Raw genomic sequence first — 126,329 nt, 5'->3', positions numbered from 1 at the left:
CAGTACGACACAACTGAATTGGTAGACACATTCTCTGCCCACAACCATCTTAATAAAAATAATAATATTTTTCGTATTCGCTAAGCACTTACTACGGGCTGAGCGGTGTTCGCAACGCTGGGATAGATACAAGGTCATCAAGTTATCCCACGAGGGGCTCACAATCCCAATTTTTCAGATGAGGTAATGTTAAAAATCCCCATTCTACAGATGAGGTCACCGAGGCTCGGAGAAGTGAAGAGGCTTGCCCAAGTTCACACAACAGACAAGTGGTGGAGGTATTTGTTAAGCACCTACTTTGTGCCAGGACTGTTCTAAGTCCTGGGCTAGATACAAGCTAATCAGGTTGTCCCAAATGGGGCTCACAGTCTTAAATCCCCATTTTATGGATGAGGTAACTGAGGCACAGAGAAGTTAAGTAGCTTGCCCGAGGTCACACAGCAGACGAGTGGCGGAGACGGGATCAGAGTCCACGTCTTCTGACCCCCAAGCCTGTGCTCTTTCCGCTAAGCTTCTCTTACATCTAGAGGGTTTGAAGGAAAAAGAAGCTGTCTTCTTGAGGGGAAGGAGGCGGGGGGCTGGATCAGATAAGCCCTCGGAGTCCCATCCAGACTGATTCCCCTGATGGAGCTTGGGGGTTCCGTTGGCCATGAGAAGAACTTCAGTGGCCTAGGTGGCTAAGTCCCTCCTAGTATTTGCACACTCATCCCAGGACCACAAACTGCACCCCTAACCCTAAACAGCCATCTTGTATTGCCCGCTGCTGAACACGGGGAAACCAGACGAGAGAATGTGAATGACACTGAGCAAACCATCTCCAAGCCTGGAAAAACAACTCCAGCCCCTATCTTTCTTCTTTTAATGGTATTTGTTGAGCACTTACTGTGTGCCAGACATACCTCTAAGCACTGGGGTAGATATTCATTCATTCAATCTTATTTATTGAGCGCTTACTGTGCGCAGAGCACTGTACTAAGCACTTGGAATGTACAATTGGGCAGTAGATAGAGACAATCCTTGCCCAACATGGACTCGCAGTCTAAAAGGGGGAGACAGAATGCAAAACAAAACAAGTAGGCATCACTACCGTCAAGGTAAATAGAATCATAGATATATACACACCATTAATAAAATCAATAGAGTAGTAAATAAATTGAGCAATATGTACAAATATACACAAGTGCTGTGGGGAGGGGAAGGGAGTAGAGCAGAGGGAGGGAGGAGGGGGAATGGGGAGGGGAGGAGGGGCAGAGGGAAAGGGAGGGTACAAATTAATCGGATTGGTTATAAGAGCACAATAGTCCATGTCCCACATGGGGTTCATAGTCTTAATTCCCGTTTTACAGATGAGGGAACTGAGGCACGGAGAACTGAAGCGATTTGCCCAAGGTCACAGGGATACCCCTTTAACCCCTTAAACAAAAGCCCTATGCAAGTAGGTGTTTCAGAATATTGGTTGATATATCATTGGTTGATATATCATATCATATATCCCCCCCCCGCCACTTGTCAGCTGTGTGACTGTGGGCAAGTCACTTAACTTCTCTGTGCCTCAGTTACCTCATCTGTAAAATGGGGATGAAGACTATGAGCCTCACATGGGACAACCTGATGACCTTGTATCTCCCCCAGCGCTTAGAACAGTGCGCTGCACGTAGTAAGCGCTTAACAAATACCAACATTATTATTAAACAAACAACAATGGAGAAGTAGTGTGGCCTAGAGGAAAGATCTGGGAATTCATTCATTCATTCAGTCATATTTATTGAACGCTTACCGTGCAGAGAGCACTTACTACAGTGCTTGGGAGAGTATAATACAATGATAAACAGAAAAATTCCCAGCCCATAACGTGACCTGAGTTCTAAATCCAGCTTTGCTGTTTACCTGCTGTGTGATTTTGGACAAGTCTCCCAGCCTACCCCTAATCATAGCCCTAAACATAACCTTAGCCTTAACTCTAATTCTAACCTTACCCAAATAATGATGGTATTTGTTAAGCGCTTACTGTGTGCCAAGCACTGTTCTAAGCGCTTGGGTAGATACAAGCCAATCAGGTTAGACACAGTCCCTGCCCACAAGGGGCTCACAGACTTATTCCCCATTTGACAGATGAGGTAACTGAGGCAAGTTTAAGTGACTCACCCAAGATCACACAGCAAACGTGTGGCAGAGCAGGGATTAGAACCCAGGTCCTTCTGAGTCCCGGACCCATGCTCTAACCACTAGACCACGATGACGCCCCAACATGGCCTAGCGGCAAGAGCACGGGCTTGGGAGTCAGAGGTCGTGGGTTCTAATCCCGCCTCTGCCATTTGTCAGCTGTGTGACTTTGGGCAAGTCACTTAACTTCTCGGTGTCTCATTTACCTCATCTGTAAAATGGGGATGAAGACTGTGAGCCTTGCATGGGACAACCTGATTACCCTGAATCTATCCCAGCGCTTAGAACAGTGTTCGGCACATAGTAAGCGCTTAACAAATACCAACATTATTATTATTACTAAGCTCTTGAGAGAGTATTCATTAATTCATTCAATCATACTTATTGAGTGCTTACTGTGGGCAGAGCACCGTAGTAAGCACTTGAGAGAGTACAATACAACAATAAACAGACACATTCCCTGCCCACAACAAGCTTACAGTCTGGTTGAGGGGAGGGGAGACAGACATTAATATAAATAAATAAATTACAGATATGTAAATAAGTTTTGTGGGGCTGGAAGGGGGAAAGAACAAAGGGAGCAACTGAGGCCAATGCAGAAGAGAGTGGGAGAAGAAGAAAGGGAGGCTTAGTCAGGGAAGGCCTAATGGAGGAGGTGTGCCTTCAGTAAGGCTTTGAATAATAATGTTGGTATTTGTTAAGCGCTTACTATGTGCAGAGCACTGTTCTAAGCTCTGGGTGAGTTACAGGGTTATCAGGATGTCTCACGTGAGGCTCACGGTTGATCCCCATTTTACAGAAGAGGCAACTGAGGCACAGAGAAGTTAAGTGACTTGAAGAGTCATTGTCTGTCGAATTGGGGGGGAGGACGTTCCAGGCCAGAGGCAGGAGGTGGGCAAGGGGTTGGCAGAGAGAAAAATGAGATCGAGGCACAGTGAGAAGGATAGCATTAGAGGTGTGATATAAAAAAATAAATAAATTGTGGTATTTGTAAAGTGCTTACTACGTGCAAAGCACTATTCTAAGCTGATTTGTATATTCCAAGAGCTTAGTACAGTGCTCTGCACATAGTAAGCGCTCAATAAATACTAGTGAATAAGCGCTGGGGGATACAAGGTGATCAGTTTGTCTCACGTGGGGCTCACAGTTTTAATCCCCGTTTGACAGATGAGGTAACTGAGGCACAGAGAAGTTAAGTGACTTGCCCAAGGTCACACAGCTGACCAGCGGCAGAGCCGGGATTAGAACCCGTGATCTCTGACTCTCAAGCCCGCGCTCTTTCCACTGAGCCCCGCTGCTATGAGGGCTGGGTTGCAGCAGGGGAGTAGCCGAGTGAGATAGGACAGGGCAAGTTGATTGAGTGCTTTAAAGCCAACGGTGAAGAGTTTTTGTTTGATGCAGCGGTGGATGGGCGACCACTGGAGTTTTTTGAAGAGTGGGGAGACCCACCCTGAACGTTTCTGTAGAAAAATGATCCGGACAGCAGAGTGAAGTGCGGACTGGAGTGGGGAGAGGCAGGAGGGTGAGAGTCAGCAAGTAGGCTGGTACAGTAATCCAGGCAGGTTAGGATGAGGGAATGTATTAACATGGTAGCAGTTTGGATGGAGAGGAAAGGATGGATCGTGGCTCAGCGGAAAGAGCCTGGGCTTGGGACTCAGAGGTCATGGGTTCGACTCCCGACTCTGCCACTTGTCAGCTGTGTGACTGTGGGCAAGTCACTTAACTTCTCTGTGCCTCAGCTACCTCATCTGTAAAATGGGGATTAAGTTTGAGCCTCACGTGGGACAACCTGATTACCCTGTATCTACTCCAGCGCTTAGAACAGTGCTCTGCACATAGTAAGCGCTTAACAGATACCAACATTATTATGGATTTTTAGCGACGTTTTGAAGGTGGGACTGGCAGGATTTAGTGATGGATTACATATGTGGGTTGAAGGAGAGGAGTCAGGAATGATGCCAAAGTTATGGGCTTGTGAGACAGGAAGGATGGTGGTGCCATCTACAGTGATGGGAAAGTCAGGGGGAGGACAGGGTTTGGGTGGGAAGATAAGGAATTCTGATTTGGACATGTTAAGCTTGAGGTGATGTGAGGACATCCACATCGCGATATTCCGAAAGCAAGAGGAAAAGCAAGATGGCAAAGAGGGCGAGGAATCGGGGCTGGAGATGTAGATTTGGTTATCAGTCACATAGAGGTGGTAGTTAAAACCATGGGCGCAAATGAGTTCTCCAAGGGTGCAGGTGTGGATGGAGAATAGGATTCAGGACTGAACCTTGAATGCCCCACTCTGTTAGGGGGTGGGAGGCAGAGGAGGAGCCAGGGAAAGAGACTGAGAATGAAAGGCCAGAGAGATAAGAGGAGAACCAGGAGAGGACAGTGTCAGTGAAGCCGAGGTTGGTTAACGTTTCCAGGAGAAGCGTCGCCAACGGGGTGGAAGGGTGGAGGAGGATTAGGATGGATTAGAGGCCATTTAGATTTGTCAAGAAGGAGATCATTGGTGACCTGTGAGAGGGTGGTTTCTGTGGAGTGAAGGGGACCGAAGCCAGATTGGAGGGGTTCAAGAAGAGATACGGAGGAGAGGAATTTGAGACACTCCCAGTTCCGCCCCTTCCGAGTGTTGTTGAGACCAAGAGCCAGCAGAGGCTGGGAGCAGGGCCAGGATCACAGGCCTTTCCTGAACAGGGCCACCTGGGCCGGGCACATCTCCCCACCTCCGTCTCGGCCTCCGCCTTGACTCTTGCCGCTGTGGCTCTCATACCGGAACGGACATTCCAGAACTTTTCTTTTACTGGAACTGAGTTCCAGGCTATCGGCCTTGCTCCCAGCTCTGTTTGTAAACAAGGGGAGGGCGGAATGAGCTTTCTGACCACATTCGCACGCAAGGAGATGACTTCATCAGAGGACAGCAATATGAGGAATATTCTTTTACACTTGCTGTTGGATTTCATATTGGAGCCCAACTTTTTCCTCTTCTGGAACTCCATAATGAATCAATGGCATTTACTGAACGCTTACTGTAATAACGATGACATTTGTTGAGCACTTACTATGTGCCTGGCCCTGAGCTAAGCGCTGGGGTGGTTACAAGCAAATCAAGTTGGAAACAGTCCCTGTCCCATGTGTGGCTCAACGGAAAGAGCCCGAGCTTGGGAGTCAGAGGTCATTGGTTTGAATCCTGGCTCCGCCACTTGTCAGCTGTGTGACTGTGGACAAGTCACTTAACTTCTCTGGGCCTAAATTCCCTCATCTGTAAAGTGGGGATTAACTGTGAGCCTCATGTGGGACAACTTGATTACCCTGTATCTACCTCAGAGCTTAGAACAGTGCTCTGCACATAGTAAGCACTTAACAAATAGCATTATTATTATGTGGGGCTCACAGTCTCACACCCCATGAGGTAACTGAGGCACAGAGAAGCGAAGTAACTTGCCCAAGGTCCCACAGCAGACAAGTGGCAGAGCCGGGATTAAAATCCATGACCTACTGACTCCCAAGCAAGTGCTCTATCTACTATGTCATGCTGCTTCTCAGTGCTCTGATTACTACGTGCAGAGCACTGTACTAAGTGCTTGAGAGAATACAGTGCAACAGAGTTGGCAGACACTTTCCCTGCCCACATCGAGCAACGTAACTATTCTCAGCAACTGGGGCTGTACCGTTGGCCATCAGGACCGCTGTCTGGTCTCTTTAGATCTGCTGCCCACTTTCTTTTCATCTCTGGGGCAGATGGCCTGGCCCTCATTTTCATGACTGAAGCCAAGGAAAATCCCAGGCTGCTGGTAAGGCAAGCCTGAAAACTTGCTGGCGTTGCGGACCCTGTAGATGCCGGCCTGACTTGGGGCCTACTGCCGACTGGTGGGATAAAAGAGGAGCGGCCTCTTGTTTTTACTGTAGTAAAAACGTTAATTAGCCTCCCGTGGGCAAAGCTCCGAATTAAGCATGGGAAAAAAGTACACAGTGAGAAGCAACGTGACCTGGTGGATGGAGTACAGACCTGGGAGTCAGAAGGATCTGGGTTCTAATTCTAGATCGGCCACTTGTCTGCGGTGTGACTTTAGGCAAGTCGCTTCACTTCTCTGTACCTCAGTTACCTCATGTGTAAAATGGGGATTAAGATTGTGAGCCCTGTGCAGGACAGGGACTGTGTCCAATATGATTTGCTTGTATCCACCCTAGTGCTTAGTTCAGTGCCTAGCACATAGTACCCCCTCTCAGGATGGCACCTGGAAAGGTTTAGTACTCTATCAGTCTTGGCTACGGGAGGGTCAAGCAGAGGCCTACCCATTCCATTCCTAGCTTGGGCAGTGGCTAGTGAGTGAAAGGCAATCTGCTACAAGTCAAAACAAACCTGTGCTGGGCAGAAGTGGCACGGGAGAGACTCGAGGGCAGAGAGTCTCTGCAGAGAGGCAGAGAGAGCAAATGGTACTCTACTCCTGTATTTTTACCAAGAAAACTCTATGAATACATTACCGGAACAATTGCAGATGGAAGTGGGGCATTTTGGGACAGATGTGACCACGGAGTTGCTATGGGTCAGAAATGACTTGACAGCGTAAAACAAGCACATAGTAAGTGATTAATAAATGCCACAATTATTATTATTGTTAATGGCCCCTGGCCCCCAGGAGGCTATAGCCTTCCTAGGCCTCTAAATCTCATGGAGGTTGCTCACCGCTAGAGCCTCTGTCCTGCCTTCCCTTTACCACAGGGAGGGCAAACTGAGACCCCACCATGGCTCAGAGATGGGAATCAATCAACCAGTCGTATTTATTGAGTCCTTACTGTGTGCAGGGTACTATACTAAGCACTTGGGAGAGTACAGTATAACAGTAAAGAGACACATTCCCTGCCCACAACAACCTTACAATGTAGAGGAAGAGGGAGGGGAGGGCAGTGATGTGGCTCATCAATGTGTGTGTGTGTGTATTTGCACACACGCATACATGCATTTCCCACTCCCCCGCAGTCAGACTGTCAGCCTCTTGAAGACAGAGTTGATATCTCCTCTCTCTGCCCCTTCCCCAGGGCCCAGGACAGGAGGCTGCCCAGAGCGGGGTTAACCCTGTTGTTTTTGATGGTGATGTTGAGGAAAAATGACCTTGCTATAAGAAGGCAGAGGGGTGGCCTGAATGACTCTCCCCTTCATGTTGGGGCTGGCTCGAAGGGTCCCCCAAGAACAGTAAAAACCTTTTTCCTCTGGAAACATGGCCACAGACTGAAGTTCCTGAGGCTCATGCTGGGAAACAGTCCGTGGAGCACAAGGGCCCCCCGTGGCATTCCAGACCTGGATGAGCCCCGGGCAAGTGTCAGGTCGGGAGGACTGTCCTGAGGGCGAGCTGGACCCCCGAGCACTTTTCAGCCATAATAATATTCAATAGTATTTATTGAGCACTTACTATGTGCAGAGCACTGTACTAAGCACTTGGAATGTACAAATCGGTAACAGATAGAGACAGTCCCTGCCCTTTGACGGGCTTACGGTCTAATCGGACGGGCTTACAGTCTAATAATAATGATACTTATTAAGCAAGTACTATGTGCCAAGGACTGTTCTAAGCTCTGAGGTAGAGAAGCAGCGTGGCTCAGTGGAAAGAGCCCGGGCTTGGGAGTCAGAGGTCATGGGCTCGAATCCCGACTCTATCCCTTGTCAGCTGTGTGACTGTGGGCAAGTCACTTCACTTCTCTGTGCCTCAGTTCCCTCATCTGTAAAATGGGGGTGAAGACTGTGAGCCTCATGTGGGACAACCTCATTCCCCTGTATCTACCCCAGTGATTAGAACAGTGCTCTGCATATAGTAAGCGTTTAACAAATACCAACGTTATTATTATTATACAAGGTAATCAGGCCGGACATAGTTCCTGTCCCACATGTGGCTCACACGCAGCATGGCTCAGTGGAAAGAGCCCAGGCTTGGGAGTCGGAGGTCCTGATTTGGAATCCCGGCTCTGCCCCTTGTCAGCTGTGTGAATGAGGGCAAGTCACTTAACCTCTCTGTGCCTCAGTTACCTCATCTGTAAAATGGGGATTAACTGTGAGCCTCACGTGGGACAACCTGATGACCCTGTATCTACCTCAGCGCTTAGAACAGTGCTCTGCACATAGTAAGCGCTTAACAAATACCAACATTATTATTATTATTTAATCCCCATTTTACTGATGAGGTAACCGAGGACCAGGGATGTTAAGTGACTTGCCCAAGGTCACACAGCCTCTTGGCCTCTTCCCTCAAACAGTCATCAGGGAGTGCGTGGGACCTCCCAGGATTGGGAGGCAGGGAGGGTTGGGGATGGGGGTCGGGGGAGGGGGCTCCAGCTCCTCTTTCAGCAGTAAACAAACAGCCGGGAAGTTGGAGAGCCAGGACAGCTCTTCTAAAAATAGCCACGGAGCTGCAGCCAGCTCTGAGCTCTGCCCCTGTCCCCCATTTCCCTCCCCCGGCCGACAGGCCGGGGCACAAGCTGGCCTGCCAGAGTTAGAATGGCCTCCGGGGAGTGGGGGTCTGTTCTCCCCCCCACTGCAGGGTTGAGACAGGAATGCGGCAGAGCCTTGCCAACCAGGTTCCTGCTGACCCTACGGACCACCTCGGCGCAAGTGTTCACCCCCAGAAGTTCAGGCATGGCCAGAGTGGTGGCTGGACCAAAGGTCAAGGGACTGGAGACTGGCCAGTACGCTCTCAGTCCAGCAACCTGAGATGAGGCTAGGCTGGGGGGTGGGGGTCAGAGGAGAGCAAGGGTCAGGGAGCAATCTGGAGGCTACATTAATGCAACTGCAGGAACCAGGAATGCACGGGGTCCCCAGGAGCACTGGTGTGGCCCCATGGGGGACCTATCTCCTCATCCCATGCCCCCATTGACCCCTCAAGCATCCGATCCCTGATCCCGTGGGACATCGGGGCTTTGAGCAGTCCCAATTGCCTGAGAGCAGAGGGTGGGAGTGAGTACGCTGTGTCCCGGAAGTTGGGGTTAATAATAATAATTACGGTACTTGTTAAGCATTTACTATGTGTCAGACACTGTTCTAAGTGCTGGAGTAGATACAAGTTAATCAGGGTGGACACAGTTCCCGTCCCACATGGGGCTCACAGTCTTATTCCCATTTTCCAGATGAGGTAACTGAGGCACAGAGAAGTTAAATGACTTGCCCAAGGCCACATAGCAGATGTATGCTGGAGTCAGAATTAGAACTCAGTTCCTTCTGATTCCCAGGTCCATGGTCTATGCACTAAGCCATACTCCTTTTGGGGATTAGGGGTTGGACATGATAGGAAAGGGAGGCAGAGGATTACAGGTTCCAGTAAGGAATAGGATGAGCATCACAGGGAGGGTTAGAAGGAAGTTTATGTGAGAGCCAGTGTTGCCTGAGCAAAATAAGGATTTGTGGAGAAGGTGGGGGTAAAAGTTAGGGTTAGGGGGAGGGTTAAGAGAAGGATGGGGGTTAGAGCTGCCGTTGGCACAAATCTTATGGTTTATCGTCAGGGCTAGGGATAGTGTTAGGGCTAGGGTTAAGGTTAGGGAAAGGAGGGGGTTAGGGGTAGGGTGAAGGTTAGAGGTAGGGATAGGGAAATGGTGAGGGAGTAGAGTTAGAATTTGGTTACTTAGGGTTAGGGTTAAGACTAAAGTTAAGATTAGGGCTTCAGGGTTATGGTGAAGGATAAAGTTAGGGCCAGGATTTGGGTTAGGTTGAGGCATAGCATTAGGGTTAGCGTTAGGATTAAGGTTAGGGTTAGGGGTATAGGCAGGGGTAAGGCTAAAATTAGGTTAAGGTTGAGGGTTGGGGTTGGGTTCAAGTTAAGGATAGGGAGAAGTCAAGGGTTAAAATTGGGGTTTGATTTAGGGTTAACATTAGGATTAGGGTTATGGCTAAAGTTAGGGGTGAGGGGGTGAATGATTGGGTTAGGAAGATGGTTAGGGTTAAACCGAGGGATAGGGTTAAGGTTATGTCTAGAATTATGATCAGAGTTAGCTTTAGGTTGAGGGGCATGTTTGCGGATATGCAGAGGGATGGGGTGGGATTAGGGTTAGAGTTAGATTTAGGATTAGGGTTAGGGTTAGGGCTATGTTTAGGGTCATGATTAAGGGAGGGCTGCATGGTTTGCTGTGAGGTGAGGTAGGGTTAGGGTTAGGTTAAGGTTAGGGCTATGTTTCTGATAAGGTTAGGGTTTGGGTTAGGAGTTAGGGTTAGGGTTAGGATTAAAGTTCCAATTATCAGTAGGGATAGGATTAGATTTGGGATTAGAGTTAAAGCAAGGACTAGTGTTAGGATAGAGAAAAGGCCATGGTTAAGATTAGGGCTAGAATTTGGGGTGAGAGATTAGGGGTAAGGCTATGGTTAGGAGTTGGCTGAATGATAGTGTCTGTGGTGAGGTTGCGTTAGGTTTAGGATAACAAATAGAGTTGGGGTTATGGCTAGGGTTTAGGCGAAGGTGATAATGAGGGTTATGGATGTGGTTAGGGTTATGTTCAGGGTTACGTTATGTGTTAAGGTTATGTTCAGGTTATGTCAGGGTTACCCAGGGATAAGGGTAGGATTAGGGTTAGTGTGAGTGAAAAGGTTAGGAATGAGTTTAGGGTTAGGGTTGTTAGGTTTTGGGTTAGAGTGAGGGATAAGGTAGCAGTATGGTCTCCAGGATAGAACAAGGACCTGAGTTCTAATGCTGACTCCACTACTTCTCTGCTGTGTGACCTAGGGCAAGTCACTTAATTTTTCTGTGCTACAGTAACCTCATTATAAAATGGGGAGTAAGACTATGTGCCCTATTGATGCCTGTCTGTTTGTTTTGTTTTGTTGTCTGTCTCCCTCTTCTAGATTGTGAGCCCATTGTTGGGTAGGGAATGTCTCTATCTGTTGCCAAATTGTACTTTTCAAGCTCTTAGTACAGTGCTCTGCACACAGTAAGTGCTCAGTAAATACAATTGAATGAATGAATGAATGAATGATAGGGACTGGATCCAACCTGATTAGCTTCTATGTACCCCAACATGTGCTTGACACACAGTGTTTGTTTGTTAAGCACCATCATTATTTGGGTAGGGTTAGTGTCAGAGTTAAGGTTAAGGTTATGTTTAGTGCTATGATTAGGAGTAGGCTGAGGGATATAGCTTGCTGTGCTTTAGGGGTTGGATTAGGGTTAGGTGGGTGAGGGCTAAGTTTAGGGGAAAAGTTTGAGTTAGGGTAATAGGGAGAAAAAAGTTTAGGGCTTTGGTTAGGGTTAGACTGAGGGACAGTGGTGGAGCTGTTAGGTTTAGAATTAGAGTGAGGTATAGGGTTTAGGTTTGGATTAGTTTTAAATATAGGGTTAGGGTTAGTGTAAAGGATAGGGATAGGGGTATGGCTAGGCATAGACTGAGCAATATAGGGTTGGTGGTGAGATAAGGATTAGGGTTAGGATGAAGAAAAAAAGTTAGAACTTTAGTTAGGGTCTGATCGATGTTTAGGGTTAGGATTACGGTTAGGGGAAAGATTATGGTTAGAGTTAGGGGTAAAGTGTAGAATTGTGGTTAAGGGTAGACCAAGGGAATGGTTTAGGGTAAGATTAGGGTTAGGGTTGTGAGAGGTCAGGTTTGCTATAGGATTAAAGTTATGATAGAGTTAGGGTTAGATTTAGGGTTAGGGTAAGGGATAAAGTGAAGGCTATGGTTAAAAGTAGGCTGAGGAATAGGGTTTGGACTAGGGTTAGGATGAGGATTAGTGTTAGGGTTAGGGTCTGAGATTGGCTGAGGATTAGGGTTAGAGTGAAGGATAGAGTGATTAGGGTTGGCTGAGGGATAGATTTGTGGTCAGGTCAGGGTTAGGGTTACGGTGAGGAATAAGTTTAAGGCTACGATTAGGTGTCGGCTGATGGTTAGGATTAGGGTTATGGTTAAGTGGGAGTGAAGGTAGGATAGGGGTAGAGTGTAAGAAAAGGGTTAGGACTATGGTTAGAAGTGGGCAGGGGTATTGGGTTTGTGGCGAGGTTAAGGTTAGGTTTGATGTGAGAGTTTAGGTTCTTCATCCTGAGGGCAGAGATCATGTCTCTTACCTGTGTTGGAGTCCCCCAAGTGGTTAGCATGAGAAGCAGCATGGCCTATTGGACAGAGCACAGGCCTGGGAGTCAGAAGGTCATGGGTTAATAATAATGTTGGTATTTGTTAAGCGCTTACTATGTGCCGAGCACTGTTCTAAGCGCTGGGGTAGACACAAGGGAATCAGGCTGTCCCACGTGGGGCTCACCGTCTTAATCCCCATTTTACAGATGAGGGAACTGAGGCGCCGAGAAGTTAAGTGACTTGCCCAAAGTCACACAGCTGACAAATGGCCGAGCCGGGATTTGAACCCATGACCTCTGACTCCAAAGCCCGTGCTCTTTCCACTGAGCTACGCTGCTTCCTAATCCCAGATCTGCCACTTGTCTGCTGTGTGGCCTTGGGAAAGTCACCTCGCTTCTCTGTGCCTCAGTTACCCCATCTGTCAGATGGGGATTAAGACTATGAGCCCCACATGAGACAGGGATTGCGTCCAACCCGATTTGCTTGCATCGGGTTAGTACAGTGCCTGGCACACAGTAAGCGCTTAGCAAATACCACAGCTGTTATTATTAGGGCTTTGAAGAGGGGGAGGACTGGGATGGGCCAGTTTGAAGGAGGGAGAGAATTTCAAGCAACAAGCTTGAGTGCAAAGCACAGTAAGAAGAAGGGAGCATCAGGGGAAGAGGGCAGTTAAGTAAGAAGAGAGAACTGGTGGAGTCTCTCCAATAGTATTTTCAATAGTATAAGAGTCTCTTGTAACCAATAGTCAGGATGCTATGCTTAATAAAGAGGGAGTTGATCAGCAATCGGAAGTTTGTGAAGAGGACAGCTAGGTGAGCAGAATGACATCTTATGAAGATGAATCATACCGGAAAGAGACGCAGCATAATGGAGAGGGGAGGGGTAGCTACAGCATTCAAGTTGTAAGATGTCTGCGTAGGTGGAAAGGAAAACGTATGGGAGAGGCAGAAAAGGCATTCTTCAGCAACAGAGGAAGAGGAAACGTGATAAAAGGTGGACAGTGACAACCTGAGATTATGGAAAGAAAGACCAGGTTGGGAGAGAGACACATATTCTTGGCAATACTGTCAGAGCTCGCAGATGCTCATAAGCCATGGGCACCATGTTGTTTAGTGCCAGAGAGTTTTTTTCCCACCCCTTCTTCCTCTGCATTTTTGATTTACACCCAGCTAGTATGGTCATGGGAAAAAAATGGGTCATGTGTGACGCTTGGGCTTCACCTTCTACAATGCTGTCACGATCTGACTTGCCAGTGGAGCAGTCCAAGGATCCAGTTCCCTAGTCCAGGGAGAGCCCCATGAGAGGTGGGGGTAGCCACTCTCCTCGTCTCTGATGCCACCTCTCATCTGGGGCCTAGCGGAAGTGTTAAAATTTTGGCTATTCCTAGGGTGGGATCATTACATTAGACATCTGGGAGGGAACATGACTCAGAGATGATCAGTTATAACCTCATTATGACTGAAGGCACTCATTGGTAACTTGTGGCTTTAATGGAAAGTTCCGAAGGGCTCAGCTTGTTCCATGGCCTAATGGATAGAACACGGCTTGGGAGTCAGAAGGACCTGTGTTCTAATCCCACCTCCACCATTTGTTCCCTGTGTGACGTGGGGCAAGTCACAACTTCTCTGGGCCTCAGTTACCTCATCTGTAAAATGGGGATTAAGATTGTGACCCCCATGTGGGACAATCTGAAACTTTGTATCTACCTCAGTGCTTAGAACAGTGCTTGGCACAGAGTAAGCACTTAACAAATGCCATTATTATTATTATTATTATTCTAATCCTGGATCCGCCACTTGTTTGTTGTGTGACCTTGGGCAAATCACTTCACTTCTCTGGGCCTCAGCTCCCTCATCTGTAAAATGGGGAATAAGACTGAGAATCCTCTGTGGGATGTAGACTGTGTCCAACCAGATTATCTTGTATCTACCCCAGTGCTTAGAACAATGTCTGCCACATAGTAAGCGCTTAACAAATACTATTATTATTACTATTCTCACATTAATAAATTTAGCTTCTTCCCAAAACATGGATTCACTATCTTGTTGACAAGACCCAATTTTAGGTACTTCTTAGGTGACAGTTGAGAAATTTCAGTCAAATCAACGTTTCCATTATTGTACTTTCATGTTAATAATGGGAAAAGATGGAAAAAAAACGCTTCCTTTGTATTCATAGTTTGATAGTCAAGAGTGACTGACTTACAAAGCCATACATTTCCCCAAGGCTGTCTCAATGGGTTGAAATAACCCAAGGTGACAGACAAAGACTTCTATATTTGTTTAGCCGATGAGGAACAGGAAGCACAGATGTATTTCCTTTTCTTGGAACACTTTGCCACCGTGCAGCTGTTCTATCAACCATGAAAAATGTCAGTTCCAGAGAGAAACAAAGGCATCAAAATAGGAAAAGATTAGCTACAAAGAGTAGAACTAGTGTTTATTAACCCCCTAGAAAACCAAGAGGTGGCACCTATTTAGTGATATTTATTTATTTGTATTATCTGCTTCCCTCTCTAGACTGTAAGCTTGTTGTGGGCAAGGAATGTGTCTACTTAGTAGAGTGCTCTGCACAGAGTAAGCACTTACTAAATGCGACTGATTGATTGAGTCTAATAATCGAGGACAACTCTGCCTCTCCACAGGTTAAATTATCTCCCCTCTCCCTCTCCCAGCCCCTGTGAGTACCTCACTCTCCCCAACTGGGCATCCTCTAATTAAGGTGACACCCACATCCTCCCTCCTAGACATTCCACTCTTTATAAATGTCATGAATAGCAATTTTGCATTCCACTCTTAATTGCTGCCTGCCCCGCTCAGTAATCCAATCTGCACTCCGAGACAGCCCCTCTCTTATGGGCTTAGCATCCAGCTAATTCCTTAATTAAGAATGAGCAATCGATAGTATTTATTAAGCACCTACGGTGTGTGAAGCATTTGGGATACAAGAGAATTTGGAAGACAAGATGCCAGCCCATAAGGAGCTTCCAATGAAACAGGGAAGACAGACAATAAATTACAGATAGGAGGTGACAGGATATGAAGATGTGAATGTAAGTGCCGTGAGGAGGGACTTAATAATCAAGTGCTGAGGTGGCTCAGAAATGGCAGCTGGAATTTAGGGTGAGGAGAAGAGAAAACCTTCCTGGAGGTTGACTTCATAAGGGTTTTGAAGATAGGGAGAGCAGTGGTCTCCTGGATGTGAAGGGAGAGGGAGTTTCAGGCAGAAATGAGGGAATAAGCAAGAGGTTTGTGTTGGGAGAGATGAGAAAGAGACACTGTGAGTAGGCTGGCTTGAGAGAAACAAAGCTTGCAAGCCTGGGGAGGAGTGGGGAAAGGAAGTGTAAAAGGGAGACAGCTGATGGAGTGCTTAAAGTTACTGACTGGGTTTCTGCTTGTTACAAAGGGAAGAAGTGTGCAGAACAGCATTTTAGAAAAATGATCCGGTCAGTGGTCAGCATGGTGGTCATTTAGATTGAGAGGAAGGGGCAGATTCTGGAAAGGTTGCGGAAGAAGAACCCACAGGATTTGAAGGTAGATCGAAACTGAAAGAGAGGGAGGAAGGAAGCGAAATCCCAGAGTTACAGGGTTCAAAGTTAGAAGGAGGATGGTGGAGGAGTTTGGGAGGGAGGATTAGTTCCGTATTGAGCTTGAGGTGCCAGTAGGACATCTGGATAGAGATATCCTCGAGGCATGAGACAAACTGAGATGGCAAAGAAGGAGAAGACAGGACTGGTAAGGTAGAATCAGCAGAATGAGAGCAGCGTGGCTCAGTGGAAAGAGCCTGGGCTTCGGAGTCAGAGGTCATGGGTTCGACTCCCGGCTCTGCCGCTTGTCAGCTGTGTGACTGTGGGCAAGTCACTTCACTTCTCTGTGCCTCAGTTACCTCATCTGTAAAATGGGGATTAACTGTGAGCCTCACGTAGGACAACCTGATCACCCTGTATCTTCCCCAGTGCTTAGAACAGTGCTCTGCACATAGTAAGCGCTTAACAAATACCAATATTATTATTATTATTATTATTAGAATCGGGAGTTATTCACCTGAGTTGGTAGTTAGAGCCTTGGGAAAGATGAATTTCCAGGTGGGAGGCTGAGGAAAAGATGGTGGGAGAATCTGAGAAGGGTCAGAGAGGTAGGAGGAAAGCCAGAAAAGGGTATGGTAAGAGGTTAGATATTTCCAGGAAAAGGGACTAATCTTCAGTGTTTTTTTTAAAATGGTATTTATTAAGCACTTGCTATGCCCCAGTCACTGCACTAAGCACTGAGTAGGTACCGGGTTGCCAGGTTGGATACAGTCTTAGTCCCCATTTTAGAGAAGTGAAGTGACTTGCCCAAGGTCACCCAGCAGACAGGCAGCAGAGCCAGGATCAGAACTCAGGTTTTTAAGACTCCCAAGCCTGTGCTCTATCCACTAGGAAACACTGCTTCTCTTGGTGATCTAAAAGAGAGCTGTCCCTGTGAATTGAATCCAGCTTGGAAAGGGTCAAGCAGGGAGTTGGAGGTGGAAGTAAAATACAACTTATTCGAGGACTTTGGACAGGAATGGGAGGAGGGAGATGGGATGATAGGTGGATGATGCAGTAAGGTACAGAAAAGAGGTTTTTTTTGGCTATGAGAGATATGCATGTGTTTGAAGACAGAAGAGAAAGTCATCAAGAGGGTGCAAACGTTTTTATATTTTTAAGAAGGGAACCTATCTTTTTAATACATAAGATGAACACCTAAATCCTTAATTGGTGATCAGAGATGATGTTTAAACATTTATAAGTCCACTTTGATATTTAAATGTGCCTTTCATTCACAAAGAAAGATTTCACCTGAGCATTTTCTTTTACTTTAACCCTGGCAACAGACTACAAAGAGGGCTTAAATTCTTTAAAATCCACAAAATTGTTCTTGCTTAGTATGTATTTACTTCCCTTGGTACTATTTAAAATATAGTCAGGGTCCCTTTTGTCCAAGAGTTTGCATTCTAAGATGTTTTATATAGACTTTCTGTTGTATTACATTGTTTTATGCATAAATCTATGAAAAGAATTTCATACACGGATGCTAGTTCCTGTGTCAAAAGACTAGGCTATTCAAAATATAGTTTGTCTCATCTCAGAGCAGAGGCTCTTCCCAAAGAGGAAGATAAAGCCCATGGAAAGGACTTTTATCCTAACGTCTGTTAAGCCTAATGCTTCTGTGAGAACTTCATTCCTTATCACTTGCCGGTCTGACTTGAAATATTTATTTTGTATTTCCCCCTGAATTCTCACCTTTACTAAATTTGTGAGACACACCTAATGAAGTTTGGAGTGAAAGAAGAGCTTTGGCCATGGAATTCATCCCTTGGTGCACTGGGCATTATCATAGTAATAACTGTTGGAGGAAGCCGGGGGTAAACGCAGCCTCAAATGGTGCATTTTTTATCAGTGCAGAAATATGTCATTTAATTGGATTAAGAATGCTACTATTATGTTTTACCAATAGAACGTGATCTTAGTTTTGGCCTCTAGGGATAAAACCAAACTGAAATGAAAATGAATTGTCCCACTCCAGAAAAAAACAAAACAGGAGTGAAAATTAGGTAGGGACTATGGAAAAAAACCCCCAGCAACTAGAAAGCACATACTTTGCAAGTAAAAACCTGTTGTATTTTCAACTGCTTCTTGTTTCCCATAAAAAACATGAATATTGCATGTCCTTTTAAAATCAGTGCCACCAATTTCCAAAACTTCATCTGGATAGTATGAAATTACAGTGAGGATAGATGGGCTACAATATATTCACATTTTGCTCATACAATATGATATCTGGGCTATATTTTCAGAAGCCACTTCTCTAGCTTCTTTAAATTTACTCAGACATCAAATACTGCAGTGAATCTATCTCTGTGCTATGCTTCTGTTATATTAACTGCTAAAAATGCTAGCTTTGGAAAGAAACAGAAGTCTAATTGGAAAAAATGATTTTTAAACAACATGATTTGTTATTAAAGGTCAGAATAATCCATGGTAGTGATATTTCTGTCTATTTTCTGCAGTGTATGGGTTTTATATAATCGCAGGTCCTATTCTCTTCATGTAAATATTCTTTAAATTTCAGCTGTGGCTTCTATCAAGAGTTGCTATTGGAATGACCTTAAATTAGCTAAGCAAGACACCCAGAATAAGGGAAATTTTAAAAGTTGTTTGTTTCACGGATTCGATCATGAACATAGACATTCTACACCAACCGGTAAGATCCAGATGAGGGAGAGCTTTGCTCTGAGACTCAACAAAAGCTTCATGCAATTATGGAAGAATGAACTCATGGCATCCTAATTGGGAGGTCGTGGGGGGAGAGGGAAATATTAAAATGTTCCTGGCTTGATTCAGAGCATGTCTAAAGTTGGCTTAGCCTCCGCTGCTAGCAATTATTCTCTTGCAGATTTCTAGCCTTAGTCATTTATATCCCCAGTATCTGACTTCAGAAATTTTGGGGGAGTTTCAGCACTCAGGTCACAGAAAATAAACATGAGGAAGATTAATTTACCGGGATAATTTCTCACGGGTAGCAAGTCACCAGAAAAATGATTTTGGAATGTTATACCTTTGGAGTTCTAAATTCAGAAGTTGAAATCCCTGCTAAGACCACATAGGATGTTGGGAAGAAATCACTTACTTAGGGTTAAGGTTTGGGGAAAGGTTCTGGGTAGGTTTATAATGAGGGATTGGTTTGGGGCTTAGGATAAGGGTTGGCAGTAACGTTAGGTTCAAGTTTAGTGACGTAGGGTTAAGGTTTGGGTCAGGCCTATGGGTAGGTGTAGGCTGAGGGATAGCGTTGTGGTGAGATTGGGGTTAGGGTTAGAATGAGGGTTAGGGATAGGATTTAGGTTAGGAGTTGACTGAGGTTTTGGGTTAGGGTTAAGGGTTTGGTTAGGGCTAAGGCTAGCGTTAGAGGAAGAGTGTAGGCTAGGGATTTCTATCTACGAAGGAGGCTGTTCAGGAAGGCAACAAGCTTGCGATTTCTGCAATTTTTCTAGTGCTCCTTTCTGAAGCAGAATCTTGAAGTGGGTAGGCTGCCAGGCTGATCCAAGGGGATTTCCATAGAGGCTAGGGATCTTCTCTAAAAAACTCTTCTTCTCTAAACCCTCATCCTGAATCTCTTTTTCATGAAACTCTCCAAATCAGCATGGTGTAGTGGCTAGAACACGGGCCTGGGAGTCAGAAGGTCATGGGTTCTAATCCCGGCTCCGCCGCATGTCTGCTGTGTGACCCTGGGCAAGTCACTTGATTTTTCTGGACCTCCGTTCCCTCATCTGTAAAATGGGGATTGAGACTGTGGGCCCCACATAAGACAAGAGTCTGTGTCCAACCCAATTTGCTTGTATCCACCCCAGCGCCTCGTACAGTACCTGGTACATAGTATAAGCGCTTAACAAATATTTTCATTAGTATTGAACAACAATTCCGAGTTTGCCACAAACACACCTGTGGAAAGAGCCTGGGCTTCGGAGTCAGAGGTCATGGGTTCGACTCCCGGCTCTGCCGCTTGTCAGCTGTGTGACTGTGGGCAAGTCACTTAACTTCTCTGTGCCTCAGTTCCCTCATCTGTAAATGGGGATTAACTGTGAGCCTCACGTGGGCCAACCTGATGACCCTCCAGCGCTTAGAACAGTGCTCTGCACATAGTAAGCGCTTAACAAATACCAACATTATGATTATTATTATTATCCTTTTTCAAAAGTCAACCCTGTCTCCTCTGAATCTCATCTCCTCTCTCTAACTCTATCCTGGGGGCCTTCCCGAGGACTTTTCCACCGGCCACCCCAGGCGGCAGCAGGGTGCGAGGAGGCGGGAGGGGAGTGCAGATGTTTATTCTGTTAGAGTGCCGTAAAAACAACCCGCAACGCAAGCAACGAGTAGACACAACATCGGATCCGAGCGCTTAGAACAGTGCTCTGCGCATAGTGAGCGCTTAACAAATACCAACATCATTATTATTATTATTATCTCAAAGCGGGAAGGGCAGGGCCCTGGAAGTCTCGTTTTTGACGCTTCTCCTCCGGTGACCCCAGTTCCCAGTTGGATCCCATTCGTCCCGCCAGGGGGCGCTGCAGCAGGCGCCTTCAGCGGTCGCTACCGCCACCTCCCGGCGACAAACGGAAGCGACCTGGAGTCTCACCTTTCCTAATGTGCAATGGGTACGCGCCCCTTTCGCCTTTTCCGCAAGGCCCAGGGCAGCAGGTTGGCGACAGACCCTCTCCGTGGGGAGGACGGCCTCCTCCGAGCCCTGCCTAGAGACCGTGGAATCGGTTGCTCCACCCTTCACCTCCCCTGGCCTTACTCCAGATGTCCGTTCTTCCCTAAGAAATGATAATAATAATGGTACTTAAGCTCTTACTAAGTGCCAAGCACTGTTTTAAGCGCTGGGTAAATCGGGTTGGGCACAGTCCCTGCCCCACATGGGGCTAACAGTCTCGATCCCCATTTTACAGATGAGGCCCAGAGAAATCAAGTGACTTGCCCAAGGTCACGCAGCAGGCATGAGGCAGTGCCGGGATTAGAACCCATGACCTTCTGACTCCCAGGCCCGGGCTAGCCACTACGCCATTATGCTTCTTATCCGACTAGACCTTGGGTTGCGGGTCTCCGTCCAGTGCTCTAGAACCTCTGGCAGCGGGTATCTGGTGGGTTGCACCTCTTTCTATTTCTCTTTCTCGCTTCCTTTTTTTCTCTTTCTCTTCCAATTTGATTTGACTTCCTTCCCCAGACTCCACTTCGTTTTCCCATTTCCCAGTTCAGCGGCCCAGTTAAAACACGGTCCGCAGTGGACCTGCCCAGCCTTTACAACCGACCACGAGGTTAGCCAGCGGGTTGGCCTTGCAGCAGGTTTCGGTCCGAGGAGGCCGATGGATCCGGCTCCGGACGAGCTTCACCTCCACCACCAAATTCTCCGCACAGGTGGTACAATACCAGGAAGTCATCAGCACCGTCCTTACCAGCCCCAACCCCATCTGTACCAGCTCCAGCCCCATCTGTACCAGCTCCAGCACTGTCTCTACCAGCCCCAGGCCCGTCTACCAGCTTCTATCTACCAGCCCCAGGTCCGACTCTTCCAGCCCCAGGCCCATCTGTATCAGCCCCGGCCCTGTCTGTACCAGCCCCAGACCCATCTCTTCCCGCCCCAGGCCCGTCTCTACCAGACTCAATCTCTACCAGCCCCAGCTCTTCCAGCCCTGGGTCTGCCTCTTCCAGCCCCGGGCCCGTCTCTTCCAGCCCCAGGCCGGTCTCTACCAGACTCAATCTCTACCAGCCCCAGCTCTTCCAGCCCCGGGTCCGTCTCTTCCAGCCCCCGACCCAAGCTCTTCCAGCCCCAGGCCTGTCTCTACCACCTTCAATCTCTACCAGCCTCAACCCCATCTGTACCAGCTCCAGACCCATCCGTACAAGCCCCAGGCCCGTCTCTTCCACCCCCAGGCCCGTCTCTACCAGCCTCAATCTCTACCAGCCTCAACTCCGTCTGTACCAGCCCCAGCCCCATTCCTACTGGCCTGAGGGGCACAGATAATGACCACCCAGATGAACAGACAGACCCCCGCCCCACTCCCACCCCCGTTTTCACAGAGAAAGCGCCGACAACTGTTTCCACGGAGAAAGTTCTGACTCTTGAGTGACGGAGGCTGCCGCTGCTCTCCGCCCGGGACCGCCCTGCTCTCCAGGGGAGGCTCCCTACAAAAGCGTGCTGCAAGGCAGATATAGCGCAACGCCAGCCGCGGGGCAGGACAGCGGTCTGGCCATGCAGGGGCTTGCTGGAATGGGGGGGGGGGGAATCGGGGCTGAGTTTGTGTGGCAAACCGTCCTTCTGAGCTACCACCCCTCCCCTGGTATATGGGAGAGATGCCAGTCTCTGCCAGGGAGTTGGAGTTTCAGAAAGATGCACTGAGCCTGCTCCTTTACCCGACAAGGCCCAGCACGGTCCAGCGTGGCACAGTAAGGTAGACCAGGCAAGAAGAGATAACGAGCGAGGTGGGGAGGGGAGGAGGAGGAGTCAGCTGGCTGTCCGGGTCAGAGCGGCGACACCCAAGTGGATACCCCGGGCACCGTTTCTCGGACCGTTGGTCACTTGGTTTTTGGCTTCGTTCGGATACCTGTATAGGGAGAGGCCAGGTAGAAGGAAAATGCATTAATGATACGTTTCCCAAGTTCACCTCTTTTCGTCGTTCTCCTCCTCCTCCTCCTCCTCCTCTTCTTCTTTCTCCTCTTCCTCCTTTTCCTCCTCTTCCTCCTCCTCCTCCACCACCCCCATCCCAGCATCCCAAGATGTCTAGCCTCACAAGACAGAGAAGCTGCCCATCGGCCAAGAAATCTGTCTCACTGTCTGGTCTGAGGCCCAAGGCCCCACAGAATGAGTTCTTCTGGTTGAGTGGATGTTACTGGGTGAACGTGTGACTGGGAGTGTGAGAGACAGGGTGACTCGATGGCTGCGGTCCTCAGATTTATGACAGATGTAGTTTCTGAACGGCACAGATTGAAATGCAAACTGGAACCAATTTTCTTATTGGAACAGTGTTAATGAATGGGAGATTGCTTTCTGTTTTAACATTAGATACCTTGTTTTGATCAAAATTACCCTGAATCGTGTCCTCTATCAGTTATGGATATTTAGCTGTATTCGTGTAGTCCTACTAAGGTAATAATAATGGTATTTGTTAAATGCTATTAAGTGCCAAGCACTGTTCTAAGGGCTGGGGTAAATACAAGGTAATCAGGTTGTCCCATATGGGGCTCACAGTCTTAATCCCCATTTTACAGATGAGATAACTGAGGCACAGAGAAGTTAAGTGACTTGCCCAAAGTCACACAGCTGGCAAGTGACAGAGCCGGGATTAGAACCCACGACCTCTGACTCCCAAGACCGTGCTCTTTCCACTAAGCCACGCTGCTTCTACTTTGACCCTCCTTGGTGAATCGACCTGGGGACCAGATAACCTTTCCCCATCCCTACTCGCTGGCCTCCCCAGCCTCTCTCGCTAAGCCCCTCCTGCCTCCTACAGCCCCCCACCCCCCAGCAGTCCCCATGGAAAATTTATAAATGACTTCCCCATCTCTTGTGGCTTTTGTGCCCGCTATTGATGCTGTAATGGTGAAGCTGATGTGCATAAAGCTGAAACGGTGTAAATTTAGACACGTGTATCCTAATCTAAAACATCTTAAGACGAGGACTGCCTGTATATAGATTCGTGGAAGGATGCTCATGAAAGAACGGGTGAGCGTGAAAGGTTGCATGGCCGTGAATGGAGGCAAGTGCAACCGAACGTGTACGAGTGTGAATATTCGTGAGAGAATGTGGGTACGTGTGAATGTGTTGGAGTGTAGAGATGTGAATGTGCACGTCTGTGAGTAGGTGTGAGAGTACGCTCTCCTTTTGATCTCCTCACTTGAGACTCTGCCTATGTCTGGGAAATTCCTTCCAAGGAGCAACTCCCAACTGGGGAGCAGTCTGCACTAGGTCCTGTGAAACCTTCGGAATAGCCGGATTGCATCAGGGTTGTCTACTCTTAAGGCTTAGAAAATGGGAACCTGTTGAGAAGCAGCGTTGAGTATAGTATAATGGAAAGTATACAAGTATAGTATACAAGTGTAGGGGAAAGAGGCTTGGGAGTCAGAGATGGTGGGTTCTAATCCCAGCTCTGCCACTTGTCCGTTGTGTGACCTTGGGCAAGTCACTTAACTTCTCTGTGCCTCAGTTCCCTCATCTGTAAAATGGGGATGAAGACTGTGAGCCCCACGTGGGATATCCTGATTACCTTGTATCTCCCCCAGCACTTAGAACAGTGTTTGACACATAGTAAGCGCTTAGCAAATACCAACATTATTATTTTTATTGGAAGCTATCCACGCCCTGGGTTCCCCAGCCTATTCTGAGGCCCTTAGACTCCCACCTACCGTCTTCTATAGCTTCTGACGTTTGTTGGTGGAGGCTTGAAGAGAGCAGGGGGTGCTTCAGCAGGAGCAAGAGACTCTCCCCTTTCCCAAGTGGGGAAATGGAGGATCAGAGATGGGGCGTGACCAACCCAAGGCCATCCCGCAGGTCAGGATGAGGGACGGGCCTGGACTCCCGGGCCAGAGTTCTGATCTCCAAGCACTGCTGCCCTTAACCGTACCTCTGGTAGGGCAGGGGTCGAGATCTTTCTTCCCGGTGCCTCCCGCACCTCATCACCACCCCATTGCCCAGGGGTCCTGTTGGCTTGTGGTTCCGGCTCCTGGGCTGGTACCGGGGGAACGGACCAAACTGTGGATGCCCCCGGTTCCCGAAGGAAGACCCCCAGCAGCACGCGGGGAGCAGAAGGATTCGGGGAACTATAGGAGCAGCCCAGAGAACATAGTTCACAAAGCACTGGGTTAGAAACCGAGGAACAAAGGGTCAGGGGATCGTTAGGACATAGAGTAAGAGGGCAGACGTGTTTGGCCTCAGTTTCTCCCAGACTTTTCCCTAGAGCCCAGAATGACTGAGCTCTGAGTTCGGGTCTACCCGGCTACCGCTTCCTTTCCTTAGCCCCCTGAGACTCCTGAGGAATCTGCATCTGCTTCTCAAAGGGAGAAATCAAAGCCACTCTGAATCCCACAGTACTGGGACTTAGCAAGATTTTTTTTGGTTTTGCTTGTTTTTATAGTATTTTGTTATGGGCCAGGCACTGTACTAAGCGCTGGGGTAGATACAGCTTACTGTCATTCATTCACTCACTCATTCAACAGTATTTATTGAGTGCTCACTGTGTGCGAAGCACTTTACTAAGTGCTTGGGAGGGTACAGTATAACAGACACATTCCTGCCCACAACGAGCTAACAGTCTAGAAACGAACTCATAGTCTAATAATAATGATAATAATGATGGTATTTAAGTGCTTACTATGTGCCAAGCACTGTTCTAAACACTAGGGTAGATACGAGGTAAACATGTTGTCCCACGTGGGGCTCACAGTCTTAATCCCCATTTTACAGATGAGGTAACTGAGGCACAGAGAAGTCAGTGATTTGCCCAAGGTCACACAGCAGACAAGTGGTGGAGTAGGGATTAGAACCCACGTCCTCTGACTCCCAAGCCCGGGCTCCCTAGGGCCATCGATGCTGTGAAACGGGGGTCCGAGTGTTGGGTGGGGGGTGACCTGCTCTCCTCTGATGGTTTGTCCTGGGTCTTGGCATCCAGATGGGCTGACCATGGGGGTTCATGTTCCTGACCAATGGCCTGACCATGTTCCTCCACGCTGTCCCTGGAGGGCTGCCGGGGCCTGGGATAGCTCCACTGGTTCACAAAGGCGGGGTGCGTGTGGGGTCCCTAATCCTTTCCTCTGCCTCACCGGGTCGGTGCCACAGATGAATGAGCCGAGGCGTCGGACACGGAGGTCCTTCTGGGCACTGAGAGAGGAAGGCCGACCCTTGTGCTTGATCAGTAGACGGAAGGAGCCTCCCGCAGACATGGGAGCATGGACGACTCAGACTCTGACTCCAGGAGGTGGCTTGGACACTCCCCACAAAGCCCAGGATTTTCTGTCCTTTGCCCGGGAGGGTAGCTATGAAAAAGAGGACAATCTCTCTTCTGCCTACCCTATTACCCTTCCTCCTGCACCACCTACGCACCCATTAAGTATTCAGGTACTCACGCCAACCTGTCCCCTGCCACTGCCCTTATGTGAATAGATTTATTTACTATGTTGTATCTCTCTGTGAGTCATTTGAATGTCTGTCTCTCTCATTAGACTGTCAGCTTCTTGAGGGGAGGGATCCTGTCTACTCTATTAACTTTCCCAAGGGCTCGGTACAGTGCTCTGCCTACAGTAGGGACTCATTAAATACTATCGATCGACTGAGACGTTTTGGGGGCAGACCCTTCAGGGCACAGAAGGGAAGAGATTGGCCCCCACCAGCTCAGCAGAACTGGACAACAGGCTCAGCAGGGTCAACCGGGCCAGACGGGTCAACGGGGGATATTCCATTTGTTCCGGGGAAGGAGGGGGTTTCGTTGGGTGGGTGGGTTTTGGGGAGTTCAAGAATCAGACCCTCCCCTGGTCCATCCCTCTGGCCTGGGCTGGGAAGGTAGCGGAGATGAAAGTGAGGCTGGTTGAGAATTCCTTTGGTGAAGCGCATTATTTATTTGTATTCATGTCTCTTTCCCCCTCTAGACTGTAAGCTCACTGTGGGCAGGGATCGTGTCTACCAATTCTGTTGTATTGTGCTCTTCCAAGAGCTTAATATAGTGCTCCACATAGAGTAAGTACTCAGTAAATATAACTGATGATGACGATGCATCGTCCCAGGAAAATGGGGCGGGGGCGAAAGTCCACTAGCCCAACAGGGGCCTCTGGCGCACCTGTACAGGCGATTCTGCATTTGGCTGCTTGGGGCAGACGGCTTGCAGGGTGGAGGGGGAGTGGGCATCCTCTTGGAGGAGAAGGAGAGGAAGAGGGGACGAGGAAGAAGGACGACAGACGGGGAACACCGGGGAGGCCTGGGAATTAGTTCACATGGTTCCCGGCAGGAGAGCTGAGCACACGAGACCCTTCACCCGGGTTAGTCGACAAGACGGAGCGATCTCTGGGGTTCACCTACCTCACTGAACCGAACAAAACCTTTTTGTTTTATTATCTCCAGGGTCAATGACCTCCTCTGCTTTTGAATAAAAGAGACACAGAGCATCTTATCACAGAGCACACACAAGGGGCTGTCCAATCCGGGTTGTCTTTTGACCCAACCAGGAATACCCTCCTTCCCTCCCGGCACCAGCCTCGCCAAACTCCCCGCTCTTGCCGATCCCCTCTCTCAGAGCCCTTCTCCAATGCCACCTCCCCCAGGAGGCCTTCCCTGACGGAAAGCCGCATCTTCCTGGAGGCCACGTGACCCCCTCCAAGAACCCAGGACTGGACCTCTCTGCTCATCATCTGCTGTGGACTGATCTATCTCCGGGGGCATTTAATCAACCCTCTCACTCCTCCCGTGGTTGAGATTTGTTAGTCTCTGGCTACCCTCTCCCCACTGATAAGAGACTGTAAATTCCTCGAGGGTAGGGATCATGACTTAAAGCAGCACTCTGTATGGGATAAGTACTCACTACAGTGCTCTTCGCTGAACAGGAACTCGGTACAGTGCTCTGCACCCAGCGGGCCCTCAGTATAGTGCTCTGCACCCAGCAGACACCCGGTAGAGTGCTCTACCCTCAGCAGGCAGTCAGTACAGTGCCCTCTGGGCACTCGATACTGTGCTCTACACCCTATAAGCACCCAGCACAATGCTCTAAATTCATCAGGCACATAGGACAGTGCTCTGCAAATACCCAATACAATGTTCTGCATCCAGAAAGTGCCTAGGCTATACTAGGAATACTATCTAGGACCGGGGGCGGGGGTGGGTGATTGTTGAGGGAGGAGGGGAAGGAAACCCACCGTGACCTTCATGACTCTTGGACGGCCTCTTCTTCCTCCTCCTCTTCTCTCTCTGCGTCCGGTCCTGAGAGCGCGGGAGCGTGGCCGAGCCTGAAGAGTCAGTGACGGTCTCCTCGGAGAACGATCTGTCCAAGGACGTGTCCAACACCGAGTCCGGAGCCGTGTCGTCGTCCCTGTCCTCCGGCACGGGGCCTGCCACCGACGCTTCTGCTAGGACTTCGGGGGGCAGGGGTCCCAGGTCTTGGGCGGCCCCGCTTTCGGCTGCACCATCTGCCCTGGCCCGCTGGGACTCCTCCTCCGGGCCCTGAACTCGGCCTCTCTTCTCCTCTCCGCCGCGCTCCGTGGCCTTGTCCTCGCTGCCACAGGTGTGAGAGTAGTCACTGTAGAATTTGACCGGGGCCGCGGCCGGGACAAACCTCAGACCACCCGAACCCCCTGCCTGGCTGGCCTTGGGACCCTCGTCCTCGTCACCGGGGAGGGGGTCGTCTCCGACTTGGCACCAGGAGGGGCGTCTCTCTGAGGGGGGCGCATGGGGACGGGACACGCCAGTGTCCCCAGCCGCGGGGTGTCCGTTGGGCACCGGGGCGCCCGCCCGGTCCGGGGGACTGGCTTCACACTCAGTGGCTCCTGGGGTTCCTTGGCTGGAGCCGTCCACTGCATCTGGAGGGGAATCCAAAACCCGGTGGTCAGTGGAGGACGGAAGCCTGCTGCAGTGAGACTCCCGTGCCTGCAGTCCAGCCCCGCCAGCCTCTTCCCCTTCCCCGAAATGTGCTGGGCCTCGCCAGAGGCTCCGGGGCGGCTGCTGGTCTCCAGGAGGTCCGTTCCCCCACCCACCCCTAGGAAGCCCCGTCTTCCCTTCCCCTGAACCCCCCAACATTGACTTCTCCCTCCTTGAGAGTTTTGGAGTAGGAGTTGGCGGGCCAGGGGCTCCTCTGAGGCCTGGGAAGGTCTGACCCCGACTCCCGGCCACACTGAGCCAACTCCATGGAAAGTGACACCCTTCACCACCACTCAGGAGCCCGGGATCCTCTTTCCCTACCCAAGAAGAGAAGAGAAAGAGCAGGAAGGGGAAGAAGGGGGACCCGGCCCAGGCCTCAGCCCCCCCGACCACACCCATCCCCGCTTCAGCTTCTCTCCTGGGGGTCAGAGGCTAGTGGGGCATAAAAGAAGACCGAGGAACAGGGTGGAGAGGAGGGGGCTGGAGTCTCACCAGCTTCCGGGCCCTTCTGGGTTTCGGCGGAGGCGGCTCTGGGCCCCGTGTCCGGGTCCCCTTTCCCCTTGGCAGTCTTCCTCAGCTGGAAGCCCTTCCGGATGTCGGCCAGCAGGGCGTCGATGACGCACACCTCCTCCGGCTGCTTCGTCACTCCCCTCCGGGCTGGTCAGGGAGACGAGCCCTTTCCATCTCCCTCCCGGGCCCTGGAGGCTGGACTTGGGATCTCTCCAGCCTCCCCACAAGTAACCCCCAACCCCCCCCAGCTGTGGTCAGGGGATGAGACTCAGGGATTGAAAGACCCTCAGAAAAGAAGTGCTGTGGCCACCCGAGCTCACGTTCTGGGAAAGTCCTTCCTAATAGCTGACTTTAATCCCTCTTGCTTCTTTTAAAAACCAATGTCTCTTGGTTGGGCCCCTACTGCTTCCTGGGGTAATTCTCCTCTGGACACAACACCACGCCCCATCCCTTCCTCCCCTCCCAGACAGCCATCCCGGTCTCTCCATCCCTCTACGGCTCCAGGGCCTCAGGTTCCGTCCTACACCTTCCCCAGGGTCTGCAGCTTTGAGCACGACTCCCACGCCCGCTCACCCATCTTTCCGTTCTCCCCGCGGGGCCGCTTGGCCTCCTCTTCTGCAAGCTGCCTCTTCCGTTTCTCGGCTTTCACAGCCTGCTCCTTACGATCCTTGTTTTCCTGCGGGTGGACAGGTGGACAACAGGCAGGCCGACGGTTGGGCAGGAAGGCAGACGGACCGGTGGACGCCAGACAGGAAGACTCTTGGGCAGGCAGACAGGAGGACAGCAGACAGACGGACAGCAGACAGGCAGACGGTTGGGTAGGCAGACAGGTGGACAGCAGAGAGGCAGAGTGTTGGACAGGCGGACAGGCGGATTGGCGGACAGCAGGCAGGCAGGCAATTGGCCAGGCGGACAGGAGGACTAGTGGGCAACAGATAGGCAGAGAGTTGGCCAGGCAGACAGGAGGACTGACGGACAGCAGACAGGCAGAGAGATGAACAGAAGGACAAGTGGACAGCAGATAGGCAGAAAGTTGGACAGGCGGTCAGGAGGACTGGTGGACAGCAGGCAGGCAGACAGTTGGCCAAGAGGAAAGGAGGACTAGTGGGCAACAGATAGGCAGAGAGTTGGCCAGGCAGATAGGAGGACTGGTGGAGAGCAGTCAGACAGAGTCCAGCGGGCAGACAGGAGGACAGGTGGACAGCAGTCAGGCAGAGAGTCCACCAGGCAGACAGGAGCACAGGTGGACAGCAGGTAGACAGACGGTTGGGTAGGCAGACAGGCAGACAGGTGGCCTGGTGGACAGCAGACAGGCAGACAGCTGGGCAGGCAAACAGGCGGACGGGCAGACAGATAAGCAGGCAGACAGGCGGACAGAAGGGGCCTGGTCCAGCCTCAGGAACCCCGACCTCGGGCCTCCGGGCAGGGATGGGGGAATAGCTCAGCGCTCTGCTGAACTTCCTGGCCCCGTGACGTCAGGGAGCAGACACTGGGCAGATCTGCCCACACGGGCCGTGTCGGTATTCTGTAGCCTTCGGCCTAAACCGGGGCCATCCTTTCTGGCTCTGGAGCTCTGGCTGGGTCACCGGCCTCCCTTCCGCTCTCAGCTGCTGAGAGGGGTTGGATCAGCTGGCTTATCAATTGGTTACGGATTGATGACTCTCCCTAAGGTCATGCTTGGCCCCCACTCTCACTCTCTGCAACTGTGACATATTCAAGCTCCTTGTGGGCACAGAATGTGTTCTTCGTTTCTGTCGCACCTTCCCAATCAAGCAATTGTATTGACTGTGTGCTTAGCGTGTGCAGTGCCCTGTACTAAGCACTTGGGAGAGTATGATACAACAGAGTCGGTAGACGTGTTCCTTGCGCACAAGGAGCTTATGGACTAAAGGGGGAAGGATCTAGTACAGTGTGCTGCCCTTGGTAGGCACTCAGTAAATACCATTACTTCTCCTATTTGTCTCTGCCCAGTGAATCGTTAGACCCTGGAAAACAGGTATCATAGCTTTCACTTCGGAAGATCTCCCAGTACAGCGCTCTACACACCGTGACTGCTCAGAACAGAACCCTGCGCCGGTCAACACCCAGGACGGTGCTCAGCACACAAAAAGCACCCCGACAAAACTCTGTGCTGAACAGGCGTCCAATAGAGTGCCCTGCACAGACTAGGCACTCAATACATCTCGGAACATAGCATTCGCAGGGTGTAGAGACCGTGAGTCTGGGAGTCAGAAGGACCTGGGTTCTAATCCTGGCTCCACCACTTGTCTCTTGTGTGACCTAGGGCGAGACACTTCACTTCTCTGTGTCTCAGTTGCTTCATCTGTAAAATGGGGATTAATAATAATAATGGTGTTGGTATCTGTCAAGGGCTTACTATGTGCAGAGCACAGTTCTAAGCGCTGGGGTAGGTACAGGGTCATCAGGTTGTCCCACGTGAGGCTCACAGCTAATCCCCATTTTACAGATGAGGGAACTGAGGCACATAGAGGTTAAGTGACTTGCCCACAGTCACACAGCTGACAAGTGGCAGATCTGGGATTCGAACCCGTGACCTCTGACTCTCAGGCCAGGGCTCCTTGTGAGCCCCACGAGGGACGGGGATTGTGTCCCAGTCGATTTGCTTGTCTCTACCCCAGCACTTAGTAGAGTGCCTGGCACATAGTAAGCACTTAAATTCCACAATTATTATTGTTATTAATATTAGAGGAGCTCGATATAGTGCTCTGTACAATAGGCACCCCCTACATTAAGTCGATAGTGATACCGGAATCGGCGTTGAGGGTTTCCACGCTATTTCTGGGTCCAGCTGGTTACCTGTCGAAATCCGAGGAGTTAAATCTACAGGTTGGGTTTAACATTCTCCCAGTGGCAAACGGACTCCACTTAGTCTCCAGCCTCTCCCCTCCCTCTGCCCGCCTCCTTACCTTCAGGGCCTTGATGAAGAGGTCCCGAAATGTCTTCAAGATGGTGAAGGTGTCTTCCAGAGACAGTTGGCTGGAGTCTTCACACAGGTAATCCGCCAGCTCCACCTTCTTCTGCTCGACGGCACTGAACTCCCGTTCCAGCTCTCTGGAGGCCGCGATGCTGTCCTGCGGGTCCGGGGGCCCCACGGCATTAATAATAATAATAACGTTGGTATTTGTTAAGTGCTTACAGTGCGCAGAGCACTGTTCTAAGCGCTGGGGGAGATCCAGGGTCATCAGGTTGTCCCCGGTGAGGCTCACAATCTTTCTCCCCATTTTCCAGATGAGGTAACTGAGGCCCAGAGAAGTGAAGTGACTTGCCCACAGTCACGCAGCTGACAAGTGGCGGAGCTGGGATATGAACCCATGAACTCTGATTCCCAAGCCCGCGCTCTTTCCACTGAGCCACGCAGAGACGCCAGGAGAATGCCCGGTGGGCTCCCGTGGCTCCTCCTCCTTCTCCTCATTTATTTTATTTTTATTTACTTCATGGGATTTAAGTAGTTGTTATTATTGATAATAATAACGGTATTTGTTAAGCGCTTACTTTGTGCTAGGCACCGTTCTTAGGAGAAGCTGCGTGGCTTAGTGGAAAGAGCACGGGCTTGGGAGTCGGGGTAGTGGGTTCTAATCCCGGCTCCGCCACTTGTCAGCTGTGTGACTTTGGACAAGTCACTTCACTTCTCTGTGCCTCAGTTACCTCATCTGGAAAAGGGGGATTATGACAATGAGCCCACGTGGGACAGCCTTATTGCCTTGTATCTACCCCAGTGCTGGCTCAGTGGAAAGAGCTCGGGCTTTGGAGTCCGAGGTCATGGGTTCGAGTCCCGGCTCCACCACTTGTCAGCTGACTGTGGGCAAGTCACTTCACTTCTCTGGGCCTCAGTTCCCTCATCTGTAAAATGGGGGTGAAGACTGTGAGCCTCACGTGGGACAACCTGATTACCCTGTATCTACCCCAGCGCTTAGAACAGTGCTCTCCACATAGTAAGCGCTTAACAAATACCAACATTATTATTAGAACGGTGCTTGGCACATAGTAAGCGCTTAACACAAATAGCATCATTATTACTGTTATTACTATACAAAATAATTGGGTTGGACAGAGTCCCTATCCCACACAGGGTTCACGGTCTTAATCCCCATTTTACGGATGATGCAACTGAGGCACAGAGAATTTAAGTGACTCGGCCAAGTCCACAAAGCGGACAAGTAGAGGAGCCGGGATTAGAACCCAGTTCCTTCTGATTCCCAGACCCGGGCTCTATCCACTAGGCTATGCTGCTTACTACGTGTCAAGTACTCTCCTAGGCAATGGGGTAGATACGAGTTAAACGGGCTGGATACAGTCCCTGTCCCACACGGGGCTCACAGCCTAAGAAGCAGTATGGCCTAGTGGATAGAGCCTGGGCCTGGGAGTCAGAAGAAACTGGGTTCTAAACCCAACTACTCTATTTGTCTCCTTTGTGGACTTGGGCAAGTCACTTAACTTCTCTGTGCCTCAATTACCTCATCTGTAAAATGGGGGTTGACGGTGACCTCCATGTGGGACAGGGTCTGTATCCAACTGGATTTGCTTGAATTCACTCCAGTGCTTAGTACAGTACCTGGCACTTAGTAAGCGCTTAACAAATACCACAATTATTATTATTATTAAGAAGGATGGAGAACAGGTAACGAATCCCAACTTTGCAGGTGATAATGACAGCTTGTATCTTTCCAAGTGGTTAGTGTATATATCTGTAATTTATTTATTCATCTATTTATTTATATTAATAATTATATATGAGAAGCAGCATGGCTCAGTAGAAAGAGAACGGGCTTGGGAGTCAGAGGTCACGCGTTCTAATCCCGGCTTCGCCACTTGTCAGCTGTGTGACTTTGGGCAAGTCACTTAACTTCTCTGGGCCTCAGTTACCTCATCTGTAAAATGGGGATGAAGACTGTGAGCCCCACGTGGGACAACCTGATCACTCTGTATCCCCCCCAGAGCTCAGAACAGTGCTTTGCACAGAGTAAGTGCTTAACAAATACCAACATTATTATTATTATTAATAGCTAATACGTCTCCCCCTTTAGACTGTGAGCTCACTGTGGGCAGCAGTGAATCTGTTGTTATATTGTACTCACCTAAGCGCTTAGTACAGTGCTTGGCACACAGAAAGCACTCAATAAATATGACTGAATGAATAGAACGGTGCTCTGCACACAGTAAACACTCAGCAAGTATAATTTTATTTGTTTGTTTGTTTGTTTCTCCTCCTCCTGCTTCATGATAAAGCTTTGCAGGATCCCATCCCCCCAATGCCCTACTTCACCGGACTCCGCAGGGACCCAGGCAAACTCCCCATGGGCAGAGAAGTCCAGAATCCCCCTGAAGGGTAGAGTGGGACCTGACCATGGTCAGCCCTGCCACTTTCCCTGCAAAACTTCAACCCACAGTGGGTTTCTGGGCCCCACCCAGGTTCCTCCTCTGCCAGGGAGCAAGGTCAAGGAGGGGCGGAGAGCAGGTCAGTTCCAGGAGCTGCCTGGGCTTATCAAGAAGGCAGCAAGACCGGGAGTTATGAGGTCTCATTTATGTGATCTGGGTCAGCTCACCTAACCTCGAGCTCCCAAAGTGCTCTGACGTGGCGAATAACAATAATGATAATAATAATTGTGATATTTGCCAAGTGCTTACTAGGTGGCAGGCCCTGTACTAACCACTGGGGTGGATACAAGCAAATCGGGCAAATGGGGTTGGATATAGTCCCCGTCCCGCAAGGGGCTCACAGTCCTAATCCCCATTTTACAGATGAGGGAACTGAGGCACAGAGAAGTGAAGTGACTTGCCAAGGTGGATCTCATCTTATCCACACAACCCCCCCAGGGAGGGAGGGAGGAAGAGGCAGGGAATGTCTCTCCAAGGTCCAGCTGAGTCAGCCCCCCGACCTCCAGGGGCCCCGACGGTAGAGGTGGATCCTGGGGTTCCTGGGCAAGTCCTCACCCGAATCAACACCTCGTACTGCTCCTTCACGTCCCCAGTGGAGGCCGCGACTTTTCTCTCAGTGTCCAGAAGCTTCTTCAGGTTGGCGCTGGCTTCGGATCGGATGATCTCCAGGTTGATCCTGAAAGGGACGGCCCCAGAGGGCAGCGGGACCCATGGTTCAAGTCCGGGAGGGGTGAGCCGGGGGAAAGAGGGTTTGGGTTGTAGCATTTATTACACCCTGTCAATCAGGAGGCCGTCCTGGCTGGATCCTACATCAGCCCTTGAGTCATCTCCCCTCTCTTTCTTTAGCTCACTATCCACCTTCCCTAGGGTGCCTGGAGGAACTATGTGCTGATTTTCTTCTTGTAAATCCATCTCATGGCTAGGGACGAACCATCCAACTCCCCTCACTCTCCCCACTCCATCCGTGACGCTCTCTCCAGTGACCCAGCAGGGACCATCCAACATCCCTAACTCTCCTCTCTCCATCCCTGACTCTCCCTCCAGTGACCCAGCATGGATCATCCAACACCTCTAACTCTCCCATCACCATTCCTGGCTTTTCATCCGTGATTCTGCATGGATCAACCAACACCATAACTCTTCCACTCTCTCCCTGAATCTTCTTCCAGTGACCTCACAGATATCCAACACCCCTAACTCTCCCCTCTCCAACCCTGACTCTCCCTCCAGTGACCCAGCACGGACCATCCAACACCCTTAACTCTTCCCTCTCCATCGCTGACTTTCCCTCCGATGGGACTGTTCATCCATGGATCTACTTTTGAGCATCTAGCATCCTCAGATTTTTCTTCTAGTATCCTACTGGAGCTCATCCTCTTTCTGGGAAGCATGAATGGACGAATAATCCACTCTAATAGTACATCCCTGGGCCATTATTGACCAGTGAAAGGTAAACCAAGAAAAGGAAGGCTCACTGCCAAAGGAACTGCTTTTGAACCCCAGGCCTTTTAAAACCCCATAGATTAAATTCCACCCCACTCCCACCACCCCTGCAGATGTTTAAATGATGAACACATTTTGCAAAATGAAGGCAAAACCCCTTCTCTGTTCCTTGAATTTTAACTGCTAAGCAGATGCCCTGTCTCCTCCAGTTACAGGAGGACTATCATGGAAATGGTAGTTATATTACACTCTCCCAAGCTTCCAGAAAAGTGCTCTTCGCCCAGAGAGCACTCAATAAATACCACTGATTGATCGATTGATTGAAACAGGCGACAGATGGGCAGCAGGAGGGAGGAGAAAGAGGAGGTACATTCTGGGGTCCACAGAATAAGAAGAATGGCAATAAGAACAATAATAAGAATAATATTTGTTGAGCATTTATTGCCAAGCACTGAACTAAGAACTAGAGTGGATACAAAATAGTCAGGACAGTAATAATCCTTGCCCCACACAGAGCTCAGAGTCTAAATTAGGAAGAGCGGGAATTGAATCCCCATTTTATAGATGAGAAAACTGAAGCCCAGAGACGTTAAAAAACAGCCCACATTCCAAATCATCCACAGCCTGGATAACTGACAGCCAGGATCATACACAGCCTGGACAATCTATACCGCGGGTAATCAGCCCAGATGGTGAATCATCTGGATAACCCACAGACCACATGATCCATAGCCTGAATAATCCACGGCAGACTAATCCAGGACAAAAAACCCATATGCAGTTGGAAGCAGGCGATAGACTCTTTGTAAAGTGCTGGAAACTTTGATGTTTGTAGACTCTTCCCAACAATGAGAGAAAATACCTCATATTTGGGAAGTCCATTCCCATTGCCTTCCCAGTGGGAGAGCCACAGGAGAGCAGTCAAGCGGCCTAGTGGAGAGAGCATGGACCTGGCAGTCAGAGGCCCTGGGTTCTAATTCCAGCTCCGCCACCCATCTGCTCTGTGACTTGGGGCAAGTCACTTAACTTCTCTGTGCCTCAGTTTCCTCATATGTAAAATGGGGATTCAATCCCACTTCCTTCTACCTCGACTGTGAGCCTCACGCGGGTCAGGGACTGTGTCCAACTTGACAAGCTTGCCTTTAACCCAGTGCTTAGAACAGTGCTTGTCAGATAGCAAGGACTTAACAAATACCATAAAAAAGGAGAGACCTGACCCTTTTGGGTTTCCAGCCAGGAAGCATCCCCAGGCGGACCTGGAGATGGAGGGGGAAGAGGGAGAAAGTGGACCTCCTGAGGTCTTCAGCCAGATGGCCACCTACCCTGCTGCCTTTGACACGAGCTCCAGGTCATTGGGAAGCTGCAGGAGGTCGGGGTGGCTCTTTTCAACCTCCTGAAACACAGGGGAAGACGTTCAGGTTGCCCATGTCCGCCCAGGGGGCTGGGCCACAGAAACATCCGACTCGGAGCCTCAGCGCACTGGGGTGGCTCCACAACCCATCCAGCACAGGGCTCACCGACGGGAGGACAACGATACTTGGGGGACACATTAGACTGTAAGCAACCAACTTGAGGGGCGGATCATGTCTTTTACTTCTACTGTGTGTTCTGCACAAAATAGGTGCTCAATACAGTGCCCTGCATTCAGGAGCTATTCAGTACAGTGCTCTGCATTCATCAGGTGCCCAGTACAGTGCCCTGTACTCGGTACAATGCCTTGACCTCTGTACAGTGCTTTGCACCGAGTAAGCGCTCAGTACAGTGCTCTGCTATGAGGTGTTCAGTACAGTTCCCTGCATCCAGTAGGCACTGAGTAGAGTGCGCTGCACCCAAGATGCATTTAGTATACTGCCTTGCATCCAGTAAGCACTCAGCACAGTCCCGGCACACACCAGGCATTCAGTTAAATGCCCTGTATCCAATAGGTGTTCAGTACAGTGCTCTGCACACAGTAAGCTTTCACCGACTCCTAATGATGGTGATGGCGGTGGTAGGGATGGTTGCTCTCTTGGACGTTCATCTTCCTAGCTAGGTTGGATGAGCACAGGGAGTCGGGCAAGAGAGTGTGGATGGCTCAACCCAATCCAGCCTCACTGCTGCAAACACAACGCTAGCACAGCGTGAGGTTCCGTCTTCCTCCTCTACAGTCCCTCAGGATGAGCAGCCCCCCTCGGCTCCTATACCGTGGGCTGGATGGTTTCCTGGGGCCCAGGTTTCACCCACTCCGCCTGGTTCAGGAATGAAAGCTCACTGTGGGCAGGGAATGCATGTTTATTTTTGTGTAAGCACTTAGTACAGTAATCTGAACCCAGTAAGTGCTCAATAAATGCCACTGACTGACTGGCTTGGGGCTAGGAACGGTGCCCACCATTACTATCCCACAGCTATCGTGGGCTGGAGTCTTTCCCTCCTCTTGCTCAGTTACCGTGGAGCTCCACGGTGCCACCCTCCCTCTACAGCCCAGTCCAGGCTGGAGCCGCCCAAGAGGCTGGGCCTAGGGGTCCGCACGCTCCTACCTCGAGGATGTGGTGGAGCAGCGTCACCCGCGTCTGGTTGGCTTTGGTCTCGGTCAGCTTGAGGAGGGTGCTGATCTTAAAGCCGTCCGCGTCGCCTGTGTGGCTTCCCTGGAGCCCGGGCCCGGGGAAGGGGGTTGGAAGGGTGTGGTAAGGGAAGAACAAAACCTTATTGAAGCCTCCTCCAAGAAGCCTTCCCTGAGCCCTCCCCTCCTCTTCTTCCACTCCCTTCTGTGCCGCTCTTACTTGCTTCTTCATTCATCCTTCCATCCCCACAGACATATGTATATATCTGTAATTTATTTATTTATTTATATCGTCTGTCTTCCCCTCTAATAATAATGATGATGGTATTTGTCAAGCACTTACTATGTGCCAGGCACTGTACTAAGCGCAGGGGTGGATACGAGCAAATGGAGTTGGACAAAGTCCCTGTTCCATGTGGGGCTCACAGTCTCAATCCCCATTTTACAGATGAGGTAACCGAGGCCCAGAGAAGTGAAGCAACTCGCCCAAGGTCACAAAGCAGATAAGTGTCAGAGCCGGGATTAGGACCCGTGACCTTCTGACTCCCAGGCCCATGCTCTATCCACTACACCATGCTGCTTCTCTAGACTGTGAGCTCGTTGTGGGAAGGGAATGTGTGTGTTCGTTGTTATATTGTACTTTCCCAAGCGCTTAGTACACAGTAAGCACTCAATAAATACGAATAAATGAATGAATGAATGAAGATTGGGCAGTAAGAGATTCTCTCAGGAAGATGGCCTCCCCCGAGTCAGCCAGCCAGCCGCCCACTCCGCCCACGGTGCCCTTTTCCTCGGGGCCGCACTGGGGGCAGCAGACGCAGACCCGACTCACGTAGTTGAGGAAGTTTCCGATTTTGAGGACCAGCTGGCAGAATACTGGGAGCTGCTGGCTGCTGAGCAGGCCTGGAAGGGAAAGAGTGTTGTCCGTGAAAGCAGCGGCCGTCTCTGGGGGCAGGGAGGTAGTTCCCAGACTCCTCACAGTTGGTGGGATGACAATGGCCTCTGCCCCACAGGGCTTCCACTCCCCGCTGCCCGACCTCCTGGTCACCCCCTGCCCCAGGGCAGGAAATCCAGGTAAGAGTCACAGGTCCCCCAACACCTGAAGCAGTTTCCCCCTCAGGTGGTTCCCTCCCTCTGCCCACCGCCTAGCTTCCTCCTCTCAGGTTGTGCCACCAAGCCCTCACGCAAATGCCACCCGGCAGCTCTCCCTAACCCCTTCCTCCGACCCTCCAAACATTCAAGGAATGGCCCTGCCTTTGTGCCGGGGTCTAGGGAGGATTTGGGTGTTGGGTTTTTCTCGTGGCACTAACGACCCAGAGACGGCCACTGCAGGAAAGCGTCGGTCATGGACTCACACACACATGCCCAGACACAGACACACACATGGACATGTGGAGTCATATTCAGACACCCAGAGACATGCACACACGACACTCTCCAACACATGATACTCTCCCCAGGTTCGGTCGTCCCCCCCGTCTCCACTTACACTGACAAGCTTTCCGGATCATCTCCGCTTTTGGCCGAATCATGTCCAGCACGATGAGGGTCTCCTCGCACAACAACATGCATTCAGTGCGCAGCTGGTAGCTAAGGTCGGGAAGCAGGAGGAGAATAGAGGACACGACCAGCTTAGATCAGTCAGCCCACTGGGCAGGCCCCCAGATGATAACAATAATAATAATAATAATGATGGTATTTTCTAAGCACTTACTGTGTGCCAGGCACTGTATTAAGTGCTGGGGGTGGATACAAGCAAATCAGATTGGACACACTCCCTGTCCCACATGGGGCACACAATCTCAATCCCAATTTTATAGATGAGGTAACTGAGTCCCAGAGAAGTGAAGTGACCTGCCAAGGTCACACAGCAGATAAGGGGCTGAGTGGGAATTAGAACTCACAACCTTCTGACTCCCAGGCCTGCGCTCTATCCACTACGCTGATCATGGAGACAAGAGCAGCCTCAGCGTGGCAACACCTCTGTAAACCTTCAGAAGACCATGGTGGCTTCCGGTACAGTACTCACTGGGGCCACGGTTGTGACTGGACTCCCGGCTATGAGGAGCCTGAAGTTCTGCTTCAGAATCTTACTGAGCTTTCTTTTGTTCACGTTGTCTTAGCCTTTTTTTTTCATCTCTTCATGTGTCTGTTGCCAGTCTCCTCTCCTCACTTTGATTTTTAGACTGTGAGATCCCAAGGGCCAGAGACTGTGTCTAATTCCCATCTGAGTATTCTTTCCCAGCTCTTAGTTCAGTGTTCTGCACACAACAAAAGCTTCATAAATCCTATTATTGCTACTATTACTACAAAAAGTGCTATTTCAGCACATCTATGTCAACAGAGCACTTGGATACTCACATCGTCCCTGAGACTTATGTACATGCCATTGCTTCCTCCTACCTGCATTTTACCTTAGTGTCCGTCTCCCCTTCTAGTTTGTAAGACCCATAAAAACAGCGATTATCGCCCGAGGGCTTAGTACGACGCTCTGCACTCAGTAAGTGCTTAATAAATACTATTGATTGATTTGTTGATTGATTTGAAGAGTTAGGGATGTTGGATGGTCCATGCTGGGTTACAAGAAGGAGAGTCGGGGATGAGGAGAAGAGCTTGGGGTGTTGGGTGGTCCATGCTGGGTCACTTGGAAGGAGAATCAGGGATGGGGTGGGGAGAGTTGGGGGTATTGGAAGGTTCATGCTGGGTCACTGGTGGGAGAGTTGGGGATGGAGAGGGAAGAGTTGGGGGTATTGGATGGTCCATGCTGGGTCACTGGAGAAAGTCAAGGATGGAGAGGGGAGAATTAGGGGTGTTGGAAGTCAAACTGGGTCACTGGAGGGAAAGTCAGGGATGGAGTGGAAAGAGTGAAGGGTGTTGGATGGTCCATGATGGGTTACTGGAGGAAGAGTCAGGGATGGACAAGGGAGAGTTAGGAGTGTTGGATGGTCCATCTCTAACCATAAGGATAGGTGTTCAGGAGGACAACCAGTACACAGCTCTTCCAAGCAACCTGGTGTCCCTGTCGGAGTAAGGTTCCTGGGCTGAGCAGACTGTGGGGCTGAGTTGGGATTCAGGATCTTGTCGTCATCTCCCTCAGAAGTTCCTCATCGCTCAATCAATGGTATTGACTGAGCACTTATTGTGTGCTGAACACTGTATGCCCTCCAGTCAGAGAATAGCTGTTCTGTGTCTGAAGCAAAAATGGACTCCCAAATAGACTCCCATTTGACCAGAGGCATCTTATCTCCCATCTTCCACGGCCAGTATAAATCTCTCAACAGCAGGGTCAGTGCCCTGGCCTGGGTCAGCCACAGGGGACGATGCCCTCTTGCTGCCTCTCCCAGGGAGGTAACCCCCAGTGGATATATCACCCAAACTCCTCCCGACTCACACAAGACCCAGGAGAACAATTCTCTGCCCCCACGGGGTTCGGCGATTTCCCCCTTTGCTGTTCCCCTGACCCTGAATGGGGGATTCTGAGGGTAAAAACCCCACCTTCCCCTTCCGGCCCCCGATATGCCCAGCCCTCTTGCTCTCCAAGGGCACCCTACCCCCATTCTTCTTTTTCACAGCTGCCGGCAGAGACCCACTGGGGTAATTTGAGAGGTGGACAGTCAATGCCCTCTCATTTCATATCCAACAGACAATTCAAGGACTTACTGAAGGCATATCTCCTTCAAGAGGCCTTCTCTACTTAAGGTCTCCTTTCCCTTTCTCCCACTCCCTTCTCCATCTCCCTGACTTGCTCACTTTATCCAACCCCTTCCCAGCCACCCAGCACTTTCGCACAAAGCTGTAATTAATTTCTTTTAATGTCTGCCTCCCCTTCTAGACTGTAAGCTTGTTGTGGACAGGGAATGTGTCTGTTTATTGCTGTATTGTACTTTCCTAAGTGCTCAGCACAGTGCTCTGCATACAGTAAGTGCTCAATAAATACAAATGACTGACTAGGTGCCCAGTACACAGTAGGGGCCCCATAGGGTGATCTGCACAGAGTAGGTTCCCTGCACTACTCACAGAGTAGGTATCCAGCCCTCTACTTTGCCCACAGTAGGGTTTAAAGCATACCCAGGGTGCTGACAAGCAGAGCAGCACCCCGTACTCACCAGGGGACCCCAAGAAGCAGGAGGTAGAACTGGTCGGCACTTGCCAACTTGGCTTTTCCATCCCCAAAGGATTTCAGGTTCTCGATCTAGGAGGAAGAGGGGCCCATCAGGCTGGCTGTGCTGATTCTCCTTATCCAACCCAACAGCAGGCCGGGGGTGAGGGAACGGGAAGACCCGGCTAGCCAGTGGACTTTACCTCATGCTTTTCGGGCAGCAGCTTGAGCAATTGCTTCAGCACCTCCACGTCAAACCTGGTCCGGTCACCCCGCTGGATCATGGCCACGATCTCCTCGTTCGGACTGTGGAAGGGAAACAGGGGCGGGGGTGAAGGGGGCATCGGCACAGTAGGGAGGGCTGCGGGGGGAAACCCGCAAGCTGGGTTGGCTTCTGAGCTTCTAGAGATTAAAGGAGATTTGACTCTGGGACTTCCAAACTGAGAATCCCAGAGACACCAACTGTTCCCAACATGTATTGGGTAGCCAAAGGACACCCGGTAGGAGGTATCTTTTAATAATAATATCCGTATTTGTTAAGCGCTTACTATGTGCAGAGCACTGTTCTAAGCGCTGGGGGAAATACAGGGTAATCAGGTCGGCCCACGTGAGACTCACAGTTAATCCCCATTTTACAGGTGAGGTAACTGAGGCACAGAGAAGTTAAGTGACTTGCCCACAGTCACACAGCTGACAAGTGGCAGAGTCGGGAGTCGAACCCATGACCTCTGACTCCGCAGCCCAGGCTCTTTCCACTGAGCCACGGTGCTTGGCCCATAAGAGGTACCCTGTACCGTCCCCAGCCCATATTAAGACTGTGATCCCCATGTGAAACAGGGACTGTGTTCAACCTGATGAGTCTGTATCTACCTCAGCGCTTACAGCAGTGTTTGACACATAGTAAGCACTTAACACCCCTCTCAGGGGCACACCCAGAGAGTTTCCAGCACTCTACCGGTCTCGGCTATGGGAGGGAGAGTCAAGCAGAGGCCTACCCATTCCATTCCTAGCTTGGCCAGTGGCTAGCGAGTGGAAGGCGATCTGCTGTAACAAAATGCACCCACGCTGGGCATCAGTGGCATGGGAGAGAGTGGAGGGTGGAGACTCGAGTTTACTGCACGGAAGGAGGCAGTGGTCAACCGCTTCCGCATTTTTACCAAGAAAACTCTACGGATCCACTACCAGAATGATTGCAGATGGAGAGCGGGGTGTTCTGGGGGAGATGTGTCTGTGGTGTCGCCTTGGGTGAGAAACGACTCAACGGCATAAGACAAGCGTTTAACAAATACCATCATTGTTTCTACAGGAGGTGCCCTTTAGTGTCCCCGGCCTCCTGGAGGTGCCCCGCATCGTGCTCGGCACGACGGAGGTGCCCGGTTCACAGAGGACGAAGGGAGTCAGAAGCGGAGAAAGGCGACTCACCACTTGAACTGCTTCAAGAAGATGTTCAGGTTGAGGCTTTTCTTAGAGTCCAGGAACGTGACCTAGCATAGGCGGCAGAGGCTTTAGCCTGGACCCCCCGGGCATTCCTCCCCAGCTTCGCCCCCGCCCCAGAGGCTACCGGGTACCTCCTTTGGCTCCTTCTTCACCGGGGCGGGCTCCTTCTCCTTGGGCTTGGCGGTTGGGAAGCAGAACAGCTGCTCTATGCTGCCATAATCCGGCTCCACGGCCTCGTCGCTGAGGCTGCCGGTCGATGCCCACATGGAGTGACTCTCTGCAACATGGCCCGGGCCGGAAGGCCGGCGGGGTCAGAGCCCGGGCCCATGCGGGCCCTGGGGTGGGGCAGGGCCGGGCTCCACGGAACCAGGAGGGAGTGGATGGGGCAGACCGCGGGTCGGCACTCTCCCGATCCCCCCACCGCCCCCAGCCACGTACCACGGACTACGTTGGAGGGAAGCTTCTGCCAGTTGAGCTTTTTCATCCTCAGCGTGGGCTGATTCACCTTCTTGCGGCAAGGGGCTGGGGCGTATCCCAGGGTGTAGCCCACCTGGGCCACCAGGATTTCCTCCCCGCCACCCCCTGATGGAGGAGGAGGAGGCGGCGGAGGAATTCCTCCCGGCAGGGGTGGAGGGGGAGGGACCGCCATGCCTGGCAGTGGAGGGGGCGGGGGTGGGGCCGCCATGCCTGGCAGTGGAGGGGGCGGGGGTGGGGCCGCCATGCCTGGCAACGGAGGGGGCGGGGGTGGTGTCGCCATGCCTGGCAACGGAGGAGGCGGGGGCGGTGTCGCCATGCCTGGCAATGGAGGGATTGGGAGTGGAGCTGCCATACCTGGTAGTGGTGGGGGAGGAGGTGGGGGTGGTGCTGCCATTCCTGGCAGAGGAGGGGGTGGAGGTGGGGCTGCCATTCCTGGCAAAGGAGGGGGCGGGGGCGGGGCTGCAATACCTGGCAGAGGAGGGGGCGGGGGCGGGGGTGGGGGCGGGGCTGCCATGCCGGGCAGCGGAGGAGGTGGGGCAGACAGAAGAGGGACGCATTGCTCAGGAGTAACGGAGCAGGCCGGGAGGTGGGTGGATGCCTCCTTCTCCACCCACTCCGGGGTCCCGGGGTGACCGGTGCCCGGGCACGTCTCGCTTCCCGGCAGCAGCTGGGCTGTGTCCGGGCCGGTCTGGGTCCACTTATGGACCTTTCTGGTGCAATCTCTTTCTTCTGGTCTGCCACCGGGCCGCCTCTTGATGGATAGAAGCCTCTCCACGATCTCCTCAATGCTGCTTTCCTGAACTAGAATAGCCAGAAAGCATGAAGCCAGGACTTCGGCCTGAACGATCTCTCCATTCAGGCAATCAGTGGTATCTACTGAGCATTTACTGGGCACAGAGCCCTGTATTAAGTGCTTGGGGGAGTACAGGTCAAAAATTCTCATCCGTCTGAAGAATTCAAATAATTCACTGCCCTGAGAGGTGCTCAGGTCCAAGTTATGGGGATCAATCAATCAATCAAATTTATTGAGCGCTTACTCTGTGCGGGGCACAATATGATTAATGAGGGTACAATATGATTAATATGTTGGGGACTATGTGGCCACTTGTCCCTAGCCACTTGTAGGCCAGTCCGCAAACAGTCACCTGGCCCCTAGCCCCGACCAAGAACAGGTCCGTTGCGGAGAGCTGTAAGGTGGCCGATTGGCCGACTACAGATCTCATGTTGGGGGAAGGGGATGGGATTAGGGGATTTTTCTGGGGGCTTGTTCCTGAGGATGATTAATAATAATAATGGTATTCATTAAGCATTTACTATGTTCAAGCACCGTTCGAAGGGCTGGGGTAGATACAAGCCAGGGTTGGAAATGGTCCCTGTCCCACATGGGGCTCACCGTCTTCATACAGAAGTCACTCTTCCTAAATGCTTTGGACCCGGGATGTTGGGGGTGACGGAGGCCCATCTGGACCCTTTGGGTCCCTGTTCCTGATCTCCTCATCCCAACACCTGCAAGGTTTCAGCAGAGGGGCCAGTGGGGAGGGGATGAGTCCTGCAGAGATACCTGCCCTGGGCTAGTGGATACAGCACGGGCCTGGGAGTCAGAAGGTCAAGGCTTCTAATTCCAGCTCCGCCACTTGTCTACTGTATGACCTTGCACAAGTCACTTAACTTCTCTGGGCCTCAGCTCCCTCATCTGGAAAATGGGGATTAAGACTGTGAGCCCTACGTGGGACAGGGACTGTATCCAACCCGATTATCTTGTATCTTCCCTGGAGCTTAGCCAGGGTTTGGCACACGGTAAGCACTTAAGAAATACCATAATTATTATCATTACCCACCCCCTTAAGGAGGCCTGGAACTGGGGGTTGGGATTCCTGGTTCTGGGTGGGCCAGCTCAAGCAAGAGGTTAGGGTGGGGAGGGAGGGTGACAGATGGGGATGACAGAACTGCCCCCCCCCCAAAAAAACCTTGCCCATCCCACAGGGGTAGGAGAGACAGGGAGATCAGCAGATATGTTACAGAAAATGGGGCAGATTCAAGTATCATCTGGGATGAGGTATTCTGTGTCTTTGAGTGGGCAGAGAATGTGTCTACCGACTCTGTTCTATTGTACTTTCCCGAGTGCTTAGTGCAGTGCTCTGCACACAGTGAGCACTCAATAAATATGACTGATGGATGCCAGGGAATAGGTCTCACAACCCGCTTTACATTCTTGTGTTCCTCCCTGCCGCCTCCCACCATGGGGTACAGCCAGGACCTTCCCATGCAGAGTCCAGACACTGTGGTGCAGGATGTGGGCGCAGTGGGCAGGGTCGCTGCCAGACTGGCACCCCTGGAAGGCGAGGAAAGGTACTGGCCAAACTGTGAGGCCCCTGGTGCCCAGAAGCTGCTGGGCAGACCGGCCAGGAGCAATCCCAACTAGAGATGAGGATTTAGACTGACAGTTGATTCTCTCCTGCCCAGATGACACCCCCATCTGGGGACCTCCCCCTGCCCCCACTCTCCGGAGGCGTCAGCCAGGGACAGAGGTGGACAAGGAGCTGAGTGCCCTGTCGAATCGGACACGCGCAGCAGGTGTCCTCACCATCTCCAGCCAGCAGCACGGCTCTGTTCACCAGGATCTCCAACGCCTCCCACAGCAGCAGGCTGGACCGCTGCGATGGTTCCAGGTGCAGCAGGCCCTGAAGGACGGACAGCAGCTGGACGGAAACCGGGGAGCGGCTCACCTGAAAAACAGGGGACAGGTTGAACTGGGTGGAGGAGGGGGCTCCACCCAGGGCAGCCTCCCTGCTCCTGATAGCGGCTGAGATTCAGCACTTATTAAGTATCATTCAATAGTATTTTTTTCATTTAATAGTATTTATTGACCGCTTACTTTGTGCAGAGCACTGTACTAAGCGCTTGGAATGTACAATTCGGCAACAGATAGACACAGTCCCTGCCCACTGATGGGCTTACAGTCGTATCAAGCTCTGTGCCTAAGGCTGAGGTAGATACAAGACAATGTCCCACCCGCAAGCAGTCCAGGAGATCTTAACCCCATTTTACAGATGAACTGAGGCACAGAGAGGTTAAGTGACTTGCCCAAGATGAAGTGATAGGGCTGGGTCAAGAAACTCACTGAGAAGGAGCGTAGTGGATAGAGCACATGCCTGGGAGTCAGAAGATCATGGGTTCTAATCCCGGCTCTGCCAACTGCTTGCTGTGTGACCTTGGGCAAATCATCTCACTTCTCTGGGCCTCAGTTACCTCATCTGTAAAATGGGGATTGAGACTGTGAGCCCCACATGGGACAGGGATTGTGTTCAACCCGATTAGCTTGTACCCACCCCAGCACTTAGAACAGTACCTGGCACATTGTAAGCACTGCCTGGCACATAGTAAGCACTTAACAAATACCATGATTATTATTATTAGAATTGTTCATCCCAAGCGCTTAGTACAGTACTCTGCACATAGTAAGCACTCAATAAATATGATTGAATGAATGAATGAATGAATATTAGAAACTGGGTATCCTGACTTCAGGTCTTGTGGTCTTTCTGCTCTGGTCAGTCATTCCCTCCCTGGGAGGCTCCAGGACGCCTCCTCCGGGAAAGCTTTCAGGATTAAGCCCTGAGCCTAAGCCCTGTTGGTCGGTTTCTTCTCTGCCACTTCCTTCAGGCCAAACCCCCCTGCCACTCACTTTATGAAACAGGGATGAGAAGACTTCCTGGTGATTGCTCATGTCAATCCCATCGCATATTTTCAGCAACTCCTCGTCATCTTCCGATTTGGCCTCCTCAAATGCTTCGCATTGAATGAGAAGATCGACGTCTTCGATGTCTCTGGAACAGAGAAAAGTGGATCGTGATATTCAGGAGCTGCCTTTAGAACCTAAGTTCCTTGAAGGACAGGGACAACGCCTTTTACTCTTCGCTCACTCATCCCCTAAGGGTCTGGTTCAATGCTCTGCAGTAGGCGGATGTCTGGTGCTCTGGTTTCAGTGCTCTGCACACAGTGAGATCTCAGTTTAATACATTGTTCACAAAAGATGCTGTGTACAGGACTCTGTTCACAGTAAGCACCTACTACACTGTTCTGCACATCGTAGGTCCCCGATACAGTGCTCTGCAGTGGGTGTGACTCCAACGTTCTGCTCACAGTAAGGACCCAGTAAAGTGCCCTGCTCTCAGTAGGTGCAGTGCCGTGCCCTAGTGGGTGCAGCTCACAGAAAATGTCCAGGACACTGCCCTGCACTCACTGGGCCACTAGTCCAGTGTTCTGCACACAGCTGATTCTCAGTCATCCATGGATAACGACAAGACAACGAATAAGAGAATCATACTGGGAGGTGGCCTGGTTCATTCGATCATTCAGTGGTATTTATTGACAGCTTCACGTGTGCAGAGCACTGCACTAAACCTTTGGGAGAATACAATATAAGAGTTGGCAGATACAATCCCTGTCCACAACAAGCTTACAGAGACAGAGCTGGGCCTCTGCTGAGTGTCCCGGGCAAGTCATTTGATCACCCTAGGCCTCACTTTTCTCATCTGATAAATGAGAAGAATAATTCCTGCCTCTCCCTACCTCACAGGGAAGCCTGGAGCATAAAATTCTGTGATGGATATCGAAGTGCATGGGAACGGAAGGAGCCCCACATCGTAAAGGTATCAGAGCCGACTGACAATATGGATGGCTTCGGTTTTCAGAGAATTCTGGCTGACTCAGACTCACCCTCGGAACTGCTCCAAGCCTCCAGGCCCCTCACCCCAGCCTCACTGACTCCTAGCCAATAACCAAGAGAGCCACTGAAAGTGGAAGGGCATCAGCAGGAAAGGGGTCAGATCCACAGCTCTCCTGGGCCAGGGGATGCTAAACACCAAGGAGACTGGTCTCCTTTGGTTGGTCAGAAATGGCATGGACAGGCCTTGAGGAGGTGGCCACATCCCTGTCTGTGAGTGAGTCCAGGTGTCTCTGAATCCTCCAGAGACCCAAACTCTTGCAGCCATGTTTGTGGCCGATTTCAGTTTAGGACAATTAGGCCAGGTTTCTGCTTCCTTAGCAGGTTCATCAGCTCAAACAGTGGCCATACATCTGGCTTTATATTGGACAATTGGGTTTCCAGCTGGTTTGTTCCTTGTGCTGTAGTATGTGTGTTGGGGGGAGGAAGTGGGAGGGTGGAGAGTGGAGAGTGAGTGGCCAAGGGGGTCCGGTCCAGAGGTCACCCTATCAGCCGGACACCCCTCTTGGAATTAGGCCATTGGTCAAAGTCAGCCGGGAAGTGTGGGGAAGGAAGTTGGGGGATGCAAAGAGGGGGTCATTTTGACTCCGGATTTTCATAAAATAAAGGGGTTTAAGATGCGGGGTGACCCGCTTAATCCAGGGCCCCTCCCTGCAAGTTTCTGTGAAGTCCCTAAAAGTCCCCCTCAGCCTTTCCTAGTGCCCACCCTGGGGGCTTTGAAGCCGGGTTTACGTTAGCCAGTTCTCCAGACAATTCAGAACCCGTGAGTCTGCTCCGGCCTCAGCTACCCAAGGACTTCTGGATCACACTAGGTAAAAAGAAAAATGACAAAAAGCACATACATGAGGTGTTCAGGTAAGACCATCAGCTCCTGAGGGAGGGCCCCCGGGGCAGTGACGTCTCCTGGCCAGCCTAGGACCGTATCTCTGCCAGGATGCTTGGTGGAATCATGTGTCGGTGGCCCACTGGACACCCACCCACGGGGCTGAGGATGGACCGTCCTTCCCTCTGAACTCTCCCTCCCTTCATCTCTGATATTACCTCCAGTGACCCAGCATGAGCCATTCTTCCATGGATCCAGCCAAACCCCTCTGGGACCTTAAATCTTTGATTTCCTAAGGGACTGATCCAGCCAGGATCCAGCATTCCCTGTTCTGCACCACAGCCTGCCCTGGGAGAGCCCCGGGCAGGGCCGGACGGGGCAGGGCAGGATGCAGAGGGGCATCAGCCACTGGGCTGTGGAGCCAGGAGATGGACATACTAGCACCTTTTTGAGGGGATAAAAGAGGCAGAGTTCATCACTCCTCACCAGATCATATCAGGGCTGGGTTCTCTCAGGGAAGATTTACTTGGACTAGGAGGTTGTCAATCAATCAATCAATCAGTTGCACTTATTGAGCGATGACTGTGGACAGAACACTGTACTAAGCACTTGGGAGAGCACAATACAACAGAGTCGGTAGACACATTCCCTATCCACAAGGATCTAGGGCTTTTATTGAGAGCTTACTGTGGACAGAACACTGTATGAAATAATAATAATAATAATAACAATGATAATGATGGTATTTGTTAAGCACTTACTATGTGTCAAGCACTGTTTTAAGTGCTGGGGTAGATACAAGCTAATCAGGTTGGACAAAATCCCTGTTCCACATGGGGCTTTCAGTCTTAATCCCCAGTTTACAGATGATGTAACTGAGGTCCAGAGAAGTTAAATGACCTGCCCAAGATCACACAGAAGACAAGTCCTTTAGATTCCCGGCCCTTGCTCTATCCCCTAGGTCATGCTGCTTCAAAATGTTTGGGAAAGTACAACAGAGGGTTGGGCTGGAGGGCTGAGGAGTGGGGAGGTTGGAGGTGCGGGGCAGCTAGGGTCTGGGGGTAGGATGGCATTTTTTAGGCCTGGTCGTTTAGAAAAGGAAGCCTTCTATCACTCTTCTGCTGCAGGTTTTTTGGTAACCCTGAAATCCAGCTGCTTGAAAATCCAGGAGCTAAACATGGAGGAGGATGGGCAGACCAGCCTGGGTCAATTCTGGGAGTGGCCCTGACCCCAAAGTTGCTGCCCAGTGAGGCCTGGTTCACTCATCTTCCCCAAGTGTTTTTCACATCAGATGCCATCTATGACCTGCCCAGGGGCCCAGAGAGTCAGGGGTGATTCTCCCCATTTTAAAGATGAGGAGACTGAAGTCTCAAGAGATGAAGAGGCTCACCAGGATCACATTGCAGGCTCACCAGCATCACATTGCAGGGCAGTACTGGGTCTAGAATGCAGGTGTTTTGGACTCCTGAGTTAAGTCTTTCCCAGGAGGACACACCACATGTGCATGACTGAAATGGGCTCACTGACCTCACCATTTGTCCCTTTCTGAGGGATGCAACCAACTCCTGTCTGCAGCTAAATGACTATGCAGACGCCGACTGAAGCATGAGGAATTACGATCTGATAGCGAAGAGGATGAGACACCGGGTTAGCACCCAAAGGAAGGGCCTGAGACATCGAAGTTGGTACCCAAAGGAGGGGCATTAGACTCTGGGGTTGGCAGCCAAGGGAATTCAGGAATCTCTTCTCTGAGGGGACTGATCCCAGAATCTCAGGGAAATTTCAGCACAGGACCGCCAGATGGAGGAGGATGGATGAGATGAACTCTCCAACCCCTCTCTGCCCCTGCCCATGTCCCGGGCTCTGGGCCTGGGAGGGATTGAAGTGTTCCCCTGCACCAGGAGCATTGGGCCCTGGGCTGCATATTTGTTGCTCAGAACACAGGAAGTTGCACAGCCTCCTGTTAGAATGAATCCAGGTCAGTGGCTGAAATCCTTGCTAGTATCTTTAAAGAGGCAACAGGAATGAAAGAAGCATCTCTCAGTGGAACGAGCAAGGGTTTGGGAGTCAGAGGTCATGGGTTCTAATCCCAGTTCCATCACTTGTCAGCTGTGTGACTTCGGGCAAGTCACTTAACTTCTCTGTGCCTCAGTTACCTCATCTGTAAAATGGGGATTAAGACTGCAAGCCCCATGTGGGACAGGGACTTTGTCCAACCTGATTAGCTTGTATCTACTCCAGCACTTAAAACAGTGTTTGACACATAGTAAGTGCTTAACAAATGCCATCATTATTATTATTATTGTTATTAAATGCTTCCAACTTGCAGGAGGCCGAAAGACCATACACATTATTACATTATTTATTCACTTGCATATAACATTTCTATCTATTCCTCTCATTATTTAAGGGATATTCACTAATTCATGTCTCTTCTATCCCCTAAGTGCCTGATCCAGCGATCTGTTGAAAGAATGAACTCAGTACAGTGACCTGCACGTAGTAGGCACTTAGTACGATGCTCTGCCAACAGAAGTGCTCAGTTCAGGGTTCTGCACGTGGTAGACCCCCAGGACTGAGTTCTTGATTAAGTAGGTGCCCAGTACAGTATTTTGGACACAGGAGCTACCCAGTATGATGCTTAGCTTTCAGCAGACATTCACTATGGTCCTCTGCACAGAGTAGCCTAGTGGAAAGAGTGTGAGTCCGGGAGTCAGAGGATCTAGGTTCTAATCCTGGCTCTGCCAACTGCTTGCTGGGTGACCCTTTGCAAGTCACTTAACTTCTCTTTGCCTCAGTTTCTTCAACAGTAAAATGGGCAATCCCCATTTTCCTTCCTACTTGAGCTGTGAGCCTCATGTGGGACAGGGACTGTGTGTAACCTGGTTAACATAACTACCCCAGCACTTAGAACAGCACTCAATACATAGTAAACACTTAAATAATAATAATAATAATCATATAACCGTAGGTGCCCAGAACAGTGCTGTGCAAATAGTAGGGTCTCAGTTCATGAATAGTTGTCCTTTCGTTCGAAGAAGATGCCGCCTATTACAGCAGTCAGCGCCCTGCACACAGTAAGTGCCAGTCCCCCCAAGAGACAGTGACATCAGCACTGATTAATCCCAGTGAGGCAGCAGGTGATCTCTGGGCCGTAGAGAGATGAGATCTCCCTGTGAGAACTCCCAAGAACATGGTTTGTGTGGAGACGGGGCCTGGAGTCAGTCTTTCTGTCCAGGTGTGAGCCCTGGCACCGGGGAGCTGGGGCTTACCTCAGCTTGGTTAAGATGTCCAGCAGCTGCAGACCTGCCAAGGCAGACAGAAGGATGACTGGTGAGGGGTGGTGACCTCCCCTGCCTCCCGAGAGCCTCCTGCCACCCCACACTCCCGCCTGCCTTCCCACTGGTCCCAAGACATCTGGATGTCACTCTCCGTCCCCAGAAGGAAAGGGATCACACCCCCTTAGCTCTCTGAGACTCAGACCACTGGGGACACCCTGCCAGGTCAGAGAGAATGAGTCCCAGACAAAACACAATCCCCACATGGAGGTCACCCTCCTGTCCTGGTCTCTAAGACCACCAGGATCACAGGGCTTTCTCTCAGTAGTATTTATTGAGAGCTTATTGTTTGCAGAGCACTGCAATAGGTTCTTCAGAGAATATGATGCAACAGACTTGGTAGACCCATTCCCTGCCCACAACAAGCTTACAGTCTAGAAGGGGAGACAGACAGTAAAATGACTTACGGATAGGTGCATAAAGGCTGAGGGACTGAGGGTGGGGTGAAGAAAGAGTACGAATCTAAGTGCAAGGATGACGCGGAAGGGAAAGTAGGGGAGATGAGGGCTTGTAGGGGTAGGTCTCTTGGAGGCGATGTGATTTTAATAAGGCTTTGAAGGTGGGACGAGTGATTGTCGGAAATTAAGGGGGAGGGAGTTCCAGGCCCGAGGCAGGATGTGGGCAAGGGGTCAGCGGCAAGACAGATGAGATTGCAGTACTTTAAGTACGTTAGCATTAGAGGAGCAAAGTATGTGGGCTGGGTTGTAGTAGGAAATCAGCAAGTGATGTAGGAGGGGCAAGGCGATTGAGTGCTTTAAAGCTGACGGTGAGGACTTTCGGTTTGAGGCGGAGGTGGATGGGCAACCACTAGAGAGGTTCTTGAGGAGGGGGGGAAACATGGACTGAATGATTTTGCAGGAAAATGATTCGGGCAGCAGAGTGAAGTACGGACTGGAGTGAGGTGAGACGGGGGAAGGAGGGTCATCAAGGAGGCTGATGCAGTAGTCATGGGGGGATAGGGTAAGTGCTTGGACCAAACGGGATGGCAGATTGGATAGGGAGGAAAGGGAGGACTTTAGCAACATTGTGAAGGTAGAACTGAACATGTGGGTAGAATGAGAAAGATGAGTCGAGGATAATGCCAAGGTTATTGGCTTGTGAGACAGGGAGGATGGTGGTGCTGTCTACAGTGATGGGAAAGTCAAGGGAAGGGCAGGATTTGGGTCAAAGATGAGTAGTTCTGTTTCAACACATTAAAAGACCACTACTCTTCCCATCTTCAAAGCTCTTTGGAAATTACCTCTCCTCCAGGAGTTGTTCTCTGGTTAAGAGCTCAACTCTCCACCCTACATCCCCAACAAATGCCACTTCAGCCCTGCCATGCCTCAACCTGGGGACTTATTTCCCCCACTCCATTTATATACATATCTTTATACTCTATTGCTTCCTTCTGCCAGTAATTTGTTTTAGTACATGTATCCCCCAGGAGATTGTAAACTCTTTGAGGGCAGAGATGATTTCTACTTATTCTATTGTTCTCTCAAGCTCTTAGTACAGTGCTCTTCCCAGAGCAAGCACTCAATAAATGTTATTTGACTGATTAGCTGAATGCAATCAATCAGGTAGGTGGTAGGTTGGGGAAAGGGGGAAGAGAGAAGTCTGCAGGTTGAACAAAAATTAAGATATATTGTCAAATATTAAGGACTGAGTCAGTGAGGAGAATTTCTTCTTGGAGATATTCCCTGCAGAAAGAGATGAAGGAAGGTAGAAAAGTGAAAAGAAGGGCCTGGAGGAGACCCCCTCCTCTAATCTCTGAGGGGATACCAGGCTGAGAGAGACTAATAGCTTCTCTTTCCACCCTGGATGACTTTTGCTGGAGAAACAGTAAAGCTGAAACATATCAGAGCTGATACTCATTCCTAGGGGTTGGTGGCCCCCAAAGGAGGGAGAAATTCAGAGTTCCCACCTGCTCCTTCTCCCTCTAGAATGTAAGCTTTTGTGGGGAGGAAATGTGTCTAGCAAATCTGTTAAACTGCACTCTCTCGAGAGTTCAGTACAGTGTTCTGCACACAGTAAGCAGTCAATAAATATGACTGACGATTGATTGTTTCTGGCCTGGTGCTTGCCCTCTGGAATCCATTCACCCTTCTCCAGAGGCCGATGAGGGAAGGAGTAGGCTGTGGAGTTCAAAAAGAGGCAGAGGTTCCCTGGGAGCCAATCTCGTCATGAGAGGAGGTGGAAAGCAAATAGCTGAAATGAGGTCGCAGGATTGGCTTATTTACGTGCTTCCAACCCCACATTAGCACAGGTAACTGAGCCAACTGAGACCCAACAACAAAACCAGAAATGCCTAAGAGTGGGTAGTGTCCACTCTCTCCAGGTGTTGAGCTGGCAGATGAGTAATCTTTCCAGTAAAACCAGGTCCTGATCTCCTCCTACCTGATCTCATTGCTTATCTGTGTATTTCAATTATTTGCTTTTGCCTCACCCTGCTCCCCTTTCCTACGCTGACTTTCCCTCCAGTGACCCAATATGGACCATCCAACACCCCTAACTCTCTCCTCTCCATCCCTAACTCTCCCTCCAGTAATCCAGCATGGATCATCCAACACCCGTCTCTCCTCTCCATTCCTGAGTCTCCCTTCAGTGACCAAGCATGGGCCACCCAGCCTCTAGACTGTAAGCTTGTTGTGAGCAGAGAAGGTGCCTGTTTATTGTTACAGTGTACTCTCCCAAACACTTAGTCCATTACTCTGCATATAATAAGAACTCAAAAAATACGACTGACTGACCATCCAACACTCCTAACTTTCTCATCTCCATTCCTGACTCCCACCAGTGACCCAGCATGGACATCCAACATCCCCAACACTCTCCTTTCCATTCTTGACTCTCCCACCAGTGACCCAGCACGGACCATCCAACACTCCCAATTCTCCCCTCTCCATCCTTGACTTTCCCCTCAGTGAGCCAGCACAGACCATTCAACTCCACTAACTCTCTCCTCTCCATTCCTGACTCTCCCCGTCCAGTGACCCAGGATAGACCACCCAAAACCCCACTCTCCCTCTGCCATTGCTGACTCTCAAGACCGCTCATCCCCAAATGTATCGGTGCCCTCCTTGAGCAGAGTGAAAGTCTTGCTTCCCTCTGTGAAGAAAAGGCTGCCCATGATGCAGTTACCTATGAATTCATTCCTGAGCTGAGTTCGGGCCCACAGCTCCTCGGTGCCCAGGATGACGGCGTTGATGACGCTCAGCAGGGTAATGACGTAAGGCACGTTGTCCGAGTTGGAGAGTTCGCTCATGATCACGCTGAAGCGATACTGCTGGTTCTTCACCGTCTGGAACACAAGGCAAGGGAAACTTAACACGGATCACTACCACCAGCCAGTCACCAGCCGCTGATACCCTGGGCAACCCGTTACTGCGTCATGACCTCCAGAATCAGCCTAGGCCTTTAGTTTCCCAAAGCGCTTTCTTCTCCTCTGGGATCTCATTTTACATGTACAACATCCTCAGAAGGTATGGGGAGACAGGGGTTCTCACCCCCCTTTTCAGAGAAGCTACATGGCACAGTGGAAAGACCTTGGGAGTGGGAGTCTGGAGACCTGGGTTCTAATCCCAGCTCTGCCACTTGTCTGCTGTGTGACCTTGGGCAAATCACTTCATTTCTTCAGGCCTCGGTTACTTCATCTGGAAAATGGGGATTAAAACTGTAAGCCTCATGAGGGACATGGACTGTGTGCAACCTGATTAGAGTGTATCTACCCCCAGCACTTAGTACAGTGCCCGGCACATGGTAAGCACTTAAACACTATCAAAAAATAAAAATGGGAAAAAAGAAGCTCAGAGAGGCTAAGGGATGTGTCTGAGATCAAATAGCAGGCAGGGCCAGGTCTAGTCTGCTGGCTCTCACCCATGACGCTCTGGGTTTTGGTGCTCTGAGGGAAGGAGGGACCAAAGTTGGGGGTTGGGAAATGGCCAGAACAAGTGCTGCTCCCAACTCTGGCCCATCCCCAGACTGTAAGATTGTTGTGGGCAGTGAATGTGCCTGTTATATTGTTATATACTCCCCTCAAGCGCTTAATACAGTGCTCTGCACACAGTAGGTGCTCAATAAATACAAGTGACTGACTGCCTAGCCCAAGCAGATCTCCCTGGTTCTCTAGGACACCCAGGGTACTCAGGCCTCTCCAGCTGTACTCCCTCCCCCTCCAGCAGGTCTTCCAGGCTTTCAGGCGCATGCTTCATGCACAGAATACGGGCCCCGGTCCAAGTCACTTGCCTTGTAGTGCTCTAAGGCGTCCAAAGCCAGCTCATGTCCTTCCGGAGAGTAAATGCACAGGGCGGCCAACAGCTCAAACACTTGCTTCTTGACCATGATGTTGGACGTGTCCAGGGCTGCGGAGAGAAGCCTCAGCATTGGCTTTCAGGCTGGCTTCGTTTGTTCATTTTAGGGTACTTGTTAAGTGCTTCCAATGCATCAAATACTGTTCTAAGTGCTGGGGTAAGTACAAATCAGGTTGGACACAATGCCTGTCCCACACAGGGCTCACAGCCTTAAGTAGGAAGGAGAACACATACTGAATCCCCATTTTACAGTTGAGGAAACTGAGGGCCAGAGAAACTAAGCGACTTGTGCTTAGGTCACTCGGCTAGCAACTGGCAGAGCACTTGGCGGAGCTGGGATTAGAACCCAGGTCCTCTGACTCCTAGGGCCATGCTCTTTCCACTAGGCCATGTTGCTTCTCCATTGCTGGGTGATTAACTGATGTCATTTGTGAATCTACTCCAAAGCACTTTCCACCGATGAGTATTCATCAGCTTATTTCTAATGTCTCAGCATTAGATGTCAGGAGCCTTAGGGACACATCTTTTCATTCATTCATTCATTCAATGGCATTTACTGAATGCTTACTGTGTGCAGAGCACTGTACTAAACACTCGGAAAGAGATAGAGACTATCCCTTCCCAACAACGGGCTTTGGTACGTTCTCCCAGCACTTAGTACAGTGCTCTGCACATAGAAGGCTCTGCACAGGGTAGGGGCCCAATATACAGTGTTTTACAGACAGTAGTTCAGTACAATCAATGACTTGCACCCAATAAGTGTCCCAGAACAGCCCTCTGTTCTCATTAGGGGTCCAGTGTACTGAGTCGGTGCTCAGAACAGTGCTGAGAAGCAGCATGGCCTAGTCGAGAGAGCACTGGCCAGAAAGTCAGGGGACCTGGATTCCAATCCCAGTTCTGTATGTGACCTAAGGCAAATCACTTCACTTCTCTGCATCTCAGTCTCCTCAACTGTAAAATGGAGATTCAATCCCTGTTCTCCCTCCAATTTAGACTGTGAGCCCCATGCGGGACGGGGACTGCGTCCGACCTAATTAACAAGTACCAACCCCAGCATTTAGACCAGTGTTTGACATGTAGCAGGCACTCGACACAAACCATAAAAAACCAAAACACCAAAGAGTGCTCTGCACACAGTGGAAAGAGCCTGGGCTTCGGAGTCAGAGGTCATGGGTTCGACTCCCGGCTCTGCCACTTGTCAGCTGTGTGACTTTGGGCAAGTCACTTCGCTTCTCTGGGCCTCAGTTACCGCATCTGTAAAATGGGGATTAAAACCGTGAGCCCCACGTGGGACAATCTGATCACCCTATATCCCCCCAGCGCTTAGAACAGTGCCTTGCACATAGTAAGCACTTTACAAATACCACCATTATTATTATTATTGTCAGGCTCTCAGTACGGTGTCGTTTCCCAACAGGTGTTTGGTCAGTCCTGGTGATGACTTCAAATGGCTTGTGAATTTTTCCTTTGGGAAACTGAAGGAGAGCGTCCATTCTGCTGGCTTTATAGTCTCTCCTCCGGCCTCCTCTACCCTATAACGTGGATACCCCAGCTCCCACCAGGAAGTACTAAAGGCAGGGAGATACATTCAGTGAACCCAAGGTGCTTTCCCAGACTCCCCTCCTGCCCTCAGACTTCCCTGATCTGCCGACCCATCCCACGATCCCATGAACGCACAAAAAACACGGATTCCACCACTTCGGGGATAGAACCAGATCTTAGAACAGGCTTGTCTTGAATTGTACCCTGAATGGACTGGCCTCCAGGACAAATGTGGCAGAGACCTCAGCGCGCGAGTGAATGCAGTGTGCCGAGGACTGCAGGGCACCGATGACTGCAGCGCACCGGTGCAGAAGAGACTGCAGTGCACTCGTGACCACAGGACACCAGCGTTTGCAGTGTACTGGTCACTGCAGTATGCTGGTGCCTGCAGTGCATTAGTTATAATAATAATTATAATGATGATGATTATGGTACTTGTTAAGAGCTTACTGTGGGAGAAGCAGCATGGCTCAGAGGAAAGAGCCCGGGCTTGGGAGTCAGAGGTCATGGGTTCTAATCCCGGCTCCGCCACTTCTCAGCTGTGTGACTTTGGGCAAGTCACTTAAGTTCTCTGTGCCTCAGTTACCACATCAGGAAAATGGGGATTAAAACTGTGAGCCCCACGTGGGACAACCTGATTGCCTCGTATCTACCCAGTGCTTAGAACAGTGCTTGGCACATAGTAAGCGCTTAACATATACCAACATTATTATTATGTTAATCAGATTGGACACAGTCCTCGTCCCGCATGGGGCTCACACTCTTAATCCCCATTTTACAGATGAGATAACTGAGGCCCAAAGAAGTGAGTTGACTTGCCCAAGGTCACACAATAGACACTTGGTGGAGCTGGAAATAGAACCCAGTTAAGCCATACTGCTTCTCACTAGTGGCTGCAACGTGCTGGTGGCTTCCCTGGACCAGTGACCACAGGGCATCAGTGCCTGCAGTGCATCAGTGACCTGCACAGCTGGACACGACTAGGCCTCTCTTCTGGGCCGCCCCATGTTCTTGGGAGTATTTTTACCCACCCCCTTTTATGGAAGACTCCCCTTTCCCTTGGCAGACACGAGCATGTTTTTCTCAAACTCTGTACCAACTGTTGTTTTGCTAGACGATGTTTGGAGCCCATTCCTTTCTTCTGCTAGATTCCCTCGTTTCATGCATTTTCCAACCTGTCGCCTGAAAAACCTTTGCCTGACTCTGCCAAGAATGAACCACCACCGGCATCTCCCGTCAGCTCCTTCCTCCCATCACGTTGACTGGCCATCCGTCAGAAAGCTGTCCCACTCCACAGACACCCACACCTATGGATTCGTGTAACTGGTAAGACTCAGCGAATGCTGAGGTCTTTCTCGATTGAGCCGTTAGGAAAGATGTGCCCAGCGCTTCCTGGGAAGGCAGGCAGAAAACAGCAGGGATTGGTGAATTTCAGATTTCTTGTTGTTCCTTTCCATTTCTCTGGAGCCGGTGGGGGAAAACCAGTGAACCCGGGCAGCAGTCGGTGCCTTTGAGCCGGGGGAGAATGGGAGCGGGAGGAGGGCAGTTGGGGATGGTGGGGAGGAGGGAGATATTGGGAAACAGGGCAAGAGGATGGAAATTACAGAAGCCAAATGCTAATTCCATTGTATTGTACTCTCCCAAAGCGTTAGTACAGAGCTTTGCACCTAGTAAGTGCTCAATAGATAGCACCGATTGATTGAAAAGAGGTTGGAAACCCCTCACAAAGCTTTCTGAATCTGCGTTCCAAGACAACAGGTTTTAATGGGGGCAAGAGATAGTAATATTATTATCTTCTGAGGGATGATATCCTGGGTTAGCCCCCAGCCTGTCCAGGTCAGGACTCTGTCTCCAAGGGGCAACAGGATACTTGAAGGAACTGTGTGCTAGATGATCTCCTGACCATCGAACACGCCAAAATCTCCCCTCTCCATCCCTGACTCTCCCACCTCGAACCATCCAACACCCCTAATTCTCTCCTCTCCCTCATTGACCCTCCTCCAGCGACCCAGCACGGACAGTCCAACATCCCTAACTCTCCCCTCTCCATCCCTGGAAGGGCCCAATTACCAGGGGATAACCTTGATCACTAGACAATGCCAACCAAGCTGTGCCTAGCTAACCTGGTGATGGTAGGACCCAGGGAGTGACTCTATGACTCTTCGGAATGGATCCTAAATCAGGGTTGTTAGCTCAACATGATCCAGTAGGGGAAAGGGGGATTTCCCTGTTGGTCCACACCATCGAGGAGACTCACCCACCTGCCCCCAGATCCTTTCCATCTTGCATCTTCCCCATCTTCAAAGCCCTACATCTCCTTCAGGAAGCCTTCCCTGACTAGTCGCTCATCTCTCCACCCTACTGCATCCCTTGAGTCTGTACCCCTAAATACTCACTCCTCCCTCTTCTTCCAGTGTCCCATGGATTCACTCAAAGCCCGCTGAGATCTGTTGCAGTGTCTGGCTGCCCAGTTCTCTGTGGGAAAGGATTCCATGTGCTCACTTCCAACTGGGGAAGGAAGTGGTTTTTTTGAGTTATTTAGAACCTGTCCTCTTCCAGCTCCAGTAGATGCCCTCACCCTAGTGGAATGGGATTTGGGGAAAGGCGGTTTTGTTTTTGTCCTGTTCACTCCTTTCAAGACTTTGCAGACTTTCTATTTTCCCAAAGCACAAACCTACCAAGTGGTTCACGTGTCTCCCCAACAACGCTGAGAATGCTGAAAGTAGGGTACCAAAACATTATCCATGAGAAAACTGGAGCTCCCAGAGATCAGGTACGTGTCTTCTGGGGGGACACCCAGTGACCAGGATCCAGTTAATCCACCTCTCATCCCTGGGCGCCGACCATAAGGCCGTGCTGCCTCTCCTGCTGAGCGGCTGTGGCAGGAGGTATTCCCCAAAGGCCCCTCCCTGGATCCGTCGGCCTCATGCCACAGGTTTCAGGGAATCCCCCCGGTACGGGAACACCTTTTTAAGGTATTCGTTAAGTACTAGCTTTGTTCCAGGCACTGTTCTATGTGCTGGGGTAGACACAAGGTCTACCAGGTTGGACACAGTCCCTGTCCCACTTAGGGCTCACACTCTCAATCCCCATTTTACATATGAGGTAACTGGGGCCCAGAGAAGTTAGATGTCTTGTCCAAGATCCCAAGGCGGTCACGGGACAGAGCCAGAATTAGAACCCAGGTCCCTCTGACTCCCAGGCCCAGGCTCGATCCACTAGGCCACACTTACCCTGGGAGAGTTTGCGGACATAGCCCTGGTTGCTGAGGATGTACTCGATGCCCTGGTGCGAGTTCATGACGGCCCGCACGCAGCTAATGCAGGTGAGCTGGAGCAGCGCATCCGAGATGCGGGCCACACCCCGCCCAGACAGGCGGTCCAGGGCCTCCAGCAGCAGGTCCAGCCCGCACTGCTCCAGGAACTGCAGCATCCACGGGTCGTCGCTGCTCTCCAGGCGCTTCTTCAGGCCGGAGTAATTCACCACCGACGGGATCTGCAGGAGGCGGATGCAGAGCTCCGGCTCGGCGTTCTCCAGGTTGGCCTCTGTCTGATCCGTGTCCTGGGGCCCCAGTTTCTCCTTGAGGGCCGCCCATTTCTTCTGCGCGCCTTCCTTCACCGACATCTTGGCTACCTGGACCAGCACGGAGAGAGAAAGGGGAAGGAAGGAGAGAGAAGGACGTCGGTTAAGGGAGCCATGTGGACTGCTACTAGCCAGCAGGTCACAGCTTGGTAGGAAAGGAGGTAAAGCTGAAAGGCAACGAGTCAAGGGGTGAGGAGGAACTAAACAATTAACTTCTCTGTGCCTCAGTTACCTCATCTGTAAAATGGGGATTGGGACTGTGAGCCACATGTGGGACATGGACTGGGTCCAACCTGATAAGGTTGCATCTACCCCAGCACTTAGTACAGTGCCTAGCATATAGTAAGCACTTAACATACAAACAAACCAACAGAAAATCTGAAATCAGACCACAAGGGAGGACTGCTTTTATGCCACTGACTTAGCATGGCTCAGTGGAAAGAGCACGGGCTTTGGAGTCAGAGGTCATGAGTTGGAATCCCGGCTCTGCCACTTGTCAGCTGTGTGACTGTGGGCAAGTCACTTAACTTCTCTGGGCCTCAGTTACCTCATCTGTAAAATGGGGATTAAGACTGTGAGCCCATGTGGACAACCTGATTCCCCTATGTCTACCCCAGCGCTTAGAACAGTGCTCTGCACATAGTAAGCGCTTAACAAATACCAACACTGACTGACTTATTGCTTGGTCTCTTGTCTGCAGGGGTCGTGACTACCAACTTTATTTTACTTAACTCCCCCAAGCACTTAGTATAATGTTCTGCATGCAGTACGTGCTCGATAAATATCAATGATTGCTTGTTTGGTCCGGCTGGCAAAAAGGGCTGGGCTCAGATATGCCATGCCCCAAATGCTGCAAATTAAGGTTTGCAGAAAGAAAGCCTTGAGCCTCACCGATGGCACTACGGTGTCAAAGATGCAGGGTGCAGTAGATTTCAAAACTCACTGTAGGTAATAATAATAATAATGATGATATTCGTTAAGTCCTAAATATGTGCCAAATACTGTTCTAAGCGCTGGGATAGATAAAAGGTAACCAGGTTGTCCCATGTGGGGCTCACAGTCTTAGTCCCCATTTCCCAGATGAGATAACTGAGGCCCAAAGAAGTCAAGTGGCTTTCCCAAGGTCACACAGCAGACAAGTGGCAGAGCTGGGATTAGAACCCACGTCCTCTGACTCCCAAGTAATAATAATAATGGTGGTATTTGTTAAGCTCTTACTATTTGCAAAGTGTTCTAAGTGTTCTAAGCACTGTAGGGATACAAGGTGATCAGGTTGTCCCACGTGGGGCTCACAGTTTTAATCCCCATTTTACAGATGAAGTCACTGAGGCACAGAGAAGTGAAGTGACTTGTCCAAAGTCATATAGCTGGCAAGCGGCAGAGCTGGGATTAGAACCCACGTCCTCTGACTCCCAAGCCCGGGCTCTTTCCCCTGAGACACACCGCTTCTCCCAAGCCCGGGCTCTTTCCACCAAGCCACACTGTGTCTACCAACTCTTATATTCAACCAAGGGCTTGCTACAGTGCTCTGCACACAGTAAGCGCTCAGTAAACATGATTGATTGATAGGTTTCAGTTGCATCCCCGGAGCCTTAGCTACAAAAAAGGAACTCGGTTGCTCTCTGGGGCTGAGCCTGCACAACTGGGAGGAACAGTAAGCCATTTCTGCCACAAAGGGGGCAGCCTAATACTCCACAATAGAACAATTGGAAGCACGTCAGTCCTGCGAATGCAAATGTAGCCAGGATATTACAAGGCTGCTACTGCAACGCTGCATCGCCAAGAAGAAATTTCTTTTTCTCTTTCATCGTGCTCCTTTTCTCTTCTCCCACCTTTATTCATTCACCCCCCCCCCACCAGCCCCACAGCGTTTGTGTATATATCTCTCATTTTAGTTATTTATATTATTAATAATAATGGTATTTGTTAAGCGTTTACTAGGTGCAAGGCACTGAACTAAGCGCCGGGGTGGTTACAAGCAAATGGGGTTGGAAGTGGCCCTGTCCCACGCGGGGCTCACGGTCTCAATCCCCATTTTACAGATGAGATACCTGAGATCCAGAGAAGTGAAGTGATTTGCCCAAGTACACATAGCAGAGAAGTGGAGGAGCCGGAAGTAGAACCCATGACCTTCTGACTCAGCTGCCCGCTCTCTATCCACGCTGCTTCTCATGTATTAATGTCGGTCTCCCCCTCTAGACAGTAAGCTCACTGTGGGCAGGGAAGGTGTCTGTTATATCATTTTATTGGATTCTCATAAGCGCTTAGTACAGCACTCTGCACATGGCAAGTCTTCAGTAAATACGACTGACCGACTGACTGATCTCTGGGAGGACAGGACCGTGCCCAGGGAGAGGGCAGCTGGGACGTGCTAGAGCACACTGCTCTGCCTAAGCTCAAAGGCCCCCAGCTGATCTGAAAGTGTCACTGTCCCCCTGGAAGGGCCAAGCATCAAGAAGTGACCTCGGTCACTGGGGAATGCCAATCAAGCTGTATCTCCTACTGTACTCTCCCAGGCACCTCAGTATGGTGCTCAGCACACAGGAAGCGCTCAATAAATATGATTGATTGGGACCTCAGGGAGCCATTCTGCAACCCTTCAGGAAGTGTGCTAAGTCAAGGTTGCCACTTTAGCACGATCCAGCACGGGGAAGGGGGATTTCCCTGTTCGTTGTCGAGAGATTGGCCAATTTAGGTTATCCCAAATCCTTCACATCTAGCAGGCCATTGTCCTCCCCACTTTCAAGACCTGATTAAAATAAAAAATCTCCAGGAAACCTTCCCTGACCAATCTTTCATTTCCTCTCTCTAATGCACTACTTGGAGTCCATACACCCTGAGCACTTTTTTCTTTTTCTTTTTTATGGTTTTTATGTGCTTACCATGTGGCAGGAACTGTACTAAGTGAGAGCTGGGGTAGACACAAGCTAATCAGGTTGGACACAGTCCCTGTCCCACAGGGAATTCATACTTGTAATCCCCATTTTACTGATGAGGTATCAGAGGCAAAGGGAAGTTAAGTGACTTGTCCGGTATCACAGAGCAGACGAGTGACAGAACAGGGATTAGAACCCAGGTCCTCTGACTCCCAGACCTCTGGCTCTGTCCACCAGGCCACTCCTTAACATTGCAGATTCTTATATTTAGTTGCTTCACCTATCTGTATTTCATTTTAGTTTACTTCTCCCCTTGGCTAGATGGTAAACTCCTGGAGGGCTGGGATCCTGACTCCTAATTCTATTGTATTCTCCTGAGAACTTTGTACAGTATTCTGCGTAGTGTACAGCCTCAAGAAATGACACTGATTGCGGGATTGGTGTTGCCCTGGGTGCCACCCCCATTCCCTGCCCCCGTCCCCCGGTGCCCGGGTGCGGTGGCTTGGCAGAATGGTAAGTTCCAGACTCGTGACAGCCCACGGCGGTTCCTGTGGTTCCCTGAGGCCTCGGTTGGTCCTGGCCGGGGCTCTGGTCCAGCCCACGGGGGCCTGCCGGCCTGGAGAGTTGGTGGGATGCAGGGGCAGAGATACCCTCTGGAGAACCTCCTCACCCCCTGTGCCAAGCCTAGGGCAGGCAGCACTCCCCTGAGCTCCAGGAAGAGACATGCGGGAAGCTCCCGCACCCTGGAGGAGGAGGACCAGGAGAGGATCAGGGGAGGACCAGGGAGTGGCCCATGGAAGAGAAGAAGGGGTGTTGGATGCTCTGCCCCATCTGGCATCCCCCAATCGGTTGCCTCAACGGGTCTAGTCTGTCTCGTGCACAGGGCCAGAGGCTCGGGCAAGGGATACTCTTCCACCCGAAGCGAGGGGAACGTGGAAGGGGGAGGGCAAGAGGCTCTTCTCCTTCCTTCGGTGGGGTCCGCGGCGCACAGAAGAGAAGCTGCCCATGCTGGGGGGCGAGGAAGCCTTAGGCCCGGCCTTACCTGGTCAGCCGCTGCCACGCTGCCGGCAACGGGCCACTCCTTTTCGCCCCCACACACCCACCTCACATGTGCCCCATGTGCTGTCACCTGGACGGGCTGGAGCCCCTTGTTCTGCTGCCTGCCCCGGGTCTCTTTCTGCACATGGGTGGCTGGAAGATGGTTGGCAGGAGATGTATCTACCCGCTCTGTTGTATTGTACTCTCTCGATCAATCAATGATGATGATGGTATTTGCGAAGCACTTACTATGTGCCAGGCACTGTACTAAGTGCTGGGGTGGACATAAGCCAATACAGTCGGACTCGTCCCAGTCCCACGTGGAGCTCACACTTTTAAGACCCATTTTACAGATGAGGTAACTGAAGCATAGACAAGTGAAATGACTTGCCCCAGGTCCACAGCAGACAAGTGGTGGAGCCAGGATTAGAACCCATCACCTTCTGACTCACAGGCTCATGCTCTATCCACTGATCAAGCGTATTTGTTGAGCGCTTACTGTGTGCAGAGCACTGTACTAACCGCTTGGGAGAGTACAGAGTTGGTTGCTTTCCCTGACCACAATTAACCTATAGTCCAGAGTCACCCAAGCACTTAGTAGATGGTGCTCTGCACACAGTAAGTGCTCAATAAATATGATTAAATGATTGATTGATGCTACCTTGGTGTGCTGGGCTTGCCAGGGGATGTGGCACGGCCCAGATTCCACTCGAAGGACCCCACGCTGCGTTCACTGGCCCAACCCCCACAGAAGGCCACGGCCTGGCATCACGGGGAAAGCTGCCGCTTGTCCTTGACTAAACTTCTGAGTCAGGTTCAGCCGCTCTCGGCCCCAGGGAAGATGAGGAGGGAGATGGACGAAGAAAGAAAGAAAGAGACGAGTAGAAAGTGAAAAACAAAAATCCCAGGCAGCGTGTGTGCATATTCTGGAAACCAGTCTGGTAGGGAAGAGCTGATGGTGCAGAAGTTAAGTTAGTGCAGTGTCTCCTCCTCTCACCCCTGCCTGCTCCTGGTGACCAATGATCCCAGGACTCCTGGCCTCTCTCCTGATGCAGAGTTCCCCTAAACTTACTTCCCCATGCTGTTACTCAGCCAGATCCTCCCCCCAACAAAGCTAGAGGGACTTCCCTTTGACTCACCTAGGATCAGTCCCCAGTCTGGCCCAGCGAGGACACTGACCCCGTTTATGGCTGGAATTTCTAATAATTGTAGTATTTGTTAAGCACTTACTGTGTGCCAGGCACTGTGCTAGGGTGGATAAAGAAATCAGGTCGGACACAGTCCTTATCCCACTTGGGGCTCACAGTCTTAATCCTCATTCTACAGATGAGGAAACTGAGGTCCAGGTAAGAGAAATAACTTCCCCAGGGTCACACAGCAGGCAAGTGCCGAAGCCGGGATTAGAACCCACGACCCTTTTACTCCCAGGCCCATGATCTCTCCACTATGCCAAGCTATTCAAAATTTTTGGCCACTCTCAGCTTCCCTCAGCCCCGGCTCCTGCCGTCGAGACTGGTGTCCGAGGCAGCTTCCATTCGTACAGGAAGTTGGGAGGGAAGTACCCAGAGCAAGAAAGAGGGACGGGGGTCAACCCAACAACCTGCTCTAAGTTCCACAGATTTCCACAACATTTTTTCATGTTTTCTTATAAAATCAATTAATCAATGGTATTTATTGAGTGCTTTCTATGAGCTCTATGAGGGGCAGGGACTGTGTCCAACCTGATTATCCTGTGTCTAACCCAACGCTTAGTATAATTCCTAGCACATCAAATGCCACAATTATTATTATTGTTGCTATTATTGGGAGAATACCATGCAATAGAGTTGGTACTTCTCCTGGAAACATTATCCATCCTTGGCTTCATTGATACCGTCCTCTCCCCTCTCTCCTTCTCAGCCTCTTTCATGGGCTCCTCCTCTGTCTTCTCACCTCAGAGTTCAGTTCTGGATTCCCTTCTATTTTCCACTTATTTGCTCCCATGGCTTCAACTACAACCTCTCTGTGGATGATTCCCAATTCTACATCTCTAGACCTGATCTTTCTCCTCAACCATCTCATATTTCTTAAAGGATAGCCACATCCCTGCACCAGGTGCAGAACAGGCCAACTTCAGAAATGTAGTGCTTATCTCACAGAGCAAGGACAAATAGAAGAGTCTGGACATTGTCCTCCACCTCAACCCCCACTTGTGAGGAACTCCTTCCTCTGAGAAAGCTGGGGAGAAGAGGACAATAATAATAATAGTAATTGTGGTATTTGTTAAGTGCTTACTTTGTGCCAGGCACTGTACTGAGTGCTGCGGTGGACACAAGTAAATCTGTTTGGACACAGTCACAGTCTCCATCCCCGTTTTATAGAAGGGGGAACTGAGGCCCAGAGAAGTGAAGTGACTTGGCTGAGGTCACACAGCCGACAAGTGGCAGAGCTTGGATTAGAACCCATGACCTTCTAACATCCAGGTCTGAGCTCTAGCCACTACGCCATGAAGAGCCTCACTGACTTCCCTTCAACCCCAGAATCTATTTTGAGGTGGGGTGCGGTCAGGGAGGGGTGGGACAGAGCGCTGGGCCCTCGGTTTCACATCCTTAAAATCTGCTCTTTCCTCTCCAGCCAAACTGCTATCACGTTAATCCAAGCATTTATCCTATCCTACCTTGATTACTGTATTAGCCTCCTTGCTGACCTCCCTGCCACCTGTCCACTCCACTCCAGACCATACTTCACTCTGCTGCCCGGATCATTTTTCTACAAAAATGTTCAGTCCATGTTTCTTCACTCCTCAAGAGCCTCTAGCGCTTGCCCATCCACCTCTGCATCAGACAGAAACTCGTTACCAGAGGCTTTAAAGGACTCAATCGCCTCGCCCCCTCCTACCTTACCTATTGGGTTTCCTACTACAACCCAGCCTCAACACTTCACTCTGTTAATGCCAACCTACTCAATGTTCCTCAATCTCATCTATCTCACTGCCAACCTCCCATCGACGTCCTGCCTTTGACCTGGAACTCTCTCCCCCTTGCTATCCCACAGATGATCACTCTCCCCACCTTGAAAGCTTCATTAAAAACACTTCTCTGAGAGACCTTCCCTGACTACACCCTCACTTCCTCTTCTCCCACTCCCCTATATCGCCTTTGCACTTGATTTGCAACTTTCAATCACACTCAGCTCCAGAGCTCCGCAATTCATTTATGTTAACGTCTGTCTTCCCAGCTAGACTGTAAGCTCCTTGTGAGCAGGGAGGTTTACCAACTCTGTTATAGTGTACTTTCCTAAGCACTGTATGTACGATAAATTTGACTGATTGATTACTTAGTAGACCCATTCCCTGCCCACAAGGAACTTACAGTCTAGATGGGGGTCACTGAAAAGCAGCATGGGCTAATGGATAGAGCATGGGCCCAGGAGTCAAAAGGACCCGGTTTCTAATCTTGGCTCTGCCATTTGTCTGCTATGTGACCTGGGGCACTTTGCCTTACTTCTCTTTGCCTCAGTTACTCTGCCTGTAAAACAGGGTTTAAGACTGTGAACCCCATGTGGAACAGAGGTTGGGTCCAACGTGATTACCTTGTATCTACCCAGCGCTTAGTACAGTACCTGGCACATACTAAGCACTTAACAAATACCATAAAAAAGTGGCATGATGGAGCATTCATTTTGGAGCAGGTGACTGACTCTCTTCTATGCCCTGGGACTGGTAAATGGCTGGTTCAGAGAGGCTGTGGCCCGGGGACTTAGAACTGGGCTGTGGCAGAGAAGAACTAAACAGACTTGAATGCTGCCCTCTGCCTGGAATAGTCTTGCAGGGGCTGCCTACAAGCAGGAGAGCCTGGATCAGATCTAGCCAACGGACCACCGCTCGTCCCATCTTCAAAGCCTTACTAATTCATTCCATTGTATTTGTTGAATGCTTACTGTGTGCAGAGCACTGTACCAAGCACTTGGGTGAGTACAATACAACAGACACATTCCCTGCCACAACAATATCACATCTTCTCCAAGAAACCTTCCCTGACTTACCTTTCAAACAATCAGTTGTATATATTGAGCACTTATGTGCAGGGCACTATAATAAGCGCTTGGGAGAGTACAGTGCAACAGAATTAGCAGACACACTTCCTGCCTGCCTTCCTGTCTCACAAGCCCACAGCCTCGGTGTTATCCTTGATTCCTCTCTCTCATTCAACCCACATATTCAATCCATCACTAAATCCTATCAGTTCAACCTTCACATCACTAAAATCCGCCCTTTCCTCTCCATCCAAACTGCTACCAGATTAATCCAGTCACTTACCCTATCCCGCCTTGATTACTGTATCAGCCTCCATCATCGATACCGCTGATTGATTAACCTCCCTCAGCCCCTTCAGGCTTCTGCACCCTGACTTTCCCCTAAAAGAAGCCTGGGTGTGTGGGGGTTGAGGCCATTTTTCTGGGGAATGGATAAATCATCTCATTTGGATAGACTTTTAATCTCCAGAAAGTCTTGCCTGGTTCATTGGGACACTGCAGGTCCCTGTGTTGAACAAATACATCACTTTGAGGCATTTAACTCTGTGAGTGAAAGGGTCGAATTAGTATAAATTCATCCATCTGACACCAACCTCGCAGGACTTTCGGCAGAGACGTGCATAACATCTCAACACTTGCAGGAAATCCAGGCATCTGCTGTTCCAGCCTCCCACAGTTCAAATCACATTGCCTCCTTCCTCTCCCCTCTTTAGCCAATATTCAAGCCCCTCCACCTTCACCCGCCACCACATCCGCTGGTTCAGATTCACCAGCAGGTGACACACTCAAAAACTTTTTGTCTCCGGACAGAAAAACCCCATTCCCTCAGTGAGAGGAAGGAGTAAGGCTGAGTTCAACTTCCTTCTGTCCCAGTGTCCGACTCTTCCATCCCCACCCCCTGATTGGACTCTGTAGGCTTTGGTATATGGTATGTTCCTTCACACGGCTGTTTATGGGGCAGACATTTATCCAGCTGCTGTTGTCTCTAGGGATAGCAAGAGTTTATCCTCGTGGTGGTGGCAGGGACTAGGAGGGGAAGGAGGAGCATTTTTCTCAGTGAATATACCCTGTGGCATCTGAACCAGAATTGTTTGGGTGGAAAATCCCCAAACTTTCTGGATTCCAAGAGAGGAAAACAAGGTGACCTCTATTTTATGACAGACACGATCCAAGCTCAAACTTAAATGTAAACTCCTTATCACTCTAGGTCAATCAAATGCATTTATTGAGTGCTTGTGGTGTGTAAAGCCCTGCATTAAGCACTTGGGAGAGTACAATGCAGAAGAGTTGGTAGATACGTTCCCGGCCCATAAGGAACTTATAGTCTAGAGACGGGGAGAAAGACAATAAAATAAATTACGGATATGTACATAAATGGTGTGGGGCCAAGGGTGGGGTGAATAAAGTACTTAGAACAGTGTTTGGCATATGGTAAGTGCAGAGTGGAAAAAGCATGGGCTTGGGAGCCAGAGATCGTAGGTTCTAATCCCAGCTCCACTACCTGTCAGCTGTGTGACTTTGGACAAGTCACTTAACTTCTCTGTGCCTCAGTTACCTCATCTGTAAAATGGGGATGAAGACTTGTGAGCCCCACGTGGGACAACCTGAATACCTTGTATGTACCCCAGCGCTTAGAACAGTGCTTGGCACATAGTAAGTGCTTAATGAATACCATTTAAAAATACTATTTAAAGGAGATGTGATTTTAATAAGACTTTGAAGGCTGGGAGAGTGATCATCTGTCAGATATGAAGGGGGAATAAAAATAACAACAATAATAATAATAACTGTGATATTTGTTAAGCGCTTACTGTGTCAGGCATTGAACTAAGTGTTGAGGTGGATACAAGCAAATCAGGTTGGACACAGTCCCTGTCCCACATGGGGCTCACAGTCTTCATCCCCATTTTACAGCTGAGGCAAATGAGGCACAGAGAAGTTAAGTAATTTACCTAAGGTCATACAGCAGCTACATGGCAGAGCCAGGATTACAACGCAGGTTCTTCTGACTTCCAAGCCCTGAGGCCAGGCCACTGCTTCTCTAAGGCCTTCTAGGCCCCGAAATCTCCAACCAAGTCAAAGTGAGCTCACCCCATGGATATTAATTTCTGGGGGAGTTCCTGTGGCCAAAGGAAAGGGTCTACACCCAGAAGAGTAGGGGTGGTGTGGTGGGTTGGCTGGGGGTGCCCTAAACACTGGGAAAACATTATTCTTCTCAGTCTCCTAGTCGAGCATGTGCCTGGGGCCCATTCATAATTTTCCAAGAGGCCAACTGGCCCAGGACCCGGAAATTCCTCCAGGACCTCACCCAGCTGTCTATACTGAAACCACAGGAGAGGAAGGGAGAGAGAAGCACACAGGAAGAGGGGGAGAGAGAAAAATATTTATAGAGACAGAGGTAGAGACAGGCAGAACAATCCTGCTTCCAGTTTTTAAAAGTGAATCTCTCCCCTTCCAAAGAGACAGGCTTCATCCCCCATCCAGCCAGCTCTTGGCAGGAGGGTGTGGGTGGAAACCGCTCCCAAGAAAATTTGGCTGTTTGGGATGGTCCCGCCCTCTGCCGAGGTTAGCAAAAGCCATCTTTGAGATCACGTTGCTGGGCAACCCAGAATTCTCCCTTCGCCGCAGAGTTAAAAATACAGAAGCCCCGTCTCCTCCGACATTCATTCTGACTTTTTTTTCCGCTAAAGTTGAAACCGCAGGATTCCTCCCTGTCCCCCAGCAGGCCCCGATAGCTACGCTGTCTTCCAGTCCCAGCCAAGCCCTCTGGCTGAAGAACTGGAAACAGGCGGAAAAGGAATCTCTCCTTGTGGGAACGCCAGGGCCGGGAGCTCCCTGGGAATCTGGACCTCCTTACGCATTTTTACGACTCCCGAGTGTGTGTCTGTGCTTGCCAGATCCCGGAGGCCCTTGCCTGCCTTGTAAGCCATCAGACACATTTGGGGAATTAATCCATCAATGGTATTTAGTGAATGCTTACTGTGTGTTGAGCACTGTACTAAGTGCTTGGGAGAGTGCAATACAACAGAGTTGGTAGACGGTGTTCTCAGAGCATCTAGTACTAGGGGCAGACCAGACGGTTTGAAGATTGTGCTGCCTGGAAGAACAGGTCCCTTGGTGTCTCCCTGAAGAACCCCACCTTGAGTGACACCATCCTCAGTCAGACCCTCGACACACCCAGCCCAGGTCACTCTCTGATGGGTCCCGAGATCCTTGGAAGAGACATGTGATGGGTGCCCTTCTGGACACTCGGCTAGCGAAGGGCCATCCAACACCCCTCTCTCTTTATCCACAACTTTCCCTCCAGAAACCCGCCATGGACCATCCGAACACCCCTAAGTCTGCTCTCTCCATCCCTGACTCAACCCTCTAGAGACCCAGCACAGACCGTCCGACACTCCTATCTCCTCTCTCCATCCCTGCCTCTCCCTCCAGTGATGCAGCACGAACTATCCAACACCCCTACCTCTTCCCTCTCTATCCCAGACTTTCACTCCAAGGACCCAGCATAGACCATCCATCATCCCTAACTCTCCCCTCTCCAACCCTGACCCTGCCTCCAGTGACCCGGAGTGGACCATCCAACAACCCTTGGATGATCTCCCCCCTTCATTCTTGATTCTCCCCAAGCAATCCAGCAATGACCACTTGAACACCGATCTATCCAAAGCCCTCTGAGACATGCTGGTGTTATTTCAGGCTGTATGGCTTCTCTTAGTAGTGATGTGATAAACTCAGTTTGTTGAGATTCCTCATTAACTCTCTGACCTGCCCCCTGCTCCAGAACAGCAGACTTCCTCCCTGGTTCAAGGATAAGGCAAGGTGTGTCTGTTTGTTGTTACAATATACTCTCTCAAGTTCTTAGTTCGGTGTTTTGCACAGGGTAAGCGCTCAATAAATTCAACTGAATGAAAGAATGAGTGAGTCTGACTGTCCAGTACATCCCCCACCTGCCTCCTTACTCTTCTGTGAGACACACAGATAATAATAACAATGATAATAATCATGATTGTTGTAATTTTTAGCACTTACTATGTGCCAGGCACAGTAGTGGATAGAAGCAAATCGGGTTGGACACAGATCCTGTCCCATTTGGGGCCCACAGTCTCAATCCTCGCTTTATAGATGAGGTAACTGAGCCCCACAGAAGTGAAGTGAGTTGCCCAAGGTAACACGGCCAAGTGGTAGAGTCAGGATTAAAACCCATGACCCTCTGACTTGTAGGACCGTGCTCTATCCACTGTGCCATGCTACTTCTCTGGTGCAGATCTGGTGCTGTACCAGACGCCACCCACAGATGCCTGGGAGTGGGGAAGGGGTTGCCCAGAGCAGGGGAGGGAGAGGGGAACTCTTCCTCAGAGTGAGTTTGCCAGTCTGGGAAGCGTGCGTGACCAAGCAGGGAGTGGGCAGATGGAGCGTGCCAGGAGGCGAGTGGCACATATGCGGTTTGGGGGACAAGAGAGGGGGTGGTATGGGACACAGATGCTTCACAGGGCTCTTGGGGAGAACAACATTTATTGGAATGAACACTCTGGTTCCCAGAAGCCAAACTCCAACAGGAACAGGAAGTGCAGGGGGTGAGTTTATTACCTCTGGAGGCAGGATATGCGGATGCAGATCTCTCCTCTCACCCCAAGGGCTGGGGCGGCAAAGGCAAATCCCAGAAATGACCCCATCCCCCTTTCCCCTGCCACCCATCTGGAATAATAAAAATAGTGGTATTTGTTAAGCACTTACTATGGGGAGCACTGGGGGAGGTACAAACTAATCTGGTTGGACTCAGTCCCTGTCCCACATGGGGCTCACAGTCTTATTCCCCATTTTACAGAAGGCAACTGAAGCACAGAGAAGTTCAGTGACTCGCCCAAGGTCACATAGCAGACAAGCGGCAGGGCCGCAATTATGACCCGGATCCTTCTGACTCCCAGTCCCATGCTCTATCCACTAGGCCATGCTGCTTTTCTGAAGCTTTTCTCGGAACCTCAAAGATACCATCACATGAGACAGGGAGGACAAAGAGAGAGAGAATGTGATGGAATATACATGTACTTGTTTGTGCACTTGTGCACGTCTGCCCTAATGTTGGCTGCCAAGAGCACTGTAGTGCTCTAACAAAGGGGACCCTATTCGTTTTAAGCGTGGGTTAAAAAAGGGGCAGGGTCTTCGGAGAGGAATCGGCAGTCTGTGGGAGAGGGCAGGCAAGTTGATCAGGAACACCCAGTTTGGGTTCTCTGCAGGTCGACTTGGAAGCTGTCGGATACGTTCAGAGAGAGCTAGGGTGAGGAAGGCATAGACAGCTGAGAGGAAACAAGGCCCTTTTTTGTGGTATTTGGTAAATGCTTGCTAGTAAAACACTATTCTAAGCCCTAGAGTAGATACAAGTTAATCAGGTCAGACACAGTCCCTGTCCCACATAGTGTTCACAGTCTAAGTAGGAAGGAGAACCGGTATTGAATCCCCATTTTGCAGATGAGGAAATTGAGGCACGGAGCAGTGACTTGCCCATGGTGTCAGACCAGGCAAGTGGTGGGGTGGGATTAGAATCCAGGTCCTCTGGCTCCCACACCTGAGCTTTAACCAGGAGGCCTCTCTGCTTCCCCACTGCACACTGGAAAAGCTGGGGGGACCAGCTCCCATCAGCCCCACAGCTGGGAAACTGGGGGATCCTGGCTCCCAACACCCTCATGGACCGGGAATCTCTGTCCACTTCCATATCATTTGAACCACCACATTCCTTGTAACCTCATCCAGCTGGGAAGATTCAGCATGGTTCTGCAACCTCGGTAACTGAAGGGGAGGGAAGGAGGGAGGAATTCTTTCAGGTTCTTGAGAATGCTTCACAGGCTGGTAACCTGGCACATTTCTACCTCCCCCGACCCTCTTTCCCATCTCAACTGGAAAGCCGAGCTCCTGGGGAATGCATATGAAGGATCAGGCTGCAGTCACCACTGCCCAAATGGCCCAGTGTTCTGCTCAGCCTTGCCCTGCACTAAAACCCGCAACTCCAATGTGGGAAAATAGTGTGGCGAAAGCACACAGGCTCAGGAACCAGAAGGACCTAGGTTCTAATCCCAACTCCGCCACTTGCCTGCTATGTGACCCTGGGCAAGTCACTTCACTTTTCTGTGCCTCAGTTTCCTCATCCATAAATTGGGGATTAAATACGTATTTTTCCTCCTACTTGATTGTGAGCCTCATGTGGACAGGGACTGTGTCCCATCTGATTAACTGGTATCTTCCCCAGGGTTTAGAACAGTGCTTGACACATAGTAAGCACTTTAATACAAACCTCCTCCACCCCTCCAAAAAAACCAACCCTCCAAACTGGCACCCATTCTGGGGCACCAGAGGTGGAGGGGCAATTTTTGCTGCTTTCCAGGAACAGTTGGAGGGACTTGGGGGAAGTTAGGGAGCTGGAGGCCGTGGTGGGGGAAGGGGAAGGATGTGGGCCAAGGCCTGGTTGCTGAGATAAGTGTAGGAGAAGGAGAATCTCCAAGATGGGATCCGTGGAGAGGGAGCACTGGGCATCATGCCAGGAAACTGTCCTTAAATACCCAACTTATATGCATCACTGCCCCCAACCAAAGTGCTATTAGTAATAATTGTCATGCTCCCTCACCCCGCATTTTCCACAATCAGTGAAGCTAATGAAAAAAGTCTCTTCCTCCTCGACTCCCAAGTCTAAGAAACCTACTCCCAAGAGGTAGCCTGAGTCAAAGGACCATGGCTCCAGGGCTGATTCCTCTGCAGAAGCTGGTTTCTGCAGCTCAGCTGAAGGCAAGGAAAGGCGATCAGGCATGCTGATATTTGTTTGTTTCATGGTATTTGTTAAGTGCATACTATTATATGTCAGGCATTATACTAAGTGCCGGGGTAAATACTAAATAATCATGTTGTTCAAGGCCCTTGTCCCACTGGGGCTCACAGTCTAACAGAGAGGGAGAACAATAATTTTATCTACATTTTACAGATGAGGTAACTAAGCATTGAGAAGTTAGGTGATTTGCCCATGGTGACAGATCAGATAAATGTCAGAAACAGGAATAGAATCCAGGTCCTCTGCTCCCGGGCCTGTGATTTTTCCACTAGGCCACGCTGCTTCTCTACTCCTGATTTGCGTGAGACAGACACACACTTCAAGGCTCTGGTCTGTCACCCGACAATCAATCAATAGTATTTTTTCATTCATTAATTCAATCGTATTTATTGAGGTCTTACTGTGTGCTGAGCACTGTACTAAGCGCTTGGGAGAGTACAATACAGCAGAATTAGCAGACACGCCTGAGGTGGGATCAGATAAATAAAAATAATAATATTTCTGATATTTCTTAAGTACCTATATGCCAAGCACTGTATTAAACACAGGGTTGCAGTCGGGTTGGACACAGGCCTGTCCCACATGGGGCTCATGGTCTTAATCCCCATTTTACAGATGAGGGAACTGAGGCACAGAGAAGTGAAGCAACTTGCCCAAGGTCATAAAACAGATAAGTGGCAGAGCTGGGATTAGAACCCAGGTCCTTCTGACTTCCAGGCTCACATTTTATCCTCTTGGCCATGCTGCTTCTCAGTTGTCCAAGGGGAGGATGATGAGAAGTTCTTGCGACTGTCACCATCATCAAATCCATGACTGGCCTATAGATGGAAGTTTCCTGTTAAGCTAGAGATGATCCTGGACTCCTTCTTGTTCCCAGCCCAGAAACTGAGGCAGATTAGCCCAGGGACTTTAGGGCCTACGACTCCAGGCCTTGGTCAATGGGTCCCGTAAAAACACGGGAGTTGCTACTGCTTCAGATGGCAAAGGCGTTCCTCCCAATGCCACCAACATGGTCACCCCTTGAAACATAATGAAGATGGGATCTGAATCAGTCATTCAATCATTTATTGAGTGCTTAAGGTGTGCAGAGCACTGTACTAAATGCTTGGCAGAGTACAATATAACAGATTTCATAGATACGCTCCCTGCTCATAATGGGATAGTCTAAAGGGGGAGAAAGATATCAATATAAAGAAATTTTGGATATGCACATGAGTGTTGTGGGGCTGAGGGAGGAGGGAATAAAGAAAGCAAGTCAGGGAGATGCAAAAGGGAATGGGAGAAGAGGAAATGAGGGCTTAGTCAGGGAACACCTGTTGGAGGAGATTTGCCTTCAGTAAGGCTTTGAAGATGAGGAGAATTATTGTCGGATATGAAGAGGGAAGGTGTTCCAGGCCTGAGACAGGATATGGGTGAGAGGTCGGCAGTGAGATAGATGAGATAGAGGTACAGTGAGTAAGTTGGCATTGGGGGACTGAAGTGTGTGGACTGGGTTTTAACAGGAGAGCAGTAAGGTGAGGTAGGAGGAGAGAAAGATACCTGAGTGCTTTAAAGCCTATGGTAAAGAGCTTCTATTTGATGCGGAGGAAGATGGGCAACCACTGGAGGTTCTCAAGGAGTGGGAAAACATGGACTAAACGTTTCTGTAGAAAAAATGATCTGGGCAGCAGAGTGAATTATGGACTGGAGTGGGAAGAGATAGGAGGCAGGGAGGTCAGCAAGGAGGCTGATGCAGTAATCAAGAGAGGATAGGATGAGTGCTTGGATTAACATGGTAGCAGTTTAAATGGAGAGGAAAGGGCAGATTTTAGCGATGTTGTGAAGGTTGAACCGACAGGATTTAGTGATTGAATATGTGGGTTGAGTGAGAAAGATGAGTCAAGGATGACGTCAAGGTTATGGGCTTGGGAGAAAGGAAGGATGGTGGTGCTGTTCACAGTGATGGGAAAATCAGGGGGAAGACAGGGTTTGGGTGGGAAGATAAGGAGTTCTGTTTTGGACATGTTAAATTTGAGGTGACAGCAGGACATCCAAATAGAGATGTCTTGAAGGCAGGAGGAAATGCGAGACTGCAGAGTGGGAGAGAGATCAGGAATAAAGACGTAGATTCGGGAATCATCCGCACAGAGGTGGTAGTTGAAGCCATGGGAGCGAATGAGTTCTCCAAGGGAGTGGGTGTAGATAGAAAATAGAAGACAGGCTGAAATAGACTGTATCAAGATGGCCACCAAACGTACCAAGACGAAGGGAGTGGAGCGAGCCTGATATTGACTTGCACTCCTTGAACCCCACCTCATGCCCCCTGATCCCTCTAACACTGCATGAACCAGTTTAGGCCTGGGCAGCTGTGGGTGAATGTCATAGGACAGCAACAGCGGAAGACGAGGAGGAGGACGAGATAGGAATTGGTTGTTGCTGCCAGTCCCTGTGTCCCCTCTCCCCATTATCTTCTCTCCCCTCTTCCTCAGTCTCTCCTCCTCGCCACTCTTTTCCCTTTCCCTCTCTTTGTTCTCCCTTGCTGTTCTATTGCCTCTGGCTCCTCTCTGAGTCCCTCTGAGGTCCTTCCTCCATCCTACCATTCCGGAAAAACACGCCAAATCCTTGCCTGACTACACCCACCTGAAACAGGCTGTCATTCCGGGGAACTCAATGCCAACGGGAACTCAATGCGGCAGCTCTGACATGTCCCTCTCCAGACCCCGTCCTTGTGGTCTGGTACCGAGGTCCGCAGGGCTGAGGCTTGGTTAGAGCACCGGATGGAATTGAGACTGTTTCCCTGTAAGTCTCTGATTAGGGAAATTATAGTCATAGGGGATTCGCTGCCGCAGCAGCGGATACGACTAATCGTATCTACCCTGCAGCACCGCGTCCGAGTGCAATAAGCCTTTTTTTTTGGTATGGTATTTGTTAAGTCCTTACTATCTGTCGAACACTGTTATAAGTGCTTGGGTAGATACAAGTTTATTAGATCAGACACAGTCCCTGTACTGCATGGGGCCCACAGTCTAAGTAATGTTGGTATTTGTTAAGCGCTTACTATGTGCAGAGCACTGTTCTAAGCGCTGGGGTAGATACAGGGTAATCAGGTTGTCCCACGTGAGGCTCACAGTTAATCCCCATTTTACAGATGAGGTAACTGAGGCACAGAGAAGTTAAGTGACTTGCCCACAGTCACACAGCTGACAAGTGGCAGAGCCGGGAGTCGAACCCATGACCTTTGACTCCGAAGCCCAGGCTCTTTGAATCTCCATTTTACAGTCGAGGAAATTCAGGCGTAGAGAAGTGACTTCCGCAACGTCACACTGCTGACAACTAGAAGATTCAGGATTAGAACGCAGGTTCTCTGACTCCCAGGCCCATGTTCTTACCAATAGGCTGCTGCTTCTCTGAAACTCAGCTTCTGAAACTCAGAGAGTTCAGAGATTCGGGGGTGATGAGTCTGCGGGCAGGGCTGTGCAGTCCGGCCAATCCCGACGGGAAGGGGGTGGACAGGTCTTGACCCTGGCAGCTGAGCCCAGACCCAGCACCTGCCACACCCTCCAAGCTACCCCTAAGGCTGGACCCCTTGGGCTTAGAACTGGGGAGTCACTGAGGCCCTCACAAATACCAAACAAGGAGATGCACATAAAATACCCTGAGCACACCGAGCAATGTGCCGATGTCACGTGCCATTTTGCATCATCTTGGAAAGCTTTTGGGGGGACTCCTGTACCCTACTATTAGCTCAGGGTCTTTGTGTCACCTCCCAGGCTCATATGAACCCTGCCCCAACATGCAAGCTAAAGTGGAGGGAGGCTTGGTGCTGGAATATGTTAAAACCTGAAATAAGATAAATTACTGAACCAGATCAGGGGGCTATCCAATGTAAAATCTGACAACTGGCCAACCTTCCCAAGACAAACAGCAAGCAGGTCTCAAGTCGGGCTCCAGAGAAGTGGACTTCAGGATTTCCACCAGCATCTCTGACCCCAGTGAGATGGGCAGTGGGAAGAGGGGAGAGGAGGGGAATACAGGGGGAAGTGGACAGGCTAAATGCTAAGCTTGCCTCCAAACCACATCAATGAAAGCGCCCAATTTAAAGAACTTTAAAAGTTCTTGCTCATACAGATAAAAATCCAGGAGGTGGGATTGGCTAAGTGCTCTGACAATGAGCACCTGCCCTGCTACTGGGGATGAGGATGGGGAAAACTTCCTGTCCTTCTTGGGAGAACTGGATTCATCTGGCACATCTCAGACATTCTCAAATGGATTACCTGTTTTGTGGATTATCCATGGCAGATTGTATCCTTTCACTGGCCATGGAGCCCGCCTTCCTTCTGACCTCCTACAGACCTCAACTGGGCTCCCAGGGAGAAGCAGGACTTCTTGCTTAGACACTCTCAGGCCACTACTCCCTCCTCTATTGTCTGGCTAGGGCCCACTGCTTCCACTGTTTGGCATAATACACTGTCTGTACTGTAGGGAAGTGAAGTGAGAAGGTCGGACCACTTGTACGGTGAAAGTGAAGTTAGCTCTGGGTGAAGTACTTTTTCCTGTGCACCCGTGAGAACGGTTTCAGACTTTTTGTTGTGGTTGGATTTTTCTTAATGATATTTGTTAAGCTCTATGTGCCCGGCACAGTACTAAGCACTGAGGTAGGTACAAGCTAATCAGGTTGGACCCAGTCCATGTCCCAAATGAGACTCAGTCTTAATCTCCATTTTGCAGATGAGTGAACTGAGAAGTGATTTACCCAAGGTCACACAGCAGACAAGTGGCAGAACCAAGATTAGAACTCAGGTCCTTCCGACTCCCGGGCCCGTGCTCTTTCCATTAGGCCATGCTGCCCGATGGGGCCTGAGCCAGAGCAGAGGTCAGGACCAGGGCTCTGTACACTGCCCTTATTCTCCCCATCCCTGCATGGCCAGAATTACAGGATGTCTGGCTCAAGAGGCCTGTTGACCGTCAAGAGCTTAATGAGGTCTGTTATGAAAGGTCTGCTCTCCATCTACAATTGCGTTATCCCATGTCCACCTGGCTCCCACCAATCACAGACTTGGTGGGCTGGTCTCATACACTGAACTCTAGTCCAGCTCCTCAGGGACTCCCAACACATTTCCCAACCTGCACAGATTTCTGGGAAAGGATCGGGCCTGAAAGGAAAACCTGACTCATATCAGAAAGGTGGGTTGGGTGGAGGGACTGGACGTACAATGCCTGTTTGCCTGATAAGACCGGGTATGAGGCAGGTAAAGACCGGGTATGGGGCAGGTAGCGAGGGGTGAAGCAAGAGTGCAACCCAGCCTGCACACTTTTCTCCTCTAATGCTACCCTTCTCACTGTATCTTGACCTCATCTACCTCGTCCCTGAACTCTTGCCCATGTCCTGCCTCAGGCCTGGAATACCCTCCCTCTTCATATCTGACAGACAAGTACTCTCCCCTACTTCAAAGCTTTATTGAAGGCACATCTCCTCCAAGAGGCCTTCCCTAAGTCCTCTTTTCCTTTCCTTCAACTCCCTTCTGTGTCACCCTGACTTGCTCCCTTTATTCATTCTCCCCTCACCAGCCCCATAGCACTTATGTCTATATCTGTAATTTTTTTATTTATATTAATGTCTGTCTCCTCCTGTAGACTGTAAGCTCACTGTGGGCAGGGAATGTGTCTATTATATTGTTACGTTGTACTTTCTCACACGCTTAGTACAATCCTCTGCACAGAGTGAGCATTCATAAATAAGATCGACTGACAAATGTTCTCCCACCTTTTCCCCGGGGGCCTAGCCCCTGAGATCCTTCTGGAAAAACAGAACACCCAAAAAGGAACCGGGATGGGAGGCAAGCTGGTTTCGCACAACTTAGTCCCATACAAGGCCCTGCTGGAGAGATTCATTCAATTCATTCAATCGTATTTATTGAACGCTTACTGTGTACACAGCACGGTACTAAGCGCTTGGAAAGTACAATTCAGCAATAAAGACAGACGATCCCTGTCCTCACTGGGCTTACAGTCTAGTAGGACTGGACTGGGATTCCTGGAAGATAGGCTGAGGGCACAACATCCAGGAAGCAGAGCCAGTTCCACTGAGCTCGCCTGGATGGTGCTCAGAAAACATACCCTGGTCCATGGGGCCTGGATCTAAAAGAAACCAGCCAGTGGGCCTCAGAGAAATCAAATGTTCTCCGCCTCCCCAATGCATTCCTTTTTCTCTGTGCTGTGTGACCTTGGGCAACTAACAACTTCTTTGGGCCTCAGTTCCCTCATCTGCAAAATGGGGATTCCATACCTGGTTTTGTTTTTCTTAATGGCATTTGTTAAGTGTTTACTCTGTCAAACACTGTTCTAAGCACTGGGGTAGGTTCAAGTTAATTAGGTCAGACACAGTCCCTGTCCTGCACATGGCTCGTCATCTAAGTAGGAGGAAGAACAGTTACATGCAGCTCAGTGACAGTTGGAGCCCCACGTGGGACAATCTAATTCCCTTATATCTATCCCCGTGCTTAGGACAGTGCTTGGCACATAGTAAGCGCTTAGCAAATACCGACATTATTATGTGGGGCTCACAGTACCAATCCCCATTTTACACCTGAGGTAACTGAGGTACAGAGAAGTGAAGTGATTTGCCCAGGGTCACACAGAGACAAGTGGCGGAGCTGGAGTTAGAAGCCATGACCTTCTGACTCCCAGGCCCGGGCTGTATTCACTACGCCATGCTTCTCCACACATAACAATAATGATAATAATAATAACAACAATTATTGTGGGTTTCTGTTAAGTGTTTACTATGTGCAAAGCACTGTATTAAGTGCGAGTGTAGTTACAAGGTCATCAGGTGCTACATGGAGCCCCCAGTTTAAGCGAAGCAGTGGGCCCTAGTGAAAAGAAGCAAGGACCAGGGAGACAGTGGACCTGGGTTCTAATCCCGGCTCTGCCAGTTGCTTGCTGTGTGACCTTGGGGAAGTCATTTAACTTCTCTGTGCCTCAGTTTCCTCAATTGTAAAATGGGGATTAAATAACTGTTCTTCCTCCTACTTAGATATGAGCCCTATACAGGACAGGGACTGTGTCTGACCTAATTAACTTGTATCTACCCCAGTGCTTAGAACAGTGTTTGACAGAGTAAGAGCTTAACAAATGCCATTAAAACAAAACAAAAACAGGTATTGAATGCCCATTTTGCAGATGAGGGAAGTGAGGTCCAGAGAAGTTAAGTGAGTTGCCCAAGGTCACACAGCAGACAAGTGGTGGAATGCAATTAGACCCCAGGGCCTCTGACTCAGAGGTCCATGCTCTTTCCATTTGACCACAACCTACAAGAATAAATTGGTCCTACAGAAACCTGCAGCATGTGTTTGACTGGGTACATTGGGAAATGAAGCTAGGGCACTTTTCAGTATAATACACACTCAGAATAACAAACATCCCATGAGCATGTCTGGGAGAAGTGTTTAGTTAGAGAAGCAGAATGGTCTCAGTGATATTTATTGAGCACTTACTATGTGCAGAGCATGAGAAACAGGGTAGCCTAGCAGAAAGAACCCAGGCCTGGGAGTCAGAAGACCTGGGTCCTAATCCTGGCTCCACCAAATGCCTGCTGTGTGACCTTGAGCAAGTCCCTTACTTCTCTATGGCTGAGTTCCTCATCTGTAAACTGGTCATTGACTACCTGTTCTCTCTCTCACTTATACTGTGAGCTCAGGGTGGGACAGGGATTACGCCAAATCTATTTCTATCGTGTATCCCAGGGTTTAGAACAGTGCTTGACACATATTAAGTACTTAAGCAATATTCAATTATTATGTCCTCTAGACTGTAAGCTCAGTATGGGCGGAGAACATGTCTTGTGCTGTCGAGTCATCTCCAACCCATAGTGACTTCATTGACATTTCTCTCCCAGAAAGAACCACGTCCATCTGCAATCGTTCTGGTAGTGGATCCACAGAGCTTTCCTGGTAAAAAAACTGGAAGTGGTTTACCACTGCCTTCTTCAGCACAGTGAACTCAAGTCTCTGCCAACGATTCTCTCCCATGCCTCTGCTGCTCAGCGCAAGTAAGTTTTGACTTGTAGCAAATTGTCTTCCACTCGCCAGCCACTGCCCAAGCGAGGAATGGAATGTGTATGACTCTGCTTGACTCTGTCTCCCATAGCCGAGACACATAGAGTACTGGAAACTCTCCAGGTGCCAGCTTGGGGTTGGGGGGTGGCAGGGAAGGGGGAACATGTCTACCAGCTCTATTTTATAGTATTCTCCCAAGCACTCAGAACAATGCTCTGCATGCAGTAGGTGCTCAATAAATAGAGTTGATGATGATATCATCGTTCTATTATGTGGTGTGTCCCAGCCTTTTTCCTGGGGAGGTGCCCTCCAGGGACTCTTGTGACATGCACAGCCTGAGAACTTCAACAGCGAGAACAGGCCAGGGTCCTTCTGCTCCAGAATAGGAAGGGTGGGTGGGGTGGTCTTTTTTCTGGAGGATGAGTGGCCGGGACCGAGGCACCATTCATTTGATCGTATTTACTGAGCATTTACTGTGTGCACAGCACTGTACTTACCATCTGAGAAAGTACAATGCAACAATAAACAGTGATATTCCCTGTCCACATGAGTTCACAGTCTAGAGGTGGGGAGACAGACATCAATACAAATAAATGAAATAGACCACCCACAAGTGAATCCTGGTTTACACCCCTACCTGTTCCCATCAGAGTGCCAAAGCAGGAGGCATAAAGGGTTGCCCAGATGTGGTCTAATAGCCAGTCAATCTGAATTCTAGTCCTGGCTACCATAGACCTGGTAGCCTCACCTTCCTCATCTGTAAAATGTTCTTGCTCTTTTTCTTTTCCTCCCTTTCTCTCCCTCCCTACCTCATTGCCTCTGTCCACCAGACTCTGCCTGGTTAGACCACTGTCTATGTGGTACTAAGTGCTGGGGTAGATACCTGTCACCCCGACTTGTTCCCTTTGTTCTTCCCCCCCCAACCCAGCCCCATAGCACTTATGTACATATCTGAACACAAGTGATACCTGATTCTCCCTGTTTCAACATACCTGGGATGTTGTAAAGATGAAAGGAGATAAGAGTAATAATTGTGGTATTTGTTAAGCACTTACTGTGTGCCAGGCACTGTAGTAAGCACAAGGATGGACACAAGGAAATCAGGTTTGACACAGTCCTGTCCCACCTGAGGCTCACACTCTCGATCCCCATTTCACAGATGAGGTAACTAGGGAACAGAGAAGGGAAGTGACAGGCCCAAGTTCACACAGCAGACAAGTGGCAGAGCCGGGATTAGAAGTCACGACCTTCTGACTCCCAGGCCCATGCTCTATCCACCACACCATGCTGCTTCCCATTCCTTGAACTGGGTCATCGAAACCTCTGTCCACCCCTGCTCCGTGGGTCACTACAGGTCTGACACCCTCTGGCCAACGGGAAGACTCTGAGAGGATCATGGGACAAGGGAGCAAAAGTGAAAACAGCACCAGAAGCGGCACACGGCAAACATGACGCCACGGTAACAGGCAGACTGTGTGTGTGTGTGTGTGTGTGTGTGTGTGTGAGCGTGCGTGCATGGGCATGTATATGCACACACAGTGTAATCAAAGCTTGCGTCTCTCACAGCCCCCCCCCAACACACTTCCCAGACATGCACGCCTGAGGGGAACTTTCCTGGCAGAAATGTCTCTTTCGACAGGAAGATGGAAGCACCGGGGCCACCAAACCTCTTTGAAAGTCCTCGAGAGGGGCCACGTATGCCGTTCGCAAGTATTAAGTGTCTCAGATTTGCTGTTTATTTTTCCAAGCTTGAAGTGCTGAGGAAACAGTCATGCTGTTCAGAAAAACAGAACTGAACTCAGGCAACCCTCACATACCGAACCGGAGCGCTGTCTTTTGGGGAACAATTATAATGGTATTTGTTAAACGCTTACTTTGTGACAAGCACCGTACTAGGCGCTGGGTAGATACAAGATAATCACGCCAGACACAATACCTGTCCTACGTCAGGCTCACATTTTAAGCGGGGGTGGAGAAAAGATATTGAATACCCAGTCTATATATGAAAAAACTGAGGTAGAGAGAAGTGAAGTGAGTTGGCCAAGGTCACATGGAGGCAAGTGGGCTCCTAAGCCCTCACTCTTTCCACTGATCCACATTGCTTCTGTCAAACGTCTGGGGAGCTGGGAGACCAGGAAAATATAGCAGGGAAGTGGTCTTGCTCTTTCTCTCTCTTTTCCTCCCTTTCTCTCCCTCCCTACCTCATTACCTCTGTCCACCAGAATCTGCCTGGTTAGGTCACTGTCTATGTTGTACTAAGTGCTGGGGTAGATACCTGTCGCCCCGACTTGTTCCCTTTGCTCTTCCCCCGCAACCCAGCCCTGAAGCACTTATGTACATATCTGAAATTTTATTTATTTGTATTGATGTCCGTCTCCCTGCCTCTAGACTTTAAAGGTATGTCACTGTTTTTTGTTTTATTGTACTTTAACAAGCACTTAGTTCAGTGCTCTGCACATAGTAAGCACTCAATTTATGTGAATGAATGAATACAAGGTAATTGGGTTGGACACAGTGCCCGTTCCACAAAGGGCTCACAGTCTTAATCCCCATTTTCTAGATGAGGTAACTGAGGCACAGAGAAGTGAAGTGACTTGCCCACACAGCAGACAAGCGTGGAGCCAGGATTAAACCCAGGTCCTTCTGACTCCCAGGCCCATGTTCTATCCACCGCTGATGGGCAGGGTGGGCATCTCAAAATGAATATGGTTGTCCCACTCCTTCCAACCCTATGACAAAAGGCTAAAAGAAGTGGGACTGTTTGGCCTCAAGAAGTGTCTGTTAGACTGATGGCCTGTTAAAAACAGGTGCTGCATCTTTCTTGCTATTGTGTGTTTCCCACAACAGCACAGGCCCACCCTGGGCCCAGCACCCTGTGCCCCGGGGGATGATGCTCAGTACAGTGCTCTGTTGGTCACCCAGATCAAGACCTAAGGCCAAGACCCTATGCCCATGAGTCCCCTCTAGACTGTAACCTCCCCGTTAGACTGCAAGCTCATTATACTCTCCCAAGCACTTAGTACAGAGTTCTGCACACAGTAAGAGCTCGATAAATACCAATAATTGATTCTCAGCTCAGCACCCTGTGCCCAGGGTTGTTCGCTACAGTGCTCTGCATATAGCAGGAGCCAAGGAAAGTGCTCTCATGGTTACCCTGAGCCCCACCAGTAGGTGTCCGGCAGCCAGAGCAGCCAGTGCCCACAATTACGCTGCCCTTCTAATAATAACTGTGGTATTTGTTAAGTGCTTACTATATGCCAGGCACTGTACTGGGTGCTGGGGTAAATGCAAGCAAATAGGACTGGACATAATCCACGTCCCACATCCGGCTCACAGTCTTAGTTCCCATTTGAGAGATGAGGTAACTGAGGCACAGAGAAGTGAAGTGAGTCGCACAGCAGACAAGTGGCAGAGCCAGGATTAGAACTCAAGTCCTTCTGACTTCCAGGCCCTTGCTCTATCCACTGCTGATGGGCAGAGTGGGCATCTCGAGGTGAATATGGTTGTCCCACCCGGGGAGCCACCTGACCCCCCAGTCCTAGGATACTTTCAAGGGATACTTCCTGGCACCACCCCCAGCCCTTTTCGGGGGCTTCTCCCCTGCCCGGGGACCCCTCCTCTTTGCAGGAAGCCTCCGCATAGGCTGCCCTCGCTTCCAGCCCACATCCAACCTGCTGGGACCCACCTGGCTGGCTCTCTTACCTCCTCCTCGGGATTCGGAACATTCCCCGACTCGTCTTCTGGGGAAAAGCAAAAGCAGCGTCCCCCTCCCCGCAGAAGACAGAAACAAGAGCCGACGGGGCAAGTGTTAAAGACAGGGAGTGCTCGATGCTTAAGGACTGTGCTCTGATTCTCTATTTCCCCTCTCACACACCTCTCTAGAAGATATATTCCATCTCAGTGTCCCCAACCCCAGCTGCTAGGCACAAGCAAGGGGCAGAGAGACAACAGAAGATGGGCATTTCCACCGGGCAGCCATTCCTGGGTGGCTGCAGATGGACCGAACGCTGCATCACCAGAGGAAACTTGGGCGACCCAGCTCCTCCAGTCGCCTGCTGGGTGACCTTGGGCAAGTCACTTGATTTCTGCCTGCCTCAGTTTCCTCATCTGTAAAATACAGATACATTATCTGTTCTTCTTACCCTATGCCCTAGGAGCCCCATATGGGTCAGGGACAGTGCCTGACCTGATGGTGTTTTATCTTTCGGGGCTTGGATTCATAGAGAGTGCTTAACAAATACCCCAAGTACTGAAGGATGTATTCGGGGGAGGATAATTTGGGATTCTTTTCAGTCTCTCTCTCATGTCCCTCACGGATAAGCAGCAACCGCAACATAGCAGTGCACACAAAGGGTACCCCTTCTTCATGGCCAGGGGGAGCATGGGGCAAAGAGAGGAAAATCTGAGCTGGTTTCTGGTACCCCAGAGTCAGTTCCTGGTGCAGGACGGAAGGGCCTATGATGTGATCGGTGAGCCACCCCCATCCCAGGCGTCGCAAGCCTTAGCTCCATGACTCCCCTCCACCCATCTCCTCCCTTTGGCAGATAATGGCCTTTTGACAGGAGGAGAAAGGGATCTATTTTAAGGCACCAGGGAAAGGTCTCAGGTAGGAAGCGTGAGCGACTGTTATCTCTGCCCCCTCTCCGTTCCGCAATGCTGAGCGCCTTGCTCTCAGCTCCAAGCGGAGGGGAGAGCAGAGGGGCACAGCTATGCCAAGTCCTGGAGTCGGAAGGCCAGGGTGGCAGAGAGCCCTAACCCACCCATGGGTGCCGGCAAATGCCACGCTTCCAGGTAGGATGGCTCAACGGGATCCACCGGGTCCTGGATTTCCTTTGAGTCCGGTTCATCAATTAATGGAATTTATTGAGCACTCTCTGTGTGCAGAGCACTGTACTGAGCCCTTGGAATTGTTCAGTACAGTTTATAGATATAATCCCTGCCCACCGGGAGTTTATTTAGTGGGAGGAGTTTACAATCCAGTGGAAGGAGCCTACAAATCCATTGGGGGCAACCCTGATTAATCCACTGGGGGCAACCCTGATTTCACCACCACTCTGAACCAGGGCAAAGAATTTGCTCAGTCAGCTTTTCTGTTCTCTTTCCAGCAGATAAGTCTCTTCTGGCCCCTTCCCCACATTAAATAACTCTTTTAATATTAATAACTCCTAAAATTTTTCACATCAATAATTTAATTTTGTCCTCACAAAATCCCTGTGAGACAGAGAGAGGCAGATGTATTAGCCCCATTTTACAGATGAGGGAGCTGAGGCCCAAGATGATGCGCTGAATTTCCAGAGGTCGGCCAGTAAGCCAGACAGAGCTGGAGCCAGAACCCAGGTCTCCTGATTCCCAGCCCCTTATTCTTTCAGAAGGAGAGAGAGCGAGACAGGGAAAGAGAGTTGTCTTCCATATTTGGAGAAGAAAACATTGCTCATCACTAGACAGTAAGCTCACTGTAGGCAGGGAACATGTCTGCTAACTCTGTTGTATTGTATGCTCCCAAGCCTTTAGTACAGTGCTCTGCTCATAGTAAGCACTCGATAAACACCACTGACGATGATAGTGAAGTTCACTTATTAGTTCAAGTCTTGCTGAAAAGGCCAGTGTGGGACCACAGTCCTAGCTACACTGTGCACATGAAAACACTGTCCCTTATTATGTTATCATGACTGGGGCTGGCAACACCAGGTGCTATTTTCTCTGTTGCCTCTTGGGCAAGAGCCGGACTGAGAACATCTGCTTTCCCAAGCCCAGTCTTAGCCAGCAGGAAAGCCACGTGGACGCATATCCCATTTATCCACGTCCCTGTTCCAGGTGCCCCTGAGCCCCGAAACCTTTGGATATCGGGTTGCCAGTCACCCCAGACGGCAGCCTTCTCCCCTCCTCGGCCCCCGAATTGAACTCCCAGCATCCTATTTATACTGCGATCCCCAATGTGGGGCAGGAACTGTGTCCAGTCTGATTAAATTGTGTCTACCCCAGAGCTTAAACTCATGCTAGGCACACAGTAAGGGTTTAACATAATAATAGTAATACTGATAATCATAAAAATGATAATGATTCAGGGTTCCAGGGGACTGGAGAGTGCAGGCTTTGGGAGCTCATAGCTGGACTCCTTCCCAAGGTAAGGGCGGTCCACAGACGCTCCGCCTCCCTCCTCCTTCCCCCAGCATCAGACCCAGTCCTGAAGCCTACGGAGGAAACCCGGGCCCTGGGTCTGTGAGGCGATGGGGGCAGTGCCTCCCGGGCTTCCCAGATTGTTGACTCCACAGCTGGCTGGGTTGGACTCCCAATCGGACCCAAGACTTGCTCAACAGGACTGGAAAGAAACCAAATCATGTGTTTCTGACCTGTTGGCCCTACACAGTTGACCTGCCCCTCCCCCCGGGCCCAACGAGCTGCCCATCCCCATAGGATAAGGGGGTGGCGAGGGTTCTTTCTTGGGGCAGGACCCGGAGGCTGGAGGGTAGGGAGAAAGGGGGTGCGGGGGTGGTCTGGTGGAAACTCCCCAGGCCAGGGCCAGAACCAGGGTAGCTCAGCTCTCTGCCCTCCTTCTCCCAGATCCTCTCTGCTGGCTGAGGCCTTCGGGAGGAGAAGGCAGGGGCAGTGATTCATTCCGAGATTCCCCTGGCCCGAGGGCACGATGACACACACAGACACAAACACACACACACACACACACAGAGACACATACATAGGCTGGACAAGGTTCAGTCCCGAATGTCTGAAACAACCCAGGGTGGGGATGAGCCCGGGGCGAATTCACCAGATCTGGAGAAGCTGGAGCATTCCCCAGCACCGACACAGCCATTGCCCCGCCTCTGATCCAGCCTCTGCTCCCCTCCTCGCCTCTGCCCCAGTTTCTGACCCCCGCCCCCCCGCCCCCGGCTCTGCACCACCCTCTGCCCCTGCTCCAGCCTCTGGCCCCCCTCCCTGTCTCTGCTCCAACCTCTGCCCCCCTCCCTGTCTCTGCTCCAACCTCTGCCCCCCTCCCTGTCTCTGCTCCAACCTCTGCCCCCCTCCCTGTCTCTGCTCCAACCTCTGCCCCCCTCCCTGTCTCTGCTCCAACCTCTGCCCCCCTCCCAGTCTTTGCCCCAACCTCTGCCCCCCTCCCAGTCTTTGCCCCAACCTCTGCCCCCACCTCTGCCCCCCTCCCTGTCTTTGCCCCGGCTCTGCCCTCCTCCCCGCCTCTACCCCAGCCTCTGCCCCCTTCCCCAGTTCTGCCCAGCCTCTGCCCCCCCCCCCCCCCGCTCCGCACCACCCTCTGCCCACCCTGCCAACTCTGCCCGGGCCTGGGGGCCGGGCGGGGGGGAGGGGGGGCGACTGTCGGAACAAAGTTGTGTTGCTCAACAACTTGTGACCACGCCCGGGGCCGCTTCCCAGAGCCCCCCACACCGCCCAGCCCCATGCCCCCTCCCCTGCCCTCCCACCCGGTACCCAAAACGCCTCCATCTCACGGTCGGGGGAAGTAGGGGAATCTGCCAACTCGGGACGTTTCCCCTCCCTCCAGCCTCAGTTTCCCCCCCAGCCTCAGTTTCCCCGCGGAGCTCCCCGGCCGCGGCCTTACCGGGGGTGAGGTGCTGGAGGGGTTTTGCTTGGGGGGGGGACTCACGGGCGAATGCTGCCGGCAGCGAGGACTGCCGAGCCCATCTTCCTCCGGCTGCGCTGCCGAGGCTCCTCCCGCTCCGGCCCCGCCCCGCTCCTTCATTCAATCATTCCCTCCTACTTACTGAGCGCTGACTCCGTGCGGAGCGCTGTCCTAACCGCCCGGAAACTACAAAACGGCAATGAAGAGAGACAGTCCCCGCCCGCCACGGGCTCCCGGTCCAGGGGGTGGAGGGGGAGACAGACATCAATACATAATAATAATAATAATAGTGGTATTTGTTAAGCGCTTACTTTGTGCCCAGCACTGTTCTTAGCGCTGGAGGAGAGGCGAGGTAATCAGGTTGTCCCACGTAGGGCTCACCGACTTCATCCCCATTTTACAGATGAGGTAACTGAGGCCCAGAGAAGCGAAGTGACCTGCCCAAGGTCACAGACTTCACTTCTCTGGGCCTCAGTTACCTCATCTGTAAAATGGGGATTAACTGTGAGCCTCATGTGGGACAACCTGATTACCCTGTATCTACCCCAGCGCTTAGAACAGTGCTCTGCACATAGTAAGCGCTTAACAAATACCAACAGCTGACAAGCGGCGGAGCCGGGCTTAGAACTCATGACCTCTGACTCCCAAAGCTGGGGCTCTTGCCACTAAGCCACGCTGCTTCTCTAGTAAACAGGCATCAATATAAATACATTAATAATAATAATAATAATGAGGGTATTTGTTAAGCACTTACTATGTGCCAAACACTTTTCTAAGTGCTGGGGTAGATACAAGGTAATCGGGTTGTCCCACATGGGGCTCACAGTCTTGATCCCTATTTTACAGATGAGGTAACTGAGGCCCAGAGAAGTGATTTGCCCAAAGTCACACAGCTGACGAGTGGTGGAGTCAGGATTAGAACCCGTGACCCCTGACTCCCAAGGCTGTGCTTTTTCCACTAAGCCACGCTGCTGCTAGAATTATAGATGTATACATAAGTGCTGTGGGGCGGGCAGAGGGGTGGAAAGCAAAGAGAGCGAGGGTTGGTGATACGGAACGGAGGGGGTGATGAGGAAAAGGGGGGCTCAGTCTGGGAAGGTCTCTTAGAGGCTGTATGCCTTCTGTAGGGCTTTGAAGGCGCGGAGAGTGATTATCTGGAGGATTTGAGGAGGGCGGATGTTCCAGGCCAGAGATAGGGCGTGGGCCTCCACTCCCAGGACGCGGGGAGGGTCGCTGGGTGGGAGCTGGGCCACGCAGGGAGGGGCTGATCGCCGACAGACCTCTGTCCCTCCATCCCCTGGGCCGGCCCAGGCCACAGCCCCTTGCCCCTTGCAGCCTGCCGGCCATGTAGGACAGGGATTGGGTCTGATCTGATTAGTAAATTTAGTGAGTAAGATTAGCAAGTTTAACAGTAAGCTGTTAGACACTTACTACGTTCCAGGCACTGTTCTAAACACTGGGGTGAATACCAGCAAATCGGATTGGACACAGTCCCTGTCACACATAGGGCACACAGTCTCAATCCCCATTTTACAAATGAAAGAACGGAGGCCCAGAGAAGGGAAGTGTCTTGCCTAAAGTCGCCCAGCAGACAAGCAGCAGCCGGGATCAGAACCCACATCCTCTGATTCCCAGATCCCCGCTTTATCCACTAGGCAGTTTCCCATGCTGCTCACTTTGTGTCTACCCCAGGGCTTAGTGTCTGGCACGTAGGAAGTACTTAGCAAACATCATTATTATGTTGGTATTATTATGTTAGAGCACTGTTCTAAGCGCTGGGGTAGATACAGGGTAATCAGGTTTTCCCTCTTGAGGCTCACAGTCTTAATCCCCATTTTACAGATGAGGTCACTGAGGCACAGAGAAGTTAAGTAACTTGCCCACAGTCACACAGCTGATAAGGGATGGAGCCGGGATTCGAACCCACGACCGCTGACTCCCAAGTCCACGCTCTTTCCACTGAGCCACGCTGCTTATTATCCTCACCACTCTAATATTAGTAGTAAATGAAACTGGGCAGGCAAGTTCTCACCCCAGCTAGCCAAACCCAACAGTGCTCACTTATCTGTAAGTTGGGCTCCAGAACAGGTGGGGCTAGGATAACTGGCTCTCTGCTTTGTGGACTGAGCTCTCTGCGGGGAAGGAAGGACCCCTGAGGGAAGGAGGCCTGGACAGCACAGGCCGGAGGTCTCTGGGGCCCAGGGGGAGGTCTGGGCCCCGCAGTCCTGCCCCCAACCCCGACACCGTTTAGGGAGAGTTGAGAGAAGAGGAATTACCCACGACTGAGCTTTCCTGAAGTTTTCTCCTGAACCCAGTCCTGCCCATTCCCGTTTGCCAACTGCTGGTTCTGGCCTCAGCCTAGTGTCCATTCTGTTCCTCCTGAGGCTTTTTGAGACCCCCACCTCCTTAACCAGGGTCATCTGTCCTGACCCCAGGCCTCCGCCCTAGGACTGCCCCATCCTTGCCCTTCCACCTTGATGGGCATGCTGGGGATCCCCTCCTCCCCCACTAGAGATCTGCTGGGATAGTAGAGGAGAATTCTGTGGGTAATGACTGATCAACCAACTCCCTCCCTTCCACACTATCCTTGAATTTGCGCCCTTCATTCAACCCACCCTCAGCACCACCACACTTATGAACAATTTATTTGTTTCTATTAATGTCTGTCTCCCCCTCTAGGTCATAAGCTCCTTGTGAGTAGGGATCCCGTCTACCAACTCTGTTATATTGTACTCTCCCAAGCACTTAGTAGAGGGCTTGGCAAAAAATAAGCCCTCTCAACAAATACCATTGATTGATTGAGGCTACAGAGATATGGCCGGTTCTCGGTGATGGTGGGAGAGGTTTGAATTTAATGGCACTAAGGGGAGTCGCTAGTCTCAGACTGCCATGGAAAAGCTGTGTGGATCCATTTTCGTGTCCAGTCGATTCCATTAACCGCCTTTCAAATCAGAGGGACAAGCCTTAATGCAGAATTCCATTTAATACTCACCAGCTGCCATCCTAAACACCACTCTGCTCAAAGCAGAAAATCCCTAATAAGTAGACAAATCACCAAATCAGTGCTGCATCCAAGTTTTTAGGAGTTATTCAGAATTGGAAATTGACACCTACACTGCCTTTTTAGAACATTTGCCAGATCAAGCTGTCAGCAGCTCTGTTGTTGGGGGAGGGGGGGGGATGTAGGGCCTCTGCCTCTATTGAAAACTCAGAAAGTGGCATGGCTCAAAGGCCTGGCTGAGAATTGTATTTACTGACTTTCCCCTGACATGATCCCTTCGCTTTATTATTGGAATGAAGTGCCTTGGTCCAAGGCAGGGAGGATTCTGGGTAAAAAAATTTCTCAAAATAAATGAGGAATAACTCAGTAGGATGTTCTTTTGGGCCTTGTGAAATTAGATTTTTAAAAATCTGATTTTCAGTCCTTTAAATGTTTATATATATAAACATATATATATATATATATATATATATATATGTCTCTCTTTCTCTATATATGAATTTGTTAAGCACTAACTGTGTGCCCGACACTGTACTAAGTGTTAGGGTAGATACAAGATAATCAGGTAGGACAGACTCCCCGTCCCATATAGGACTCACAGTGTTAATCCCCATTTTACAGGTGAAGTAACTGAGCCAGTGATTTGCCCAAGGTCACACAATAGATAAGTGCTGGAGCCAAGATTGGAACTCAAGTCCTCTGACTCCCAGCCCTGATCTATCCACTAGGCCATATATGCTTCTTCAAAGTTGTTGATGATGAAGATGATGAGATGATGAGTGAGCCTCCTGTCGAGAATTCAGGACAAGCCTCAGGTCTTAGACTTCAAGGAAACAACGTGGTCTAGTGGAAAGACCACGGGCCTGGAAATAAGAGGATCTGGTTCCATTCCTGACTTTGACTCATGCTTGCTTTGAGAAAGTGGGCAAGGAACTTACCTTAATAAAATAATAATTATGGTATTTGTTAAGCACTTACTAGATGCCAAGCACTGTTTGTTCATTCATTCATTCAATAGTATTTATTGAGTGCTTACTGCGTGCAATTGAAGTGCTTGAAGATTAAAATTTGGCAACAGATAGAGAAAATCTCTGACCAATAACAGGCTCACAGTCCTAAGCGCTGGGGTGGATACAAAATAATCAAGTTGGACACAGTCCCTGTCCCACATGGGGCCCACAGTCTTAATCCCCAGATGAGGTAACCGAGGCACAGAGAAGTTAAGTGACTTGCCTGCCCAAGGTCACACAGCAGACAAGTGACAGCTGGGATTAAAACACATCCTCTGACTACCAAGCCCGGCCGCTTGCCACTGGGACAAGACTAGGACTAGGCACTTCTCTGTGCCTCACTTCCCTCATTTGTAAAATGAGGTTTAATAGCTGTTCTCCATCTTCTTTAGATTATGAGCCCTTTGTGGGAGAAGGACTTTGCCCAACCTGATTACAGTCTACCTACCTCAGTGTGTTAAGTGCTTAATAGTAATAATAATAATGTTGGTATTTGTTAAGCACTTATTATGTGCCAAGCACTGTTTTAAGCACTGGGGTGGATGCAAGCAAATTGGGTTGGACACAGTCCCTGTCCCTCATGGGGCTCACTCTCTTAATCCTCATTTTACAAATGAGGTAATTGAGGTACAGAGAAGTGAAATGACTTGCCCAAGGTCACACAGCTCACAAGCGGCGGTGCTGGGATTAGAACCCATGACCTCTAACTCCCAAGCCAGGACTCTTTCTACTGAGCCACGCTGCTTACTGTATGCATGGCATAGAGTAGGTACTTAGCAAATACCACTGTTATTGTTATTAAGGTGGAGAAACTGCTCAAAGGAAATGATTCTTATGGTAGTGGTTTGCACAGCACTACCAGCATGTTCTTTTAGTTGCCAGCTGTGTTCCTTCTGGGGCACGGAGTGCAAAGGGGAAGTAGGTGGGCAAGAGTGCAGCCCATAAAGCACTGACCTGGGAGTCAGAAGGTCATGGGTTCTGATCCCGGCTCTGCCACTCTTCTGCTGCGTGACCGTGGGCAAGCCATTTCACTTCTTTGTGCCTCAATTACCTCATCTGTAAAATGGGGATGAGTGTGAGCCCCCTTTGGAACAGAGACTGTGTCCAACCCGATTTGCTTTTATCCACCTCAGTGCTTAGTACAGTGCCTGGTACGTAGTTAGTGCTTTACAAATAACATTATTATTATTAGTATTATTGTTATTCACCTAGAGGTTTTTTTACATGCAGGACCTATTTTTGTAGGTGGAAATGCCCACAGGGCAGTGCTGTGATGCTTCCCTGTGGCAACATCACCCGGGATTGGTTGTCTCAAGTTGTCTAGGTGGTTGTCTCAGTATCAGCTGAGCTTTTCAATCATTCAATTAATCACACTCGTTGAGCACTTCCTGTATGTAGAGTGCTGTGCTAAGTGTTTGGGAGAGTTCAATATAACCAAATTGGTAGCCATGTTCCCTAGTCACAAGGACCTTACTGTCTAGAGGGACTGTAAGGCCCTCTACAGTTTAGCTCTTCACTGCCCCTGGTAACTTACAGTTTTCCGGGATCCCCTCTGGGCCTGTCCACCTCAGAGAATGCTAGGAGAGGTTTTACCATCAGAAAACTTCACCAGTGTTTGGATTGTCCCAGCAGCCATTCCCTTACTTGCTAGCAGAACCAGAGCATATCAGAATCCAGGTCTGATTCCCGCAGCCATCCTCTTTCCGCTGAAACACTGGTGGGGCTCTGCCAGATAGGTGTGTCTTCAGTCAGTCAGTCAGTGGCCAATCATATTTACTGAGCATTTACTGGGTGCAAAGCACTGTACTAAGCACTTGGGAGAGTAAAATATTACACTATAACAGACATATTCCCTGCCCACAATGAGCTGACAGTCTAGAGGAGGAGGTAGATATTAATATAAGTAAATGAAATTACAGCTATGCACATAAGGGCTATGGGGCTGGAAGGGGGGATTTGATAAAGGGAGCAAGCGTGGGAGAAAAGGAGAGGAGGGCTTAGTCAGGAAAGGCCTCATTAAATGGGAAGAATGAAATAGCTACATCTACCAGTCAGTGGTATTTATTGAGAGCTTACTTTGTACAGAGCACCATTCTAAAGTGTTTGGGAGAGTACAATACAACAGAGTTGATAGACATGTTCTCTGTCCACAACTAGCTTACAACTAGAGGGACACCTATGGCTACTTCATCTCCCTGTTTGTCTATGTCCTCTAATTATCTGGCATTTTCTCTTCTGTCTCTTTTCAGTTCCATTTTTGAAAATTTAACTCATTTTGTAAGTTTTAAAAATGTTTCTGTTTCAAAATTTTAGATAGGAATATCTGATCTGGTTTTGGGAGAAGTTGGTGAATTTTGATAGGCAAACAATTAGTACAGTAAGAGCTAAGTATGGGCTCCAAGTAGAGGCTCAATAACTCACACACACACACACACATGCACTCTCCACCCCCAAAAACCCGCTATACTTGGTTCTGGGTAGAGACAGAAGGAGGAGAAGACATGGTCCCCGCCCTTGAGCGGTAGACAGGATGTCCACACTATACTAGATACTGGAGTGGAAGAGAGGATAAAGTCCCTGCCCTCAAGAGGCTGACAGTTTGATGGGGCAAAAAAGGCACATGCATACACTCATTTGTTGTGTAGTGGGTGCTGTGAGAAGGGACAGAGGTTGAAGAGAAGGGAGAAGCTGATAGGCTAAAGAGAAGACATTATATACCCTGGAGTTATTGGAACAGGTTGGACTAATCACAGCTGGCTCCATGGAAGAGGAGGTATTTTAATTGAGTTTCGATGGAAGAAAAGGGGCAACTTTAGAAAGCTCTGCCAGTAGCTTGCTGTGTGACCTTGGGCAAGTCACTTAACTTCTATGCTCCTCAGTTCTCTTCTCCTTCCTACTTAGACTGTGAGCCCCATATAGAAGAGGGACTGTGTCCAACCTAATTAATTTGTACCTATCTCAGTACTTAGAATGGTGTTTAACACATATCCAACCTAATTAATTTGTACCTATTTCAGTCCTTAGAATGGTGTTTAACACATAATCAGCATTTAACAAATACCATAAAAAAAATGGGGGTGGGGAGGGCATTTAGTCAGGTGAAGGACAGAGGGTACCTAGGTGGAGATTCAGGGTGAGAGTGATGTTAGAGGAATGTGTGGTTTTATTATTCATAATGATAATAGTACTTGCTAAGTGTTTATTAAGTGTTAAGTTGATCAGGTTGGCCACAGGCCTTGTCCAAATGGGGCTCACAGTCTAAGTACGAGGGAAAACAGGGATGTAATTCCCATTTTAAAGTGGAGGAAACTGAGACACAGTTGAGTTAAGTGACTTGCCCAAGGTTACACAGCAGACAAATGATGGAGGTAGGGTTAGACCTGCTCCATTAGGCCACGCTCCTTCCCAAGGAGCATGCTGCCTTGCTCAAGTAGAGCTGGGGGAGAGCTGGTTGTTCACGCCAGAAGCAGAGAAACAGAATCACACTTCCCAGAGTGGAGAGAAGGAAAGTGTGAAAAACTTCCGGCCGCCAGCGTCCTTCTCTATCCTCTCAGGAAGAAACCCAGGACCTGGAAAATGTTCCACAAACTCTTTGATATTTATAGAACTCTCTGAGTTTTATTATAGAGATGAAATTCCAATTATCTGTAATAACTATCTAACAGCAAGGGCTATATTTAGGAAGTTCTCTCTCTCTCCTCTCTCTCTCCCTCCCCTCTCTGTCTCTCTCTCTGTCTCTCTCTCCTCCCTCTCTCTCAGTATTTCAATGTGAGGAGCGCCCCAAAGAATTCCATTTTCCTAGTTCTGAACTTCCAAAAAACACCCAGCCCAAACAGCTCTTCCTGGGTCAGTCCTAAGGGTCTGCCCAGCCTGGAACCCTGTCTCTGCCAAGGGCACCAGGATGTTTGGAGGAACTGTGAGCTGCTTTCCTCCTGGACACCTCATAGTTAAGGAAGGACCATCCAACACCCCTAACTCTCCCTTCTCCATCCATGACTTTCCCTCAGGGATCCAGCACAGACCATCCATTCCAACGACCCACTAACTCCCCCACCTCCATCCCTGACTCTCCCTCCAGTGACCCAGAATGGACCATCCAACACCATTAACTCTCCCCTCTCCATCTCTGACTTTCCTTCCAGTGATCCAGCATGAACCATCCGACACCTGTAACTCTCCCCTCTCTATCCCTGACTCTCCCTCCAGTGGTCCAGCTTGGACTGCTCATCCTAGATCTTGCCAAACTGCTCCAGGATCTGCTTGTATTTCCAGCTTCACAGCATCCTGTGGAGCACATTCCATTATTCTCACCCTCTTGTGGAAGAGAAAAGTGGCTTCTTTGGGTTCTGAATCTACCCTCCCCCCCCGCACACACACTTTAACTCCAGTGGTGCTCTTCACCCCAAGGGATGCACAGGGAAATCAACCCATTCTGGGTTCGTCTTGCTCACACACCCTGTCTGTTTCTATACACTCCATTCCTGTCCTATGATAGTCTGCACTGCAGACACTTTCCATCTCCTTATGCAGAAGCTGTTTGCATCCCCCTGCCCATCCTGGAAATCCTTCTCTCTTGTCCTTGAGATGGAGATCCTGGCTCCATGCCCTGCCATCCAACTGACCTGGATCCCTTGCCCTGAGCTAGCCCTTAGTGTCCTGCAGGCTCAACTCTTCTGGCATACTGGGGTGTGCTCATTTCTCTCTGCTTCCCCTTTCACCCACCATCTGACTCATCCTCACACTGGCTGAACATCTTTCTCCATCACTCTTCTTCTGCCTGGCTCAAATGAGCTTAGCTATGATCATCTTACTGTACTCAGGGGTTCCAAATTGTGTCCCAAGACACCAATTCACTTCCCCTCCCTTAAGACACCCCTCTCGGTCTGGTGACTGTGAACAAACAGGGGAGGTCTGAGTAATCTCTTCATGTCCAGAGGGCATTTCCTAGAGGAGCCTGGGTGCTGCTGTTGGGATCCCTGGAGTCTTTCATCCAGATAGGTCTCCTTCTTCTTATTTTTCTCTTCCTCCTCCTCCTCCTTCTTCTCTTTTTCCTCCTCTTCTCCTTCTTCTTCCTTCTCCTTCTTCCTGTGGGGAGATAGAGAATATCATTCCTTGGTTTTTCCTGCTGTGTCTCCTCACCGCCTTCCTTATGGACAGGGGAACATATCTACCTGTTTCTGCTATATTGTGCTTTCCCAAACACTTGGTACAATGCCTTGTATACAGGAAGCACTTAGTAAACATGAATTGATTGATTGATTGAAGGGGGAATGATCTAGCCAGGAGACTGTCATAACTTTAAAATTACTCCTTACCCCTCGCAGAACTTGAGTGCACAAGCCTCTTCTAAAGTCACTTTTAAAAAAGAAAATGAGAACAATATACAACAACTCCATGTGGGGCAACAAAACCCACAGGTGGCAGAGAGAGGTAGGGGGTGATTCTCCTCCTCATTCTGTAGAGGGGGAAACTGAGGCCCAGAGAGAGTTATGGTACTTGTTAAGCACTTACTATGTGCCAGACTCTCTATTTAGGTGCTGGGGGTGGATCCAAGCGAGTCACAGTCCCCGTCCACATGGAGCTCTCACAGTCTCGACCCCCATTTTACAGATGAGGTAACTGAGGCCCCAAAGGAAGTCAAATGACTTGCCCCAAGGTCGACACAGCAGACAAGTGGGGAGCTGGGATTAGAACCCATGACCTTCTGAAGTCCCAGGCCTGCGCTCTATCCACTATGTCCATACTGCTTCACCTGGGGCCATACAGCCATTCTTGAGCAAGGTATTGAGCACAAGTCCTGCCTCTGGCCTGGAAACACTGTCTCTCCTCATATCTGACAATTACTCTCCCAGCCTCCAAAACCTTACTGAAGGTACAACCTCCTCCAAGAGACCTTCCTGACTAAGTCCTCTTTTTCTCTTCCCCTACTCCCTTCTGCATTGCCCTGACTTGCTCTCTTTATTCATCCCCCTTGTCCCCAGCCCACAGCACTTATGTGCTTATCTGTAATTTTATTTATTTATATTAATGTCTGTCTCCCCCTCTAGACTGTAAACTCACTGTGGGTAGGGAATGTGCCTATTTATTGTTATACTGTATTCTCCCAAGCACTTAGTTCAGTGCTTTGCACACAGTAAGTGCTCAATAAATATGGCTGAATGAATGAATGAATGCCATCTAAAACACAGATGCAGGCTTCTTACTCTAAAACAACTTCACCTGCCCTAGCATATAGGGAAGGTCTTTGGATGGGGAGAAGCCAGTTAAAAAAGACCAATCTCCCCAAGGACTCTGATAGAATCCACATTGGGATGGGGCAAATCTAGAAAATTCAGGCCCCAGAAAAACACTTTGGCTTCAGTGAAAAGACTATTTTATGAGTTTGGGAGGACCAGAAACATCCCAAATATTCAAGCCAGAGGTCTTGTGGCTGTGGATCGCTGGCTGGAGTCTCTGGGTAAGCAGAGGACAGGGCAATCTCAAATCATGAGGATGAGATGCAAGCATTCAGGGGGCCCACAAAATGAGGGAAAGAGAAGTCCTGGGTTCAAATCCACTGCCTGATTCTCTGAAGTCACTCATGACAGACTGACGATGGTAGAAGAAAATAATAGAAGCAGTAGTAATGGTATTTAGTCTCTCGGGGGGCTCACAGTGTAAAAGAGGGAAAGAGAAGCAGCAAATTTCACTTTCCATCAACGTGTATGGGACTTCAGACACCAGCATAAACATCATCATCACTATTTGTTATTATTTCTGACATGTGGTTATTTGCTTACTCTGTGCAGGGGCTGGGGAAAAGTACCATAACAAATTTAGACCTGAGCTCTGGAGCACAAGGGGCCCAGAATCAGACCACATAAATCCATCAGATCACAGCAATTCTCATCTTCAGTGCCTCCTGGATTCATATTTCCTGGAGGGCTCCTCTGGATAATCTCTTACTCTTCCAAATTCCATTCCCCCAACTGCCAGTGTCCTCTGAGCACTGCATATGCACAGCCTCAACAGGCGATCACTTTCCCCAACTTCAAAGCCTTACTAAAATCATATCCCTCCAGAAACCTCTCCCCTGATTAAGCCTTCCAAATCCTCTAATCCATCCTTCCTTTTTGTATCAATCTATGGTTTTTATTAAGTGCTTACTGTGTGCAGAGCCTTCCTGTCTAAATGCTTGGGAGATTACAACAAAGCAGAGTTGTTAGACAAGTTCCCTGTCCACAGTGAGCCTACAGCCTAGACATTTATATAAATACATAAATTACGGATATGTACATAAGTGCTGTGGGACTAAGGTGGGGTGAGTATCAAGGATTCAAAGGATTCAGAACCAAGTGCATGGGTGACACAGAAGGGAGAGGGAGATGGGCAATAGAAGGCTTAATGGCTTAATATCTCCTCTTTTGGAGGAGATATGACCTTAAAAAGGCTTTGAAGGTGGGGATAGTGGTGGTCTGGCATATATGTAGGGAGAAGGAGTTCCAGGCCAGAGGGAGGATGTGGGAAAGGGGTGGGTGGCGAGATAGATGAGATCGAGACACAGTGAGCAAGCTGGTGCTAGAGGAGCGGGCTGGGCTGAAATAAGAGATCAGAGATAAAATAGGAGGGAACAAGCTGATTGAATTGCTTTAAAGCTAATGGTAAGGAGTTTCCATTTGATGCAGAGGTGGATAGGCAACCACTGGAGGTTTTTGAGGAGTGGGGAGATACAAATGGAATGATTTTTTAGAAAAATGATCGCAGGCAATAGCAAAATGAAGTATGGACTGGAGTAGGGAGAGAGCAGGGAAAGCAAACAAGGAGACTGATGTCAGTAACCAAGCCGGGATAGGATAAGATGCTTGGATCAGCATTCTAGACATTTAGATGGAAAGGAAGGGTGGATTTTAACACAACGTTGGGTGAAGGTAGAACTGACAGAATATGGTGACAGATTGAATATGTGGGGTGAGTGAGGCAGCGATGAGTCAGGATATGCCAAGGTTTACTGCATTTTGGGAGATAGGAAAGATAGTGGTATTGGCCTACACGTGATGGGGGAAGACAGAGGAAAGACAGTTTGGGGGAAGATGAGTTTAGTTCTGTTTGGAACATGTTTATTTGAGGTGCCAGAGGGACATCCAGGTAGTAATATCCCCAGGGCAGGAGGAAATGGAAGACTGCAGAGAAGAAGAGAGGTCAGGATTGGAGATGTATGATTTGGGAATTATCCTCTTTAAAGTAGGTAATGAAAGCCATGACAATGAGCAATAAATTATCCAAGGGAGTGGGTGTAGATAGAAAAATAGAAAAGAACCCAGAATTGAACTGTGAGGGACCCCCACACTTAAACGTTGGAAGGCAGAGGAGGAGCCCAGGGAAGAGACTGAGGGGTAGTCAGAGACAGAACAGAAGAGGAGGGTACCAGTGAAACCAAGGCTGGATAATGTTTCAAGGAGAATGGGGTTCATTCTCAACATTGGAGACAGTTGAGAGGTGGAGGAGGATTAGGATGGAGTAGAGGAAGTTGATTTGGCAAGGATGTCGTTGGTATGAATGAATGACCTTTGAGAGGGCAGTTTCCATGCCAGTAAAGGGAGTGGAAGCCAGTTTGGATGGAAATGAGGAGAATTGGGCAGAGAGGAAGGAGAGATGGTGGATGTAGACAAATCTCTCAAGGAGTTTGGAGAGAAATGGTAGGAGGGAGATGAGGGCGATTACTGGAGGGAGTCATGGGGTCAAGGGGAGGGTTTTTTTAGGATAGGGAATACATAAACATGTTTGAAAGAAGTGAGGGAAAGAAGCCCATTAGAAAAGTGGAATGGTTGAAGATGGTGGGTCAGGGAAGAGAGGAAGGGAGGGGTAAGTGTTTTGAATAAGGCAGGAAGGGATGGGGTCAAAGGCACAGGTGGAAGGGATAAATTTTGAGGGGAGGCAAGAAATTTCCTCTTGAGATACTGCTGGGAAAATTGGGAGTCAAAGATGACACAGGAGGGAAGGACTGGAGAGGAACAAGAGAGAATTTAGGGAGATTATGCCTGCTGGTTTCAATTTTGTCAATAGTAACAGCCGGGTCATTAGGGGAAAGAGAAGCGGGATGAGGGGACAGGGTGTTTGAGGAGGAAGTTCAAAGTCTGGAACAGCTGGTGCAAGCAACGGGTATGGGAGTCAATAAGGATGGAGAAGAATTGCTGTCAGAGGAGAGGGCAAAATTAAAGCAGGTGAGAATTCAAGTGCATCACATATACTCAGGTATGTACCTCTTAATCATTTTGATCCTCCCTCCCACCCCCCCAGAACTTACGTACATATCCGTATACTCCCATCTGTCATTTCTCCTATCTGTAACTTTTTTTAATATCTGTCTCTCCATCTAGCTTGTAAAGTTGTGGGCAGGGATCTTGTGTACTAACTCTCCTGTATTGTATTCTCCCAGGCTTTTAGTACAGTGTTCTGCACATAGTAAATGTCTAACAAAGTGCTTAAGAAGCAGCGTGGCCTAGGGGATGGAACAAAGGCCTGGGAGTCAGAAGGATCTAGGTTCTAATGCCAGCTCCGTCACTTGGCTGCTGTGTGACTTTGGGACAGTCGCTTAATTTCTCTGTGCCTCTCACCTCATCTAATAATGATAATCATAATAATTATGGTATGTGTTCAGTGCTTTCTATGTGCTAAGCACTGTTCTAAGCTCTGGGGTAGGTAAAAGGTAATCAGGTTGTGCCACCTGGGGCTCATACTTTTAATCCCTATTTTACAGATGAGGTAACTGAGGCCCAGAGAAGTTAAGTGACTTACCCTAGGTCACACAGCAGACAAGTGGTGGAGCCGGGATTAGAACCCACATCCTCCGACTCCCAAGCCCGTGCTCTTTCCACTAAGCCACGCTCCTTCTCTTCTCTGTGAAATGGGGGTTAAGACTGTGAGCCCCATGAGAAATATGGACTGCATCCAACCTGATTAACTTGTATATACTGTACTTGTATATCCCTGTGCTTAGTATAGTGCCTGAACATACTAAGTGCTTAGCATATGCCATTAAAATACCATTGATTGATTAATAAATAGAGTCTTAAAGAAGGTGAGGGGTACTAGGGACAGATGCTTTAGCTAGTTATGGAATTTACTAAGTGCTTCCTACGTAGCAATTAATGGGCTAGGCATGGGGAGATTTTCCCCGGAAGACTGATTTCACGGTCAGATAGCTGTGGACAGGGGATTGTGTCTATCAAGTCTGTTGTACTGTACTCTCCCAAACCTGGCATGGTGCTCTGCATACATTAAGAAGGCAAGGATTGTCACTCTTTATTGTTTTAGTGTACTTTCTCAAGCACTTAGTACAGTGTTCTGCACACAGTAAACACAATAAATATGATTGAATGAATGAATAAGTGCTCAGCAAATAGCACTGATTGGTTGATGAGGCTGCCGCACCCAGGCTGGGAAGAGGCAGCCGGCATCCCGGCGTCCCAGCCGGCCTCTCCCTTCCCAGGAATTCTTCGGCGGTTGGCGTCCCGGGGCCGCCCAGCTTGGACGAGAAGGGCTGGGTGTGGGAGTCTGGGGCAGCCGGGTCAGCACACCAGTCCGCTGTCCTCCGGACCCGGGCCTGGATCTTGTCCTGACCGCCCCACCGCCTCTCTCTCTCCTCATCCTGTGAACCCAATTTCCTGCCTACCCGGCCTCTCTCCTCATCCTGTGAACCCAATTTCCTGCCTACCCGGCCCCCCATTTTTCTCCCCCCAGGTTCCCGCACCTCACATGCCCTGCTCCTACCAGTTTAATAATGTTGGTATTTGTTAAGCGCTTACTATGTGCAGAGCACTGTTCTAAGTGCTGAAGTAGATTCAGAGTAATCAGCTTGTCCCACATGAGGCTCACAGTTAATCTCCATTTTACAGATGAGGTAACTGAGGCCCAGAGAGGTTAAGTGACTCGCCCACAGTCACACAGCTGACAAGTGGCAGAGCCGGGAGTCGAACCCATGACCTCTGACTCCGAAGCCCAGGCTCTTTCCACTGAGCCATGCTGCTTCCCTATTTGTGCTGCTTCCCTATTTGTACTGATGTCTGTCTCCACTCCCTTCTAGACTGTGAGCTCATGGTGGACAGGGATTGCCTCTCTTTATTGCTGTATTGTTCTTTCCCAAGTGCTCAGTGCAGTGCTCTGTACATAGTGAGTGCTCAATAAATACGATTGAACGAATACCTCCCGCTCCCTGGGGTCCTCACTCCTTGACCCCTGCCAATCAGGCCATCTCCCTCGTCCCTGCCAAGATTTGTATTTCATCTGTTTTGCCCCCAACCCCTTGCCCTGGTCTTCCCTCTGGCCCCCTTCATATCTGACAGTTCACCGCTTTCCCTATCTTCAAAACCCTACTAAAATCACATCTCCTTCAAGAGGCCTTCCCTGAACCCTCCTATTCCTCACGCTAGTCTCCTTCTCCTCTGCATCATTTCTATGCACTTCAGTCTGTGCCCCTTAAAGAGCATGGGTCTGGGAGTAAGAAGGACCTGGGTTCTAATCCCCACTCCACCACATGTCTGCTGTATGGGCAAGCCACTTCACTTCCCTGAGCTGTAAAATGGGGATTGAGACTGTGAGCCCCACGTGGGACAGGGCCTTGTCCCTCAGTCACTGGTCCTCTACACACAGGGTTGAATAATGACGATGGTACTTATTAAGCACTTACTTTGTGCCAAGCACTGTTCTAAGTGCTGGGGTAGATACAAGCTAATCAGGTTGGATAGTCCCTGTCCCCCATGGGGCACAAACTCTTAACACCCATTTTACAGGTGAGGTAACTGAGGCCCAGAGACATGAAGAGACTCGCCCAGGACTTTCCCAGGACTCAGGCATTCATCTGTAAAATGGGGATGAGAGTGTGAGCCCTGTGTGGGACTGGGACTGTGTCCAACCTGATTAACTTGTATCTACCCCAGGACTTAGAACAGTGTTTGGCACAGAGTAAGCACTTAATAAGTACCATAATTATTATTCTTTGATATTCACCCCACTCCCTTCCCCACAACACATATTCATTTCTTATACTCTGCTGTTTCCCCTAGCTGTAATTTATTTTAATGTCATCTGATTCCCTCACTTGACTGCAAACTCCTTGAGGGCAGGGATCAAGTCTACCACTTGTATTATATTGTACTCTCCCACTAGTTAAAAAAATAACAATAATAGTATTTGTTAAGCACTTGATATGTGCAATGTACTGCACTAAGTACTGAGGGTGATGCAAGGTAATCAGGTGGGAGACACAGTTCCTGTTCCACGTGGGGCTCACAGTTTAAGATAGAGAGAGGAAACCGAGGTACAGAGATGTTAAATTACTTGCCTAAGGACATCTCCATGACTGATCCATCAGTGGCATTAAATGAGAACAAGCTGAGTACTAGGCACCGTATTTTGTGTTGGGAGAGTACCATAGAAGCAAGCAGCATGATTCCTGCCCTCCAGGAGTTTACAATTGAAGGGGGAGACAGCAGACAAACCTGATTTACAGAGAATAAAAGCCCAAGAATAAAGAAGCTATAGAAAAACACCAGAGAGAAACACTGGAACAAATAATTGAATGGACAGAAAACATAAGAGTAATATTTAAACAAATGAAAATATCCAGGTGTACATGAGTGCTGGGGATGGGATTAAAGTGCACAAGTACTAAAATGAGTGTAATTGAGGCAATGAATTGTGGCTTAATCTGGGAAGGCTCCTCAAAGCCCTCTTAAAATCTCACCTCCTCCTTGAAGCCATCTCTGATTAATTCTCAGCTGTGTTGGCCTACTGATAGAGCACGGGCCTGGGAATCAGAAAGACCTGGATTCTAAATACAGCTCATGCCACTTTTCTGCCGTGGCCGGTACCTTGGACAAGCCCCTTCACTTCTCTGTGCCTCAGTTACCTCATCTCTAAAATGGGGATTAAGATTGTGAGCCTCATGTGGGACAGGGTCTGTGTCCAACCTGATTACCTTGTCTCTACCAAAATGCTTAGAATGATGTCTGGCATATAGAAAGCACTTAACAAATACCTTAAAAAAACACCTATTCCTCAGCACTTAGGTCTCTATGCATATTTTATATGTGAATTTTTACTTGTACATTCAGGAATTTATTCTATTTCATCCTGGCACATTTGTATACCGCTTCTTGTTACACCTTTGTCCTCTTCCTATTCCAGTATTGGTATAATAATTACAAATTTTTCCTGTCTATTCCTATTAGATCGTAAGCTCCAGAAGGGAGTACCGTTCTGAAACATTGCCATTGTTCTATTATGCTTGCCCAAGCACTTAGTATCACACTTTGCATTCTATAGCTGCTCAATAAATATCATCGATGATGATAGTAGGAGAACTCCTCCTCTTCCCACCCACAAATCCTGCCGTCCCGCTGACTTCTGATCACTGAGACAGCACCACCGTCCTCCCTCGTCTCATAACCCCATAACCCTGGTATTATCCTCAACTTGTCTCTCTCATTCAATCCACTTTATCTGTCACCAGATATCCTCTTGGTTTCTACTTTCACAGCATCACTATAATCCACCTTTACTCACCTTCCATTGAGCCCTCCCCTTCCCTCTGCCCCTCCTCCCCTCCCCATTCCCCCACTCCCTCCCTCTGCTCTTCCCCCTTCCCCTCCCCTCAGCACTTGTGTCTGTTTGTATATATTATTTATTACTCTATTTTATTAATGATGTATAAATATCTACGATTCTATTTATCTACTTTGATGGTATTGATGCCTGACTACTTGTTTTGTTTTGCTGTCTGTCTCCCCCTTTTAGACTGTGAGCCCGTTGTTGGGCAGGGTTTGTCTCTATCTGTTGCTGAATTGTACATTCCAAGTGCTTAGTACATTTTACAGATGAGGAAACTGAGGCAAAGAGAAGTTAATTGACTTGCCCAAGGTCTCACAGCAGGCAAGTGGCAGAGCAGGGATTAGAATCTAGGTCCTCTGACTCCCAGGCCTATGCTCTTTCCATAGGCCATAACTACTTTTTCTGCCATGTGACCTTGAACAAGTCACTTTACTTCACTGTGCCTCAGTTACCTCATCTGTAAAATGGGGATTAAGAATAGTAGCCCTTTGTGGGACAGAGACTGTGTCCACCCTGAATATCTTGAATCTATCCCAGTGCTTAGAAACAGTGCCTTAAGAATTTAACAAATACCACAATTATTATTATTATTAATACTTACTCAGTACTTGGATCTTTTTTTGTTTCTAAAACAAAGTCCAGTCCATGTTTCCCCACTCCTCAAGAACCCTCATTGCTTGCTGCCTCTATATCATATAGAAACTCCATACCAGTGGTTTTAAAGCACTCGATTACCTTATCTGCTCTAATCTTACCTCAGTGATTTCCTATTATGACCCCACCTGAAAATTTTATTTCTCTAATGCCAAACTACTCACCATACTTTGATCTCGTCCATCTCAACTCCAACCCCTTGCCCATGTCCTGCCTCTGGCCTGGAAACCTCTCCTCCTTTATATCTGATAGACCATCTCTCTCCCCACCTTTAAGTCTTATTAAAATCACATCCTCCAAGGGACCTTGCCCTGACTAAGCCTTCATTTCTCCTACTCCCACTCCTCTCTCCTTGCCCTTAGCTTATTCACTCTACTCTCAGCCCCCAGCCCTTACGTACATATCCGTAATTTTTTTTAATATCTGTCTCCCCCTTCTTAGACGATTAGGTCCTTGTTAGGCAGGGAACCAACTTTTTGTCTGACTTTTCCAAACGCCTTTGTACAGTGCTCTTGCACACAGGAAGTGCTCAATAAATGTGGCTGCTTGATTGATTGGAAATAGTATTTATTAAAGCACTTGCTGGGAGAAGAGCTCTGAACTTAATGCTGGGAAAAAATGCATGGGTGAGAATTAGGTACATTCCCTGGCCCCCAAGTGGGAGAGGTCAGGGGTAGAAGGGGACTGGTGACAGACACATAAGGAAGGATGAAACAATAGAACACAAAACCAACATAGAAGACAAGGGCAAAGATAATACAAAAAATAAAACCAAGAGAGCAGTAGGGCACAGTGGATGGAGGAACGAAATTTCAGTTCCTCGGCTTCTCAGAGTGGGGAATTTTCACAACCACAGCCAAAGCCACAGTGGTAGGAGCCCCAAGGCAGGTTGGGACCAAGGCCCTTGGATGGCATAGTGGGGGCAGGAAGGCTTCCAGAGACACAGCTCTGCAGTCTCGTGAGGTGATTATGACAAAGGTAGACTCCCAGTCCTGAAGGAAGAGGGACAGAGGAGGTTCAGTGCCTTTGACCTTTGAACAGGGTCCTTGGAATTCTGTCTTTCCTCTCAAACCCAAGGCAAGAGATCTTGACTGGAATGTGAAAGGGATGATTCAAACCAAACGTGAGGAAGCACATTTTCAACCAATAAGGGGGTACACATGAAAATCATTCATACCAGAAACAGTGTATCCAGAAACACCAGCAAGTCCATGAGGGATTTGGATGTATCTGTGGATGAGCTAGTGGTCCATGGGGACATGGGAGGGGGAGTCAGGGATAGAGAAGGGATGTTGGATGGTCCTCACTGGGTCACTGGAGGGAGAATCAGGGATGGAGAAGGGAGAATTAAGAATGTAGGATGACTCATGTTGGGTCACTGGAAGGAAAGCAAGGAATGGAGAGGGGAGAGTTAAGGGTATTGGATGATCCAGTCTTAAACCATGAGGGGTTCAATTCCTCGAAGAGTCCTGGTTCCCCTGTTGGAAGCAGAGTCCTGGGCTGGACAGACCATGGGACTGAGCCTGGGGGGTGTTCCTCTGATGCTCTTGTGTTCTCCAGTTCCCAGAGCTGTCAGAACACAGCCCCTGAGCCTGATATATCTTTTGAGCCTGTTCTTGTCCCTCTTCCCTGCAATTTGATAAAGGGAATGCATGCTCAGTGCTGAGCTCTGCAGAACAGGCCTCCTTTGTCTGAGAAACTGAGGTCTTCTGTGTCATCAGGGAAACAAGAACTGGGATGGGAGAAGGGGGGAGGCAGAGAAAGGGGAATGGGGGTTCACACGAGAGAATTTGCAAACAAGGATCTCCTTTCAGGGCCACATCTCTTTTCAGGGCCACTGCATTCCAGAGACTTGTTGTTTCTGCCCCTGCTATTGCTGCTGCTCAAAGTCTCTCTCCTGGACAGTAGTCAGAGAGTCAGAGGCAGAGCCATCCTTAACCCGACCTCCCTTTGGGGCAGAGTCTGGGCCAGTTAAGGCGAAGGAGGACTAGGTGGCCTGGGGTGGGAGGGACTTAGGGATTCACACACCCAGGAGGAGCCTGTGAGGTTTGGAGAGGGAAGCTAGCAGAAACTGCAGATATACCCACAGTTTCTTCTCCTCCTAGCAGTGGACTGGACCAGTGACATATCAGGGGCTGAGGCTGAAGACAGGCCCTGCGACATGTTAAAAGGACAGCAGAGAGAGCAGAGTAGAGCCCCGAGGGCAGGCTTGTCTGAAGCAACCCAGGGACCTGAGAGATGAAGGCCAAGGATCATGCCTTTTACTTCTGTCAGTATCCCAACCTTCCAGCACAACACTCTGCACATAGAAGGCACTCAATACAGAGCCTTGCATACAGGTGTCCATTCAGTACAGAACTATGCATACAGAAAGTGTTCAGTTCATACCAGTGATTGAATGAATTTGTGTGACTGGGGTTGTGAAAGGACTGATTTCTATTCCTGGAGCTACGGATGCCTGGGGCAGCTGCTTTTCCTTTGGACATTTTGTTTTAGGCAGTTTGTCAGCTCTCCCTCAGTTTGTCATCTCTCTCCCTCTCCACCTCCCTTCCTTGGGAAAACATGCCACTTGCAGCAATATTACTTTGCACGATCACTAACTGCAGTTGGGTGCTAGGGGAAGTGAAAGTGGAGTGAAAGCAATAGGAGAATGGACCACCCCCTCCTCTACAAACCAGCCTCCAGACAAAGCCTCCTGATGAATATCTCATTAGGGCTCCCAAGTCCTCCTTAAGCTGGTTCCTGCTGTTGTCTGTAATTAAATCTGTAATTTCCTGGTTTTCCAGCTGTGCTCCAAACATCCGGAGGTTGGGTGGACCAGCCAGGCCGTCTCTGTGACTCTGCTTCCTATGACTCAGCTGCATGTCGCAGCCTCTCCCTGGACCCACTGGCCAGTGTTTCAGGTTTCCATGGGGAGTGGATTCCTCTAAACTGCCCCCAGCCCAGCTGAGCCAGGAATGGAATAAGTCCCCGCTCTGGGCCCTATTTCCCCCAAACTTATACTTAAGGCTAGCTGGAGGGTGGGCCGGTTCAGAAGCAGCTAAGGAAGAGGAGGAGGAGAGGCTGAAAGAGGAGAAGGGGAGGAAGAGGAGAGCCGGAGGGGGAGCAGGAGTGGCTGGAGGAGGAGCAGCGGCAGCTGGAAGTGAAGGAATGGCAGAAGGAAGAGGAATGACTGAAGGAGGAGAAGGAGGAGGGGGAGGAGGAGGAGGAAGGGGAGGAGGAGGATGAGTAGCTGAAGGAGGAGGAGGAGGACGAGAAGTGGCAGTAGGAGGAACGGCTGAAGGAGGAGAAGGAGGAGGAATGGCTAAAGAAAGAAGAGGAGGAGAAGGAGTAGGAGGAGAAGCCGCTGGAAAAAGAGGAGGACTCCCCTCTGTCCCTACCCACCACCTCTGCTCCTTGCAGTCCTTTATTCTCTGAGACGGGCAGTGTCTGGTTGGTATGGGATTTCACCTGCCTAAGCCTTATCCAAGCCAAACTTCCCCCTAAAACCTCCCAAATAACACTTGAATGGTGCCAGTGGGCCCTGCCCTCAGTTGCCCCCAACGAAAAGGATGAGGAAGTGCAGCATTTAATCCTCAGAACTGGGCTGTTGGTCCATAACCAGGCAGGAGCTGGGAGTTGAGGTACATAGCCAGGTGATCAGGATAGGATGACCTTGGAAAATATTTGTGGTATTTGTCAAGAGTGTACTATGTGCCATGCACTGTACTAAACGCTGGGGTAGAGCCAAGATAATCAGTTTGGACCCAGTCCCTGTCCCATGTAGGGCTCACAGTCTAAGTGGGTGGGAGAATAGGTATGAAACCCCCGTTTTATAGATGAGGAAACTGAGGCATAGAGAAGGTAAGTAACTTGCCCAAGGTCAATCAGAAGGCAAGCGGCAGAACTGGGATTAATAACCTGTTCCCTGACCTATGCTCTTTCCACGAGGCCACACGATAACTCTCAATATCCCCCTCCGGACTGTAAGCTCATTATCATTATTGGTAGGGAACATGTCCTCTAATTCGGTTTTATTTTACTCCCCCATTCACTTAGTACAACGCTCTGCACATAGTAAGCACTCCATAAATAACATTGGTTGTTTGATAATATCAATAGCCTTGATGGGGAGTCCATTATCTGCAGAGCACAGTACTGTCACCTACTGTGAACATAACACTGCACTGGAAGAAGAGCCTTGAACTGGGCCTCCACCGCATGCAGAGCTATTAATTGTGTGTCTACCATGTACAGAACATTTTACTGGCACCAATTCTGTGCAGAGTGCTGTACTGGCTATCTATTTTGTGCAGAGCACACTACTGGGTACTTGGGGAAGAGCAAGAAGGCAGAGGAAGAAAACAGCTAATTGGAAAACAAGGATTTGGGGATAGGTGGGGGGAGGGAGGGTTCAGAACTGGAGGTGGGAAAAGGGGAGAGAGGAAACAAAGGCAAAACTTGGTAATAATAATAATAAAAATGATCACTATGGTATTTATTAAGCTTTTACTATGTGCCAGGCACTGTACTAAGTGCTGGGGTAGATGCAAGCAAATCGGGTTGGACACAGTCCCTGTCCCACAGCCTTAATACTCATTTCACAGATGAGGTAACTGAGGCACAGAGAATTGAAGTGACTTGCTTAAGGTCACACAACAGAAAAGTGGCAGGGCCTGGATTAGAACCTAGGTCCTTCTTACTTCCGGGCCTGTGCTCTATCCAGACATTGTTCTTTCTCTTTCCACTGCTTGGACTTTGGGAAAACCAGCTGAAACCTGAATATGTATCCTGACTCCTAGGGGAGACGGGGGCCAGGATAGAGCATTTGAGAGGAGGAAGGAAGAGGAGAAGGTGAACAGAAAGGGTGACCCGGCGTTAGGAAGGCCTGCTCCTCTGGCTCCTGCAGGAGAAAGAATGTCAGTTTCCTCCCACAGATGCCGGAACCAACAGAAAGGAAATGCGGGGGGAAGGAAGGAGGGAGGCAGGATGCGTCATTGTTGAACTGGAGAAGAGAGGCCCTCCAGGGCCTGGCTGGCACATCTTCCCCTATATTGCCCCTTTTTGGTTCCTAGGGAAGGTGAAGTGTCAGGGCACGGGCCATGATTAAGTTACTGGGAGCTGAAGGGCTGTCCTCATCCGTGCAGCATCCCCAACCCGGGCATGGACACTTCACTCTGGGGGAATGATGGGAGCTGGTGTGCAGTTGTGGGGTGGTGGTCCCCCGGGTCCCCAGCTGCGGAGTGGTGGAGCCCTGTGCCCCCGGGGTCCCCAGCTATGGGGTGACCGTGGCTGGCACTCCTCCCAGATCCCTAGCTGTGAAGCAGTAGGGCCTTGTGCAACCCAGCTGTGGGGTGACGGAGGTCAGTGCTCCCTGAGTTCCCACCTACGTGGTAATGGGGGCCATACCGTTCCTCACCCCCCATGCCCAGCTGTGAGGTGAAGTTATTGCTTTGGATCAGGCCTGGAAAGACCCCAAATCAGATTCCCCCGCTTCATTAGCCCAGCTCCCTGTTTCACCCCAAGCCTCCTGCTTCCATACTAAGAACCCAAGACTCGAGGCTCAGAACCCAGAACCTAGAACCCAGAGCTAGAACCTGCGGTTACATGCCGTGATTTTGTTGGTGTTCGATGGAGCTGCTGAATGCCGGGTCTGGCTGGTTGGGCTGTCCAGCTGGCTGGATCTGGCTGGGCGGGAATTTGGGGCAGCAGGACTCAGATGCAAAAGCACTGTTGATGTCTTGCCTCTGATCCCCAGCCCTGAGATCTGTGGAATGGTAGAAACGACGTTAATCTGGGGGTCCTCAGTAAGTGTAAACAGTTATCAACAGGAGCAGGGAGGGTCAGAATGGTACATCCCTTGGCTATTGTTATTATGGTAATTATTAAGCACTGTTCTAAATGCTGGGTTAGATACAAAAAAGCAGCGTTGCTTGAGAGAAGCAGTGTGCCCTAGTGGATAGAGCATGGGCCTGGAAGCCGGAAGGACCTGGGTTCTAAACCCGGTTCCATCACTTCTCTGCTGCCTTCACTTTCATTTCACTTATCTGGGCCTCAGTTCCCTCATCTGTGAAATGGGGATTAAGACTGTGAGGTTCACATGGCACTTGGACAGTGTCTAACCTGATTACCTAACCCAGCACTTAGCACTTAGTGCCTAGGACATAGTAAGCTCTTAAGAAATACTATTAAAAAAAAAAACTAAGCAGGTTGGACACAGTCCCTGTCCCATTTAGGGCTCACTGTCCAAGTAGGGTTCACAGGCGCAAGAGAACTTGGTCCAGAAGGGGCTGGTGGGGAGGTGAATCTGATCTTTGTCTTTCTAGGCCCATGGCTGTCTGCCAAAGCAAAGATCCATTTTCTCTGAGATGAGAGATCTCTTATTACTGGTGGTCATCCTGGATCCCGCTCAAGTCCGCAGAGGGGGTCTCACACAGCCCCGGCTCCCTCCATCTGAAGCCCACTGGAGTGGGGAGAGTCAGGGAGTCCTCCTGGAGGAGAATGCATGGGGATGGGAGGGAGGCCCCAGCATCGGAGAAGCAACATGGTTTAGTGGAAAGAGCATGGGCTTTGGAAGTCGGAAGATATGGGTTCTAATCCCGGCTCTGAGACTTGTCTGCTGTGTGACCTTGGGCAAGCCACTTAACTTCTCTGGCCCTCAGTTACCTCATCTGTAAAATGGGGATTGAGATGGTGAGCCCCACGTGGGACAACCTGATTACCTAGCATCTACCCAGCACTTAGAACAGTGCTAGGCACATAGTATACGCTTAACAAATACCATTATTATTATAATTATAAGATGTGGTGGAGGTCTGAGATTCATTCATTCAATCATATTTATTGAGTGCTTACTGTGTTCAGAGCATTGTACTAAGCACTTGGGAGAGTACAATACAATAATTAACAGATACAGTCCCTACCCATAATGAATTTACAGTCTGGCAGGGGGAATCTCCTTCCCATCCTCAAACCTGCTAGACCAAGATCCTCCCAACTTTCAGCAAGCCCCTGAAAATCCTCTTCTTTCAGGAAGCCTTCCCCTATTAATTTCCTCCTCCATGACTGCATCCTCTCAGCAGCCACCATGAACACTTGGGTAGCTCCAGCCACGCTAAGCACTAATGCACATTCGCAGTAGGTGTTCTGCTTATTTACTTATTTATTTACTTATACTTTTATTACTCATTTTTACTTATTACTCATTTTTCCTACAATTACTATTTCTATACTCTTACTAATATTCTCTGCCAGGCTGCCTCAGCTGACCCAGATCATCTAACAATGACCAGGACAGAGAGCTGTCTGAGGACACAGAGATCATTCTCTGTCCAGCTGCCTCATCCGGCCCAGGTCATCTAACGTCGCTTCGTACAGGAAGCTGAGGACACAGAGATCTCTCTTTGCTCAGTCAGCCCAGGACATCCAACATCACCCAAGATAGAGAGCTGCCTGAGGACACTCAGATCCCTCTCAGCTGAGCTGCCTCAGCTGGACCAGGACATCAAACATTGCCTGGGACAGAGCACCTTCCGAGAACATTGAGTTGTCTCCCCACTGACATGTCTCTCCACTGAGATGCCTCAGTCAGCCCAGGTCATCTAACATCGCCCAGGGCAGAGAACTGCCCATGGGCACAGAGATCTCTCTCTGATGAACTGCCTCAGCTGGCCCAGACATCAAACATCAGAACCACTGCTTATGCCCACCAGGACATATAGATCTAACTCCCGAACTGCTACGTCTGAGAAGCAGCCTTTTCTTCATCTTCCCTCTCCCTGCAGTCCGGCCTGAAAACACAGTGGAAAACACCCAACAGGTATGGCTGTCTGATGTTCTGGTGGTAACAACCCGCCTTTTAACGTAGCCACAGCTGCCTGCCTTCATATCAACCCAGCCTTCCAAAGCATTTGCCTCTTCAATTCTTAAGGATCCAAGGAGCCACATTCTATTTGGCAATTAATCACAGAACCACTGGATTAAGCAATTATTGGGAAACAGTATGGTGAGGTCAATAGAGCACGGGCCTGGAAATCAGAAGGTTGTGGGTTCTAATCCTGGCTCCACTACTTGTCTGCTGTGTGACCTTGGGCCCAAGTCACTTCACTTAACTGGGCCTCAGTTATTGCATCTGTAAAATGGGGATTGAGACGGTGAGTCCCACGTGGAACAGGGACGGTGTCCGACCTGATTTTTTTGCAACTCTCCCAGCTTAGTGGTACATAGTAAGCACTTAACAAATACTGCAATTAACAAATACCACAGTTATTATCATGTTGTTGACAACCTCACCTATAATTCTTAAACTTCTCTGACCCCACCATGCCCCCTCAATCTCCTCCCTCCATTCCTGTCCTTCCTTCCCAGCAGCTCCCTCATTTTCCTCCATCCAACCCTCGTTCCCCTTGGAGCAGGTGAGCAGGATAGGATCCTGCTATCCTATCCCAGCACAGCCCCTCATTCCCCTTCCCCCAGCCTGCTCACTCCCATCCAAACTTTCAACTACCACCTCTATGAGGATGATTCCCAAATCTACATCTACAACCCTGATCGCTCTCCTTCTCTGCAGTCTCATATTTCCTCCCGCCTTCAGGACGTCACTACTTGAATGTCCCACCCAACATCTCAGACTTACCATGTCCAAAACAGAGTTCCTCCTCTTCCCAACCAAACCCTGCCTTCTCCCTGAGTTTCCCATCACTGTAGACACCACCGCTATCCTCCCTGTCTCACAAACCCATAACCTATTGCTATTATAACCTATAACTATTACTGTCTTGATCATTTTTCTACAAAACCACTCATTCCACATTTCCCCACTCCTCAAGTACCTCCAATGGTTGCCCAACCACCCCTGCATTGAACAGAAGCTCCTTACCGTTGCCTTTAAAACACTCAATCATTTTACCTCCTCCTACCTCACCTCTCTAATTTCCTACTACAACCCAGCCCTCACACTTCCCTTTTCTAATGCCAACCTACTCACTGTACCTCATTCTCAACTATCTTGCCACCGACCTCTCTCCCACATCCTGCCTTTGATCTGGAACACCCTCCCTCTTCACCTCGGACAGAGGACTACTCTTCCCACCTTTAAATACTTATTAGAAGCACATCTCCAGGAGGCCTTTCTCAACTATACCCTCATTTCCTCTTCTCCCACTCCCTTCTGTGTCACCCTTGTACTGGGATTTGCCCTGTTTAGTCACCCTTTAGCCCCACAGCACTTTTGTGCCTATTCACAATTTATTTATATGCCTCCCCCTCTAGACTGTAAGCTCCTTGTGGGCAGGGAACATGTCTATTAACTCTTGTTATATTGCACTTCCCCAACTGCTTAGTATAGGGCTCTGCACATAATAAGTATTGATTGATTACTAGTTGAATCCACATCCTGCCTCATGTTCCCAAGCATCTCATACAGTGTTCCACACATAGTAGGTGTCTAGTACAGTGTTCTTTACATGTTATGTGCTCAATAAATAATGATTGATTGATAGACTGTGAGAAACAGAGTGGGGGGGAGAGAGAAGAGAGAAATATTTAAAGGTACTGAAAAGAGAGAACACGGTATAGTAAGAAACAGCAGGAGAAAGATGAAGAGGCAGAAAATCAGAGAAAATCAGAGAAAGAAGGAGACAAATAGAGAGACAGACTCCCGGAGAGATAGAAGCCCAGATGCTTTCCTGCTGACTCAGCAATCTAGGTCAGATCAGGGCCAAAGGCTGTGTTGATTTTGGATGGAGCTGGGGATTTTCTAGGAGGAGAGAGAAAAGGGATTTCCTGTTTTCTCGGCCTATTGCAGCTGCACCCAAACTTCAGATGGTGTCGGCCGGACATGACATAGCCTCAGCCTCACAGACGCCCCTGAAGACCGAAGATGAACCATGCAGGGCAAAAGGTCTCCCCAGGGCGGCCTTGGTTCAGGTCACCCAGCACCCACCCCAGGCACCAGTGTGACTTTGAGCATGCTTTGGACCCTCTCTGGGCCTCAGCTTATGTGTATGCTAAGGAGGAGGGTGCTTCCTGCCCCTCCCTGCCTTCCCGAATAGCTGAATCAAAAAGGAGATAAGAGATCAACAGGGCTTTTGTCTTCTGAGGAAAGATTTATGGACCTAGGGGCCTAGCGGAGTCCAGCTTTGGAGCTTGAGGGGTGTTTCAGGTGCAGAAATCCCCTGGGCTGGGGCTTAACCCTCTCTCCATTATTGGGGCATATTAGTTGTGGACACAAGCCCAAGAAGGGATTTCGTCTAAAGAGTTGGGGGATTTCAAGGGAGTTCTTTGGAAGAGGGACCCCACTCTCTCTCTATTCCCCATGTTCCTCCTCCGGGCCCTGGGAGCCCAGCTGATGGCAGGAGAGGGTGACCAGACTCCTGAGGCAGTATACACCAGCTTCGCGGTTAATCTGCTCCAGGGGTGGGGGGGAACCCCCAGGCACCCATTGCTCCAGATTTCTTGGGGAGGAAGTTGAACACCATCTGGTGGATCGTGGGTTTAACGGCCAAAAGTTTGAGTAAGGTGAATAGAGCCATGGGGAGGGAGGAGAATCTGTCTCACACTCCCCTGTGCTACTGCCTCTTGGGCGCAGAACCTCCTGGATATAAAAGAGGGAGAGACAGAGAGAACAGAGACTAAGAGAGAGGGAGAGAGAAAGACACACAGACAGAAAGACGGAGAGAGAGAGCTAGCTTCTTTTGTCTGTTCTGTGTGGAGGGTGGTGTCCCCGGCTAAGGCTGTTATCTCATTTCTATCTAACAGTGTCTTGTCTTACCTGCCTCCTAGCCTTCCTGTAGCCCTAGGAGTACCGTGTGCAGGCTTAGCATTTGGGAGAGTGCAAAATAACAGAATTGATAGACACGTTCCCTGCCCACCAGCAGCTCATCTGTATCTGTTCAGACTGCAGGATCCTGACCTTACAGTCTCTCTTCACCCAGAAGCTGCTCCAACCCCTTGACAACTGAGTAGCCTGTGTCCAGATCTGTTACGTTCAATCAGTCACATTTATTGAGTGCTTTCTGTGTGCAGAACACTGTACTAAGCACTTGGTAGAGTACAATATAATAGACTTGGTAGACACTTTCCCTGCCCCCAGTGAGCTAACAGTCTAGAGGGGGAGACAGATTTTTTAATCTAAATAAATACATTACAGATGTGTACATTAGTGCTCTGGGGTTGAGGTGGGGTGAATGAAGGGAGTAAATCAGAATGATGCAAAAGCGAGTGAAAGGAAAGGAAATGAGGGCTTAGTCAGGGAAGGCCTCTTGGAGGAATGTGCCTTCAATAAAGCTTTGAAGGTGGGGAGGGTAATTGTATGTCTAATATGAAGAGGGAGGGCATTCCAGGCCAGAGGCAGGATGAGGATGAGAGGTTGACAGCAAGATAGGTGAGATCGAGGTATACAGATCAAGATACTCTTTCTCCATGCCCACATTGACCCTTGGGGACTTCAATGTTTCTGATGGCCCTTCTGCCGACTGCCTTCTGTCATTCCTCAACGCTGATGACCTCTTGCTCCATCCCACCTCTCCCACTCACCAACGTGGGCACACACTCCATTTCATCATCCCTAACCACTGCACAATCTCCACCATCACCAATTCTGAAATCCCTCTCTCTGACCTCAACCTCCTCACTTGCCTCCTCTCCCACAAAACCTCATCCCTGTAAATCTGTACAATCTCCTCTCAGAGAACTCCGATCTTTTGACCCCATCCAATTTTCTCAACTCATCGTGTCCCTCTTAGCCTCTATACCCAAACTACCTTCCCTTGATGACCAAATAGACGGTCACAATTCCACCCTCTCTACTGACCTCTACTCACTCACTCCCCTATCACTTCTTCGATCTCGTACCACTAACCCACAACCCTGGATCACCTGCACAGTCCGCCTCCTTCGTTCTTGTGCTCAAACCACAGAGCGCTGCTGGTGGAAATCTAAATATCAGGCCGACTTCATCCACTTCAAGTTTGTCCTTCCATGCTTTAACTCTTTGCTCTTCTCTGCCTGGAAAAACTATTTCTCCACACTTATTGACACCAGTGCCCATGGTCCTCACCAATTGATCCAGACATTCAATTCCCTCTTCAGGCTCCCTGTCCCCCAGCCTCCCCCATCCCTTGCCCCCAATGAGCTGGGCCCTTACTTTAAAAAGAAAATTGCCACTATCAGGAGTGACCACCCTAAAATCGCTCCTGTCCTTCCTCAGTGCCTCCCCTTTCTGGCCCCCTCTTCAACTCTCCTATCCTCCCAGCAATATCTCCAGAGACCTCTTGCCTCCTCTCAAAAGCTATCCTCTTCACCTGCACATCTGCCCCCATTCCTTCACACCTTGTCAAAACTCTCGCCCCCTCCTTTTGTCCCTCCCTAATAGCCATCTTCTCCTGTTTGCTCTCCAGTGGCTTCTTCCCCACTGCTTTCAAACATGCTTATGTCTCCCCATCCTTAAAAAAACCCTCCCTTAATTGCATGCCTCCCTCCAGTTATTGCCCCATTTCCCTCCTACCATTCCTCTACAAACTGCTTGAGCAAGTTCTCTACACCCTCTGTCTCAAATTCCTCTCCTCCAATTCTCTCCTCGATCCCCCCGGTCTGGCTTCCATTCATTTCACTCCACCGAAACCGTCCTCTCAAAGGTCACCAATGAATTCCTTGCCAAAGCCAACGGCCTTTACTCCATCCTAATCCGTCTGGGAGTCAGAAGGACCTGGGTTCTAATTCCAGCTCTGCCACTTGTCTGCTGTGGGACCTTGGGTAAGTCACTTCACTTCATTATGCCTCAGTTACCTCATCCGTAAAATGGGGATAAAACGGTGAGCCCTATGTGGGACACGATCTGTGTCTAACTTGATTAGCTTGTATCTACCCCAGTGCTTAGTATAGAGTCTAGCACATAGCAAGTCCTTAACGAATACCATAAAAGCAACGACAAAGAAAACCCCAAAGCTCCAGGGCCCAGTAGCTCTGTATCTTCTTCAGTGGTGAATTATAACATGAAGAATGATGCAGGTTATGTTTGCCACAAAGGATACTCCATTTGGAATACATAATTACCAAAAACAGTCATAAATCAGCCCACCATTTTCTGGAGAGTGTCAGGTAACACAAAGCATAAATAACAATCAAGCAGAAAGATTTACAACTGTTTTGAGAGTCTCCTGGGGCACATTAGGCTGGAGAACATTCTCTTTCCACAGAAATACCTGGAAAGAAAGAGGCTCTACTGGTTAAAGAGTCAGAGCAGCACTATGGCCCCGTGGATAGAACAGCGGGCTGGGAGGCAGAAGGACCTCGGTTCTAATCCCAGCTCTGCCACTTGTCTGCAGTGTGAACTTGGGCAAGTCACTTCACCTTTCTGAGCCTCAGCTCCCTCATTTCTAATAATAATAATTATTACTATGGTATCTGTTAAGCACCTGCTATGTGCCAACGACTGTTTTAAGCACTGGGATAGGTATAAGGTAATCAGGTTGTCCCATGTGAGGCTGACAGCCTTAATCCTCATTTCCAGATGAGGTAACTAAGGCACAGAGAAGTTAAGTGGCTTGCCCCAGGTCACACAGCAGACAAGTAATAATGTTGGTATTCGTAAAGCGCTTACTATGTGCTGAGCACTGTTCTAAGCGCTGGGGTAGATATGGGGTCACCAGGCTGTCCCACATGAGGCTCACAGTCTTCATCCCCATTGGACAAATGAGGTAACTGAGGCACAGAGAAGTTAAGCGACTTGCCCAATGTCACACAGCTGACGAGTGGCGGAGTCGCGATTAGAACCCACGACCTCTGACTCCCAAATCTGGGCTCTTTGCACTGAGCCACACTGCTTCTCCAGTGTGCAGAGCTCACTGTAGCGGACAAGTAACAGAGCAGGGATTAGAACCCACGTCCTCTGACTCCTAAACCGGTGCTCTTTCCCCTAAGCCACGGAAATGGGGATTAAGACTGTTCGCCCTATGAGGGACATAAACTGCATCCAAACCGATTACCTGGTATATAGATAAGTTCTTAAAACAGTGCCAGGCACATACCACAATTATTTATCATCGAAAAGCAACACGTGTTGCTGGGGGTTGAAATCGCGGAGGCTGAGCCCCCAGATTCAGACTCAGAAGGCGCGTCCCTCGGGAAGCAGCGTGGCTCACCGGAAAGAGCCCGGGCTTGGGAGTCCGAGGTCATGGGTTCGAATCCCGACTCCGCCACTTGTCAGCTGTGTGACCGTGGGCAAGTCACTTAACTTCTCTGTGCCTCAGTTCCCTCATCTGTCAAATGGGGATCAAGACTGTGAGCCCCACGTGGGACATCCTGATTCCCCTGTGTCTACCCCAGGGCTTAGAACAGTGCCCGGCACATAGGAAGCGCTTAACGAATACCAACATTATTACTTAACTTCTCTGGGCCTCAGTTCCCTCACCTGTAAAATGGGGATTAACTGTGAACCTCACGTGGGACGACTGGATTACCCTGTATCTACCTCAGCGCTTAGAACAGTGCCCTGCACATAGCAAGCGCTTACCAAATACCAGCATTATTATTTGCCGGACGAGTCAAAGCCGCTTCCCCACTAGGGATTCAGCCTTTTTGGAAGGGAATCGGTTTTTATTTCCTTGGCTCCAAGAAACCGGGTGTCCCGCGGCCATCGGGGCTGCGACAGTAGCCGCCGGACGACACTAGAGGGCGCCAGAGGTCCGTCGGCGGCCCCGCTGGCCGGGCCAACATCGGGCAGGAACAGATCTATGTCCACATCTGGAATTCATATATCTATATATATGAATCACAGATCTTATATATATTATACAATATATAATAATATCGTATAATAAAATAGCACACAATAAATATAATTATAATATATAATAATACGTATAATATATTCTATCATGTATATAAGATCTGTAATTCATATATATATAAATTACAGATCTAATATACATGATAGAATATATGATAATATATTATATGGTATAATAATATAATTGCATATATAATAAATATAATTATAATATACAATATATTACATATAACAGTACAATATATAATACATGAAATATCATTAATATTATTATAATTATAAAATATTTATATTTATATATATGAATTACAGATCTTATATACATTATATACTATTACACGGTTATATATAAGCTATTATATATGATATATAGTATATAATATTATATTATATATGATATATACTATTATATGCATATAT

At 49.6% G+C, this 126,329-nt stretch overlaps 1 protein-coding gene and 1 non-coding gene across 6 annotated transcripts; one reads left to right on the top strand and one right to left on the bottom strand.

Annotated features, from left to right (window-relative positions):
- Nucleotides 1-20,873: 20,873 nt before the first annotated feature.
- Nucleotides 20,874-92,967, bottom strand: INF2 (inverted formin 2). 5 transcript variants are annotated; one of them, XM_029064248.2, is made up of 23 exons: nucleotides 92,870-92,960; nucleotides 62,173-62,572; nucleotides 57,333-57,448; nucleotides 56,229-56,388; nucleotides 53,040-53,073; nucleotides 47,904-48,045; nucleotides 46,803-46,944; nucleotides 44,180-45,019; nucleotides 43,873-44,018; nucleotides 43,727-43,788; nucleotides 42,508-42,610; nucleotides 42,312-42,397; nucleotides 39,695-39,795; nucleotides 39,038-39,108; nucleotides 38,183-38,290; nucleotides 36,989-37,059; nucleotides 34,779-34,899; nucleotides 31,754-31,918; nucleotides 29,400-29,502; nucleotides 28,809-28,973; nucleotides 27,599-28,258; nucleotides 26,769-26,828; nucleotides 20,874-22,308 (listed from the first exon to the last, which is right to left on the bottom strand). In XM_029064248.2, the coding sequence occupies exons 2-22, from the start codon at nucleotides 62,561-62,563 to the stop codon at nucleotides 26,770-26,772; spliced, it is 3,846 nt and encodes a 1,281-aa protein (XP_028920081.1). In that variant the 5' UTR covers nucleotides 62,564-62,572; nucleotides 92,870-92,960; the 3' UTR covers nucleotides 20,874-22,308; nucleotide 26,769. The 5 variants fall into 5 exon arrangements, with proteins under 5 accessions (XP_028920081.1, XP_028920083.1, XP_028920082.1 ...); XM_029064250.2 differs by having other exon boundaries at nucleotides 26,769-26,825; XM_029064249.2 differs by lacking the exon at nucleotides 92,870-92,960 and adding an exon at nucleotides 67,097-67,188.
- LOC114816432 lies at nucleotides 43,219-43,356 on the top strand. The gene has a single exon (XR_003764208.1). It is a non-coding gene; the product is annotated as a small nucleolar RNA SNORA7 (small nucleolar RNA).
- Nucleotides 92,968-126,329: the final 33,362 nt, after the last annotated feature.

This window comes from Ornithorhynchus anatinus, chromosome 1 (genome assembly GCF_004115215.2).
Source record: "Ornithorhynchus anatinus isolate Pmale09 chromosome 1, mOrnAna1.pri.v4, whole genome shotgun sequence".
In the NCBI taxonomy this organism is placed as follows: domain Eukaryota; kingdom Metazoa; phylum Chordata; class Mammalia; order Monotremata; family Ornithorhynchidae; genus Ornithorhynchus; species Ornithorhynchus anatinus.
The sequence above is the reverse complement of the archived record's forward strand: the minus strand, read 5'-3'. Positions and strand labels throughout refer to the sequence as shown.

Excerpts from the sequence above, each read along its gene's own strand:
- INF2 (XM_029064248.2), bottom strand. The coding sequence starts at position 62,563 with ATGTCGGTGAAGGAAGGCGCGCAGAAGAAATGGGCGGCCCTCAAGGAG. Across the intron at positions 31,919-34,778 it reads AGTACGAGGTGTTGATTCGG|GACAGCATCGCGGCCTCCAG; the intron begins GTGAGGACTTGC and ends CCGGACCCGCAG. Across the intron at positions 28,974-29,399 it reads CGGGGAGAACGGAAAGATGG|CCCGGAGGGGAGTGACGAAG; the intron begins GTGAGCGGGCGT and ends CTCCCTGACCAG.